Source organism: Phyllostomus discolor, chromosome 5 (assembly GCF_004126475.2).
Source record: "Phyllostomus discolor isolate MPI-MPIP mPhyDis1 chromosome 5, mPhyDis1.pri.v3, whole genome shotgun sequence".
In the NCBI taxonomy this organism is placed as follows: Eukaryota; Metazoa; Chordata; class Mammalia; order Chiroptera; family Phyllostomidae; genus Phyllostomus; species Phyllostomus discolor.
The window spans coordinates 64,655,835-64,785,657 of record NC_040907.2 but is presented as its reverse complement, the minus strand read 5'-3'; the positions used below and the strand labels follow the sequence as shown (position 1 = coordinate 64,785,657).

Below are 129,823 nucleotides of genomic sequence, written 5' to 3'. Positions count from 1 at the left end.
TAACATATCCTTGAGTGAGGATTAAAAAAAAATTTAGAGTTCTCCAGAGATACAGAACCAGTAACAGAGATAGAGATTTTTATAACAATATATATTTATATAGTATCAGTAATACATTTTATTGATATATTATGTGGATATTTATTGTGACAGATTGACTTCCATGGAAGTTGAGAAGTCCCATGACCTGCTCTCTGCAAGCTGGAGACCCAGGAAAGCTGGTGCTGTGATGGTGTTAAGTCCAAAGACCTGAGAACCAGGGGCGCCAGTGGTTTCAAACCCAGTCCAGGAGCCACAGGACATAAATTGTTCCAGTTCAAGCAAGTAGACAGAAAGCAAAAAGGGGCAATTTTTTTCTTGCTCTGCCTTTTGTTCTATTCAGACCCTCAATGGATTAAATAATGCCCACCACATGGGGGATAGCAGTTTAATAAGTTCACTGATTCAAATGTTAATATCATGCAGAAACATCCTCACAGCAACACCAAGAAATAATTTTTAATCTGAGCACCCTCTGTCAGTAAAAATTGACACATATAATTAACCATTGCAAGTACTGGTATGAAAAGAGACAAACAGATCAATGGAACAACATAGCCCAGAAATAAACCCCCACCTGTACAGACAAGTAATACATGACAAAGGAGGCAAGAATATAAAACAGGGTAAACAGTTTCTTCAAAAAACAGTCTAGGGGAAACTGGACAGATACATGCAAAAAATGAAGCTAGACCGCTTTCTTATACCATATACAAAAATAAACTAAAAATGGATTAAAGACTTAAATTAAGATCTGAAACCATAAAACTCCTAGAGGAAAATACAGGCAGTAAACTCTTTGACATTACTCTTAGTAATATATTTTTGGATATATCTTCTTAGGCAAGGGAAACAAGAAAAAAATAAATGGGACTACACCAAACTAAAAAGCTTTTGCATATCAAAGGAAACCATCAATAAAACGAAAAGATGACCTACAGAGTGCAAGAAGATATTCACCAATGATATATCTGAAAAAGAATTAACATTCAAAATTCATGAAGAACTCATATGATCCAACACCAAAAAAAATCCAATTTAAAAAATGTGCAGAGGCCCTGAATACACATTTCTCATACAAACAAGACATACAAATGGCCAATAGACATCAGAGTGATGCAAATTAAAACCATAATGAGATATCATCTAACATTGGTCAGAATGGCTATTATGAATAAATCAGCAAACAACAAGTGCTGGTGAGGATATGGAGAAAAGAGAAGCCATGTGCACTGTTGGTGGGAATGCAGACTGGTGCAGCCACTGTGGGAAACAGTATGGAGAGTCCTCAAAAATTAAAAATGTGCCTTATGACCCAGCAATTCCACTTCTGGGTATATATCTGAAGAAATTGAAAACACTAATTTGGAGAGATATGTGAATTTCTATGTTAATTACAGCATTATTTACAATAGCCAAGACATGAAAGGAAAGTGAGTGTCCATCAATAGACAAGTGAATAAAAACAAGGTGGTACATAGATACAGTGGACTATTACTTGGCATAAAAAACAATGAAATCTTACCACCTGCAACAACATAGGTGGACCTGGGGGGTATTATGCTAAGTGAAATAAGTCAGTCAGAAAAAAACAAATACCATGTAATTTCACTTAAGCATGGAGTCTAAACAAGTAAACAAACAGGGACAGACTAATAGATACAGAGAACAAGTTGATTTGCCAGATGGGAGGGGGTTTAGTGGGCTGATTGGAAAAAGGTGAAGGGATTAAGAAATACAAATTGGTAGTTACAAAATAGTCATGGGGATGTAATGTACAGCATTGGGAATATAGTTAACTATATCATAATAACTACACATAGTTCCAGGTGGGTACTAGACTTATTGGCAGGAATTACTTAGTAAATTACATAAATGTCTGACCACTATGCTGTACATTTGGAACTAATGTAATGTTCAATGCTAACTATAATTGAAAATCAAAAATTTAAGAATTAAACATTGCACTATCTCACTTGGTTGTTGAGTAGATTCAATAAATTAACATGGGAAAGTACTTAAAAACTGTGCTATGCACAGTTTTTACTGTGTAACCATTACTTTGTAACCATTAGCTACTGCTGTTGCCTTCATCATCAACATCACCACTTTCAACATCATTAATGAATTAATAGTTCCATGTTAGCTATCACAAAGGAGGTTGTTGTGAATTCCTTAATAAAATTATCTGTTTTAAGCCCATGCCATCTGCATAATTTGTTTTGTAAATATAGATTTTATATTTTATATATTAAATATAAATGCTTTTTAAAAGTAAGATGCAACTGTAACTGTATATAATTATTAAATGTGCCTTGCTTTTCTCCCACTTGTATATATTAATGTAGAAATTGCAAAATTCATTATAGGTAAATATAGCAAATCTTTCCTGTAGTACAAAACCATAGCAGAAGGAATATTGGACTTAGAGACAGAAAATTTGAATCCAGTTTTAGCCCTCCCACACATTGGTTGTTGGGTACTTGGCTAAGTCACTCATTCTTTGTTTCCTTAGCTCTACTGAGTAGCTAAGTATTTCTTTAATTTCTATCGAACTTACTGGGGAGACAAAAAGCTTTTGTCTGCTTGTTGCATCAGTTATACAAGACAGATGTGTTAAAATCTCCAGCCATGATTATGGTTATGCCTGTTTCTCCTTTTACCCCCCTCCTTTTTTCTCTTTGCTTTATACATGTAATTAGTTGCATTCAAATTTACAATTGTTATATCCAGTGATATGCTGGTAAATGTTTAACAACTAGCTCTCCAAGGAAAAAAAGAAAAACAATCCCTAATTTGTAGCATTTGCCAGCTTTCATAGTGTAAATACTCAGACCATGTCAATTTTAAGCTACCATTCTGATGTTACTGAACATGAAAATGGGCAGAGATGCACATATTGGTTCTTCCCAGCTTGCCCACACACTGGTTATATCATCCTATTAGACTGATTACTTTATCATTATGAAGTGTCCCTTTTATCTCTGACATTGTTTATTGCCTTAATATCCATTATGTCTACTAGTATAATTATACCAGCTTTCTTTTTGTTAGTTTCTACATGGTATATCTTTGTCGATCTTTTTATTTTTAACTTTATTGCATCCTTTTATTTAAGCAGATCTCTTGTAGTAAACATAGGTATTTTTATTTTTAGTTCACTTTGACAAATTTTATTTTTATTTATTTTTTTACAAACAATTATCCTTTATTTTTTCTGTTTACAAATTTTTTATTGTTGTTCAATTACAGTTGTCCCCATTTCCCCCCCATTACTCTGCCCCCTACCCACCCCCACCTCCACACTCAATCCTCCCCCTCCCTGTTGTTTTTGTCTGTGGGTCCTTTACACATGTTCCTCGACTTGACCCCTCCCCTTCTTTCTGCTGAAAAATTTTACTTTTAACTATTTAGTCTGTTTACAGTTAATGTAATTAATATTATATTTGCATTTAAACCTAATATTTTAGTATTCTTTTATATTTTTCTCACTCCAGATTGATTCCTTTTATTTTTCTTTTGCCCTTTTTGTTTGCATTGGTAAAATAATTTTTTATTATTTCATTTTCCTCTTAACTTGTTGGTTTATTTTTACTTTATTTTAGTGGCTACTCTAGAGACAATAATAAGCATCCTTAACTTTGTAGAGGCTACATAAGTTAGTACTTTTCCACTTTCCAGACAACTCAAGGATATTACAAAACTATACATCCACTTACCTCTCACTACAATTTTGGGTTCTTGTGATAGATATTAATTTTGCACATATTTAGAGGCCTACAGGATATTATTTGTAATATTTTAAGCTGACAATATTTATTTAATGTTTTTCCATTTATTTACACTTGCTTGTGCTTTTCTTTCCTTCATTATAATGCTTTCATATGGGATATTTTTCTTTTGCTGGAGAACTTCCTTAAGTATTTCTTTAACAAATTCTTCCAGTTTTTGTTTGTCAAAAACTCTTCATTTTTGTCTGTAGGGCATTTTTACTGGGTATAGAAATCCAGACTGTAATTTAATTACTTTTTAAATGTTTTCTATTTTCTTATACTCCCATCATTTTTGGTTTTGGCTTTGCTCGTTTGAAGAGATTTGGGGGTTTTTTTAAGATCTTAAAATTTTATTGCAATGCACATAAGGTAATTTTCTGTGTAATTATTTGCTTAAGATTTAAAGGACTTCTTTAATTTTTATTGAACTTACTGGGGTTACACTGATTACTAATGTTATATAGGTTTCAGGTGTTAAAGAGCCTCTTGAATCTGTTTAAAACACCTTTGGCCAGGGTCTCATCAAACATCACTACTGCCCATTCTACTGTTCTTGCCATTTGGGACTCCTGTTACACAACTTTACACATAGTTATTGTGTCACGTACGTCTCTTATGCTCTTTTCTGCATTTCTCTTCTTTTGGGGGCATCTGTTTCTATATTTTTTCATTGATTTATTGAGTAATTCACTAACCCCATTTTTGCTGTTAAACTTATCTTTGAGTTCTTAATTAGAAAGGGGGGGGGTGGGCTGGGATGGGAGTAAAAGGCAGAAAACTGTATTTGAACAACAATTAAAATTTTTAAAAATGTGTTTTTCAGTTCTAATTTGTTCACTCAATTTTTTACAGACTCCAGTTCCTTGGGGAAATTTTTGATCTTTTTATTTATTGCTTATTGAGCATGTTAATCATTGTTTACTTGAAGTCCACATCTGATTATTGCCATATCCTGAGCCACACTGATTAGGACTATGTCATCTACTTTTCCTTTTAGTTTCCAGTCATTTTGTCTTGTCTCCAGACTTATATAACATTTTCCACTCAAATGTCATACATTATATTAGAAAATTTTCAGAAGCTCTGAATAATAGTAGCTTATTATTGAGAATTTAATTTTCTTTTGGCAGGTGATTGGATCCAATGATTGAGATAGTTCAAGACCAGGCTGTGGGCCTTTGGAGAGCTGGCCTACTTCTAGTTTTTTATTACTCGTGGGGTAGCTCTTGAGGTGTCTCAAATGAAAACCTGTGGTGCAGGGACCCTATCCTGCTTTGTCAGTGCTGAACTCCAACTTTCATCTCGCTCTCCTCCCCTCTCTCCCATTCCATTAGTCTGGAAGGCTGCCAGTGCTCTGGGACACTGGTGTTCTGCTCAGTGATCTCCCCCAGGAGAAAAATACTGGAGAAGGTCCAGTTTACTTTTATTTATTTCCTTCTCCCTTACCTACCATCTAGTGTTGGTTGTTCTGGATGATCATTGATACTGTGAAACATCTATTCTTTATATCTATTTAGATTTTACAGTTGTTAGCCCTTTGTTTGACATGAGCAATTTCATCATAGCTAGATGCAGAAGATTCCTTATCTCTAAAAAGGGAGAAAAATGCCTGTCCTTTATTCTATTTTATTTTGGTAGTGGCTGTAGGGATTACAATATTAGGCTCTAATTTATCACAAATACTGAATTATTTAAAGTAAAATATGAGAACCCTGTGACAGTATACTTCCTCTTAATCCCCTCATTCTTCAAGATACTGTTGTCATATAATAGTACATTTATATGTTTTAGAAATCCAACCATATAAGATAATAACTTTTGCTTTAAACATTTGCATATTTTTGAATTATAAAAATAAAATTAAATATAGAAATACTTTTCTGTAGATTTAAGTTACCATCTGATGTCATTCCCCTGCATCTTAAAAATTCCCTTTCTTTTATGATGTAGGATGGCTGGTGATTGATTCTGGTGTTTGTGTGTGTATGTGTTTACTTCATCTTTATTTTTGAAAGATGTTTTCTGTAGATACAGATTCTTGGTTGCATTTTTCCCAGCAGTTTGGATATATCAATCTAATTTCTCTGGCTTCTGTTGTTTGTGATGAGAAACTAACCATCATTCATATTGTTGTTCCCTATATGTAATATGTCATCTTCCTCTTGCTTCTGTCACAATATTGCTTTATCTTTATTTGGCTTTCACCAACTTATATATAAATGCCTAGGTATTTACTTAATATGTACACTACTTGGGGTTTGACGTGTTCAAGTCTGAAAGGCTCTATATCATCACAGTGCAAGAATTTTCTCCTATGATTTCTTACGTTATGTAAATTCTCATTTGGTAACAGCATGAATATCCAAAATAAGACAAAAAAAATGTATGTACATAGAGACAGGTAACCATAAGTCAAAGAAGAATCTTTACATTCACAAATTGCACTGTAAAAACATTTTCCTAATGGTGAAATAATTTAGTTCATTACACTAAAGCCTAAACAGTACAGCAAATTAATATTCTACCAAGTTTACCTACAAAGTGCTTTCTGTAGAGGCAGAGTTACTGTGAGGCTAATAAAGTTAAGCCTTAGAGCCCTGTAATGAGCATTTATTTGTAGAGTTTGCAAAAGTACAATAATTTTTCATTCTTTTTCTTAAAGAAAATCCTAAATTGTATGAACCTTAGGTCTCACAAAACCTAGGTCTATCTCTGCTTTTTACCTGTAATAAAAAAATAACCATAGTTCTTTCTAGAAGAAGTAAAAGGATTTTTCCCCCCGCTTGTTTGATGACTTTGCAATAAACAGAGAGGGGATGGTGCTAGTGGCATAGATGTGGCCTGAGCAGCCAGAACATGGTGTTCGGCAGCACTTTGGCAGACCTCATTTTCTGACCCACACGTATGAGTTTGGTCCTTCCACACAAGACTAGCAGTTCTTTATAATTTCAAAAATAAGTGTAAGTTAAGCCTTCAATGTATAGTGCTCTGCTCTATTAAAGCACAACTTTCTCACCATGACCTGCATAGCAGTTGGCTATGATAGTGGTATGATGAAGTTGTCACCTCAGCCTGGGTACACAATTATGCAATCTGTGTACTTTGAATTCAGAGTACTGGTATAATCCAAAGCCAAATTAGAAAAATGGAACCTCTATAGAGTAAAGCAACTGATGGGAAATATGAGCAACCTCTTGGCTGTACCTAGCAGTGGAATTTTAAGACAGCACACGAGTACAAAAAGTGGTCTCAGTAACAATCCATTACACATACTAGATTTTACCAGGCAACTAGTGCAGGACAAATGTAGAGCTGAAATTCCAGAAAACTTCTCATTTTTTGAAGTAAACACTGGAAAACCAGTTTCATATAAAGGACATTCTTCATGAAGGGATAAAGATCTTCCTCAACTATTAGAAAATAAAAACATTATTTAAACATTGATATTACATCCAATTTTTCTCACTTCAACATTTGTAAATAAAGTTAAGCCATTTAACTACCAATACCAATGCCAAGATACTACATAAAACATTCACAGTTAAAATAATTTTTAATTGTTCCCAAATATTTCCTACACAACTCAGTATAACACAAAAATTTGCTATATATTTTTCTTCCAACTCTTTCTACAAAGACAAATTTGAAAGCTTTGTACAAAACTTAATTAGTAGACACCAGAAAGTTTTTGGTTTGATGGTTGGAAGTGGGAAATTAATATGATTAGAATTTATTTAGTTCGGTTCTATAACTAAGTCTTCCAGCTAGTAAAATTTGCTGGTTTCATTCATGGACAGGGACAACAGGGTGGTGGTTGCCGTGGGGAGGGGAAGAGAGGGAGGTGGAGCAGGGTACAGGGGCATAAATGGTGATGGGTGAAGACTTGACTTGGGGTGGTGAACACACAATACAGTGCACAGTTGGTGTGTTGTGGAGTCATGCACCTGAAAACTATACTTTTTGAAATTAATGTCACCCCAACAAAGTCAATAAAAAGGGAAAAAAATAAACTTGCTTGTTTCAAGTTTAATCTTACCTAATCTTATTTATTAAAAAGATAAATGTTTTCAGAATTTAAAAAAAATTTCTGAAGTCTTTTTAGAAATCTATTTCACGTACTTCTCTGCAACAAATAGTATGCCTTCTGTATCAGGTCTGTATTCCTCTGTTGGATCTTCTAAAGGCTCATCAATTATAATTAAACCTCCTAAATTATGATTTATTTGTTTGACTCAAATCATGCTCTGCCAATAATAAATCCAGTCAATTTTTTGGAAATGGTCACTTGTGTTGTAGTAATAGGTTCATCCAAATCACAGTATGCCGTGCTCCCCCACTAAAGAATAATCACACCCAGATCCAACCTGTGGTTTCTTCCCTGACCACTTATTTCTGTATCCCAACCTTGGGACCCAAGCTTGGGAAATAAATCTGGCTCCTGATCACTGATAGGAAGAAGGATGCAAGCTTATTTGGAAGGCTTACAAGGCCTTGGTGACCTGGCCTTGGAATACCTGTCAACCTTCTCTCCCTCCTTTCTTATCAGAGTCAATACACCCCAGCCATTCCTAATCAGTACATAATATCCACTCATCTGAATGTTCCCTGAATGTACTACACTTTTTCAACCCTCTATCTGGTGTTTTTCCTTGTCCTCCTGGCCAATTCCTACTCATTCTTTGAGTTAACTCCTTGGGAAAACTTTCCCAACTTTCTCCACAAAGGAGCACATGCTGGTTGCTCTTTAGGTCACATAACTGTTCTGCACTTTCTTCGATGTGTTGTTACAGCTCTTTATGTGTTTGTCTCCCTTCTCTAAACTGTGGCCTTTCTGAAGGCAGAGTGTAGATTCTAATGTTTATAATCACACAGAATATCACAGTGCATGATGCACATAGGTGTCCAAGTCCTTCATATCTTCATGTTTTATTGTATATTGTGAACCACACACTGCTCTGAGTTGAGAATTTAAGTTGAGATAAAAAGGCAAGGCCCCTGTGTTCAAAGAGCTTACTATCTAGGAGAGAAAAGGATGTTAATCAAATGATAATACTCATGAATATACAATTGCAACTAAAAATAGGTGCTCTGAAACACGCACACAAGCAGGAGCATGTGCCCCGCTGATCTGGGCTGGAGTACTGGGGAGGAAGAGTGGCTAAGGACTGCTTCCCTTAGGGAAGTAGTGCTTACCTGATATCTGAATGATGAATAATTAGAGATGAGACTGAAGAGAAGATATGGGCCAGAATAGGAGGTACCTTTGTAAAGCTGTAATAAGGACTTTGTTCTTTATTCTAAGAGCAATAAATTAGGCATTGAAGGGTTTTGAGAACTTGACTGACATTGTCAGACTTGTGATTTTCAAAGATGCTCAGACTGCAGTTTGGAGAATGAATTGAAGAGACAAATATTTATTGACTGAAATAACAAATTAACTGAACTACATACCTAGCTGATTTCTCAATTAAAGTATATTTGACATAAAATATTATATTACTTTCAGGCATACAAAATAGTGATTTTACATTTTTATATACCTTATAATGTGATCACCATGACAAGTCTAGTAACCATCCATCACCATACAAAATTATTATAATATTCTTGACTATACTCCCTGTGCTCTACGTTGCATCCCTCTGACTTATTTTATAACTGAAAGTTTGTACCTCTTGTTTTCCTCCACCTTTTTCACTTCTCCTTACCCTCCTCCCCTCTTGCAACTGTCAGTTTGCTTTCTGTACCTATAAGTGATTTTTTGTTTTGTTTTATTTGTTTTTGTTGTATTAGATTCCATATATGTTAAATTATATAGTATTTATCTTTAACTTATTTTACCTAGCATAATACCCTCTAGGTACATTTAAGTTGTCACACATTACATGATTTTATTTTTTATTGCTGAATAATATTCTATTGCATGTGTGTGTATCTTCTTTATCCATTCATTTATTCTTGGACACCTATGTTGTTTCTGATATTTTGGCTCTTTTAAATAATGCTGCAATGAACATGCAGGTGCATATATCTTTCTGAATTAGTGTATTTATTTGCTTTTGATAAATGACCAAAAATGAAATTGCTACATCATATAATAGTTATATTTTTAATTTTTTAAGGAATTTGCAACCTGTTCTCCACAGTGGCTGCACCAGTTTACACCACCACCAACAGTGAGTGAGGGTTCCCATTTCTCCACATCCTTGCGAATACGTTATGTGTTGACTTTTTGATAACAGGCTTTCTGATAGGTTTTAGGTGATATCTCAGTGTGGTTTTGATTTGCATTTTTCTGATGAATAGTGATACTGAGCATCTTTTCATATGTCTCTTGGCCATCTGTACATATTCTTTGGAAAGTCTATTCAGCATGTTTTTTATTTAATGTTGAGTTGGAGTTTTTATATATTTTGGATAATAACCCTTTTTGGACATGCCTTTTGCAAATATCTTCTCCCATTCAATATGTCCTCTTTTTATTTTGTTAATGGTTTCATTCACTATGAAACACCTCTTTAGCTTGATGTAGTCCTGTTTGTTTGTTTTTTTTCTTTTGTTGCCCTTGCCCAGGGAGACATACACAAAAAATTATTGCTGAGACCAATGTCAAAGAGTATACTTCCTATGTTTTCTTCCAGGAATTCAATGGTTTCAGGACTTACATTTAATTCTTTAATTCGAGTTGATTTTTGTATGAAGTGTAACAAACTGGTTCATTTTCACAATTTTGCATGTATCTGCCCACTTTTTCCAACACCATTTACTGAAGGGGCTATCATTACCCCACTGTATAGTCTTGTTTCCCTTGTCTTAAATTAACTGACCATATAGGTGTGGGTTTATTTCTGGGCTCAATTCTGTTCTATTAATCTATGTATCTGTTACTGTGCCAGTACAATGCCATTTTGATTACTATAGCTTTGTAATATAGTTTGAAATCAGAGCGCTAATTCTTGAGTTTTCACATTATGTTAACCCCATCTAATTGGAATTGAAATTTTAATAACATCTTCTAGTATAGCACTATCCAGTAGAAATATCTGAGCCAGATATATTACTTAAAAAGTACATAGAAACAGGTGAAATTAATTTTAAGAATGTATTACACATAACTTACTATGTCCAAAATACTATCATTTCAATATGTGATCAATATAAAAATGTTATTGATGAGAATTTTACATTTTTGTACTAAGTCTTTAAAATCCAGTGTGTATTTTGCATTTACAGCATATCTCAATTTAGATAACCACAATTCAGGTGCTCAATAGCCACTGTGGCTAGCTGCTATTGTATTGGACAGTGCGGCTGCAATACCATCACCCGGTGTTTCCCAAACCTGACTGTATATCAGAAGTACACACAGTGACAATTATTAAAATATTTCCCATCAGAAAAGCTGTATGGAGTTACCTCAGAAAATTAAAAATGGAATTGTGCTATGACCCAATGATTCCACTTCTGGGAATATAACTGAAGAAAACTGAAACACTAATTCAAAAGAATACATGAACCTCTATGTTCACTGCAGCATTAGCCAAGATTTGAAAGCAGCCCAAGTGCAAAACAGTTGATGAGTGCATACAAAAACTGTGGTACATTTATGCAATGGAATACTACTTGGCTGTAAAAAAAAGAAGTAACTCTTAACCTTTTGCAGCAGCATGGATGGACCTGGGTAGTAGTATGCTAAGTGAAATAAGCCAGTCAGAGAAAGATAAGTATCATGTGATTTCATTTATATGTGAAATCTAATGAACAAAATAAACTAACAAACAAAATAGAAACAGACTCATAGATACAGAAAACAGACTGAGAGCTGTCAGAGAGGAGAGGGGTTGGAAGGCTGGATGAAAAAGTGAAGGGATTAAGCAAAGGAAAAAGAATAAAAAATAAAAAGCAAATTAAAAATTTAGAAAAAATTTCCAGCAGCTCCCTCCATTTTGGTTAAATATCTCTAAGGGAAGCCTGCAAGTCTGTTTTTCATCAAGTACACAGGTGATGCTGATGTAACAGTCCAGGGACAAGCACACGGGAATTACCATGTTGACTCAAAACTGTGACTATAATGAAACCTCACATCCTGAGAATACATGAGCAATGTCATAGCAAGCACAGTAGGGAAGATATTGGACTCACCCTTTAAATAATTTCAAAAATTTATTACTATTTCTATTTTCTAAAAGCTCATTATGGAAAATCCCATTCCTGAAAAGACAGCAAACTAACAACACTATTGCCTTCTGGAGTCCCCAAGTCTTCTCCTGAAGCTCTTATGTAAGTGAGAAGGAGGTGATGGAGCTAGGAGTGTCCATCTAACTCTGATACTCTGAGAAACTCCTAGGGAATAAAGGAAGTTGGGACCCATTGTGGTGGAGAGAGAAAAGCCTGGAGTCATAGATGGACACTGTTGGGGGTAAGGGGTAGCATGGAGAGATAATATACATCTAATTGTGCCCTTTTTCTACCCATACTACCTTGGGTGGATGACAGCCCACCCCAACAGAAGGTGGGCATAGAAACAACAGAGCCAGCCCCACAGCTGCTCAGAAAGGAAGAGAAACATTAATAAAGCTCATAACTATAAATACAGGTTGGCTGAGAAGAGCACTTTTCTTCTCCTTCTTCCATCCTGGGGTCTAGGTGATAGCACAGAATACAGTAGCTCTTGGAAAAGGGATGGCAGATGGCAGGGGTAACCTGAGGGGCACATTCTCCCCATGGAAGGGCAGATTGGCTATGTGGAGCTCAGATTGTAACACCAAAAGCTTTCCACTATAAGGCTCCTCCACTCTCCTCCTTACCCACCTCACTCCTTAAAAAATCACTTAGGCTTTTGATGTTCCCTTTCCAAGTAAGAATTATAGCTGAAGCTGCTTACACTCCCACGGAAACATGAGATCACAACAGAAAATATGACAGCATCTGAGGAGTAGAATTCCATAAAAGAAAAATTTTTAGAACACTGTACAACTTGTACTAGAGAAGCAGAATTAATGGACAAAAAAGTGATAAATGTTAAATGAGTAAAAGAAATATCTCCAAAGAAATAGGGGAGAATACTATGAAGCAATAATAAGTTGAAGATACTGATTACAAAAAATATGTCAATTGAAATGAAGTTAGTGGATGGGTTGACTAACAGATCAGATATCATCAAATAACATATTAGTAAGGTAGAAATTAGTTAGAAATGGGAAAAATATGCATGCAGTAAATCCTTGTAACAAAACCTAACAACATTACAAGAAAAGAGAGCTATAGACAAATATCTTCATAAACATACATGGAAAGTCCTAAACAAAATATTAGCTAATTGAATCCAACTATATCATAAAATTAATATATTTAGTAAGGTCACGGGATACAAAAAATATATACAAATATCAATTGTGTTCCTATATGCTAGCAATGAAAACCCCCAAAATGAAAGCAAATAATTCCTTTCAAAATCACATCAACAAGAATAAAATACTTAGGTACACAGTTAGCAAAAGACATTCAAAAACTTGTATACAGAAAACTATGAAGCATTTTTAAGTTGTGCAGAAAACAATCTAACTAGATGAATGATATTGCACATTCGTGGGTTGTAGGACACTATTGTTAAGATGCCAATTCTCTCCCAATGAACCTATATGTTCCACACAATTCCTGTAAAAACCCAGCAAGCTGTTTTGTACAAATTGATAAATTGATCCTAAAATTTGCATGGATTAGTAAAATATCTAAAAGAGCCAACTCAATTTTGAAAAAGAGGAGCAAAGCAGGAAGACTTAGTTACCCAGTTTTAAAACTTACTATCAAGTCATGGTAATCGAGAGAGTGTGGTGTTGGTGCAAAGATAGGCATACAGATCGATGAAACAGAATAGAAAGTCCAGAAATAAGTCCTTATATTTGTGGATACTTGATTTTTTTATTAAGCATTCTTTCTATATCTCAGTGCTAAAAAATAACCTTGTTTGCTTTCTCTGAAGACTCCACATGGCTTCTTCCATGTTCTTTTGATTTACCATTAAGAAATTTCTTCTTTTTTATTTTAATTGTTGTTCAAGTACAGTTTTCTGCCTTTTACTCCCATCCCAGCCCACCCCCGCCACCTCTCCTCCTGTTTCCACCCCGCCCCTTGTTATTGTCCATGTGTCCTTTATACTTGTTCCTGCAAACCCCCTTCCCCGCTGAAATTCCCTCCCCTCTTCCCTCTGGTCACTGTCAGTCTGTTCTCAATTTCAGTGTCTTTGGTTATATTTTGCTTGTTTCTTTGTTTTGTTGTTTAGGTTCCTGTTAGAGGTGAGATCATATGGTATTTGTCTTTCACTGCCTGGCTTATTTCACTTAGCATAATGCTCTCCAGTTCCATCAAAGCTGTTGCAAAGGGTAGGAGCTCCTTCCTTCTTTCTGCTGCATAGAATTCCACTGTGTAAATGTATCATAGTTTTTTGATCCATTCATTTACTGATGGGCATCTAGGTTGCTTTCAACACTTGGCTATTGTAAATTGTGCTGCTATGAACATTGGGGTGCATAGGTTCTTTTGGTGTTTCAGGGTTCTTAGGATATAATCCTATCAGTGGAATTGCTGGGTCTAAAGGCAGTTCCATTTTTAGTTTTCTGAGAAAATTCCATACTGTTTTCCATAGTGGTTGTACCAGTCTGAAATCCTACCACAGTGCACTAGAGTTCCCTTTTCTCCACAACCTCTCCAGCACTTGTTTGTTGCTTTGTTCATGATGGCCATTCTGACTGGTGTAAAGTGGTATCTCCTTGTGGTTTCAATTTGCATCTCTTAGATAGCTAGTTATACTGAGCATCTTTTCATGTGTCTCTGGACCCTCTGTATGTCCTCCTTGGAGAAGTGTCTGTTCAAGTCCTTTGCCCATTTTTTACTTGGATTCCTTGTCTTCTTAGAGTGCAGTCGTGTAAGTTCTTTATATATTTGGGAGATTAAACCCTTGTCTGAGGTACCATTGGCAAATATGTTTTCCCATACAGTTGGTTCTCTTTTTATTTTAATACTGTCTTCTTTAGCTGTACAGAAGCTTTTTATTTTGATGAGGTCCCATTTGTTTATTCTATCCTTTATATCCCTTACTCTAGGGGACATATCAGTGAAAATATTGCTGCATGAAATATCTGAGATTTTCCTGCCTATGTTCTCCTCTAGGACTTTAATGATGTCATGACTTATATTTAAATCTTTCATCCACCTTGAATTTATTTTTGTGCATGGTGTAATTTGGTGCTCAAGTTCCTTTTTTTTTTTTTTTTTGCATGTAGCTGTCCAGCTCTCCCAACACCATTTGTTGAAGAGGCTATTTTTACTCCATTTTATGCCACCACCCCCTTTGTCAGATACTAATCGACTGTAGAGACTTGGGTTTATTTCTGAGCTCTCTGTCCTGTTCCATTGGTTTATCTGTCTGTTTTTATGCCAGTACCAGGCTGTGTTGATTACAGTGGCCTTGTAATACAGTTTGGTATCAGGTATTGTGATTCCTCCTACTTTGCTTTTCTTTCTCAAAATTTGCAGCAGCTATTCATGGTTGTTTATGGTTCTATATAAACTTTTAAAATATTTGTTTTATGTCTGTGAAATATGCCATTGTTACTTTAATAGGTATTGCATTGAATCTGTAAATTGCTTTGGGTAATATGGACATTTTGATAATGTTAATTCTTCTGATCTACGAACATGGCATATGTTTACATTTGTTTGTGTCTTCCTTGATTTCTTTCTTCAGTGTTGTATAGTTTTCTGAGTACAGGTCGTTTACCTCCTTGGTTAGGTTTATTCCTAGGTATTTTATTTTTCTTGTTGCTATATCAAATGGGATTTTTTTCTTGAGTTCCGGTTCTGATGTTTGGATACTTAATTTTTTACAAAATGTCAAGAGAATTCAAGGAGGAAGAATAGTCTTTACAACAAATGGCACTTGGACAATAAAATCTCCACAAAAAAGAAGTCAACCCATTAGTTTCCACTATATAAAAAAGTCAAATGGCCCTGGCTGGCATAGCTCAGTGGATTGAGCATGGGCTGTGAACCAAAGTGTCGCAGGTTCGATTCCCAGTCAGGGTACATGCCTGGGTTGCAGGCCATGACCCCCAGCAACCGCACATTGATGTTTCTCTCTCTCTCTCTCTCTCTCTCTCTCTCTCTCTCTCTCATCTCCCTCCCTTCCCTCTCTAAAAATAAATAAAATCTTTTAAAAAAAGTCAAGTGGATCACAGACTTAAATGTAAGAGCTAAAAGTATAAAACTTCTATAAAATATGAAAGAAAATCTTTTGGACCTCAGCCTAGGCAAAAATATACAAATAGCAAAGATATTAAAAGAGAGAGATTACGTATGATGAACAGGTGCCAAGAACTGGGAAACAAGATTATATCAACTTTGTCCTCTACAATCTGAGAGAGAAAACATTAAGTATTATCAGCAGGATTTTCAAAATTACTGATAGTATGAGAAAAATAATACATTTGTAGAATGCTTTATTTCCAAAGCTCTTTCACATACATTTTCTCATTTAATTCTCAAAATAGCCCTCTGAAATAGGTATAACTCTCTCTATTTTACAGATAACAGAAATTAATTGAGACTCAGTGTGGTCACATAGCTGGCAGCAATGGAGACTTAAACCCAGTGTTTCTTTTGTCATAAGAGAATACTGCCCAGCTCAAACTGCTCTTCTCCAACAACTCTACAACCACGTTTATACTAAGTGATCCTACCTCCCTCACTTTATCGATCCAATTAGATTCTTTCCCCCAGATATTTGGAATGAGATGACAGTGTGTCTCCATGACTATATGTACTGAGAATATATATACCTATGAGTTGTGGAGTGGCTGTTTTTTTTAACAAGGTAATGGGGAAGAGAAACAACTGGCCTTAAAGAATGAAGCTGATTCAGTGAGAGGAGGCCATATGGCTAGAGGCAAACACACATTCACACTGTGGTAGCCATGGAGATATGCCACATATCTCCATGCAGGTCCCAAAGAAGGACTTGCTCCCCAGCAGCACGGAGTGTATGTAGTCAGCAGCCTCCAGCTGTCTGTTCTAGCAGCAGAGAGGCCCTTTCCCAAGATCATGCCCTCTCTGGGGCAGCCTGGAGCAGTTGACTGAGTGAGGCCAGATATAAAGTAAGAGGCAGCTCTGCCTGGTGTGGGACACTCAAAAGGAAAATGCTTTCTCTGAAGCTAACTGTCAGGTGGCCAAGGTGTTGTCAGACCTGCATCACAATTTAAATTCTCTCTCTGGCCAGTCCTGCTTCCTCCTCCTTCCTTTCACAGGTATTGATCCCTAATGACTTCTATCAGCATCTGTTTCTGAACAATCCAACATGAACACATCACTATACATACCCATATAAAATAAAATTCAGACTTCCGTGCTTTCTGGCTTCTGATTCCTATTTCCTGCCTCTGGTGTGGACACAGCTGCCTTCTACTTCCTGACCCTTATTTTTAGCTGCCTCAAATACAAACAAGGGGCTCTGACCAGAACATTAATTTTCTGTTTCAGTACTGCCACTAACAGTCATGTAATATTGAGCTAGTCATTTTATTTCTGGTGGCCTTTTTTTTCTTGACTGTTCCTAGAGGGGTCAGGAAACGCTCTTCTAAACATCCCTGTATAGTCAACCAAACAGTTGATTATACACAGTGCCTGCTGATCCACCAAAATGGTTTTAAGCATCCCTAATATACACTTTCTCATGGTAGTAGTCTCGACTAAGATGCCTTCCTACAAAATGATCCTAGGCTTTTAGGTATTAAACTGAACTTTATTATTTTGGCAAAGGACCAGTTCCCAACGTGGTTAGGAGAGCTGCCCCATGATGCCCAATGCAGGGAGGAGAGACAGAGATGATAGAGTACAGCAGGAAGGTTCAATCCTACACCGAAGGAGATAAGCTTGTACCTGCACTCATTAAGGTGGAAAAGGGAGGGAAAATGTTTTGAGTAACTGGACTGGAATTCAATGACAGCCTTGTGGAACCTCTGTCTCCCTTTCTCTGTCTCTGCCCTGTCTCTGTTCTTGCAGGCGATACCCTGGCTCTAAATTCCAACAACCCAAAATTCCCTTCTCTGGACCACTCATGCATCATTTTTGCTTCAAAATTGCAATCAACTATGCCACCACACTCTCCAATATCTCCATTAAAACTACAGTCCCACAGTGTTAATTGTTCAACTTACATACGTTGTTAGCTATAATGCTATCAAGGATCCCTACTGGCTTGATGATTTTCCCTTCAGTTACTAGGGGAAAAAAATACACAGATCACAAATAGAACAAATGTGGGGAAATGACAAAAGTTCCAAAACCTTAGTCTTTATGCTTCTGGGTGTCTGATTTGTAGTTCCAAAACTTTCTCTGGAAGAGAAAATGGAAATGGAAATCCAGATGATTTTATTATCTTGAGGATCAACACTCCCTCTGATTGTTCCCATCTCCCAAATCTTGTCTTTATCAAGTCCAGATGGAGTCTTTCTGTCATTTAATCCCTTTTCCTAGTGTAGTCGTAAATGTGTAATCTAGCCTGAAAATCCAGTCAGGCTGTCTTTGACTCCCCCGACAGCTGGCATCTCTAAAAGAGACTGTCAATATGATTCCACTGGATGCTTTTTCCTCACAATCCATAAGAAGATTTTACTAAACTCTCCCAACTTATTTCAATGCTCCTTCCACCATTACTTAATCAGTGGTGCCCCAACTAACGTTTTAAAGTTACTTCTCTTAACTCTGCTCACCCATTCTAAGTTCCCATTCCCTGAGCAGTGGGTGACTGAATAAAAATAGCTAAATGCGCTGCAGACTATAACAGGATTTGAGGGAGGTAGCACCAAGTAGCCTAACAACTAAAAAGCCATTTCTTTGGAGTCTCCTTATGCAGCGAGAAAAATGTATCTCACAGCCATGACATGAAGATTAGGTGAAAGTGTCCAAAAGTCCGGTATGTTGTTTCGATCTTCTAGTCTTGAGGATTGAGCTTTCAGCCCAGTCTTTAAATACACATATATACGTATATATTCTCTTAGAATCCTTTAGAGGCTGAGAATAGGAAACTAAGGCGGGCTCTTACTGACAAAGAATTGAAAAAGTAAAAGTTAACGCCTTCTGTTCTACCTGAAACCTATCAGGATTCCCAGTAATAATAGCCACCACATATTGAGTTTGTTTCAGTCACCGCTAGCTTATTTCTATGCACGATTCCCTTTGATCTTCAAACACCAACAGGTTCGTAACACCGTAACACCGTCGTCTCTAGTGCATACACGAAGAAACTGAAGTTTGCAGAGGCGTAACTAGATATTTCTTCCGTTTTCATACAAGATTAGATTTAAGCTTAATATTAAGCTTAATTAAGATTAATACAGATCCGGGTGAGTCTTCCCAAGCCAAAACAGTAGTTTAGTTCTCTCTTGGCCCCGGAGTCACCAGTCGCATCACTTTCGTAGGGGGTGTCACGCGCAGGAGATGGGGCGGGACACAGCCTCCTAGCAAAGGTGTTTGGCAAAGCCCCGCCTCGAAGGCGGGACCAAGGTGGGCGTGGCCTCACGCCAACTCTCCCCGAGTCTCCTGGGCGGAGAGCTCTAGAGCCGTAAAGAACTCTAAGAGTCGTGAAGTAGCGAGGCGCGGAAGCGTTGCTTTACGACGATTTGGAGGAACACCACCCGGTTGGCGTTTACCGCTGGTGACTTTTCGCACGTGGGTTGCTGTCCGTCTTCTGCCTGTACTTCATATTTGTTGGCGTGAACCAGCCACACTGAAGGATAGAGTGGCAGCGGAGGCCAAGGGTCGTGAGCTGATGGATTTTGCTGCTAAAAACGAAGCGACGTCTGGAAGCGGTCTCCAGCGCGGAGCTGAGGGGGCGCGGCTGGGGTTCAAGTCCGGTAGGGAGGGTGTCAGGGATAAAGCAGAGACGGAGGAGGCCCGCGTTGTAGAGACGGGGAATGGACTGACAGGAGTGGGGAAAACGGGGGATAGAGAAGAAAGAAGTGGACAAAGAGCAGAGAAAATACAAGTAGATCTAACGGTTGTGAAGCATGAAGTTACGGACTGTTCAGAAATGGAAAATGGTATGCTGGATAGCCAGTGGATAAAGCAGGAGGTGAAGGATGAGCCTGAAGTGAAAGATGAGCCTGAGGTGAAGGAGGAGAAACCAGACACAGTGGAGGTGAAGCAGGAGGTGGTTAGTAGTTTCGTGGTAAAAGAAGAGAAGGTGGATGAAACAGAGGTAAAGGAAGAAAAAGTGAAGGTGAAGGAAGAAGTGATGGACTGGCTAGAAGTGAAGGAAGAGAGAAAAGATAACTTAGAGGTAAAACAGGAGGAGATGTTTTTTGGTCAGAACGTAAAAGAGGAAATGATGGATGAAATGTGTGTAAAAGAAGAAAAGTATTTCGCGAAGAAAGAGATGTTGGATGATACAGAGGTGAAAGAAGACCCTCAGATAAATTCCCCCATGGGCTCAAAGCGGAAACTGGCAATGTCAAGGTAAGGCAGGGAGAAATCTGTTGGGGGAATAAAGCTGTGGTGTCGTCTGTTCCATAGTTAGGAGGAAACAACACTACCAGCAAGATGTAGAAAATTAAGCACAAGTTTGGGTCCCTGGACTCGTGGGGAATTGGGAAGGGGGGGGGGGGGGTTGTCAGATAACAACAAATTCAGTGAAAATATGTTGGTAGTGTCCAATGGCAAGTCAGGAGATGAAAATTCTGGGGACTAGAAAACGGACCAGATTCTGGCTTGACTTACCCTCTTGACTCAGTCTTTGTGTGAGAGAAGATAGAATGAGGAAAAGTCTGATAAAATCAACAATAACAAAGTGGATAAGGTTAAAATTAGACCAAAATGCACTTGAACTCATCCAGTTGTTTAGTTTTCTTTGAGTACTATCAATATTAATTATTTTTATTTAATTTTTCAACAGTGTGTAGTCACGTGACAGCATTGGAAATAAGAGTGAGCAAATTCTTAGGACTTTTACTATCTAGAACACAATGGGCAGAATAGAAGTAGCTTTAGTTTGATTGTAGTATCCCAAGGTCCTAGAAGAGCAGTTGAAGGCTGAAGACAGATAGTGGATAATAGCATTACTAGATTACTCTGATGGCTATTCTAGGTTGGGTGTGTAGTTGAGGAAAAAAGATGCAACTGCTACCCTGTAAATTTGGGTCTTATACGTTGCTGGTGTGTATTGTGCCTGTAAGATATCAAAACATAGCTTATGGATGGCAGTTCTGGGTATATACACATACACAATTGCTAAGAGATTGCCAGGAATTACAACTTAAAATGGTTTATAATAATCTTATTCTCTGATTATAGTAGAAAAAGAAGTCAAAAATGGGAAGATTTTTTTTAAAAATCTAATACATGTTTTCTTGAATTACATATCACTAATAACATTGTAAATGTAGATGTGATTTGGAGACAGTTTCCTAGAGAAGGATATTCTAACAATATTTGACAGCTATCAAGTATTTTGTCAAAGATACATAATGTATACATTACTATAACTATGTAAATTGGTTGTGATGAGTAATTGACTCAGATTAAAATTTTATAAACAAATAAGTAGAATTAACAATTGATAATTTACTTAAGTTTCATGTGGGCTTTTGTAGGTGTGAAACTTGTGGGACAGAAGAAGCCAAGTACAGATGTCCACGTTGTATGCGCTATTCCTGCAGGTATTTATATTTATATAACTGTCTACCTTATTACCTCTATCTATACCATTGTTACCTCTAAGTATAAAAGTACCTCCTCTTTGTCTCTTCAGCTTGCCCTGTGTAAAGAAACACAAAATAGAGCTAACATGTAATGGAGTTCGAGATAAAACTGCATATGTTTCAATACAACAATTTACCGAGATGAATCTCCTAAGTGGTAAGCCATCTTATGCAGAGCAGATTGATGCTTCTTGGCCATCGGCATATGTCGTTTATGTTTCTGTTTTGAAATTTTTAGATTATCGATTTTTGGAAGATGTGGCAAGAACAGCAGACCATATTTCCAGAGATGTTTTATTGAAAAAACCATTAAGCAATAAACATGTATGTATTTCTTCTAATTCTTTCCAGTTAGAATTCCTTTATTAATTAGATTCATTTTTTCACTCAACAAATGTATTAGGTGACTACCAGGGTCTGAATCTATTACTAGGGATACTGCCTGACCAAAACAAAGTTCTTCCCCACATGGAGCTCTTGCTGGAGTGGGAAAGGCAGGAGTTGAGTAGAATAACAAATATAATTTCAGATAGAATTAAATGCATGTGGAAAATAAAGAAGGCAGAGGAGATTAAAGAAAATGAGAATGCTGTTTGTTGGGATAAGGTTGTGAGGGTACTATTTTTGGTACAGTGGTCAGGAGAAGCTTCTTTGAGAGATGACATTCAAGCAGCAATCTCAATGATGAGAAAGAGGCAGTTATATGAACATTTGGAAGAAAACTATACCAGGTAGAAACAAAAGCAAAAGTAACGACTGAGTCCGGAATGAGGTTGGTGTGTCTGAAGAATTAAAACAGAGCAAGGTGACTGAAGTGTAGTTGAGATGTTGAGCTGTGGATTTTACTTATTCTAAATGAAAGTAGAAGCCCCGGGAAGGTTTTAAGAGTGTTTGCTTTTTGAAAAATCAATCTTGTTGCTGTCTGGAAAATGGACTTTAGCTGGCAAGAGTAGAAGATGAGAAGAGGAAGACTAGTTAAAGGGCAGTTGCTATGGTTCAGATGACAGATGATGGTGGTTTAGAGAATGCTGTTAGAACTATTAGGAAATAATTCAATTCTGGTTTTAAAGGAAGAGCTAACAGGAGTTGCTGTTTCAATGCATCTAATTTTCATACTCTTTCATCCCTTTTTCATTCCTTGAGCACTGTTTAAAGTTAAAGGTTTCATATTTGAAGTGTTTTGCAACTGCTGTTGTTCCAGAAATTCTTTAATATTGTTATCGAATCATGTCATGGAATTATGTTCGTTTTTAGAGACTATGGTAATATTGAAGTTGCAGAATTGTAATGCCTTTTAAACACTTCCTTTTATTGGTGTTACTGGTACAGACATGACACTGCACATACCTGAAAGATTATCATGCATCAACTTTTTTCCTCGTTTAATTATGCATATTAAAGTTCTGCTTAAAAGATAAATTACTTTTTAATTTTTTTCTTTTTGTTGTGAAGTATGGCATTCATGTTAAAAAAGTTAACATCCATGTAACTATCATTCAGGCCTAAAATTAGAGCACTCCCCAGCCTCTCAGTAGTTTCCTGTCATCTTCTTGTACCCTCCTCTGATCCATTCTTATTCCTGAATAGTTTTGTAGTTTAGGACTGTACCACAATTTATCTGTTCTTGGTGGACTTGGGGTGTTCTGTAATAACAAAAATTTAGAAACAATGCTACCATGAACAGTTTGTTTATGAATCATTATTTGCGTGTGTGCATGTTTTTCTGGGGTTTGTACCTGGGAGTGGAATTGCCTTGTTGTGGGGTGTACATATCTTCAGTTTGATTAGGTGTTACCAAAAACATTTTCCAAAGTGGTTATACCAACTCCCAGTAGTGTGCAGGTGTACCTATTGTCACATCCTATCCGAAACTATTGGGTCAAAGCTTTACAATTTTGTCAGTTTGATGGCTGTGTAATCTTATTGTGGTTTTTAATTTGCACGTCTCTTGATTCCTAATGAAATTGAGCATCTTTCAAATATTTTATTGGCTATTGGATTTTCTTTTGTGGAATGCCTATTCAAGCCTTTTGCTCATCTTTTCATCGGTCAGCTTTCTTTTTCTTTCTGGTTTGTAGGAATTCTTTGTATTTCCTAGATGCTAGTTGATGGTTATATGTGTTATAAATATCTTCCTTTCTTTGGCTTTTTTTTTTCACTCTATAGTGTCTTTTGGTAACAGATGTTTCTAATTTTAATATAGTCAGATTTGTTATATGTCTCACTTATAGTTATTTTGTGTTTATGAAGAAATTCTTCCATACCTTGAAGTTATAAATTTATTTTCCCATAATTATTTTCTAAAAGTTTTAGTGTTGCATCTCACATTTATGTTTGTAAACTATCTGGAATTGATTTTTGCGTAGTATGTCAAGTGAAGTGGAGGTCCCATTTAATTTTCAGTATGGATATTCCACTTCCTAGCACCACTTATTGAAGAGTTCATCTTTTCACTGTTGCTCTGCAGGACCATCTTTGTCATACATCAAGTATCCATATATGTGTGGGTCAGTTTCTGGCCTGTCTATTCCACTTGTCTATCCACACCAATATATGCTCTTCCAATTATTGTAGGGTTGTTTTTTTCCTCCCTGAAACTTGCTATCTAATAGAGTAAGTTCTCCCACTTCATTCATTTTCTACAGCATAGCTATATTCTTCATAATTCTATACCAGTAGGAAGAATCAGTCTGTTGATTCTACAGTCTTCCCTCCCCTAACATGAGAATTTTCATTGGGGTTACATTTACTTTATAGAGTAACTTGGGTGATTAGATTTTATAGCATTGTATCTTTAAATCCTTTGTTGTGTTGTATCTCTGCACTTACTGGTGACTTCTTTAATATCTCTATAGTTTTCTCAGCAGATGTCTTGTACATTTTTAGTGAGCAGCCATATTAAAATCTATTGCAGTACCTTATCTATAGATTCTTTAGGTTTTCTCTATCAATAATTCATCACAATGTATTTCTATCCTTAATTTTTTAAGCTCGCAGTCTCTCTCTCTCTCCCTCTGCCCCTTATTGGAATAGCTAGGACCTCTAATTCAATGTCAAATACTAGCGATGATAGTAGATATTTATGTTGCAAATCTCAAGTCCACCTCTAGGTTTAATAGAAGGACTTTGCTAGAAGGATTCACAGGACTCAATGTACAGTTCTACTCATGGCTATAATTTATTTCATTGAAAGGGTACAGAGTAAAATTAGCAAAATGAAACAGCATTCAGGGTAAAGCCTGGAGGAGTTTAGCCACAAGCTTCCAAAGAGTTCTTTACCATTGCAGTCACACAGTAAACAGTTAATTCCTCTGGCAGCGAGTTGTGATAACACATGTGAAGTATCATCTACCAGGGAAACCCACTAGCAACTCACTGCCCAAGGTTTTTATTGGGTGCTGGTTGCAGAAGCACCCTCTGCCTAGCAGGTGCCAAATCCCACACTCCCAGGAGTAAAGCATATAAAACCACATTGTTTATACAAACAGTTTAAACATAGTGAACTTTCATCATTTGGTGGTATTCAATACCCCAGTGTAGGGAACCATTTATCAGTCAGTCAAATTCCCAGAAACCAGCCAAGGGTCCACCTTGTAGGCAGAATAACAGTCTCAGGCCCGCTGTGTTAACTCCTTTGTACATCTTTGTTTTGTAATTCCTGATCATTGTAAGGAAGTTCTGTTCCTACTTTGCTAACAGGTTTTATCATGAATGGTTGTTACGTTTTATCAAAGTGCTTTTTCTGTTTTTGATTATTTCTTTTTCTAATGTCTAATATTCTGATAGTAATATGGATAATATTTTCATTGATTTTCTATTTTAAGCTAAATTTACATGGTGTTTTTACTATCATAACAAAGCATGCTTTTTACACTTAGCAGAATTTAGTTGTCTTATGTGTGTGGTACGCATCCATTTGTTCATTTTGTATTTCTGTTCATGAGTGAGATTGAACTCCAGTTTTCCTTTGTGGTATCTTCATCGGTTTCTGTATCGGTATGATTCTAGTTTCATAAAATTGTTTGAGAATGTTTTTATTTTCTTCTTGGATGCATTGGATTATTGGAATTAATTACAGGAATTATTTCTTCCTCAGGAATTTGGTTAAATTTATTAATGAACCAATACAGGCTTAGAATTTGAGCCAGTAAGATATATTCTTTATTATTTGTGGGACTGGTCAGATTTTCTGTGCCTTCTTGAGTCATTGTTAATAAATTACATTTTCCTAAGAATTCATCCATTTGACCTAAATTTTCATATTTATTATGGCATAAAGTTCTTCATAATATTCTTCTTTATACATGACTATATGAATGATAGTTGTTTCCTTTGTGATATTGGTTACTTGTGTGTTCTATTTTTTCTTGGTCAGTTGCTATTATTATTTCTTTCCTATTTTGTTAATGTGACCTCTTAACTTTTATTAAATCCTTCTTTTTCATTTTTAGTTTAGTTGCATTGTGGTCAGGGAGTATATTCTTTATTCTGAATTCGTTCCTTTAAAATACATTAACTGTGTTTATGGCCCAGCATGTATATGGTCATGTTTCATAATGTTCTGTTTGCTTGAAAAATAAAAAGTATTTTGCAATTGCTGAATGTAGTGTTCTACATATTCCTTTTAGGTTAGGTTTATGAATTATGTTGTTCAAATTGTTTATAACTGTACTGATTTTTTTAGATCAGTTCCAGAGAGAGGTCAGTTAACATTTCCCTGTAGATACAATCAAAAGGATTTGTATTTCCTCTGATGATTCAGTTAGTTTTGCTTTATGTACTTTAAGGCTAAGTTATTAGATGCATACCTCAGGAAATACTATCCTTTGCTTGGTATTTGCATGGTGTATTTTTTTTTTCTTTTTCTGTGGGCCCTTTTATTTGCTTATGTTCTAGTTATGTCTTTTCTAAGTATCATGTAGTTGGGTTCTAGTCTTTCTGTAGTCTGATAACTGTTACTTTTAACTGCATCATTAAGTTCATTTACATTTTGATAAAATTACCTATATATTTGACCTTATTTTTAATTTATTTTTTAATTACAGGTGGTATTCAATATTATATTAGCTTCAGGTATACAGCATAGTGGTTAGATATTTATATAATGTGTATAATTTATGAAGTGATCCTTCTGGTAAGTCTAGTTCCCCCCCCCCCAACCCCCCAACACCATACATACTTATTATAGTATTTTTGACTATATATTCCCTGTGCTGTACTTTACCTTGCATGACTAACTAATTTGTAACTGCCAGTTTGTACTTTGTGGCAGGCTGCTCTGCATGGCATGGGCCTAGCTCCCACTCGGAGATGCACAGGACCCACACCCACGGATAGGTTCTCCTATGGGGAATCAGGCCTGCTATGTACCTAGGCTGCTATGTGTCTTGCTTTTTGCTAAAACTCCCTCACCCTGAATTGAGAACATTGACTGCAAAGCAACTTCCTAAAATCCATGCTAAACCTTCCAGGGATGAGTATAACCAGTTCAACTACTTTTGCCTTTTCATTTGCAAATATCCCTCTTCTGTGATGTGATTAGCAGCATTGGCTCCTTTGTTTTCTGTAAAAGGTAACCACCTAAAGTGAGCCTGTGCATAGTTAATAAGGACCTTCTTGTATTGTGCCCAGTAAGACAATAAAAGCTCATTGGAGCAAGGGCTGAGACTTCTGCTCCCCTTGAGAGAGAAACCGCTGGCCCTTTTCTTCCACAGGATTCAGTAGTTCCTGTGAATTTCTTTTGTTTCAGCTACAGTGCCTGGACCTCACTCCAGGGGGTCCACAACAGTACTTGATCCTTTTACCTTTTTTAAGCAGCTCCCCAGCGCCCCACCCCCACCCCAGTGTGTCAACCATCAGTTTGTTCTCTGGATCTATGAGTTTGTTTCTGTTTTGTTTATTTTGTTTTTCATATTCCACTCATAAGTGAAATCATATATTTGTCTTTCTCTGACTTAATTTCACTTAGCATAATATAGTACCCTCTGTGTCCATCCATGTTGTCACAAATGAATGGCAGGATTTCACCCTTTTTTTTTTTTAAAGATTTTATTTATTTATTTTTAGATAATGGAAGGGAGGGAGAAAGAGACAGAGAGAAACAGCAACATGTGGTTGCTTCTCCCATGCCCCCAAATGGGGGACCTGGCCTGCAACCCAGGCATGTGCCCTGACCGGGAATCAAACCAGTGACTTTTTGGTTCACAGGCCAGCACTCAGTCCCCTGAGCCACACCAACCAGAGCGGATTTCACCCTTTTTGTATTCCATTGTTTATATGTACCATAACTTCTTTATTAGTTTCTACTGATGGACACTTAGGTTGCTTCCATACCTTGGCTATTGTAAATAATGCTGCAATGACATAGGGATGTATTTGTCTTTTCAAATTAGTAGTTTGGGTTTCTTTAGATAAATACCCAGAAGTGAAATTGCTGGGTCCTTTTTGTCTTTTGTTATAGTTTTTGTTTTAAAGTCTGTTTTGTCTGATATAACTATTGCTACCCCAGCTTATTTTTCCTTTCCATTTACATGAAATATTTTTTCCATTCCTTTACTTTCAGTCCATGTGTATCTTTTGATCTGAAATGGGTCTCTTGTAGACAGCATATGTTAGGTGTAGCATCCAGCAAACGCAAGAACAAATATCGGAGACTTTCAGGGTATCAAAGATGTTACTTTATTGGCCAAGTTTAACCTGCGCAGGGGCGAACTCTCAAAGTGTCCAGTGACACAGTGCCCACAAGGAGCTGCAAACGAGAGCCGCCCCAAGCGCTTACAACTTCGTCCTTATATAGGGGCGGGCAAGCAAGCGTTATACAGAAGCAGACATGGCAGTTAGCAATTCGCTTACAAAGACTGCGAGCGGGAGTTTCAAACCAAGCGTTTGTGCGTAAGGCGGGAAGGCAGGATGTTTGTTCATTAACCTAGTAATCTCCTGGCTCTAGCTAGCTAGCTTCTTATTTTCTCATTAAAACTACAAAGCATTGCTTATCTAGCCTACCCCAGGGAGAGCATCTGCTCGACACAGCATGTTTGCTTAACTGCACTTTGTCTCTTTTATCATTTCTTTTTAGCTACAATGTGGTTCTTGTTTACTAAGGTTAAATTTAGTTCTTAATTTCCTTATTCCCAACATTAGGGTCTTGTTTTTTTAATCTATTCAACCATTCTATGTTTTTTTATTGGAGCACATAACCATTAATTATTGCTAGATATATAGTTATCACCATTTTATTATTCATATTTTTTATCTTTTTCTTCTTAAAGAAGTTTTTTTCACATTTGTTAGAATACTGATTTCGTGGTGATGAACTTAGCTTTTTCTTACCTGGGATGATCTTTATCTCTTCTTTGATTCTAACTATTTGCCTTACTGGGTAGAGTAATCTTGGTTGTAGGTTCTTGCTTTTCATCACTTTGAATATTTTATGCCAATCCCTTTTGGCTTGCAAAGTTTCTGGTCAGAAATGAGTTGACAGTCTTATGGGAGCTCCCTTGTATGATTCTCTCTGTCTTTAGCCTTTGACATTTTAATTATGACATGTGTTTTATAGGTCTGTTTGGATTTGTCTTGTTTGGAACTCTTCCTGGACTTCTCTATTTCCTTTGCTTAGGGTAGGGAAGTTTTCAGTCATTATTTCTTCAAATAGGTTTTCAATCCCTTGTGCTTTCCCTTCTCCTGGTACCTCTGTGATGCGAATGTGGTTACACTCCATGTTGTCCCACAACATCCTCATTAACTGTCCACATTTTTTAAAGAATTGTTTTTAGGTGTTCCAATTGAGTGTTTTTCACTACCTTGTTTTCCAGATCACTGATTTGATCCTCTCCTTTATGTAATCTGCCGTTGATTTCATCTAATGTATTCTTCATACCAGTTGTTGTCTTCATTTCTGACAGGTTCTTTTTTTTTTTTTTATGGTTTCTATGTCTTGTTTTATCTTTGCTATCTTTTGTTGAAATTTTTTCAGTGAGTGCATCTATACTTTCTATAAGTTCACTGAGTATCTTTGTAACCAATGTTTTTGAGCTCTTTGGTAGATGGCTTGCCTTCATTTTGTTTAGTTCTTTTCCTAGAATTTTGCTCTTTGTTTCATTTGGGACAGTCTTCTTTGTCTCCTCATTTTGGTTTCCTTCCTGTGTAGATACACATGGTAGGTAGATCTCCTACATCTCCTAGTCTTGCCTAGGTGGTCCTACCTATGTGTATCTTAATGTCTTACCTAGTACGAATCCAGGAGATATCCCTCATGATTCTTAACTGCTAAGGCTGGGTATGGGGCAGACAAGCTCACTTCTCATCTCCACCCTCCCTACCATTCTCTGCATGGCTTCTTTTTTATATCCTTGGTTATAAGAGTTCTGTACGGCTAGTCTTCAGGTGGTTCTGAAGACTGGTTCTATACTTTAGTTGTGATTTTGATGTGGTCGTGGGAGGAGGAAAGCACAGCATTTGCCAACTCTGCCATTTTGATGGGAAAGTCCCATGTGTATTTGACTTTAAATGTATCACCTTATTGTGCTATTTGCTCCATTTGATTATTTTTCCCCCCTTGTCTTTTGGACTGATTGAGGTGTTTTGTTTTCTTTCTTTTTTAATCACTTGAATTTTTCTCTTCATTGGTTTAGAAGTTATACACCCTTTTTCTCTCCTTTCCTTTGTCAAGCTGCACATATAACATGCTTAATTTACCTTACCAGTATTTAAAGTTAACCAATATCTTAACTCTGTAACTAGACAATGCTGGAATCTTAGAATAGGAATTGGCAAACATTTTCTATAAAGGATCAGGTGGCAGATACTTTTTCCATGCCATATGGTCTCTGTCACAACTACTCTTCTCCACTATTGTAGCAGGAAAGCAGCCATAAACAGGTTGGGGGGGGGGCAGCTGTATGCCAAAAAAATTGGTTATAAAAATAGGCAATAAGCAGGATTTGGCCCTAGTTTATTAGCAGTTACTTTAGAACTCTTAAATTTCTTTTTTTTTTCTTTTTTAAATTAATTTTTATTTATTTACGTATGTTTATTATTTTATGTTAGTTTCAGGTATACAGCATAGTGGTTAGACAGTCATATCCTTTACAGAGTATTGCCCCCAATATTTCCTGTGCCTACCTAGCATCACATACAGTTGTTAGAATATTATTGACAACATTCCCTATGCAGTACTTCACATCCTCATGACTGCTTTGTAACTACCTATCTGTACTTCTCAATCTCTTAATCTTTTCCTCCCATTCCCCAGGCCCCCTACCCTCTGGCAACCCTCAGTCTGTTCTGTGTCTATGAATCTGGCTCTTCAAATGGAGACCTGTCCTCATTAGAAGGAGTCATGGTTTTACTCCAAGTCCTAGAGGCATCCACACTGTGAGAACTCTTAAATTTCATTTAACTGTGTACTGACTTTTCTTATTGTTTTTAGATATTTAAAATGTTTTTTTAAAATCTTCCTATAGTAATTACTGTTTTACCCAATAAGTGTTTATTTTGGTGTATCTTCAGTATTTCCAACTTTCTTTTCCCTTTATATATACATTCATCATCTTAATCCTACCATCTGAAAGATCACTTTCTGCCTCAAGTACATCCTTTAGACTGTCCTTTAGAGAGGGTTTGCTGATTACCAACTCTTAGTCTTTAGGTTGTTTGAATTTTTTTATTTCATCTTCACTCTTAAGTGATTTTTCTTTGTAGAGTTCTGAGTTCAGATTTGTTTTTCCAATGTCTCTGGTTTCCGTTGTTGTTGTAAAGTCATCTGTCATTTTTAACTGCCTTTAAAGTCTTTCTTCTTTGGCTGCATTATTTTTGTGTTCTTCATTTTTTAACTGTATTTTATTGATTATGCTATTACAGTTGTCCCATTTATTTTTTCCCATTTATCCCCTTCTGCCCTGTATTCCTCTTCCCTCCAGCATTTCCCCCTCTTAGTTCATGTCCATGAGTCATACATATAAGTTCTTTGTCTTCTACATTTCTTATACTATCCTTAACCTCCCTCTATCTTGTACCTACCAATTAAGTTTCTTATTCCTTATAACTTTTTCCCCATTCTTCCCTCCCCCTCCCTTTCCCAGCTGATATAGCTCCATGTGATCTTCACTTCTGTGATTCTGTTCCTATTCTAATTGTTTGCTTAGTTTGTTTTGCTTTTTTGTTTGTTTGTTTGTTTTTAGGTTCAATTGTTGATAGTTGTGAGTTTGTTGCCATTTTACTGTTCATAGTTTTGATCTTCTTCTTTTTCTTAGAGAAGTCCCTTAAACATTTCATATAATAAGGACTTGATGATGATGAACTCCTTTAACTTTGCCTTATCTGAGAAGCACTTTATCTGCCCTTCCATTCTAAATGAAAGCTTTGCTGGATAGAGTAATCTTGGATGTAGGTCCTTGCCTTTCATAACTTCAAATATTCTTTCCAGTCCCTTCTTGCCTGCAAGGCTTCTTTTGAGAAATCAGCTGGTAGTCTTATGGGAACTCCTTTGTAGGTAACTGTCTCCTTTTCTCTTGCTGCTTTTAAGATTCTCTCCTTATCTTTAATCTTGGGTAGTTTAACTATGACGTGTCTTGGTGTGTTCTTCTTTGGGTCCAACTTCTTCGGACCCTGAATTTCCTCGACTTGTATGTCTATTTCCTTCCCTAGATTGGGGAATTATTTTTTCAAATAAGTTTTCAGTTTCTTGTTCTTCCTCTTCTGATACCCTTGTGATTTGGATGTGGGAATGTTTAAAGTTGTCCCAGAGGTTACTAGCCTCTCCTCATTTTTTTTTTTATTGTTGTTCACGTATAGTTGTCTGCATTTTCCCCCACCACCTGCCAACCCCAGCCATCTCCACCTCCCTCCCCAGATTCCACTGCTCCCCTGGTTTTGTCCATGTATCCTTTGTAGTTGTTCGTGAAATCCCTTGCCCCCTTTGAATTCTTGTTTCTTAATTCTCTTCTGGTTGAATGTTTATTTCTTCCTTTTGTTCTAAATCAATTGATTTGAGTCCCAGTTTCCTTCCTTTCACTGTCGGTTCCTTGTATATTTTTATTTCACTTTGTATGGCCTTCACTTCTTTTATTTTGCAGCTGTGTAGAGTCATTTCTGTGAGCATCCTGATTGCCAGGGTTTTGAACTCTGCATCTGATAGGTGGTCTGTCTCTTCGTTGCTTAGTTCTTTTTGGGGGGCTTTGATCAGTTCTTTCATCTGGACCATATTTCTTTGATTTGGTACAGCTGTTACGCTGGAAGTGGCAGAGCCTTAGGTATTCACCAGAGTGGGGCAACTCCCTTTGGCACGTTTTGGCACTGTATGTGGGGGAGGGGTTAGAGAGGGAACGATGCCATTTGTTTGGCTCTCAGCCAGGTTTCAGTCACTTCCCCAACTACCCACAAGTGAATTGTGCCCTTCTGATGCTGGTTCCCATGTAGATTGGCTTGTGCATGTTCTAGGGCCCCATAGGCCCCACCAATGGACTCTACTGTGAGACTGGCAGTGTCTACCACCGCTGCTACCACCACAGGTTTTTACAGCCAGAGGTTTTGAAGCTTTCTTTTCCTGTACTGGAATCCTGGGTTGTGCAGTCTGTCTTACTCTCGAGTTGTTCCTCCTGGTTTATCCATGTGCAAATGGGAGAGTGCCTGGTCTGTGAGCCGCTATTTTGCCATGTATTCCCTCCAGCCTGGCTGCCTGTCTCCCTCCTGCAGGTCTGGATGAATGTTTCTCCCTTAACTCATTGGTTGTCGGACTTCCATACAATTTACTTTTCTGGCAGTTCTGGTTCATTTTAAATTGGCAGCTGTCCTTCATTTGGCTGTGCAAGGGAGCAGAGCATATCTACCTACACCTCCATTTTGTCCAGAAGCCCTACATTTTTACTATAATGTGAAAATGCAGGTTTATTTTTATTTACCTTATTTGGAAAATGTTAGGGTTCTTGAAACTGTAGAGCGTCTTTCTTCAGTTCTGTAAAAGTATCAGCTCATTTCTATTAAAATATTACATCTGCCTTATTCTTTCTCTCTTCTCCTTCTAAAACTACCATTAAATATAGTTTAGGTCTTCTCCCTACATCTTACCTATCCTTTAATCTGTCTGATTTTTTTTTCATCTTTTTTATCTCTGTATTGCATTCTAGAACATTTCTAGTCTTCTTTAGTTCTTTTAAAAGTCTTCTGAGTCACTTTTTATAGTTTCACTGTAGATATTTGCAGGCTTTATTTTATTCCTTTAAATTTTGCAGAGCTATCCTATAATTTGCGTATGATTCTTTTAAGTTTCTTGATATATGTGGAACACTCTTGGCTGCCTCTTTTTGTCTCCTTTGGCTCCTGCTTACTAAGCCTTTTTTCTTTATTTAAGCTTGTTTATTTTTTATTGAGTACTGCTTCTTCCCTAAAAAAATTATTTGTGAGAATTTTTTGAAAATGGAACACACAGGCCTTTTTTTTTTCTACTAGGTACCTGGGAACATTGTGAATCTGGGTCTATCTGAAACCAAGTTTAAGTTTTAAGATTCTCTTGGCCACACAAGCAAGGCACATTTTCATTTCAACTGTGCAAGGGCTAGCCCATGACCACAACTTGTAATGGATTTTTTCTCCTCCTGTTCCAGGTAGACCAGTACATATTTCCTAGCACACTCTGGAGTTAGAGTTTATATCTGGTTCACCCTTTTCCTGTGACTCAGCTGCATTTAAGGAGAGCTTCCTAGAAGTTTACAAGGTTTTGACTCTGACCTTGATGCTGAGGAGGCTGTTGAAAGGGGAAGCCTGTATTTGCTAGAATTTGCAAAAGTGGCTTCATAACTTTGCTTACCTGAATTCTCACTGTTTATTAAAATTGACCTGTGTTTTCCTATTTCTGTCAGTTCTTCACTGCTTTTGGAGGTATTAAAATAGATTTGAGTGTGTGTGTGTGTGTTTTCCCCATTATCTAGCATTCTTAGATGTTTTCTTCAGGAGAGTTGGTCGTTATAACCACAGCCACAGTTGAAACCAAGGTTCTGTAGTTATAAAATTATATATAATTTCTTAAATCATTTTTATGCTTAGCCAGTGATTGCTGGCCCTTTTCCCTTGGCTTGTGTCTTAGTTGTCTTAACTCTCTGCATTGCAAACTCTAGACCCCCATTTATTTAATCAAGAAACTTGTATTTAGACTTGACCATTTCTTTGTGTAATATTGTTCGTTAGGCCTGTTCTAGGCAGTGCTATGATTCCTCCCCTTGAGTGAAGTACCTCTCTAGTAATAAAAGCAGATATATATTATAAAACCATCAGCCAAAGAGAAAGAACTGAATAGGTAGCCCCTATGCTGAAATAACTGAATCATTTCGCACTATGATTGCCAAATGACCTGTATTCTTTTTGAAATCCCTTCTCTTGGCTTGTAGAGCATATAGGTACAAGCACTGGCTCTGGAATTACACAGACCTGGATTTGAATATGGGCTCTGCCTGTCAGAAATAGTTGTATAGTGTTGGGCATTCAGTAATTCTCACTGCCAAAATGAAGGTAATGAAGTAGTACCTGTCTCATAGTATTGTGAGGATTAAATGGCATTGCTTCTTGGCACAGTTTATGAAACATAAGTACTCAATAAATCTTAACTATTATATTTTGAAAGTTATTTTATTCACTTTTGAAACTTAAGGTATTTTAAGTTTAATTTGTCTAACTTTTTTTGGTTATTAGATGTGCTTTATGAAAAATCGTGCTCGAAGGCAAGGTATTAACTTAAAACTTCTACCCAATGGATTCACCAAGAGGAAAGAAAATTCAACATTTTTTGATAAGAAGTAAGTTTCTAACTTCTTCCTTAGTATATCAGGTGTTCTGATTTTATCAGGAACATCTTTTTTTTAAAATTGCTGTTCTGTTACAGTTGTCCCACCTTTCCCCCATTGCTCTGTCCTGTCCCACTCCCTACTCCCAAAGTCAGGAACGTCTTTTAAGCTTTAGTTTGTTATGATATAGTGCTACCAAAAGTGTGGTCTGTGAGCTGTTTGTTATTGGTCCATGAAAAGATAACTATACAATTTGAAAATAAGCATTTAGAAACTTAAGCTGATTTTATATAGTGAGACTCTAATAAAAATTTCGTTTTGTAGTGTGTGTGTGTGTGTGTGTGTGTGTGTATCCATCCCTGAGACCCAAGATACCATGGAAGTGTTTCAGAGGCTTCAGGAACAAAGAAGTGAGTCATAGTAGGACTCATGCTCAGTTTTGCTTAGAGCAGCTCAGCTTTTTATAATCCTTTTTACCTTGGGGTTCCACTAAGATTTTATTTGAAAGCCAGTGACGTAAAAGAAAGGGACTTGGGAAACTTTTACTTTGTAGTGAGTGTGAGTACAGGTAAAATAACAGAGATTAGTTTGCTGCTTTCTGAAAGAGCTAGATCAAAAAGGCCCCATTAGTACAGAGTACTATCAGGGTTCCAAGTCCTGTAAGTAGCCAGTAAATGATTAGATAATGTCTTTCACAAGTCTACATTCTGGATTTAGAGTTAAAAAAAGAAACTGAGTGAGTTCCTTCCTCTTCAGTCTCTTAGTATGTGTGAAAACTTGTGCAAATTACTTCCTTTCTCTGGGCTTCATCTGTGTGATCTGTGTGATGTGGGGGTTGTACTAGGTAAACTCAGGTTCTCTTCCAGTTTTGCTCTTCATAAATTAAAAAGACAGCATCAGAATTATTAGCATTCTAATAAACCTGTCTTTTCGAAACATGTTATATTATTAGATGATGTTATCCATTTATTTTTTTTATATGTTTCAAGACATAAATATTTGTAAAGATGGTTTTCCTTTTTCCTGGTTGGCTTCCAGAAGTAAAGTAATGCCTTCCATGTATCAAATGTGAGATGATTCCTTTGCATGTTTTGAAACTAGTATATTTGGAAACTGACATACTTTCTTTGAAATGTAAAATAACTGCTCTATGCCTTCTCAGATATAAAACCACACACGTTTTTCTGCATCTAGCTCTTTTCCCTTGAACAATATAGTATGGATCTCCATTCTTGTTAATGCAAATCTGCCTCATTGTAAGTTGTCTGTTCCAACTGTGACTACTCTATAGTAATTTATTTAATTATCCCCACATTCATGAACATTTAGCTTATTTCTAGTTTTTGTTACAAATAATGCTGTAATAAATATTGTTCAACTGATTGTTTTATGTGCTTATGTGAAATTTCTGTAGGATTAATTCCTAGAAAGCAGAATTACAGGGTCACAGACTACATTCATTTAAACTTTTTAGAGAAACTCCAAGTTGTTTTTCCCCCAAAGTACTACTTTGCACCTTCATCAAAAAAGGTATCAGAGTACCTATTTTAGTTATACCTGCCCTTTAATTGAATTTTATTCAACTTTTTTGACTATGTAATCATTAGAGAGGCTGGTCTCTCACATTCTTTATTTCTTTTAAGATGTTCCTGTTTATATCTCATCTCAGTCTGTTATATTCATTTGAATATATTCATCAGTCTGTTTATCCCTTAATTTTGTCTCCCATTTTTTATGCATTTTAAGTAGTTGTGAAAATTCTATAAAACATAGAAATAGTAAAATAGAGTGGTCAGGAGCACAAACTAGAGCCAGGCTGCCTGATGTCAGATTTCTGTGATCAGCGTCTTCCTAGCTGTGTGACCTTCAGGTAATGCGCATAACTACTTTGTGCCTCAGTTTCCTCACTTATAAGGTGGGACTAGTAATAAATTAGGGTTAAGCCAGTTTTCATTTCCATTTGTAGTACTATATGAGAATACCTGTTTAAATATCTCACTAGTACTGAGTTGACTCTTTTTCTAGAAAAAACTTACCAATTTTGGCCCTGGTCGGGTGGCTCATTTGGGTGGAATGTCATCCCATGCACCAAAAGGTTGTGGGCTCAATCCTGGCCAGGCCACATGGTATGTGTCTAGGTTGCAGGTTTCATCCCTGGTCAGGGCCTGTATGGAAGGCAGCCAATCAATGTTTCTCACATTGATATTGTCTGCAACCCTGCCCCCACCCCTGAAATTAATAAAAATAACCTCAGGTGAGGATTGAAAAAAAATTACCAATTTTAAAGTTCCAAATAATATTTTGTTTTAATTTCACTTCATTGCACTAGGATATGGAATATTTGTCTACACGTTTAACATTTGACTTTAATTCAATCTGCTAGTTAAGATGAGCTGTCATTCATCTTGGGAGTCAGTTCAGTGGGGAAAAAAAGTTTAATCTGTGTAACTGAGTTTTTCAATTTCTTCGTCATTAAATGGCCCAGCATATTTTTAAAGGAAAAATGGTTTTACTACTAACTGAATTTGAAATGTCTGTCTTCAGATGTTGGATGAATAGTAAAGCATTAACATGACTTCCCAGTTAGTCGAAGGACATCCTTAAAAAATATTACTGCTTCGCTTGGAAATCTCTTTAATCCTGATGTTTTGTTTATTCTTTTTTATAAGATTTTATTTATTTACTTTTAGAGAGAAGGGAAGAAAGGGAAAAAGGGAAAGAAACATTGATATGTGAGAGATACATATATTGTTGCCTCTCACATGCCCCCAGCTGGGTACCTGGCCTGCAATGCAGGCACGTGCCCTGACTGGGAATCGAACCAGCAACCTTTTGGTTCATAGGCCAATACTCAACCCACTGAGCCACACCAGCCAGGGCTATCTTGTTGATTCTTATTTAGCATTTTCATCAATGATTTAAATCTTGATTTAAATCTTGGCACTATTGACATTTTGAGCCAGCAAATCCTTTGTTGTAGAAGTCTGGCTTGTGCCTTTTAGTGTGTTGAGCAGTATCCTCCAGATGTTGGTAACACGCACACACACACACCCCCTATAGATGTTGGTAACACACATACACCCTCTATTGTGACAACAAAAATGTCTTGCCAGATGTCCCCTGAGGTAAGACAGAGGGGAGAGGCAAAATCACCCTTATTTGAGAAACACTGATTTAGATGAAAACAGGAGGCGTGCTTACTGAACTTAATGCATTGCAAAGTCAGGACTACAGAAAATTTTGATTGGTAAAAGGTGGAATAAGATAAATAAGGCCCTGTACTGTAGGGGTAGACTATGGGATCAAAACAAAAACACACTTAGAAGTACCTTCTTTGAGATGCCATGAAAATGGCCAAGATTTTAGGTAATGGTAGTGTTATTTGTTAGGAGTGAAGAAGTAAATACTAATTATGTAAAAGAATTGTTTTCACCTCTGTTCTCTCTGGTGTTTCCAAGAGACTCGTTTTCAGTGCTTTTCTCATCTTTCAAAAATGGTTAAGGCTTTGACTTAAATAAATCTATATTTCAGTATTGCCTGTACCATTTGGTACACATTTGGTGGTCTTGGGCAAGATCGAACTTACTGGGTTGTTAAGAGGATTGAATGAAGTAATACTGTAGTACCTGGCACTCAGTAAATAATATACAGTGACTTTTTTATCTGAAATTCTGAGGTATAGTACATTTACTATATTACATTCACCCCCATTAGGTCCAGGGCAGCATTATGTAATCAATCCATACTCTTTCTGCAGTGAAACCTAGAACTGTTTACAGTATATAGCGTTACCTTGGTGTATTCCTCATTAATGCATTCCAGAACTCGAAACAAGTGCCGCAACCAACAAGTACTAAACCATGAAGCATTTTCTCTTGGGGGAGAAGGGGAGTGTGGCATCATGACTCACACAAGCCCTAGCAAGTACAAAGAGTTTCTAAGAAGCACTGAGTGCTGAAACACTTTTTTCTCCTCAAAATGCAACAAGTATGGGATTTGGCGAGTTCTGAAGCTGATGAGTACCGAGGTATGACTAAATGGGCTCAGTCAGGTTTTGCTGCACAAGGAGTTAGGAAAAAACTTATATTTTGGGGATTTGGGAATTTGGGATTGTGGTCCTACACCAAGATTGTTGTTACTACTCCCTGGGTATTACATGAGTCCTTTATTTCAGTAGCTTGAATGCTGTAATATAGTCAAGAACTCAAACTAACTTTTTAAAATCAAATGTTTAAGTGGTAACTTGAGCATCTGATTAGAGAATTCTTTAGGTATTTTTGTAACTTTTCTGTAAAGTCTGACATTATTTCAAAATAAAAAAGTTTTTTAAAAATTTCAATACCAGCCCTGGCTGGCATAGCTCAGTGGATTGAGCGCGGGCTGTGAACCAAAGTGTCGTAGGTTCGATTCCCAGTTAGGCCACATACCTGGGTTGCAGGCCACAGCCCCCAGCAACCGCACATTGATGTTTCTCTCTCTCTTTCTCCCTCCCTTCCCTCTCTAAAAATAAATAAATAAAATCTTAAAAAAAATTTTCAATACCCTCATATGAAGTGTGACTAATACACCAGTGAGCTTGAATTGCCTCTGTAGAACTATCAGCAGGTTAGGTGGCACAGACTCTATAGGACACACTGATTCATTCAAACCCAGGCATCCTTCATAGCAGGAGTCTTGACAAGTATCTGAATCTCCTAGAGTCGCTTAAAAAATTATGTGATATGTGAATATTTTTAAGGTTAAGAACTGTGATTTTCATTTTATAGTCAAAGTGGGATGTAACACTAATCTGTCTGTGAGGTCAAAAATGTAGTGTTTAATAGCAATTAATTTCAAAGGACTGATGAATTTGCAGTAACATCATAATAGGAAGCTTTAATAAACAAAAAAAAGCTAAGGGATACTTATATTAAAAATAATTGAGCCAAAGCAAGGCTGACATTCTCTATTAAAAAGAGGAGCTTGATACAAAATATGTCCAATAGGAGGCTCCCCTACTTATTTTGAAGCAGATCCCAAACAACTGCTGTAAAATAATGACTCAGAGGTATCTTCTTATCCTCATCTGTCTGTGGGGCATGTAGCTTTATGTTCACTTTCACTCAATGCTAATCAAAACCTGGTGAAAGAAAGATGAAGAATCTATACAAAGAAAACAAAGTCTACTAAATGGCCTAAAAGATTTGAACAAATGGAGAAAAGTACCTTGTTTTGGGGAGATTCAATATTTTAGAAATAACATTTATTTCTTAAACGAATGACCTTTAAATCTGATGTGTTCCTAATCAAAATACTAATGAGATTTTTGTTATTATTAATCTGGGTGGGGTTTTTTCTCATTTTTGTTTTTTGTTTGTTTGTTTGTTTGTTTTTGAGAAGGAAAGGATTCATGATAAAATGACTGAAGTGCATTTTGAAGAATAAATAGGGGAGAAGACCAGAACGAACCTGAGAAAGAGTAATGGGGCTGCACTCAAAGTTTATGAAATTCTAATAAAGTTTTATGGTGTTGACATAGAAATTTATAGGTATCTTAGATTGTAGAAAATAAACCCAGATATTTGGTACTCTGTTACATGATCAAGATAGCATTTTAAATTAATACAGATATTTACTTATTCCATAAATGAGGTTGATACGGTTAACTTGCCACTTGGTGGGGAAAAGCTGGATCTTTTACTAAAACTTCCTGTTGGGTTTTCAAACATAAAATGAAATAAAATATAATAGAATATTTTCCTAATCTTGAAGAAAGGAAACATCCCATTCAAAGCCATAAAGGGGAAAACAAAACTAAATTTACATAAAATGTTAAAAAATTATATGGCTATAAAAGACCATAATGAAGTCTAAAGACTAACTGGACAAAAGAAAAGTCTTTAACATATATGATAATGAATGTTTATGCATTAGTAAGGAAAAAGACTAGCAACTTAAGGAAAAGGGACAAATGATAAGAATAGATGTTCATAGAAAGCTGTATATATATACACATAGTATATGGCTGTAAGCATATATTAATAATATCTAATATAAAGAAGGTATGGGTGCCCTGATTGGTGTGGCTTAGTGAATTGAGCACTGGCCTGTGAACCAAAGGGTCGCTGGTTCAATTCCCAGTCAGGGCACATGCCTGGGTTGCAGGCCAGGTCCCCAGTAGGGGGCACTCCAGGAGCAACCACATATTGACGTTTCTCTCCCTCTCTTTGTCCCTTCCCTCTCTAAAAAAATAAATAAGTAAAATCTTTAGAAAAGCAAAAAAGAAGAAGGTATGGGTTAGCCAGGCCATTTTCCTCTTCTGCTGTTCTTGAGAAAATAAATTAATAGTTATTTAGAAGGCAATTTGGTAATATTTTTCAAAATGTTATTATACTCACTCAAGGAATTTAGCCCACAATTGTATTAGTGTAGTTCACAGAGATATATGTACACATATATCTGTCACAGCATTGTTTTTAATGGTGTAAAGACTAAAAAACCTCAAGAACTTATCAGTATGGGACTGAGTTAATAGTGGTACTTTCATGCAGTGGTATTCTATGTAGTTATTAAATTAAAAGTTGGATGTAAGAGTACTGTCACGGAATGGCATCCATGATTATTCAGTGCAAAAAATATGCTGTAGTTTAAACAATTATCTGAAAGATAGGAAGCTCACTTTTTCTATTGACGTAAAATTTACATGCAATGAAATACACAAATCGTAAGTGTACATTTGTTGGGTTTTTGACAAATGCATATACCTATAGAACCTACTCCCTATGAGTGCATAGAACGTTACTGTCACCCCAGAAAGGTTTTCCCTGATTAGCTCCTCTCCTCCCCAAAGACAATATCTGTTCTAATGTTTTTTCCTAAATATGTTGCCTGTTTTAAAATTTGATATGTGTGGAATCATTATAGCTTATCCTTACTTTTGCATGATAGTTTAGCTGAATGTGAACTATCTTAAGTTGACACTTATTTTAGTACTTCATTTATTACATTTCTTACTTTTGCCACTGTTGAGAATACTGTTGTTTTATATAGTCTGTTGTTGTTGTTGTTGTTGTTGTTGCTTTTAAGATCTTTAGTTTATCTTTGGAGTTCTGCAGTTTCACTATGTGGGTGTTTTCTTTTTTATTTATCTTCCTCGAGATTTGTTGTCTTCCTGTATATGACAGTTCTGGAAAATTCTAATGAATTATCTTTCTTATTTCTTTGTCTTTACTACATTCTGGGTAATTTGCTCAGCTATATTACCCAAGTCATTGTATCTCCTCAGCTGTGTCTAATTAATCTGGTCTTTAGACCATTTTGTTTTGTTTGCTTCAGTTATGTTTTTTATTTTTAGAAGTTCTGTTTCTTTCCCAAATCTGTCTGATCTTTAAGATAGAATTGTATTCCTTTTTCATGTTTTAAGCTCCCCTTTGTTTACTAATTTAGGATATTTATTATATGTGTAATTCCAATATATGAAAGGCTTGAAAATCTGTTACTACTGCTTGCTGTTTCTATTGACTCTTGATTATGGTGGCTTGTTTTTTTTTTTTTTTTTCTAAAATGTAATTGTGAATTCAAGGAGGTAGTACACATTTGCATTTGCCAGATATCCTGTGGCACCAATCCAGGAGGACCCTCTTTAATTTCTTAGTCTGAAGTTGCTCGGACTAACTATACTAGTAGCAATAATCTGAACTTCAAATGTGTTGGAGGAAGCTGCAGTTAGGCATTCTCAATTGAAACCTTCTTCCCCATCCCATTTGCCTTATTCTGTCCCTAAAAACCGAAGTTGAGGTCTATAAGCTTCCTTGTTGTCTCCTTTTGCGAATGGGCAGCATTTTTCTGATTCACCCGTTCACTGGTTTTATGCATTGATCTCAGTTTGAGGTCTCCAGTTTAGGTGTGCCCAGGTTCTTGCCTCATGTCACCCAGTAACTGTTGAAACATGAGCCTCTTGGTTATCAAGATTGGCAGATGTCTCCAGAGTATGTGTATCTCCAGCATTCCACTGTGGTTTTCAGTTCCTGCTTCCTTTTGGCCTAAGATTTTTCCTACTTTGTGATGAGCGCAGTATGTTTGTTCTGTTTCTCTCCAGGTTTTCTTACTGTATGCTCTTGGGAGGGTTTTCAGATGATCATCTTTACCATTTTGCCTTAATTGTTTAAAATAAGCACTGGCCCCAGTACAAAGGTAAGGTCATTAGTGGGAAAGAGGTAGATCCAGAAGGCATGATAATTACTGTTCATCCTACAATGCTTGGAATTTCTCTGCTAGATATAACCATATATATGGAAAATGAAATATGTACAAAGATAGTACAACATTATTTTAATAGCAAAATGTAGTATGAATTTGAATATTCATTAATAGTGGACTGCCTGAATTACAGTATACCTTTACAATGGAAAAAGAATGAAACGGCTTTTTTAGTTGTGTTTTAGTATTTTGCTGCAGGAAGCTGTAGATATCACACCTGGAGATTGTGTGGCTCTGCTTGGATAGCATGTCTCATTTGGTTCCATAAATTCCTCCTTTTATTTTCTGGCTCTTTGGGTCTGAGGATTCAGCAGTGAGGTGGGGAATGTACTTTGACTTGTCAATTGGAAAAAAAAAGAACTATACAGAGACATTTCCCAGTAATGTCTTTAGCTTAACTTTAGGCTTGGACTCTTACATATGGGCTCACCACCCATTTCCCAGAAATGGGCCCAACTTTTGATCTTCTCTCCACATTTTGTTTCCACCTGACCTCAACCCTCAGTTCTAAGCAAACCAGTCCTCGTTAGCATTCCTTTACCGCTGTAAGCTTAGAACTGCATTGCTAACTTCCTTTTGGCCCAGGGCTCTTTAGCTCTCCATGGGTCTCTCTTAGACTTACTTATTAAGATAGTAGGTATATGCCCATTATTAGACAAAAGTGTGAATTAATATTTGAACTACAGGCTGTTTTAGAAGGTAGCCACTAGATGTCTCCCTTGTAAAGAAATAACCTATTACGTATTCAAAAATTACTTTTTGTTCTTTTGATAAAATTACAACATTCTAGTTATATTGCAATGATATACCCATCCACCTCTGCATTAGGCAGTTGCACTTTTTTCCCAAAAGTTATGTTTTTTGCATGATGCTTTGTAAGTTACAGACATTTGTACGTTTCTGCAAACTGACTCTAGAAAAGAGAGAGCAAGGGAAAATGAAATGACGGGTTTGGCAGTTATGGTCATGCGTGGGGGACAAGTAGATTTTGCACTGATCTTTGGGTGATTACATAACAAATACTTGGAACAAACTTGTTAACTGATTGAAAATGTTTAGCTCTTTAGTTTCTCTGCCATAAAAGCAACAATGGGGACTTAGAAAATCAATGTGAAAGAGTAGAAATCTAATGATTTCCCCAATCAAGTATTTCCTTCCTGGGGCCATGTAGACTTAGGAAGCTCCTGTGACGCGGTTTCACAGAGGGTGTTCCTTCCCACAGCAGCAGTTAGGCAGCATTCACGGACATGGAAAACCAAACTCTGGATCGTCTTGGGGTCCCTAAACTGGTTCACTTATGGAATCCTTCCCTAGCCAGCCAAGTCTGCTCCATCATGATGTGCCTCTAGAAGGTGTCCTTTTCCTTTCATTTCCTCCACTGCAGCATTTATCAGCTATATTCTCCCAGGCAAGCCCCTCTTGCCTCACCCTGGACTACTGGGGAATTCCAAGTGTGCTCACTACCTCCAGTGTCTCTTCACCTCAGTCACTCTTATGCACTGCTACCAGGTACATCCTTCTAAAACATGTTTTTGTGATGATGGTCACCTACTCAGAATCCTTTATTGCATCTGTGCCCACAGGAGTCATTAGCACATAGCATTGGCCTTGGGCTGTCTGAAGCTCTCAGGTATTGTACCCCATTCCATAGCCTAAAATTAACTACCTTTTCTTATCCCCCACCCCCATCTGAAATTGCCACCTTTCAGGAGGTTGGAAGTACAATATTTCAAATGTTTGTCATTAAGCAAAATAACTTGTCATCCTCAGTGTATTTGCTTTTTGAAAGAGGAATGATATAGTTAATAATTCTTGAATGTTTATTTTGTACTAAACATGACAAAATTTAATCTGTATGTGCAAGGGGGGTTTCTTGGCAAGCTACTCACTTCTCTTTACCTGTCTCCTTATTTGTACGATGGGGACAATAATAGTGCTATTTTTGTGCGTAGTACATGGTTTTCAACCTAGAGTGCCTGTCAGAATTGAATAGACGATTTCAAAATGTACATCCTTGGGCTGACCAACAGAATTGCTAATTCACTGGGTTTAGGGTGGAGCTCAGGCATCCTTGTTTTTAAAAGCGCTAGATGAGGATATGCAGATGTGGGGGCAACGGATGTATGGGAAGTCTCTGTACTCTCCTCTTGATTTTGCTGTGAGCCTAAAAGGGCTCTAAGAAACTGCCTTTAATTTAAAAAAAAAAAAGCACCACATTATTTTGCTGTTTACTTCTAGCACTGAAAACCAGTGACCTATGTGCCAGTAAGTCACTGTCTTTTTTCTCAAGTAGTTCAGTCAGTGGGAAGACAAGTCAAGTCAGCAAACACGTCGTGCAGTTACTGCCCTGACAGAGAACTGCCCTGACGGAGACCGCGTCCAGTGCTGCGGGAGTGTGAAGGAGGGCTCACTGCTCCAGCCGGTGAGCAGTATTACTCACTGTGAGCTGGGGACTGGAAAGACCTCCCAGTGAAGACAGAATTCAAGCAGATTTTTAGAGAATATTCCTATTCCTCTGAGGGATTCATACCAAATGTGGATCTTCATATTCAGTCCCTGCCTGATTTCCTAATGTATTTAACTAAATGTGCCCAGGATGATCACTATTCTTAATCCTAGAATGTCTTCCCCTTGCATATTTCCTGGGCATCTGTGAAAGTGCATAGAGTAGCTCGTCTTCTCCTTATTTGTCCTTTGCCAGAATTCCTATAGTACATATTTTCTCCACAGTTAATAGAAAACAGATGCTGACATTTAGTGCTGGTACTCAGTTTTGGGTATGCATAGATCTGCTCTCCTTTCTGCATTCTAGTGTTTCTTAGTAAGGGCTCTATTGGCATTTTCAACAGGACAATTTTTCTGTTGTGTGGGACTTCACATGCACTACAGGAAAGTTAGCATTTCTGGTTCCTGCCCACTAAATGCCTGAAAGTACCTCCCCAGTCTTGGAACCATCAGAACTACCCAGCCATTTCCAAATGTTCCCAGCCCCCAGGTTGGTACCACTTCTAGTTAAGAACTGCTTTGCTTTAAGTGTTTTGATAAATACTTTATCAAGCATTAATTATTTGAAGCAAAGTGTACTTTTTCATTTTGATCTTCCCCTACTACATCCATTTTCTTAATATATTATCTACTGAAGCCAATACCACATACTTAACCTGTTTCCTATTATTATTATAGTGGTGAAACTAATTTTTAAAAAAGCAAAATATAATATATAACTGGAACTTTTGAAAGTATTTTCATAATGATGTGAGACATAAAATTTTGGTTTTCACTCTCCTCAATTCCAGTAATTTTAATCCATGCTATAAGTAACTACACAGACCTTTTGTATTCACTCTTTCAAAAATACTTACTATGGTACCAGCCCTAATAAAATAGTTGAATTACTTTTATGAGGCATAGTTTCTTTTATTTTTGAAACATTAAATTTTGATCTTTTAATACATTTTAAAAGATAAAAATGCCTGTGAGTTAGGGATTACATAATTCAGGGGCGTCCAACCTGTGACCCAGGATGGCAATGAATGTGGCCCAATGTAAAATCGTAAATTTACTTAAAACATTGCTTAGTTTTATTACATAGATATGTGCATTTCCTATATGAATGATCACAAACTTAAAAGATTATCCAAAGGGCTGCTGCATAATTATGGTTATTATATGAGGACTTTTTTGCTTATCTGTGGTGGCAGACTTCATGAAAATTATGCATGGGCTTTTATGGCTCATCAGTTTGCTCGCCAGTGTTTGTGTGTTTAGTGTGCTGCCCAGGACACTCTTCTCCTCCCAGCGTGGCCCCGACACGCCGGAAGGTTGGACACCCCTGACACAGATTAGTTTGTACACTTGTTTTTTCCTTTAAGGATTTCAAAATTTGGTACTCTTTCTGCTTTAAATTAAAATAGATTGTACAACCAATAGTGGAACAAAACACTTTTTTTCCTGAAATCTGTTCCATTATAATTTGCTGCTTCCAAATTTTACAACATTTGACAGTTTATAGATTATCTTCCTTTTCTGTTGCTTAGAAGTGAAAGATGAAATCTAGAAAGAGGATATTTTAATGCCTTGTATTAGTTAGAATGCTTTCTGTTGCATGAAATAAAAATACCCAATTCAGATTGGTTTGAGCTATGAAAAGGAGGGTGTATTACTGGCTCTTAGAGTTGAATGTCCAGAGGTAGGATGGACCTGAAGGTTAATAGATACTATGACTCTAATATATATCATCGGAAACACAGTTTATTGCTGATTCCCCTTTGTATCCTCTATGGAATTAGTTGAATCCTCATGGTTATAGGATGCTCGTGGTAGTTTGGGTTACAGTAAATATACAGGAGCGCCTGTCCCAGCATTACTGAACAAGAAACCTAAAATTTATTATGATTGGACCACCTCAGCCACCTGCCCAGTCCTGAGCCATGGAAATACGGTGATGGATTAGGAAGGAGGATGGTGGTACAGGATGGCCAAGTAGACAGTCAAAATATCCACTGTAACTTTTTTAAAGATTTTTAAAAAATGGAGCAAATATCTAATAAAATATGAATGAGATGATTTTGAATTAGCAGTACAGAAATAGACATGGTTTGTTACTGAATTTTCAGTTCTGGAAAGTTGGTAATAGTATATACTAGATTATACTGCCACCTTTCAGCTGAATAATGGTCTTGGAGGAGTGAATTTCTTCTTAGTGTTCCCTTATTGTTTCACCTTAGTGTTCTCATCTGTAAAATGAGAAGATGGCATTTGTCCCTTAGAGTTACAAGGATTAAATGAATTCATAAATATATTTAGAATAATGTCTGACATATAAAAAGCACTTAATAAACTATTATTACTGTTGCTGCTTGCCAGTGTTTTTTAGTAAAAAGATCTGTTGTTTTTTTAACTACAGTAACTTTTAAAATTCAATTATGGCATAGTATTCTGGAGATCACACATTTGGAATGTCTAGTAGCTTCAGCTTGTTTACCTCATGGAGTCTCCAGTATTTAAAAATCAAAAGTAATGCCCTGGCTGGCATAGCTCAGTGGATTGAGCGCGGGCTGTGAACCAAAGTGTTGCAGGTTCAATTCCCAGTCAGGGCACATGCCTGGGTTGCAGGCTATGGCCCCCAGCAACCGCACATTGATGTTTCTCTCTCTCTCTCTCTCTCTTTCCCTTCCCTCTCTAAAAACAAATAAATAAAATCTTAAAAAAAAATCAGAAGTAGAAATTTCAGGTATGTTTGAACTGAACTGATATATTATGTCAATGTGCTTTCTCAAAAGTTGGTGAAAAATACTTCCCTTAATAACTACAAGCAATGGCTGAAAAGTTAAGGTCCTGAATATACTATGGAAACACTTATTAGGAGAGTTAAGTAGCAAGACAATGGGTCTCCCTTTAAGCCCTTATTTCATTCTTCTTTAAAAACTTTGTTGTTGGTGTATTGACCACAGAATAAAATCCATACTGTTTAGCAGAACATTCAGGACCCTTTACATTCTGGTATTAATCCACATACCCAGTTTCATCTTCAGCCTCTAAACACTAACTTCAGTGTAAGTAGAGTTTGGTTATAAACTCATGATGGAATATTCTCAGTTAAAGGTGCTATGGTATTCCTCTTCTAAGCTTCATTAATTCAAGACAGTGAAGTTAATGTCAAATTTTAATAATGCTAATAATATCAGTAACATTTTTGATTGCTCTTTCTGAGCTCCTGACAGATATTTACACATTTAATTTTATAATATAAATACTGTTGTTATCCCCATTTTACTGTGAGAAACCTGAGACACAGAGGAAGTGTGTCTCTTGCTCAAGATCATATCAGATAATAAATTGTTATGAAGAATAGGACTCAAACAAAGAGTCCACTTAACTCTGCCCTGTCCTTTCTCTCTGGGCATTCGAGTATATTGAGTGTTTGTCCTGTGTACAGTATCAATAAGGAACAGGGCATGTTCATGTGACAGCTGTGTGCCCCTCTCACAGTGATAAGGAAGGAGAAATGCAGCGCTCAGGGCTGGTGGTTCACTCACTACCCTAAGCAGAAATCTGTGTGGGCTCATCCCCTCAGTCTCCCATGCCTAGTGAGCGCCCACAAGTTTTGAGTAAATGTTGCTTAGTCAGTGGAGGAACATAATGAGAATTGCTTGTTGTTGTTTTTTTTTAAGAATGAAAATGTTTAAACTCATTTAAACTTTGTATTAGAAATATTACTTAGAATTTGGCCTCAATATGTTATTCTTAGTTGTAGCTTTTTTGAGCTGTTAGAATGACTAGATAAGTAAGTAACACAGTTCTGTGGGTCTCAGGTGAAAAAAGAAACATCGTAAAACTTTAAATAATGAAATATTTTTAAGTTTAAAAAGACTGTTAAAATTATTCTGGTCCTTTCCGTGACTATATTCTGTACTTCCACATGAAAACATCTTTGACTTTGATGATTATTAAAAATTAGCAAATCATTATGTCAAAGATTTACTTAACATAGACATAAAAAGTAAGAATTAACTCCCTTTATTAAGTCCCATAGTTAAAAGTTTGGGGCATACCTTTATACTTGTAAATACACATATGAGTATATATTTTTAATATAAATACCATCATTGAAAATGCATTTTTTTCTGAGTGCATATAGTTTTACCTCATCATTATGTAAATCTACCATGATTTATTAAATCAGTTTTATGATGATATACATTTAGAATATTTCTAATTTTTTTCTGTTATAAGAAGTAGTACAGTGGACATGTATGTATGTACGTCATTATTTCTCCAATTATTTGGGGGAATAAATTCCTGGGAATAAAATTGTTAAGGCAAAAAAATTTTTTTCATTATGTGTGTGTTTATAGTTTTTATAACATTGAACCACCAGAAACTTGCACTAGTTTATACTCCTGTCAATAATGAAGGGTATCCATTTTATTGCACTTCCCTAACTGTTCTAATTTTAACATCTTTGTAAATCTGGTAGCTGAAACTGTTTCATTTCTATTTGCATTACTTTGGTTATTAGTGAGCTTGAACATCTTATTGTATCAAGTGCCATTTAAAAGAATATGATGACTTTTAATTTGCATCTTCTTCCTTGGAATGATGGCAGCACTCCAGAGGAAAATTAGTAATTTTAAGTCAGAAGAAAAATGGAGTATATGGATATAGAACTTTCCCCCAAACTTGTGTCTTCATCCACGTATCACTGTCTTGAAACTATGGCATAGAATGATCCTTAGCAGTTTCTAGTAAGCAGGAGTTAGTTGTTAAATGAGTGTCCTGTATTAACTCACTAAAACCAAATACATAAAATAATATCTATTTTCCTTATTTAATACATGTATCATCTTAGTATTTCCCAACCTTTTTTCATTATTGCCTCCCAAAGGGTCTTTTTAGACATTTACCCTCTATTTGACCTTCATGATATTTTGTTACCACAGATATACTGTGTATATCTGTTTGTGTACAGTGGCCTTTTGGAGAATCACAAACCATAATATCCGAGATTATTTTTACCCTCCCAAGAACCAGTTTTCACCCCCTTTGGGGTGATGCTACCCCCATTGAGAATGCATTGGGGGGGGTGTTGATATTGGAGGAGGAGGAGGAAAGCTTTGTTATGCATGACTAGTTCGTTCAGTTTCTTGGGAGTCAGGGAAGAGGTCAGTGTTTGCGTTTCTTTTGTCAGATTGCCCAGAAGGGAACATTACCTTCAATAATTGTCACCTTACTTCACTAGTCTGTTATCAAACTCTAAATATAGAGCCTTGGGGTGGGTGCCTAAGTTACCTAGAATATTCTGGATACAATATTTTATTCTTGAGAATGTTGATAAATATAGCAAGGACCCAATGACACTTTCTTAGTGGTAGACATTTTGCTGAATTTAGGAAAGAATGATCCTAACGCATTAGGAGTAATAGTAAATGTTTAAACTTCTGTCTCGGTGGTTCTCAAACAGTGATGATATTGCCTCCCAGAGGACACTTGCATGGGAGCATTTTTATTTGTCACAACTGGGGGTGTGGATATTGACAGTGGCATCTCACGCATAGAGAGGCCTGGGGTGCTGCTAAACATCTTGCAATGCACAGGACAGTGTGCCCTGCCCACCTCTATATAAAGAATTGTCTGGTCCAAAATGTCAGCACTGTGAGGTTGTCAAACCCTGCTCTAACCCAATGATTCTACCTTGTGGAATCTACCTTTAGAAAACAACCCAAAATACAGAGGCAATTTTACATATGCATAAAGGTATGCATTAAAGCATTAACTTCAATTTGTTTTTTCTTTTACAAAGTTCTTTTAAAAGACATAAAAATAAGCAAAATATATAATTACAGATCCCTTCACAAGTAATGTTTTGGGGATTTTGGTATGTATTTTTTAAGTGGGACATGTATCACATATAGTATGTAGTTATGAAATGTGGGAAATAAACTTAATTCTTTTAGACTTAGTAAGAGATTTGATTGGTCTTCTCAGGACTGCATCAGTTTCAGAAACACCCGAAAAAAAAAAAGGAAACTAGGTTAGAGATAATTAACTCATTCATTTTAGGAATATTTTATACAACCAGCGCTCTTTAACTACCTCTTTACTTAAATCTTTTACTCTGAATACTGCCCCACCCCCCACTGGGTTCTGAATTACTATTCTTAAATGCCTCTTATGCTACTATAGACTAAAAAAATACAGGCAGTTTTTCCATGAAGTCGACTTCTAGTTCTGTGTACCAGTAGAGGTAAATGATAGCCCCATCACTTGGGGATGTGCTTTTATTTTTTTCTTAACTATGATTTAATATGTAAGAACAAATGGTAAAAAATTGGAAGCATTCATAATGTCTAGAGATTTGACATTCTTCATGTAATGGAATACTTGTACAACAGTAAACAGAGCATAATGTAAATGAAAACAAGGCATAGAATATTTAGAGTAAAACATTGAAATAAATGTTAGTATCATACATAATACTATACTGTTTATAGATAGATACAGATATATACATAATATGTAACCATGGGGGTATAGCAAGAATACACACCCAACCTCAAGATAGTAGTTGCCTCTGATGATGGGAAGGGAATTGGATCAAAGAACAATACAAAGGATCATTAACCTGTCAATAAATAGCCTTTTATTTCTTAGGAAAAAAAAATCTCAAACAAATATGGCAGTATGCAAATTGGTTCAATTTGACTATGAATACATTGAATATTTTTTATATTATCCCTTTTTTCTTTGTGTTTGAAATATTACAAAATTATATGTTTTAAAAGTAAATGTACTTTTCAAATTTGTTCATGTTTGAACTAAGGCCAAATAGAGAAAGATTTTTATAATAGTCGTAATTTAGCTGTGTATGTATAATAAAATAGTAACAAATGACTTCCTTATAACCACAAGTAGTTAACTACAGCAAATAAAATGACTTCCAAGGGCTTTTCTCTCTTGTTTTTGGAATGTCAAGTACTTTCTGAAGGTATTTAGGGTCTACTGAATGTTAAGAAAGGTGAATGGTTCTTAAAATGACTCAGGCAATGATTGGGGTGACTGAGTATGACATACAATTCTATAAGATGACAAGTTAGTAATTTTCTCCCTGTAACTTAACAAAGAAAGGCAAATATATTTAGATAGCAATTGTTGTGCATAAAGATTAAAAAACCAGTTTATTTCTTACAAAGAGAGAAGTGATATCTTTCAGCCTCTTGATGGTGATACTGTACTATGCCAGTTTGACAGATAACATCATGAGCTATTTTCTTTTGGAAGAAATATTTATTTGAAACCAGTAACTGTTGTGTTTTGCATTCAGAATTTTGTATAAAGGTTTTTGCCTCTGAGATTTTAGACTTCTGACCTTTAAATTAGTAAAGGTGCTATACAACTTTGTCCTGTCAAAATAATATTTAATGTGCTTGTGTCTTGTATGACACGTGGCACTACTGACATATGCATAATCGAGCATATTCTTCTCTCACTAGTGCCAAAATCTGTCTCATTATTAAAGAAAACTTTCCATAAGCAGATCTGTGATAACTCACCCTAATAGAAGGATTTTCACTTGATTTTATGGTCATTGTCTTCTAACAAAAGTTTGACTAAATCTTATAAATGTTTGGTGGGAGATACTTTACCAGATTGTATTAAATGAAAATTAGATTTGGGGCTCATGTTGCTAAGGCACAGATTTGTAGGAGATGCTGATCATTGCTTGGACACGCTACCAGCCATTAACTTGCAAGTGTATTGTTAGAAATTTCTAAGGAAAAAATATGTAAGCCCATCATGTAGTGAAGATATTTAAATTTCTGTGATGGACTCAAATGTTTGAACGTTAAGTATTTTTTAAGAAACAATGATGTCTAGTGTCACCAAATTTAGATATGTTAAATAGAACATATGGTTCTTTTTCTAAAATTAGACATTTAGTAAATTACGACTGTGGATCTTGTATGTATCAAAGTTTAGACTTGAAAGCAAAGGGACTGTAGCTTGGAGTGCATTCTGCTTAGCAACCAAGTTGTTGTCTACTGTTTTGCCACCGAATGCACGTACTCATGGCTCATAAGTGTATCTGCAGCCAGCTGGCCTAAACCGGACAATACTTCATTCACCTAATTTCCAGACTAGTCAAGCAAAGACATCAGCTCATTTTTTTTTTAGTCATGAGGAAATGTATTTGTAAACTTCAAGTAGTAGCACACTGATCTCAAATGCCCCTGAACTATGAGAAATTGCCTTCTAATTCAGGAATGTCAAGTCCTTGGAATTCAGAACTGCTTCATTAATTTTTTTTTCTCTTTAAAAATTCATGCAAGTACATTGTTTGAAAAACATGGCCTCTGAAATCCTAGAAAGGAGATTATAGCTCCAAGTAGATAATACACATTAAAATCTAAGAATTCTTTTAGAATTTGTATATGAAAACAAAAATTTAGGTTGTGTTCAGACTTTATTTCCTCATGATTATTTTCTCTCTTAGAAAGCAGCAGTTTTGCTGGCATGTGAAGCTTCAGTTTCCTCAGAGTAAAGCGGTATACATAGAAAAAAGGTATAGTATTGCCACTGTCTGTTAAGAACTTGTTTTTATTATGTCTCTGTATTTAAAATAAGTCACTAACTTAAATGTGATGTCAATAACTATATATTGGAAGTAGAAGGGATAACTGAGTTGTGTTGTAGTGATACAGTGAAATGCTAAGCACCACTGAAAATGAATAACATACAACTACCATATCAATATGGATGAAGCTTAGAAATAATGTCGAGGGAGAAGAGCATGTTAAAGAAGAATGCATATAGTATAGCTCTCTGTAATAAGAAAAACAAATGTGGCTTTAGGGAATACCCAGAGAGGTGGTAGAACTTTAGGGCAAATGATGTTTACTTCGGCACAGGGAGCACACAGTAAGGAGAGAGATGCAGGGAGAATGAAGAAAGCTGAAAACTGTCTTTCTTAAGCTGAGTGTGTATATAGGAAGTGGAAAATGACCCGCAATGCTACTATGCAAAGAGGTTACTACTATTAGTAATGTGTGTTCCACAGAAAATACATTATTTTGCATATGTACATATGTGTACTCATAATTGGAATTAATTTGTATCAAGTTTTTTATGCTTTTTCCATTATTATGAATATTTCCAGGTATCATTTAAAAGTTTTAATGGTTGTATACTATTTGATTCATTGGATTATAAAAATTTTGAAAATACTTTTTAAGTAATATACTTAACATATATCCATCCACATGACGCATAAATCCTCTCTTTATCATTGTCACATAGATTTGAGTGGAATACTTTCTTATTTAAAGGTGCACACCAGACTAGGGATGGGGAAAGGACTTAAATTTTACAGATAGGGCTCTATAGCACATTAGTACATATGAAAATGCATAAACATTTGGGGAAAGTTACTGATTCAAAACAGTGTCTTAATAGTATTTCTACAGCTTTATAGTTTAAAGCAATGTGCACACATATAGGAAAGTTGGGAAACCTAAAATACTTTGTTTCCAGGGAAAGCAGTATCAAGTTTTTAACCTGGCCTTAAAATTTAGAATGAATAAACTTGCACATGCACTGAAATCAGTATCATCTAAAACCTTTTTTCAGATTTTTTATTTTTGTTTCTTTCAAATGTATTTCATCCTGGCTTCTTTCTTTTCATCTTTGAGCACAGGTGTGTGTTAAAAGAGGCTTCATATTTTCATAATTAATTTATAGGGAGTCTCAAAATAATATTTTTTAAGACTTTGTTAAGTGGGTCCAAGAGTCTTTTTGAGCTATTTTTCTAAGTAATTTTTGCTTAACAAGCCATTATATTTTGCCAAGATTAAAATAAAAGGTCTGTGTTCAGTCACTTAAACAAAAAACCACAAGATTTAGTGATTCTAAGTTAATACCTTCAGTAGAAAATTATAATGAATTTTGTTTTTGTTTTTTTCTTTGTCGGGAAGAGTACCAGATGATAAAACTATTAATGAAATTTTAAGACCATACATTGACCCAGAAAAGTCTGATCCTGTAATTCGTCAAAGGTATGTTTTTAAAATCTTGTCACTTTCTGAAATTATTTAAAATATGGAGGTATTTGTTATGTGCATATTTATTATGGAAAGTTATGACTATTAGAATGTGATGTGTCAATGCCATTTTCTTTCTGTCCCATTTCCTTGGTTTTTACTCAAGGCTTTGTCAGTTAGAGATAATGTATTTGGATAGTAATTAATAGTAGTTCGTACTTAGTCTACTGTGTCCCAGATACTCTTTGAAGCAGATAATAATAAATGTATTAATTCATTTAATCCTCACATTAGCCCATTCAAGTTGATTGCTGGTATTACACCCAGTTCACAGAAGGGGATACCGAGCCATAAAGAGGTTAAGTGACTTCATGTAGCTAATAGGCAGGAAAGCTAGGAAGCAAACCCCAGCAGTCTGCAGTCAGCGTCTACACTCTTAACCCTGAAACTAAAATGCCTTTCAAGTCGAACCAAAAACTGAAAATTAGGAGTTTCCAAGTAACTGTTACAGACAGGAAATCCTGTTTCAGCCAAGTCTTCATAAAATTAAGAAAGATATACTCTGTCTCCTGTCCAGAAACACAGTATGGACAAAAATAATTAACATAGCCCAGTGGAAAGAGTCAGTAACTAATGTCTAGGTTAGAATAGCTAGCTCTTTTCCTTAAGAGCTATGTGATCAGGAGCAAGTTACTTAACTTCTGGGCCTTAGTTTTTTCCATTAGTAAAATGAGATAGATAATAATCTACTAGATATGATTGTTAGGAAGCTTAAAAAATAGCATATGTAAAGTTCCTAGTACAGGGCCTAGCACACAGTAGGCAGTGCTTTAAAAAGGAACTGTTATTAGAATATAAATCATTAGTGTTCCTGGGCAGGAACCCAGTTGACTTTTCTTCTTACCACACGGTACCTGCTCAGGATATGAATGCTTGGTTTGGTTCCAGAGTAACCTGTTGTTTAAAATTTATACTGTGTGGGTTCTAAAATGTCTGATTTAGTTTAAGTTAAGTCTTATCATCTACTTTTGGTAAAAGGTAGTGTCCAGACTGAATGAGATCCATGTCATAGATCAAACAGTGTCTCGGGATGGATATAATAATTGAGTTTCATTCCGATTACTGATAATCCTGTTTTACCATTGGTCATATATTTGGCAATAAAACAAAATACCTGCCACTAAGTAGAATACATTTTAAAATAAATGAAATAGCAAGATTAATTTACTGAAATAATTATTTTTTTAATTCAAGTTACTTAATTGTACAGAGAGAAGAGAGGTAATTTTTTTAAATTCAGATCCTTGGTTAGAATATATCTTAAACCTAACTCTGTGCTTGTATAGATAAATTTTTACTCATAAACTTTTACTCATAAATGATCTTCCATGGACACTGTTTTGACATATATTAAAAATCAATTTTGCTTTTTCAATGTGACATTTTTATTTCAGGTTGAAGGCCTACATTCACTCTCAGACTGGGGTCCAAATTTTAATGAAGGTCGAAAATATGCAACAAAATTTAGTAAGGTAAAATTGCTCCCACCCTATTTCTTTAAATATTTTATAATTCTGAAATATAATTAAGTAACTCAGTTAGCTTAAGTAGCTAGTTATACAAATTATCTAGCTATAAATAAAGCCTAGGTTTTAAAAAATGACTTTCAAATTAAAATTTTAAAATAATCACCATTATAAGATGAATTCAATTGAAAAATCACCCTGGTTGGAATATTTTAAAATAACATCATGTGCAACTGAAAGATTTCTAAGTTGCATTTTAACTTATTTCAATAAATACTCTCTGAAACAGAGTTCCACTTTTTCCAGAGTTCCAGTGTTCAAACTGTTTCTGGAAATACAAAAATTCTTGTGACCAACTGATCATTGCATATGTTACAGTGGAAAGAACACTGCATACAAACCGGAGGATTTGATCAAGTCCTCAGCATCACTGGGCTCTGTTCCTTCTTATATGGTATGAAGTAGACTACACTGAATGATCGATCTCTGGGAGTCCCTGCAGAGTCTGCTGAAGTGCCAGTATGTGCCAGCATACTGAGTTGCAAAATACTGATCTTTTAAGGCTCCTAATGCTTTTCTCTTTCCTATTGTTTAATTAACGAAACTAATATATCCAGTTCAAACTAGATCTGGTTGGCCTTGCCTACAATTCAGTCTGCTGGGATGGCTTAGAAGTTTGAGAGTCCAAAGTGTGAAAGCAGAGTTGCATTTGAACCCCAGCTCTGCCTGCTACCAGTTGTTAAGTAAATTATATAACTTCACTTGCCTTAGTTTTCTCATGCCTAACATGGGGGTGATAATATTGTCATGAGAGATTAAGTTAACTCATTTTGCACATAGTAAGTGCATGCTTTTATAACTACTGCTACTAGAGATAGATTACTACAAAAGGTCTACACATAGGATTGTAAGATTTTATAACTAAGAATGGATCTAAACATAAAATCTTGACCACTTCTCTTACCAACATACCTCAAATACTCATAGCTTTATATCATTGTTCATGGTTCATTGATGAAAAATTCAAGTTTTCTATCATGTAGTCCTTTCCTTAGACTCATTAGTTTAATATATTTACTTGCAGTTCATTGCTTATCTTCACTTCTTCCCCTAAAAGATTGTGGATCCCAAATAAAAGAATAGAAAATTCTGTGGTTTCTGTAAAGATAGTTATCCAGAGTTGCATCCATGTTAACCAAAATCAATTATTTCTGAAATTGGTAATCACTTATGTTTAACAAAATCCTAAAGTGAATTCCATATAACTCATGTTTAAACAAAATAATTTGCATTGCTCCCTTAGAATTTACCTTTGGCCAATCATTAATGTTTTTCTTCTTTTATTATCTGTTTCCTCTTCCTGATTTAGTTCCTTTCTTTGCACCATATTTTATCTAGTTAGTTCATGTAAACATTACTCATTTTTCACACCATGGTGCATAATTGATGGGTATATTATGGCTTCAGTCTCATAGCCTGCTAAAAGAACATTGTTGGAAGGTTTTTATGAAAAGTGAAATTGCTTTTGGATAGTTGTCTCATCTCCACTTCCGTGGGCCACGGAGCTAACATGTTTTCCCAGTCTTCTCCTGACAACCTGGCAACACTTCCAACCATTCTAGCACTTCAGCACCATTCTGTGCATTTACCAGCTCCTTGTCAGAGGCTGCTGGTATGGGGACAATATACAAATGGCTCCAGAAGGAATGGAAAGGACACAGTATAAGTGCTATCCATCTCAGTTCAGGAAGTTCTTATTCTTAAATGCAGTAGGAGAGTAAAACTGATTACCTCATCGTTTCCTTTGTGTGTGCTTGTCTGACCCTGAAGAATTACAGATAATACCCACAGGCTACTGTTTTAATGGCTCTATGAGTGGGATTATTTATTTTATTTTTTTTAATTAATTCATATGTATTTGAAACACCAGATTGCTTTTATAGAATTAAATACAAATATCTATTTTTGACATCAACTTGATCACATTCACCTTATTTACCTCTAATCAGCCTGATAATTAAACTTCTTTTTTTTATTTTATTTTAATCATTGTTCAAGTACAGTTTTCTCCCATTTACTCCCATTCCGGCCCACCCACCTAACCCTCCCCACTTCCCTCCCATTACCACCCTCCCCCTAGCTTTTGTCCATGTGTCCTTTAAATTTGTTCCTGTAAACCCTTGCCATTCTCCCCTGAAATTCCCTCTTCTCTCCCCTCTGGTCACTGTCAGTCTGTCCCCTATGTCTTTGGTTATATTTTGCTTGTTTCTTTGTTTTGTTGTTTAGGTTCCTGTTAAAGGTGGTATGGTATTTGTCTTTCACTGCCTGGCTTGTTTTGCTTAGCATAATGCTTTCCAGCTCCATTCATGCTGTTGCAAAGGGTAGGAGCTCCTTCTTTCTTTCTGCTGCATAGAATTCCATTGTGTAAATGTACCATAGTTTTTTTGATCCATTCATTTACTGATGGGCATCTAGGTTGCTTCCAGCATCTAGCTATTGTAAATTGTGCTGCTATGAACATCGGGGTGCAAAGGTTCTTTTTTATTGGTGTTTTAATGTTCTTAGGATATAATCCCAGCAGTGGAATTGCAGGGTCAAAAGGCAGATCTATTTTTAGTTTTCTGAGGAAGTTCCATACTGCTTTCCATAGTGGTTGTACCAGTCTGCAGTCCCACCAACAGTGCACTAGGGTCCCCTTTTCTCCACAACCTCTCCAACACTTGTTGTTTGTTGCCTTGTTTTTGATGGCCATTCTGACTGGTGTGAAGTGGTATCTGATTGTGGTTTTGATTTGCATCTCTCTTATAGCTAGCGATATTGAACATTGTTTCATGTGTCTTTGGATCTTCTGTATGTCCTCCTTGGAGAAGTGTCTGTTCAAGCCCTTTGCCCACTTTTTAATTGGATTCCTTGTCTTCTTACAGTGGAGTCGTGTAAGTTCTTTATATATTTTGGAGATTAAACCCTTGTCTGAGGTATCATTGGCAAATATGTTTTCCCATACAGTTGGTTCTCTTTTTATAAACTTCTTTACCAAAGTTAAGGAAAGTAACCTATATCATTTTGGTACAATTGCTAAGAACAAAAGGTTTTTTGGGGTTTTTGTTTGTTTTTATTTGCTGTAGTTTTGTTTATTTCTATTTTTATTTCCTTTATTAACTTGAAAGGGACGGTTTGATATACTTCCAGAGTAAATCAAGGGAAATTGGACTGTGGCCAGTGAAGAAATGTGTCAGCTTACTAACCCAGTTAAACTTGAATCTTTGGCAAAATGTTCTTTTCTCCCAAAATCCAAGGAAACCAAAATTGTATGTGATAAAGGGTAAATGTAGGATACTGGGTATTTTAAAGTTTATACTATAGGACAAACTGCTTGAGCCCAGATAGCATCCATTTATTTTATTTATATTTAGAGAGAGGGAAAAGGAAGGAGAAAGAGGAGAGAAATATTGATGTGCAACAGCTACAGTGATCAGTTGCCTCTTACTTGGGCCTGGTCCACAACCCAGGCTTATGCCCTGACTGGGAATCGAACCTGTGACCTTTGGGTTTGCAAGCCAGCACTCAGTCTACTGAGCTACACAATCCAGGGAAATAACATTCATTTTTAACCTGGAAATACATATAATAAATTCATGAAGAGACAAAAGGGATAGAGATCTCAATTTGTCCTAGCAGACCAGGGTTTTCTAGGAGTGTGGCAGACATGTATGACATGACCCAGGTATAGTGGTTGGGAAAACCATTTCTTGTAGTTGCACAAGAAGAAGTCAGGCTACATGGAGGCCAGAACACAGGAAGGTGCCAATAGATCATATGGTTTATTTTAACAGAGTCAAAGAGGGTAAACCTGAACCAAGAAAAAGGCCAAAGAAATGCACTGCAAGGTCAGATGATTCAACTTCAGGCTTCATTTTCCTTATGTCCTTTACCTTCTCTTATTTTACAGCCTTCCTTCTTTAGGAACCCAGCAAGGACCAAAGTTGGGCCTTGGGTTTATCTTTATCTCCAAAGAGGAGGAAATGATGGGTTAATAAAGTAAAAGATGAATGTGTTAACTTTAAGGAATACCTACAGTAGTCTGTGTTGATAGTAAACCTGAACCAGACTGAAGAGCATGAGAAGTACTTTGACTTTACCTTATCTGTGTAGAAACCTTTCCTTCAGATTTCCCTATTTGAGATGTTTACATGAACTCAATATAACATATGCAAATACTACCAAAGAAGAGGAAGCAAATGGTTACAACCTAGGTCCAGGAATTTTTGACATAAAAATTACCACGTTATTTAATTTTGAGTAGTGATGGCATCACTTTAAGGCAACAATAGTGTCAGAAACTCTTATTGCGGTAGCTTTTATCCTGAGGTAGACCTGTGCTGGGGCAAGTTAGATCCTTACATTTCTGGATGAATCAGCCTCAAGATACAGTTATCTTAATTTTTACAAAACTTCCCTGTATTATATTTTCTAATCATGAATAATAAAAGTAGATGTTATAAAGATACATTTAGAAATAGATTTTTATTTTATATTTTAAGTAAATATTTTAAAACCATAATGTTCTCCAAATAATACATTCATAGGTAGGCTAGGATGAGCATTTATATTTGATTGTGTTCTTAATTACAGTTATACATAAAGGAAAGTACATTCAAAGAACATCTAAGTAAGACTATTATAGGTTATAAAATATGAGGTTTCTAACTTAAGATAAGCATGTAAACAGGAAGATTTTATTATTTCCTGAAAAGTGCTTGGAAGGCAAAAACAAGTAGTTTCCTTGTGGTTGTTTGATTTTAAACGAACAATTTAGAGTGTTCTAGTAATTTCAAAGTGAATCTTTTTACCAAATACTTGATGTTTCCAATTTCACTGGTTGTTTTTTCCATTTTTTGAGGGTTTATAACAATTGCTCATGATATACCTGATCAGCTAGAGCAATCTTAAATGTTTCCCAAGATTTAACTTTTCCATGCACAACTTTTATTGGTAGATTTAGGCGATCATGAACACATGTCTAACCCTAAGAAATTTGCTGTTGATCTATTTGGAAGTTTTCTTTCCAGAATACACAAGGTTTGAATTTGCATCTTCTCATAAAAGCTAATATGGCTTCTTAAGTAAAATGTATTCATTCAGCAAACACTTAGTGAGTATCCACTGTGATGCAGGTATTGTTCTAAACATTAGAACATTAGGGTAGTATCAGTCAGTAAGGAAAACCATTCTTGCTTCTGTGGCACTTAATTCCCAGTGGAGGAGAATTCATATAAGGTGCTTGCTTGTGTTAGCCAGGCCACACTTGCCCTCTTGTTTTCTGTTAAATGAGGAACCTCTTGTCAGAGTGTAAATGAATGGTTTTGAATCAGAAAAGTTTGTATTGGTAATGCCAGGCCTGCACTGCTGTTCACTAAGTTATTACTGACCCATGTGTTCAGAATACTCCCAGGTTTGCTACTGTCCGTGCAATTGCAATTTATCAAATCTATTAAAATTTAGGTCTCGGTTATATTTTGACTTATTAATGGAATCGTTTATTTCCATAAAGAAGTTCAGATACATTTCCTACTCTTTGTTTACTTTCCTGCTTTGATATTTATATAAAACCCTGGTTTTGATAAGGATGTGGTTTAAACTTTTGTGGGATGATTTTTTTTTTTGCGAATTTAACTCAGAAACCATTAATTAAGCACATTTAATTTTCCATGTATATAAATAAAAATTGGAGTTTATACAAGAATGAATAGGCTACAGTTCTGCTGCAGGAAAAACAGACATGAAGCCAAGGTGACTGAAGTTTCTGGCATGGACCTGCTTTCTGACAGATGGACCTGTTTTCTGGACAGGTTTAGGGCATGTTAAGTTTCAAGGAGAAGTGGCATCATTTTCAGAAACATTTTCCCAAAAAATGGTCTTTTCATACTAATACTTTATTATTAGGATTTCCTCAGAGTGAAATGATATCATTCCAGTAAGAAATAGTAGTATAATTTTTTCAGAATATATAATCTATGGAGAAGTGGGTCTTATTTTTTAAAATTCCAGAATAGACTTGGTAGACCCCAAAAGTTTCACCATGACAAGCACTAAATTTAATAAATCACTGCTTCTCTAACTCAAATTATGCAATGTTCAAAATAACTTTCTTGCTTTTATTCAAAAACCTACATTAAAGTAGATTCTCTGTAAAGTATAGATGATTCTCTAAATTTAATACAGACCTTGGAAAGTTACTAAGCCTCTCTTTTCCCATCTGACAGTGGGGATCAAGAGAGAAATGCTGTCTCATTGTTGTGAAGATAACTTTGAGATAATGCCCGTCAGCTACTTAGCACAGTACTTGGCACGTAACAAATCACTCTCAGTACATAGTATTACTTGTGTGTTATGAAGTGCAACATTCAAGTCAACATCTTGGTGAATTGACTCTGAATATAAGAGTTTTTATTGTTATTTTAATCTTAGAGATTACTTCCTAAGTAAAAGGAGGAAATGTTTAAAACAAAAAGTTCCCTATGGCTGGCAGTTGACTATTTTATGTATTTTTTTAAAAAATAACTTCTTTCAGCCAAGTAATTTCTTACATTTTTGGGACATACTCAAGTTCAATATTTGCTACACAGTACTTCAAACAGACCACTCACCACTAACCACAAGGGAACAGGTACCCAATCATGTTAGTTTTACATTTATTTTGACATAAATAGGATATTAGAAAAATATGAAGTTTCAGGAGCTTATTTTTTAATGATATTGTCAACTGTCATTTCTGTACAAATGACTTGCTAAATCTCGATATACATATTTTCAACCTTTCTCCCAAGCCCCAAATCCTGATTTGCAGCTATCTTCATGTGCATATCTCATTAAACCTTAAGCTCCATATGTCTAAATCTCATCATACCACATTCATTTCTGCATGTGTGTGTGTGTGTGTTTTGTTTCCTTTTAAGTGAAGATTAAATGGGCTGGTTGTGTTCCTGGCATCTAGTAAACAGTCAGCAAATGTTGATTCTCATTCCTTGTCATTGGCACCATCATTCTTCTAGTAAGTGAAAGATGACTTTACAGTCATCATTCACTTTTCACTTACCTTGTCTTCATGGTTCCATGCCGCCCCCACTCTACCCCCTACCCCCCCCCCACCCCGCCCTCCAGCAATTAGCTTTCTGTATGTCCTTTCCTCTTCATTCTTCTGAGCAGTCTGTTGTTGGTCCATGTCTGTAGTGGAGCCTTCCCTTTTCTCCCGCTGGGTGTAATTTTTTATCCTTCCAGCATCAAAAAATGTTTTGTACTACAATCTTATATTTTATCCAAATAAAATCTGTTCTATATGATGATACACTTCCTTTTGAAGACAGTGACTGCCTTAGGTATCTTCATCTTTTTATAATATTTCCTGCAGTGCTATCTTAGAGACTTCCCCATAGTAGGAATTCAGGTAGTACTCTGTTCACTTAAATAAAGTGTGCCTGCTATGTGCTAGGTGTTGATACCACTTGAATATTCTGAAGCATGGTTTGGACAACTTTTTCTGTAAATGGGCAGAGTAATTAGTTTTGGCTTTGTGGGTCATACGGTCCCAATTATCAACTCTGCCATTGTATAATGGCACATCAACAGCTATAGACAATCATAGATGAATGGGTATGACTGTGTTCCAGTAAGACTTGATTTATGAAAACAGTGACTATATCATTTAACCAGTTGGGGGCTTTGGCTCTCACTATGTAAAAACAGAAAAAGAGAGAAATATTATAATAGCTGCCCAGTATACTTTCAAGTTCCTTCAGAAAAAAAGTAGTATCTGCTTAGAGGACAAGCTCTTTGATATATAAACTTGACCTAAAGTATCAGGAAGTTAAGACTAATCAAGTCTCTATTTTTTTCTTTAGTCTGTTAATATTTATTGCGCCCCTCCTTTCCATGGGCCAGCACAGTGCTAAGCCCTAAAAGATGAGCCCTCAAGCTCACAGTCTAGGAGAGGAGGTTGATGTGTGGTAAATGCTACAACAGACATGACCTTAACATACACGGTATAACAGGTACCCATCATGAACACTCCAGATGTGTTTTTGACAGAAGCATACACCAGTTGCCTTCACTCTACTGCCAGAAATTGACATGTAAAGCCAAGAGTTCAGAGTTTAAGCCCACGCCAAATTAAAGCATTCTCTTGGCTTCGATTTCATGAGCATCACAGAAGATTATTACTCAAGTATACTACCCTGTCATACTCACACAGATTGTGCCAGTTGTTTCTCACTGTGCTGGTTATAGTTAATAATTTTGGAACACTTCCTTTTTAAAAAACCAACCAGCAAAGGTATGAGCTATTTCTCTTGGAAGATTTTATTTCCGTGCAGAGAGGATTTTATTTTTTAAATTGCTTTACTTTCCTTGGATTTGTAACATGAAATATTTAAAAATAACTTACAGTGAGGGTAAGAGGAAAGATAATTTTTCCTCTCCCTTTTCAGAGAAATTAATTTTGCTCATGTACAAGTCTCAAGTGACATGTATCTGGTCTCTTTTTAGCTTTTACTATACCCACCCACCAGCAAAGACCTTCGTCTACCTTAGAGCAGAGCTGACCTCCCAGTTCATGCTTCCTCATTAGATTTGGCTTCCTAGACTCAAGACACTGCCTCTCAGTCCAGTAAATTCTAAGAGCCTAGTCTCTTGCCTGCCTCTCCTCATAGTCCTGCCAGATCTTTGCTTTTCACCCAGCCCCTGTGCCTACTGGCCACTTGTTCTGACAGTAAGCCTCTCCCCAGCTGATCATTTAACCTGTATTTCTTCTTCCCTAGAACTAGAAAACCTGTATTTCCTCTTTCCTAGAGTCTGCTTAGCAGATTTCAGTGCCCACCAACAGTTGTTGAAACTGTAGCTTTCCGTCCAGCTCACCTTCGGAGGGTCTGCTTTAGTCATTCTCACACAGGACCTGGAAGACTGCTATTTTCACAGTTGTGCCTCCTAGGGAACCCTGATAGAAGTTATCCCCGGGACCACACTTTGAGAAACAATGGCTAGAATGATAAACTCCTCGAAGACATTGTTGGATCCCATTCAGTGTCTAACATGTTTTTTATGTAGTATTTTGTAGATGTTTGTTCAGTAGAATTGTTGAAGTTGTATAAAGAAACATTTTTTTTGATATTAGGATAGATTTTTAAAAATCAGATTTATACATTCTAAAAAAGATAATAGTCTGTACCCTTTGCCTAATTGAACCAAAAATGGAAAATTAAATCATATCATTTAAGGCCTATAGAGAATGATTGAAGAATGTACTTTGAAAGTATTCTAAATAGGAAAGTTATAATATGTAATATTAAATGTCCTGATATTAGAAAACTGAAGGACTTGAAAATTAAGGTAATTTTGATACTAATGGTACAAAATTAAATATATATCAGAGAACATTAAAGGAATATGAGATTTTTTAGTATTAGCTACTCTCAAATGCCCTTCCTTATATAAATAGCCAAGATCATTTTTGCCTTTTAGTTAGATCCCTTGAAAGCAACAGATGAAGGAAAGGTTAGTGAGTAACAGCAGTGTGTTCTCTCGGTGGGATTACTTAAACTTCTCTTGTTTCCTTCTTGGAATTTGAGCCTATTAATAAAGAGTGCAGACACAAGTGCAGGAAATCTAAAAATCAGTAGTGAACACGCTTGCATCTAGTAAAAGATGTCATCAGGGCTTACTCATTACATTAAAAGATACATTTCCAATAAAATTTTACTTGAGGAAAACTGTATGGGTATTTCTCAAGAAAATTTACTATACAATCCTGCAATTCCACTTCTGTGTATTTTTCTGAAGAAAACAAAAACACTAATTCAAAAAGATATGTGCACCCATATAGGTATTGCAGCATTATTTACCATATAGGCAAAATATGGAAGCAATTCATTTATCCATTGAAGCAGATGTGGTACATGTATGAAGGAGTATTACTCAGTCATAAAAAAGAATGAAATCACCCCAGTTTGTGTGACTCAGTGGATTGAGTACCGGCCTACAAACCAAAGAGTTGCTGGTTCAATTCACAGTTAGGGCACATGCCTGGGTTGTGGGCCAGGTCCCCAGTAGGGGGCACGTGAGAGACAACCACATATTGATGTTTCTCTCCCCCTCCTTCTCCCTTCCTTCCACTTTCTTTAAAAATAAGTAAATAAAATATTTTTAAAAAAAGAATAAAATCTTGACATTTATGACAACAGGGTGGACCTAGAGGATATTAATGAAATAAGCTGGACAGTTAAAGGTAAATACTGTGTGATTTCACTGATATGTAGAATCTAAAAAACAATTGACAAAACAAAACAGAAATATTGGTAGATACAGAAAACAAACTGATGGTATATATTTAAAATGAGGGCATCATATGTAAACTGTAACTTATAGTCCACTAAGAAATTTGACTATCACATCCCTTTGGATCTGTTCTTCAGTAAGTTTATCCACTCTGTTACATAATAATTTGTCACCAACTATATATATTTTCCAGATGGCATCATGACATGATTACTTGAAATTTTTAGATAATTCAGATATTTCATTTTTGCCAAAGAGCATCAACCTTGTCTCCAACAAGACTTCTCACTATAATTTATTATAGCTACCAAAACTGAATCCTGTGTGTATTCCTATATCCACTCTGTACTCAGTTTTGCTGACACCTAGCTTATTCCTGACTGTACCTTGTATACAGGATGGGGCAACAGTAGGTTTACAATTGCTTATATGGAAAATAATACAATAATTAATAATAATAATAATAATAATAATAATACAACAATAAACTGTTTCACATACTCACAACTGTAAACCTACTTTTGCCCCACTCCATATATACTCCCTAGAAAGCCTCTATCTTTTTACCTCTGGGAATACTTCACCATTGTATTCCCAGTGCTTAGAACAGTGTTTGATACATGGTAGATCGCAGTAAATATGTGTTGATTGGGGAGTCAGCAGACAAATAGTTGGGTAAAGGAACTCAGATCTGCTTTATAGTCCCAACTCTGCATCTCCTTCAGTGACTCTGAGTAAGATACATCTCAACTTGAATGGCCTCACCTGGAAGACAAAAAAAGTCTAGAGTAGTTCTTGCTAACTCTAAAGTAATATAATTCTACGATGTAGTTAACTCATGAACTGTGTGACTAACTCTTTAAGCAAAAGCTTCTCTCAGGGACATAATCATATTTTGAAAGTGACACTTCCTAATAAAACTTGAGGATATAAGAATCTGTACCGATCAGAGGTTTGCATTCATTTTAACACCGGAGAAGACATGTTTTGTTAACAAGCGTAAGGCTAATTAAAATTCCATATGTTAGTTAATTAGGAGAAAATCTATGGAGAAAGAGGAATTTTAAGAACCAATTAAGTGAGGGGGAGCTAGGGTTAGTAAGTGCAGTACATAGATTGAGGGCACTGTGCAGCCTCAAAGAACATTTGGAGGTAGACAAGGAAAAAGCGAGAGTGCTTACTGAGTAGATCAACTTAGCTTTAGATTTCAGTTGTGAAACTTGTCCCAATGAAAATGTGGTAGTTATGTATTTGACTGGCACCCCCAGTAAACTGGGATTTATTTCTATGTACTGCCATTACCTAGCAGACTACCTGTGCATGCTAGCCCCAAATAAATATTTGAGGAATTAAATGATGAATAAATGCCAGACTTTGTGTTACAGCATTTTCACATACATTAATTCTAAAGAAGAATGTACTGTATCTGTACAAGATGGGAATCTTCAGCTCTAAGAAATTAGCATACCCAAAGATCTGCTTTATAGTCCCAAGATACAGTTGCAAAGCTAGGATTTGTGCTCAGGTCTGTTTGTCTACAAAGTTTATACTTTTTCTAAGCTAGTTTCATCATAAATCATGAACCTAATTCCTGATAAGTATGTCATTTCCCTACTAGAGGTAATAAATTATCTTCAGGGTACAAAGTCTTATTACTGATACTAGTTTGGCAAGTTACTCTTCAGAAACATTTTCACCTATTACGTTTAATGTTTACAGGCTAGCTGATGAGTAGTTATTCTTTTCGTCATTATATTGATGAGGAAAACTGAGTACCCTTGGGAGTCACAACTCATAAGGACCAGTGATAGGACTGGAACCCAGGCCTTCTGGATTTAGAAGTAATTGAGCTTACAGTGAGGATAAGAAAAGACTGAACAGGTAGCATATAGAACAAGGAAGAGCCCTATAAGGCCCTTTTTAAGGCATGTTTTAAAATGTATAGCTGGTCATTATTTTACCACATCCTAAAATTTTCATGCAATATTATGGATAGACCAGGATCCTTTATCAGTGCAGTTCTAAACTGTGTGCTTTCTGAATGGAGGCACATGTCTGCCCTGACCAGCTGATGAATGGCACGCCGTGTCAAGTGTGTATAGCATTTGTCTGCATGGATGCATTGAACTCCCAAAACAAAGTGCAGAAAACAGTTAGTTTAATTCCTGTATTCTTTAAATATGAAAACTACAAGGTAAGAAAAACTTTATTTTGACAAGATCTGTTTCTAATGTGACTTGGGCAGTATGAGTTACAGAAATTGTCACACAGTATTATTTGGAGAAATTTTAAATAACACCTTTGTTTTCTGAACAGAAGAGTTAAAATTGTCTATTCCTGGACTTAGTTTGGTTTTATATATTTTAGTTTGAAGTTATGTATCTTTTTTCTCCTCTTCTGGGTCTTCATTAACAATGTGGTTTCTTAGTTTTTGTTTGGGTTTTGAAAACCATTTTGTTTGCTTAATCTGTTCTTTCTACTTTTAAAATTAGTTTAGTGCTTTCTCTTTATTTAGATTTTATTTGTTTATTTTTAGAAAGAAGGAAAGGGAGGGAGAAGAGAGAGAAACATCAATGTGTGTGAGATATACATCGATCATTTGCCTCTCAAGTGCCCCCAGCTGGGGACCTGGCCCGCAACCCAGGCCTGTGCCCTGACTGGGAATCACAGTGGCAGCCTTTTAGTTCACAGGCTGGCACTCAGTCCACTGAGCCACGCCAACCAAGGCTTAAAATAAATTTAGTACTTTTAAGTTTGTGTTATTTTAAAGGCATTTGATAAGTATGAATCTAAAACACTTAGTGTATAACTAATTCAGGAATCTTACTGAATTTAATTTATATGAGGATGAACCATACTTCAAAAACCTTTAGTTACTGGATAACAATAAACTGATGTATATTAGGGTTAATTTTTTTAAAACAGCCAAAGGTTCAACTTTGTACATTTGGAATCAGTTAGTTGTACTTTTAACACAGAAACTTAGAATGAAAAATAAATATGACTATTAAGAATGTAGGTTTTAGGCCCTGGCTGGCGTAGCTCAGTGGATTGAGCGTGGGCTGGGAACCAAAGTGTCCCAGGTTCGATCCCCAGCCAGGGTACATTCCTGGGTTGCAGGCCATAACCCCCAGCAACCGCACATTGATGCATTGATGTTTCTCTCTCTCTCTCTCTCTCTCTCTCTCTCTCTCCCTCTCTCTCCCTCCCTCCCTTCCTCCCTCCCTTCCCTCTCTAAAAATAAATAAATAAAATCTTTAAAAAAAAAAAGTCCCTATTAAAAAAAAAAAGAATATAGGTTTTGTGGCACTTCCGGCCAAGATGGAGGCATAGGTAGACACTGTGCCTCCTCACAAAACCGAAATAAGGTCAGCAACAATTTAGAAACAAGATAACAACCAGATCTGACAGAAAATTGAACTGTATGGAATTCAGACAACCAAGGAGTTAAAATGTACACATTCATCCAGACTGGTAGGAGGGGCAGAGTCGGGCAGCTAAGCAGAAAGGGTTGCAGCACAAAAAGCAGTTGCAAAGGGCACATAAGACATCCCAGGCGCAAGACCGCAGAGGGCAGACCCTAGGCACACAGGTGGCTGGCAGACCCAATGAGGCGGAGACTGTGAAGTGAGGCACTGTGTGCCGCACAACCCAGGATTCCAGCACTGGAAAATAGAACCTCGGGACACTGATTGAAAACACCTGTGGGGGTTGAGATGCAGGGATAGTGTGTTGGAGAGACCCACGGGGTCCTAGAATGTGCACAAGCCCACCCACATGGGAATCAGCACTAGAAAGGCCCAGTTAGCTTGGGGGAAGCAGTGGAAGGGACTGAAATCCGACAGAGAGAGGAGCAAGCACCAGTGTCCCCTCTCGGACCCTGCCCCCACATACAGCACCACAACCCAGAGAGGTGGGTTGCCCCACCCTGGTGAACACCTAAAGCTCCGTCCCTCATACGTAATAGGCACGACCAGACCAAAAAAAAAAAAGGCCTGAATGGAAGAACAGATCAAAGCTCAACAGCAAATACAACTAAGCAACCAAGAGATAGCCACCTATCAGATGCACAGTTCAAAGCACTGGTGATCAGGATGCTCACAGAATTGGTTGATATTGGTCACAAATTAGATGAAAAAATGAAGGCTGATAAGTGAAATGAAGGAAAATGCACAGGGAACCAATAGTGATGGGAAGGAAACAGGGACTCAAATCAATGGAGTGGACCAGAAGGAAGAAAGAAAGAATCAAACAGAAAAGAATAAAGAAATAAGAATTCAAAAAAATGAGGAGAGGCTTAGGAACCTCCAGGAGATCTTTAAACGTTCCAACATCTGAATTATAGGGGTATCAGAAGGAGAAGAGGAAGAAAAACAAGTGGAAAACGTATCTGAACAAGTAATAAAGGAGAACTTCCCCATTCTGGCAAAGGAAATAGACTTCCAGGAAGTCCAGGAAGCTCAGAGAGTCCCAAAGAAGTTGGACCCAAGAAGGAACACACCAAGGCACATCATAATTACATTAGCCAAGGTAAAGATGAAGGAGAGAATCCTAGAAGCAGCAAGAGATAAGGAGACAGTAACCTACAAGAGAGTTCCCGTCAGATTGTCAGCTGATTTCTCAAAAGAGACCTTACAGGCAAGAAGGGGCTGGAAAGAAGTATTCCAAGTCATGAAAGGCAATGACCTACGTCCAAGATTGCTGTATCCAGCAAAGCTCTCATTTAGAATGGAAAGGCAGATAAAGTGCTGCTCAGATAAGGTCAAGTGAAAGGAGTTCATCATCACCAAGCCCTTATTTTACAAAATGTTAAAGGGACTTATCTAAGAAAAAGAAGGTAAAAAACATGTACAGTAAAATGACAGCAAACTCACAATTATTAACAATCACACCTAAAACAAAAAAACAAATTAAGCAATCAGCTAGAACAGGAACAGAACCACAGAAATGGAGATCACATGGAGAGTTAGCAACAGGGGAGTGGGAGGAGGAGAGAGGAGGAAAAGGTACAGAGAATAAGTAGCATAGAGGGTAGGCAGAAAATAGACAGGGGGAGGGCAAGAATGGTATGGGAAATGTAGAAGCTATAGAACTTATGACACATGGACATGAACTAAAGGGGGGAAATGTGAGTGGGAGAGGGTATCCAGGGTGGAGGGGAGTGAAGAGGGGAATGGGACAACTGTAATAGCATAATCAGTAAAGTATATTAAAAAAGAATATAGGGTTTGTGCTACCTTTGGCAGATACATATATCAGAACTCATAGAATTTTAGAGCTGGATGATCTTGGTATTCACCTCATCCAGTCACCTTATTTTATAGTGGAAAAAAATCTATAACCTGCGGGCTGCTATTATAATGTTAAAGTAGGAGAATATTCCAATTTAGTTTCAGTATTTTTAGGGGACTAAAGGGGAAATGATCTCTAAGGGGTGTCAGTGATCAGATGGCAAATAAAGTGGCCTGTGACATTTTTTTCTCCTAATTTTCTGTCTCCTTTTAAAAAAAATCCTAATTTGCTAATAAAGTGCAGAGAAAGAAGTTTAGGAACATAGCCAGTTTCTTTGAAAGTTAGTAACAGAGCCAAGATTAAAAGCATATCCTTGAGTATCAGGACACCTTTTATTTATGTAATGTCAATCACTGCAGCACCTGTTTAGCCTCCTGAGACATGCTGACCTGCTCATGCCCCTGTGGAGCTGCCTGGAGCAGGCTCAGCCAGCAAGCCTATAAGGGACAGAGAGCAAGTGCAATAACGAGAGGAAATGTCCGAGATGATCCCTAAGGGTCAGAGAAAAGACAAATGTTGCTATCTTAATTCTTCCAAACCTAAGTAATTTGTCTTAGGGTAGCAGGGCCATTCTACTAATGGGAACAGCATAGTTTTTGAAAATTTCAAAGATACAGCTGTCTCTTAGGGTTCAGTGACTTAGGGTTCAGTGGCTTGCCAAGGAGCTGAGGCCTAAATATTTTGGGCAGTGCCAAGCTGGACTGTGCAGTTTCCCTCAAGATAATAGAAGCTTTGATGTAAATATGATATAAAATAATGGTTTGAAGGTGGTACTTAAAGTTGCAAGGCAACATTTAAAATACAAAATGCATAAAATGACAATTATGTATTTCAGTACTTATATACAAAGTACCATTCTTTGTTACTGAAGAAGTTCAATAACTTTGTCCTAAGCTAAAGTTTCTATAAGAATGTGTTGTTACTATAGTTAAAGACAAATTTAAAACAGCGTTCAGGGCTTAAGTTGGTGATTTTTCAACCTGTTCATCTCATGGCACACATAAACTACTTACTAAAATTCTGTGGTACACCAAAAAATATATTGCCAATATGACCCAAAAATGGGTGTAATTTTAATTTTAATTCATTCACACTGGATGACTGTTGTGTTGGCTGTTGTCATTTTTTTTATTTGACAGCCTAAAGGAAAAAGAGGTCTGTGGCCCTGACTAAATACTCAGGTACTGCTTGTTTTAAAAATTCTCATGGCACACCAGTTGAAAATTATTGTAGTAGACTAAGAGTAACCATTAGTAGTAGTAGAAAAATCAAAGAAATTCCCAATTTCTGCTGAAAGATTATCTAGTGAAGTCTGACTTCTTTAATGAACAGACCGGAAAGCTGAGGCCTGGAAGCTTACTGACACAATAGCAATATTGCTGTGATTAGCAGTTTGCAACATTTTAGAGTAAACTCTAATGTTCATTAGTTCTAATCAAAACCACACAACATACCAGATTTCATTTTCATTTGAATAAAATATTTTTTAAATTATTACAAATTTTGATAAATATTTGCATTCTAAGTACTTTGTGCAGTGCCTGGTTGGCACATATATAACTTATTACCTGGTAATTTTTAAGTATCTCTAAATGTTCCTGTGCTGGGAACCTATAAAATTTGGCTCTGGTTACCATGTGGCTTTTGAAGAAGCCTTTTTTTTCCCTCTTCCAATTGCTCCAGCTTTGGAAATCTACAGAAACCTAACAAATATTAAATACTATAAGAAGAAATAAAATGCCAAAAGCATTAAGTAAACACGGAAAATTGTTTACCAAAAATTGAAATAAGTAGAAAACACTCCCTTATTTGGGAAATTTCTCCTAATAAAAGCTTGATGATTCAGTTAAAATGCACAGAAGATAAGTTACTGCAAGGGTTTATAGGATACCACTGGAAAAATTTCTGTTTGAGAATTCAAGCCTTGTTTCCTCCTAAGAAAAATTTAGTTATATCCATTTTATATTTTATTTTGTAAGTTAATGTCATACTTTGATTCTAATCCAATCTCATTTTTCCTTTGGTATATTTACTGTTAACTTTTTTAATGATGCTTATTTCAAAGGGAAATAATGTTTAAAAGATGTTAAACATTTAATCCTTGGATGCTGGAACCACTTTTAAAATATTGTAAGCACATCTGCATTATATTACACAGGGAAAAGAATGTATGCGTTCTGTGGCCTATGGGCACAAGGGTGGCTGGTTTAGGAAAACTGAGTATTTTGCATTTCAAGTTTCCTTCAACACAAAAAAGTATTCTGTGATTCTGAAATGAAGAATTTAATTCCAGGGGTGGGGTGCACAGTCAGGCAAATATAAGGAAAGTTTTGGCTTTACATTTGCTCTCTCACTTGTCACCTGCTTCTTAGAAAGAAGTTAGTTCTTTATAGTGGGCTTGACTTTGCATTTTAAGTACTTCTGTTTTCCCTTACATGGGACAAACTTAGAACACAAAGAAATCACTATACCAGTTCTTAGAAAGTGTGCAACTGCTGAGTTATGGAGTAAATAATTTGTTACTAATCAAGAAATACCCAAGTTTGTGAGGGATGTACTATTAAGACAAAATTACAGCAGACTCGGGCGTATCCCAGCAATAACCTCACTCTTGATCACTTGTGTTCCACTGTGCTTTTTTGAGCAGGAGGGAAAAGTGTAGAGTTACAGCTCTCAGGCTGGGTGTCCCTTGGGATTTGTGTTGTACATGTGAATATCATCTCTCATTGGTGGAGATAGTGAAGAAAAGTTAGAGAACATCTGCACTACGGTGGTAGACATGTTCTCCTCTTCCTCTTTGACATGACATGATACCAACATGCTAACACATTCCCATATGCAACTCCCAGTAAGCTAGCTGAAATTCCCCCCCTTTTACTCCTAGTCCAGAAGCAGGCAAGGGAGAATGTTAGGGGAATGCATCTTTAATCAACTCAATTTTTTTTTAAGTAATGACACAAGAATTTCATACCTTAAGGAATACAAGTACCTAACTACGTATGACACATTGAACAGCTATGTCAGGATACCATGACTGATAAACTCCATACTTCTTAAAATTGGTGTTTTCTGACTCATTCAGGAACCCAGATCTGGAGTTTTTTTTTAATTTTTAAATAAAGTAAGGCCATATTTAATTAGAATGAACTTTTTACAGAAGTATTTTGTAGCCAGTTATTTTATTGACATAATACTAGAAATTATTTATCATGGGATAGTGTTTGTTTTTTTAATTTTTAGGTATTGTTTTATTTATTCAAGAAAATTTTATGGTACATTAGAAATAGATATGTAAAAGTTAGGCTTTATTCCTTTGTATGAAAATGAATGACTTATTTTAGAGTTTTACTAATGTCAGTTTATTTGATACGCTTTTTTTATTTTGTTACTGTTTTGTTCATCTACACTTAGTAGATAGACACTTAGTTTGCTTCTTTTTAATTTAAATTATATTTTATTGTTTATGATATTATAATTGTCCCAGTTTTCCCCTTTTGGTCCCCCTTCACCCAGCCCCTTCTCCTACTACCTCATGCAGGCTCCACACCATTGCCCATGTCCATGGGCCATGCACATATATTCTTTGGCTACCGTATTCCCTATGCTGTACTTTACATCCCCATGACTATTCTGTAAAAGCCATTTCATACTTCTTAATCTCTACACCTTTTCCATCCATCTGCCTGAACCCATTCCCATCTGGCAACCATCAAAACATTCTCTGTATCCGTCATTCTGTTTCTGTTCTGCTTGTTTTTTAGATTCAATTATTGATATATATGTATTTATTGCCATTTTATTGTTCATATTTTTTATCTTCTTGTTAAAGAAGACCCTTTAACATTTCATAAAATACTGATTCAGTGGTGATAATTTATTTAGCTTTTTCTTGTCTGGGAAGTTCTTTATCTGTCCTCTCATTCCAAGTGATAGCTTTGCTGGGTAGAGTAATCTTGGTTGTAGGTCCATGCTTTTATCACTTTGAATATTTCTTGCCAATCTTTTCTAAATCAGCTGACATTCTTATAGGATCTCCTCATGGGTAACTAACTACTCTCCTCTTGCTGCTTATAACATTCTTTGTCTTTAACTTTTGGCATTTTAGTTAGATGTGTCTGGGTAGGGCCTCTTTGGGTTCATCTTGTTTGGGACTCTGCACTTTGTGGACTTGTATGTCTGTTTCCTTCACCAAGTTAGAGAAGCTTTCTGTCATTATTTCCTCAAATAAGTTTTCTTTTTCTTTTTTCTTTTTTTTAAGATTTTATTATTTATTTTTAGAGAGGGAAGGGAGGGAGACAGAGAGAGAGAGAGAGGGAAACATCAATGTGCGGTTGCTGGGGGTTATGGCCTGCAACCCAGGAATGTACCCTGGCTGGGAATCTGAGCTACGCCAGCCAGGGCTTCAAATAAGTTTTCAATGTCTTGCTCTCTCTTTTCTTCTGGCACCCCTATGATGTGAATGTTGGTACACTTGAAGTTGTCTTAGAGGCCCCTTACACTATCCTCATTTTGGGGGGATTCTTTTCTTTTTGCTATTCTAATTGGATGTTTTTTGCCTTCTTATATTTCAAATCACTAATATGATTTTTGGTTTCATCCACTCTACTGTTGATTCCCTGTAAATCCTTCATTTCTTTCATTTCTAACTGGTTCTTTTTTATGATTTCCATGTCCTTTATTTATTTTTATTTTTAATATTTGCTTTGCTTCATAACATTTCTTTTTAAGATTATTTCTAGATAGAGGGGAAGGGAAGGAGAAAGGGAGAAAGAGAGGGAGAGAAACATTGATGTGTGAGATGTACATAGATCACTTGCCTCTCACACGCCCCCAACTGGGGACCTGGCCTGCAGCCCAGGCATGTGCCCTGACTGGGAATCAAACTGGCAACTTTTCAGCTTACAGGCCAGCACCCAATCCACTGAACCACACCAGGCAGGGTTCCACGTCCTTTCTTGTTCTTTTGAAGTTCTCTTTGAGTTCATCTACTGTTCCCCTAAGTTCATTGAGCATCCTTATAACCAGTATTTTGAACTCTGCATCGAGTAGATTGTCTCCATTTTGTTTAGTTCTTTGTCTGAAATGTTGTTTGGCTGTTTCATTTGGACCAAGTTTCTTTGTCTCCTCATTTTGGCAGCCTCCCTGTGTTTGTTTCTATGTATTAGGTAAAGCTGCTATAACTCCCTGGCTTGGAAGAGTGGCCTAGTGTAGTAGGTGCCCTGTAGGGTCCAGTGGCACAGCCTCCCCTATTACCCAACCAGGGTACTCAAGGTTCACCTACTATGTGGGTGATGTATGACCTCCTGTTGTAGTTGAGCCCTGATTGCTGTTGGCAGGTCAGTTTGAGGAATTTATCCAGGCTGATCAGCTGCAAGGACTGGCTATAACCACTGACCGCCAACCTTGGCCACCATGGATGATCAGCTGCTGTGCAGGAGCTCATTTCTCAAAGCAAGACTGACTTTAGCAGAGCTGTTACCCACTGAGTCCCTACCTCTGAGTGTGTCACTTGTCAAGGGAGTTGGGTGGTGGTGCTCCAATGTGGTCTGTAAGCTGACCAGAATGCATAGGCTCTGGGGCATCCTTAGGAGGTGCAGGCCAAAGTCAGCCACCACTGGTGTTCTGTCTTGGGCTTCTCAGCATAAGCTACAAGTGATCTGCAGATGGCTGCTTCTTGTGCTGGTCTTGGAGGTGTCTAGGAGAGACCAAGTTGTGAACCAAGGCCAGGTGCTGCTTGTTTACAAGAATTTAGGAAAATCAGAAACATGAGCCAAGACAAACCATTTGTATGGAAAAGCCACTGGAAACAGCTTGGGTGGGCCCAAAATTTGGATGGGATCAAGGAATCCCCAGGGTGGGGCAGACACTGTGAGCCAGGTTGATGGAGTCTCAAATGTGATGACCATCTGCCTGCTCTGTGAAGGGAAGGCCAGCACTTCTGTCAGAGGGAAAGCTGCCCCTCAGCTCTCACCCTAATGCCAGACACTTCATTTCCTCCCTAGCACTAGAGCTCAGAGGGAGTGAATCCAAGTAAATCCATACACAGGCCCTTTAAGAGGAAGTGCCTGGGACTCTAGAAGTTTCCATCTATCACAGCCTCAATCCCCACTGGTTTTTACAGCCAGAAGTTATGGCAACTTCTCTTCCTGGCACTGGAACCCTGGGCTGGGAGGTATGGGGCCAGGACCCCTCCCTCCCAGAGATACCACTTCTGATTTTTATCTGCCACATGTGCATATGGGACTGGCTCAATCCATGTCTCTGCCCTCCCTACCAGTCTCGATGTCATTTGTGCTTTAATTGCATAGTTGTAGGACTTCCATTCAGCTCAATTTCTGGCAGTTCTGAATAATGGTCGTTGTGTAGTTTAGTTGTAATTTTGATATGGTTGTGTGAGGAGATGAGCTATGTTTTCCTGCACAGCCATCTTGAACGGAAGTCAAAAGCCAGAAGTTTCTTGATACATTTTTTTCTGTAGTTATAGAACCTCCATAAAAACAACTTGTACCTGTTTTTTAGAAGTATGAAACTTGCTATGTTATAAGAAAATAACTACTGAAAGTGTTATCACCATTTAAAAAATTTTTTATGTATGAGACTGATACATTTAATTAATGAGTAATTTTTAACACTAAGACCATTTTCTTGTTTTGCTTTTATATTGTAAGGTATTATGAACTGGATCCTCACAAAAGTCTCCTTGACAATTTGAGGAACAAAGTGATCATTGAGTACCCAACATTACATGTGGTGTTAAAGGAATCCAGTAATGACATGCAGGTTCTTCACCAGGGTAAGTATAAATTTGTTCCTGCAATGCTCAGAATAACTGTAGTGAAACTGAAGCAATTAGAGCTGTCTGTACTTCTTTATGTATGTATTTTCTCACTACATTGACACACTTAACTGAATTTACTCTGTAGCTTTAATACCATAAACAACCAAATGAATGAGCTGCTGCCTCTGACTTGTTTGAGTACATGTGAGCTTACGTTATCGTTTTGAAATGACTAAGTCAGTTTAAGTAAATGTCTGGCTATGAAAGGATACTCTCTGCTCTATTGGAGTTCTCTGTGTTTTTGTCTTCTTTTAAGCCAATAGTCTTTAAGCATCAGTCTGTCATGATCAGATAAATTTACTCCTGAGTTAAAAACCCTTTTTTTTAAGAGATTCCTAAAGTGAGGGACTGCAAAAACATGTTTAGTATCCTGCCATATAAAAAGAGAAATGTTACCAGGAACAGCATGTTGAAAGTAGGGCTGCCATTTAGAACAATGTGCCGTGGGGTCGAGTGCCATTGCCGTGACCCTTTATGTCCATTTATTTTCAAACCCATTGTTTTTATTTTCTTGATTTTTTTGTTTCCTCGGCCGTATGCCTTGGCATTTTTGTGAATCTTTAAAAGTAGATATGTTTTCCTCTTTGGTGAGTAGTGTGTCTAGGAGGAAGTATTAGAACTGGAAGTGGCATATGTAAAAGTTCAGTGTATAAAATGACTTATCCTTATTTGCAAATACTTACTGAAGTAAGCTAATTGTGTTTCTGGATGCAGATTCTAGGGGATGAATAAAATCCAGAAGTTACTTTTAAAAAGGTAGAAAGGTTGCTTACCTTAACTCAAGACCATTAGATACCACTTTCACTAAGAGTTATTAGGTGCAGGAAGGTTTCATTGTAACAAGCTCCAGAGGACCATAAGATCCTTAGATTGGATTCATCTCTATTTTTTAAGATAATACTACTTGAAATATGTGGTTTGGGTTTTATTATTATACAGCATTATAGACTATAACAGGCAGTAACCTTTATTGTAAGATGTTCTCTGTATATGTATATAATAGCATTTTTTTTTCTTCACAAAAGTTAATAGGAGAAAAATGTTTTCCCAAGTGGCCAAAATTTTTGTCAGTGCCACAATTTGAAAATAGGTTTTTAATTAACAAATGTGAAGTTCCTTATAATCAATTATGGATTTCTAAATCTTGAAGTTAATTCTTGGCTTTATATTTTTCACACTTTGATCAAGAATATTCTGTTTTCTCAAATTAAATTAGAAATTTTAGTTTTAAATGACCAGTTTCACTTTTTTCAAGCTGCATAAAAACCTTACTTTTCCCTTAATATAATTCACATAGCCCTCGCTCTAAATGTTGGTTTCAGGGAGAGTTGTTGAGTAACATGGGTTACAAGCCAGGGCAAACACTGTCTGTGTAAATAAACACAGCACACACAGCTCCTCTTTCACCTTGTTTAGGAATGCACATTGAAGTAAGGCTTCCTGTAATGAAGCAAAAAGAAAAGGCTGCTTTTGTAGTACACTTGGAAACTTCTTAAGTAAAATTTGCTAATTTGGGGTAGGTATATGATGTTCGACTTATTTACAGGAAGCACAAGTGACTCGTGCTCTCAGCACAGAGGATCGTTTAGGGCTTCTGGAGCAGAGAACTGAAGGGGACCTGACAGGATTTGAAGGGCCATACCAGTATTGTCACGTCATCAATACATGAACCTTAAAAAATAATCCCAGGTCTTCCTGTACATGCATTTCTTTGTGTAAGCACTTCAAGGTGTCTTTTTTTCTTTTTTTGGTACCTTCTCACAGCCATTGGATATTCTGCAGGGTGGTCCCTTAATGCAGAAGGAGGTTATATAAGAACAGGACATTTTCTTTGGAAAGCCTTGAAATTCTTTCTCTCTCCAGAGCCAAAATGTTGGATTTTAATCTTGAGTTCATAGTACAAGGTGTCTCTCTCCTAGTTTTGGAAAAATGTGTGTCTGGGCTTGGATTCAGTAGTTTGCACAGTTAATGGTTGTTATAATGTTTGTTAGGATTATAGATTGCCATAATTTACTTTTTCCAAAGTCTGCCTATATTGATGGGCAATAGATATGTTTGCTTTTTAAGGAATGAAAAAAGTTGACTATAAAAGGTTAAGCAGTTACGGTAGCCCACTAGATTGGAAATGTAGAATGGTGACCCCCCATCTTGTATCGGTCCTGTGCAAAGTGATCAGAACAGTATTACTTGCTTCATGGGTTCTTATTTGCCAAAATTAATTAGTAGCTCAAATGTCTCAAAAGCATGCTGCATTTCAGTCTGAGAGGAAAGAATGGAGCTCTATGAAAAGATGAAAACTGGGCAACTTTAGTGAGCAAAGAAAGGGAAAAGTCTTCTGCAAACTGCAATGCCAAATAATACAAATCCCCACTAATTTAAAAATAACAGCAGAATAATATTTCTCTTGTTGTTCTAAGATAACTCAAAATTAGAAAATGCCTCTGCCTTTGAAAAGGAATCCTACCCAAAATTGATTACTTGAATTGGTAAAAAATACTATGGCATAACAACTACTCACATGTCGGTCTCATTGGACCAAGAACCTTTGGACCAAGGTCTCTGTTGGACCAAGAACCTTTCATCTATTCTGCCTCCCTCTCTCCTCCCTTATTTCTCCCCTCATTTTCTTCCTCTCTCTTTCAGTGTTTGCGTGAGGTGATGGGGTGGGGGGATGGGGATGGACCTCAGGCACAGGAACGCACACATGCAGTAGGTGCTATTACACAGGGTTTGCATTGAGTGCTGAGGAAGTCAGAAAACAACTAACTTGTAATATCATAAAGACACTTGAAGGACTCTGCTAGAGTTTATAAAATTCCACAAGGATTGGCAGCTATTTCAAGGCCTTTCTCATAAAAAGAACTCAGTAAACACCATTTTGGTTGCTGGTACAATCTTAAATCTAGGTACTATCAGCAAACCCCAGAGAACTTGGCAATTGGAAAATGACACAAGATCCAGGTTTATGATTCCAGCACCAACTCACATTAGCTTTGGGCTGCTGAGCATTCACTCTACTATTTTGAGCTTTATTTTTCTTATGTACACAGTGGATATGAATGGCTATCAGTGTCAAGCAAAATAATCTGTATTTTAACCTTAATTTTCATAGTGTTTTTGTATATTATTTCCTCTTAGCTTCACTATACAATGAAATAAATAGAGCACTCACTCCGGTTCCCATTTTACAGATTAAAAAACAACAACTAAAAGATAGAGTGACTTGCATTTATATTGATTCAGCAAACATGCTACACTAGGGGGATGTTCTAGGGAGGAAAGGTCCAGTCTATTCACGGGGAAGTCTCAGTTTAGTGAGTAATCATAGATTTGCTTGCTCTAGGCAAGGCGGTTCCCTTAGAGGAAATGCATTTCTGCTCTAAGTCTTCTTTCCTGTAAAAAGAGGTGACAGCTAGTCTTCTGTTAGCCCACATTCACTGAATGTATATGGACTCTTAATTTTAAGTTTAAAAAAAAACACATGGAAAAATTTATTCCAACCACACTTGGCTAGTCTATATGATAACAGCGATCTATTCAGTAGTGCAAGTATGGGATCATAACCACACTGAAGCGACCATTCCGAAGTCTTCCACGGAGTCAGGAAGGATGTTACCTCACAAAATATAATTGCCACTTTCAGACATCATTTCTCTATTTATTATGGCCAGAACCGTATATCCTGGCTGCCTGGGACATGACAGTTTGTCTGTGCTTGTGAGCAGTGCTGTAGGTAGGAGAGAAGAGGAAAAAACAGAACAGGCTAAACAAAAACAGTATAAACACTTGACTGTATGTTTTGTTTTGTTTTTTCAGTGAAAAGTGAATCTACCAAGAACACTGGCAGTGAAAATTGAGCGCTTCTGGGGGAAGAAAATGCCCAGCCTGCAGAGGACTCTGCATTAACCAGCTATTGGGTGATTGTTAGTGGGTGGGTACAGTTTTTTGTTTTTCTGAAAAGTAATTAAACAATCTAAAAAAATTTTTTGAATATGTATTTTCTAACCTCTTGAGTTGACTTACAAGGTCTTTATTCCTAATAACAACCCCTCTTTTGCACCTGATTGGTATAGTGCTTATTTTAATTAGACCCTGGCTTTTAGTATACTGAATTGTATAGTATGAAAACTTTTCTCTTTTGATGCAAGACCAAACCCAAGGATCACCTGTGTCAGTCACAAAGATGTCAGAAGGCTGTGTGACACATCACCTCGCCCTCAGTTGCCCATTCTTGCCTTTGGAACTTACGTGCAACTTACCCTCTTGAAATGACTGAATGGGTCCTTTATACAGGGGTAGCACCCGGTAACGATGTCCCATGTAAAGGCTGAATAAGTGCAGTTAGCTACTATTTCTTATATTCGGTTCAGAAAATCAGCAGCTCCAAACTGTTGTTTGAATCATCCGTGCTCACAAAGTTGGCCGCACTTGTCACATAATGAGCTGTGTTTTACTATAAATTCTGTACCTTTTATCCCATTTCCACCCACTCTTGTCACTGCCCCACAGGGGTGTTGTGGTGACCAGTTTCATGCTGTACTTTGAAACATCTACCAATAACTAAAAGAAACACTTGGACTCTTTAGGGTTGTTGGAATGTATATGTGTATTTATGATATACCTGGCTTAATTTATACCTTATGGCAGCTCTGTATACATTATGATCTCACATATTAAAATTAAATGTCCCTGGTTTTATTGGAATTTATACAGTTATGAAATTGCAACATGACTATAAAAAGAATTACTACATCTGTGTTGCATCTGTGTACTTAATGGTTAAGAAAACAAAGATAAAATTGGACATTAGTGAGATTCATTTTTAGTGTATAATTGGAATAAGTTTAGACCAAAAGAAAGCCAGAGACTTTAATTAAAGAGACTTAGAAAGATTAGAAATATGAAAACATAATGAGAAGATGAGTCTAGGAGAAACTTGTAGAACACAAATACATATAACTTGAGGTAGAAATTGGAAAAGAGAAGCTAAAGAAAGTAATGCCACAAAGACCCTTGTATAAAAGTAATAGTGGAAACAGGATTCATAGGGAATAAGGCCTTGCCATTTGAAATATATGTACACCCTAAAGCAACCTCAGGAGTCTTCTCCCTCATACAGTAAAAGATTTGTGTAGAATTGTGTCATCTGCAATATTACTGGAGAGACAAGTAAATGGTATTTCAGGGGATTCATATGTAATCTAAAAGGGAAATTTGTCTTTTTGAAATAGACAAGAAAGGATGAACTGAATTGAAAGCGTCAATAAATAAATAGAATTGTTATTGGGAAAAGTGGGGTAAAGTACACAAGTGAACATGTGATCTGAATATCAGGGTGGAAAGGAATTTCCTGACAATGAAATCTGTTATGATGTAGTCTCATTTCCAAGAAAAGTGTTGAGTTCCATCCCTTCTAGAATTTAAATTGAGAACTGGACAAAAACCAAAGAACTTATCCTGTGCTTTTCCCCTGCCGAGAAGGAAAAAGAAAGGGGAAAAAAACATCTAAATGATCTAATAATGCATCTTTGCCATCTCTGTTGTCTAGAATTCTATTAGACTTTTCCATTAGAGACTGTTCCTTAGGAAAGAATTTAACTAGCATGGTTCCCTTAAACGTAACTATCAGCTCATTTGAGTAATACGCATGTTTATTCCCTCAGGATTTACAATAAACATGTGTTTCAGTGAATAACCATGTCAACTGCTTGGAGGGGATAAAATTGGAGTAATTTACTGAGAGTCCTAGATGTCTGTGGTATTAAGACCCAATTCCTTTTTTTTTTTTTTTTTTTTTTCCCCAGAGACCTTCTCCATTTTGGATTCTTGACAAATTCCAATGCATAAATTCCCTGACCAATGTTAAGTGCAGCGCTTGAATTTTGTTCATGACTCACATTTTAAAAGGAGAAAAGCTCCACCTGGCCTTCTTTATTTTTTAAACAATGATTTCAAAGACAAGGTGGTCCTTTCAGAATTGCTGATTATTACATAGAGGATTAATAGCCATAAATTACAGTAAACAAAGCTTGCACCTGTTCGTATTATAAACATAAATTAAAGAGAATTACTATCATTTAACTCTGTAATTTAAATATAACTTAGATATAATTTAAATTTAACTATATAATTTAAATATAAAGCTACTTAAGAATCCAAAGCATAGCTGAGCCGATTTGTTTCCCTGAAGCAAGTAGTGGATTCAGGTTTCACAGTGCAGAGTAAAACGGTAAACATGTGACTGTAATGCCGAAAAGGTCCTTTGTACATTTTGTGTGATTTGATTGACGTATACAAGTGTGTTGTACCTGATTTCATGTTAGTCGTTAAATTTTTAAATAATTTTATTGTATTTTTTCCCATTACTGTTTATCACCCTTATACCTTCTTTCACCTCCACCCCCACTCCTCCCCCCTGCAAACTCCACACTGTTGTCCGTGTCTGTGGGTTCTTTTTCTTTTTTTTTTGCTCAATCCCTCCAGTCCTCGTCTCTCCCTGGCCAGAGCTGTCATCCTGCTCTCTATCTATGAGTCTATTTGCTTGTTAGTTCAGTTTGTTCATTAGATTCCACATATGAGTGAAATCATATGGTATTTGTCTTCCTGTGACTGGCTTATTTCACTTAGCATAGTCTTTTCCAAGTCCATCCATATTGTTGCAAAAGGTAAAATTTTCTCCTTTGTTATGGCTGAGCAGTATTCCGTTGTGTAAATGTCCCACAGTTGTTTTATCCACTCATCTAACTGATGGACACTTGGACTGCTTAAACACAGATACCAGTTTACTTTTATTTAATCATACACTACTGCATTAAAATGTGTTTATTTTCAGGTAGATTCTGTGCACTTTTGATTATTAGCCAATTGTCCCTCCATTTGCAATAACAAACTCAAGTCAAACTAGTGTCGGCCTGAGGGCAATTCATTGATTCATATACAGGGAAATCCAGGCGTGACTGGGTCCAAACACCCACGAAACCAATCCTTCCATCTCTTACACTTGCCTCTGATTTTTTCTTCCTGGATTGGTTTTCTCATCTAAGCACACTTTCTTTGGGGATGCTCCTTTTGAGGGTGAGAGACAATGAGGATGGTAGATGACATCATCATAACCAAAGTGTGACAGCAAGTTATGCAAAATTTGGGTAAATTTACAAGTTATGTAAAGAACTTTGATTTTGCTTAGATTGGATCATATTTCATCCCTGAGCTGATCAGGAGAGGAGTTTGCCCCCAGGAAAGGGAATTATCAGGAAAAGGAATCGTACAGGGAGCAAGGGAGGAAAGGTGGTCCCTGAGAACCCAAAAGTAACGGATGTCCACGGCACACTGTTTGAATTTGAGTAGCAAGGTTTCTGATTTGAAGTCATGTAAAGAGTGAATTTCAAAATTAACCTACACACCCTCATTGGCTTTTAATGGAGATTTTAATTCCTACTTGATGCCATTACTGCTTTGAGTTGCCACTGTGGGCTTTTAAAAAATACTTCCCATTAGTGTTTGGCAGTATGTTGCTCCTGGTTTGATCAGATGCAAGTAGCACCCGTCCATTACCATCACAGATTTGGAAACTTCCAGTTTCACCAACATTAGAGAAATACTGATTTTGAAATCAGGATTGTACTAGAGGAAAATGCTTCAAAAAATAAAGACAACTTAAGTGAAAATCTGCCTTTTAATAAACCTTTGGGAATCTGCACATCATTATAAGGTATTTTAGCCTTGGTCCGTGGAAGCTATTTAAAGTGTGTGTGCCCATGTTCTTTAGAGTGAACTGTAGTGTAAACATTTTCCATATTCCAGTGTGGTGGACAGCACTCATTTTGAACCTTGTGACCAAACGCATCCTTTAGCCTTTGATGAGCTACTACACAACTCAACTATTACATTTTATTGTCTTGCCAAATAAAGTTATCAAAACCCTTTCCCTCTGTGACTTGTCCCTAATCTAACTTGACAGTATTCTTTCTTTTTTTTCTTTTATCTTCACCCTTTGCTGCAGTCACAAAAGAGCATGAAGGTTACCATGTATGTATCAGGCTCCCCCCCTCCCCCCGCAACGTGCCTCTCTTTATTATGCCCACGTGTGCGGGGGAGATCCCTACCTGCCCTTTAAGGGGCAGCTTGAGCAGTAACTGCAGTTACTGATCCTCCCACGCGGAAGTCATAGTTATGTTCGTGCTGTGTGTCTCCTGATTGGCTGATGCTAATGCCATTCTGATTGTTGAATGTTTTTAATATCACACTGATAATAAGAGTAGTAACTAATATATATTAATAATTTACTAAATATAGCCCTGACTGGTTTGGGTAGTAGATTGAGTGCCAGCCTGAAAACCAAAAGGTCATCGGTTCAATTCCCAGTCAGGGCACATACCTGGGTTGCGGGCCAGATCCCTGGTTGGAGGCATGTGAGAGGCAACCGATTAATGTAACTCTCACACATCAATGTTTCTCTCTCTTTTTCTCTCCCTTCCCCTCTCTCTAAAAATAAATAAATAAAATCTTTAAAAATATATTTATTTTTTAAAATAGTTTACTAAATACCAACCACTATTCTGAGCACTTTAAATACATCAACTCATTTAAGATTTTTCACAGCAATCTTGAGAAATAGATGCAACAATGTAGTCCTACAGTAAATACAAAAAATTCAGTAACATGAAATGGGTCCAGGGTGAGCCTGCACAACTAGCTATCCAGGAATTCCTAGCATCTAAACAATATAAGTCCCAAATCCATTCTGTAGATTGGCACGACCTGGTAGCAGATGTCCATTCCAGTTAAAATATCAGTGGGGACAACTCTGAGTTAATCCTATGTCTGACTTATATTTCTAAGATAACAGAGCAAGCACAGGAGTCTCCCAGGTTGTTGATGCCCATTTCATCAATCTGATTTGAGATATACCCACCCTGTGCCTCCCCATTTCCTGAGACAGCCTACCTACCATTTCTTCACCTGGCTTCCTCTTTGCTTTCCTATTCCTCTCCTTCACCAAGAGTTAAGAATTTGAGCCCACTTGCATTTGTCAACAGGGGCTAGGTGAAGAATGGAGCTGGTTCGTGTTATTTCGGGCAGCATTATTGAGGGTTACTATAAGTCATTTTACAGATGAGAAAACTAAGGCACATGAAGGTAAATCTTATTCTTAGGTCAAACTGTTAAATGATAAGTAATGGAGCTTATATATTTTTCTCCTCTTAATTCCTCTCGGCACCTGGCATTATCTTTCTTCCTGTCTATATAATTAGTATAAAACTCTGTATTTAATTGGTCTTGAAAGCCAAATCTGTGATTGATATTTGCATCGTCACAGCATTAAGCACAGTTTCTGCCATTAAGTAAGCCTGGGTATCGAGATGAGGTGGGAGGAGTAGGGAAGTTCTCTAAGTTGAAAACAAAAGCAAACAAAAAAAATTTAGTCTCTCAGTCTAAAGCCCCTAAGATCATAACATTGACAGCCAAAAACGTAGGACTGAGCGTAAGCTAGGCACCATTCTAAGCACGACACAGCTGTTTATCATTGAATCTTCATAGTCCTGTGAGGTAGGTGCTGCAGTATTTCATGAAGTCTAAAATGTCATTAATTAGAAAATGAGCCTTTTATATAACAAAGAAAACAATGCTACCAATTAAATTACTAGAATACTTTTTAATTGGATAGATTTATTGATATTTACCAGTCATTTATCTCAGTCATTTCTCCCCATCTTGACCACATTAATATTTCATTTGAGGCAAGAAAACAAAATGCAGGAGAGGGGTGTTAACATAAAGAGTAAAATGGACAAAAATTAAAAGTTTGCCTACATTAAAGCAAGTTAAATTTGTCTATCTTGATATAATTAATCATGTAAGTAAGAACTAATAGTTCTATATAGATTTCCATTGTTTTACTTGGGGCTTACTGTAAACTTACATGCAAGTGAGCAAAGTGGCAGTACTGCTTCCCTGGTGTTATGACATAATGCTTTTTAACAATTCAATTTAGAATGTGTGTGTGTGTGTGTGTGTGTGTGTGTGTGTATTTCAACAGTCTAAAACTCCCTCAATTGTAAGACACAGCATTTTGTATACCACTAAGAACACAGCTTAATTGCGTAATACACCCTTATCCTGAGATGTTAAAATATGAAAAAGAACAGAGTGTAGAACTGATGTGGGCTGCAAACCAAAGTGTCGCAGGTTCGATTCCCAGTCAGGGTACATTCCTGGGTTGCAGGCCATGACCCCCAGCAACCGCACATTGATGTTCCTCTCTCTCTGTCTCTGTCTTCCTCCCTTCCCTCTCTAAAAGTAAATAAATAAAATCTTTTTTTAAAAAAAGAACTGATGTAATACACTATTGAGACAAATTTTTGTATGCTGTGCCTATATAAAGAGAAAAACATAAGTGAAATTAACTAGTTAAGGTATTCCTGAAACTTCCCACTCGACCCGATGTCTGTAAGGGAGACTTTGCGATGCAGCCATTCCTAGTGAAGTGCTCCACCACTGCTTCTGTGAATTTTGCCAAAGTTCTACAAGTTCTGATGCTGGTTTTCTTGATCAGAAGCTATTAACAAAAGGGTTTGTGTCCCCATCAGGACAATGATTTGTGAAGTAAAATCTTGAAGGGTTGCAGTTGTCCATTCAGAAAGAACCACCAGGTCTCTGTATGCACAAGCGATGACAACTGCATCGGGACTGTGGCCCAGCCTAAGGCTGTTGGAGACCGGAGGTTTCAGAGCTGTTACAGTGTGAACATTAGAGCCGATTAGTTAAGTACAGTACTGTCACCCCCATTCATATGGGCGAGGAAGCTGAGTTCCAAACAGATGGGTCACATGGAAAGGAAACAGGTGAGCCAGGATTCAAACCAAGGCAAGTTGGGCTTCAGAGGTCACCCCCTGAGTGGCCTCGGCCTTCCTGAAGTCACACTACATTTCATGATGATTTGGAGTGAATACCATAGTGTACTGCTACTTAAAAATAGAAATAATTATTTTCATAAGCTACTTTATCAACTCATTTTTTGAAAAGGTAGGACAGTCTCATAATTTGTGAAACTGCTTTTCTTGGAGGCTTTTCAGTGTTGGGCTGCAGACTATGTTTCTCTTATCATGTTCAGTTTCTATCTTTTATTTGTGTTACATATTTTGCTGCTTTGGGCATAAAAACTTTAATCACTTCTGTTAGTTTAAAAGCAACTATTAATGCTAATGCAATTTTCTGTCAGTGGATTCAGGTCTGTTTCGATGTCGATTGTGAATTGTGCACCACCAAACTGAGCATGGCCCAAAGCGGTTGCCACAGACCCAGGGAGTGTAGCTATCCAAGACTATACATTGGTGAAGGCATCCATGTGAAGAGGACATGAGGGTGCAAAAACAACTGTTAATGATTGTCGTGTCAACTTCGTGTTGAGCTGCAGGAGCAACATGTGCTTGGCATGCTGGTGACTCTGTATGAAAGCTGTTGGGCTTCGCCTCTGGACAGCACAGGCCTGGGGGCGACAGGACAACCAAATGAGAAGTACAATTTCGGGACCCTTTAGAGTTCTGCAGAACGGTTTCAGAGGTGAAGATGGGACGGTGGGAGAAAATGCATGAAAAGGCCAGAGCATAGAAATAAATGAAAGGCCTTGTAAACACTGAAATGTGAGTCTTAATTCTTAATTTCATCAAATTAAAGCAAGTCCTCATGCTTTGAACTATATAACCAAGGAGAAATAAACTAAGCCACATGATTTGTAAAAGGGAAATTTCCTATCTCAGGTAGGTAATGCAGGGGTTTTCAAATAGCTATTTTGTTTCTGTATTTCAGAAAAATGTCCTTTCTCCCAGGTTTCTTTCTGCTAAGCACTTGAAATTATTTTTACTGTGAGACGAGATTGTCACACACCACCTCTCGGTATCATGATTTCTTTTGGCTCCTTGAACAGTGGATACTAGTTTTAGTCCATATGGTATGAATCTGTGGTACAAAGACAGTCCCTAAAGCCCAATAACTTCTTATTTTTCCTAGAGCCTTGTGGTCCTACTCTTCTTGACTGCGCTCTGTGTTCCTGAAGAAAAACAGTAGAGTCTGATCTCTGTTTTGAAGTTCCAGTGGTTGGTTAACCAGATGCTATGATGCTGTGCTTTAGGGCCTCTGCCAGCGTAGAAGAGACAGCAACTTTTTCCATGTTCTTGACAGATTGGAAGGTGTTTTTTCAAAGTCTCTGCTTCAGATCTCTCCCTGGAAAGGTCTGTCAGTTGTTCAGCCAAATTCTTGGCCTCTGCCGCTGGTGCAACCGAGAAACCTGTAAATAGTTCCTGCCACATTTGGACCCTCACAAACAAAACTTCTAAGTGTTGGAAATGGAAAGCTCGAGGTGGCCAGGAAAGCCAAGTGAGAGCAGGCAGCTGGTCCTCCAGGTAGAGAATTAATGGGGACTGTGGAAGAAGGAAGCTACTGTTCGTGGCTGACTGTGTGTGGACGGTCAAAGGGAGAGCGCGATCCAGATGTTCCTTCCTCGCTTCCTGACATGGCCAGGAGAGCAGTTGCGAGGTTCGATTTGGTTTTCTTCTCTAAGCAACCACATTCTTGTTTCCCCTACCAAACCCGTGTGCCCCTTAGGAGTGAGAGGGAAAGCAAGTTAGTTCTCAGTGCTTTTAGCCCATCAAAAGTACCTTATTTAAAATTCTGTAACTTAGTTCACCCAGAAGTACTTTATAATCCATAAATACTCTATAATCTCCTACAGCCCCTATTTAGTATTTCTCCAAAGAGTAGTCATGAGTCTGTAAAGCCCAGGCCAGGGGATGGCACAAGTATAAATTATATTAAAGGGTATAGTGAAAATCTGTTGTTTGCTACCCAGCATGCATCCGCCTGCTTTTTGGTAACCATACCTTGAGTCCTTCTGGGAAACTACCAGCTCCCCTCTGTTCTCAGCTTTCTGGTCTGGATGGGATTAAGCCCAACCCCGGTTTCTGAGTGGGATTTCATCAATCTGAACAGATCAGTGTGTCCCACACCTGTGACTGATGACATGCCTGCTTCAAACTATGCGGTGACCTCAGCAGGTGCCATCTGAGGAAACTACAGGACAGGCAGGGCACAGACTCTCCTCTGCTGTAAAGAGGCAAGGCTCGAAGCAGGTTGGCCTGTTTCACTGCCCTAAGGACAGCCACCCTGAGACCGGGGACAACTCAGAGAAGCTGATTAGGGCCAGATTAAGCCAAGCCATCTATCCTTGTGGAATGTTCAGCTGCATTAGCGAATACACTCTTCTGTTTTTTTTCTTATTTGAGTTTCTTTAAGTTGGATTTTCTGTCAATTATGTCAGAATTTAATACCAGGAAACGAAGTTTGGCAAGTTATAAGCCCTGGATCTAGAATTGGCTGAATCAAGATGGTAGGGAGAACCTCTGAATCCTAGGCTGGAAGGTTAGCAAAGGTTGCATTGGTCTGTAAAAGGAAAAACAGTCTTCATTGTCCCTTTAAGGGCATTTTATGGAAGTGGCACACGGCACTTCTGTTGACCTATTTGCAGAGAACTTGGCCATGTGGCCACACCTACTTGTACAGAAATGGAAGAAAGTCTGTATTCAGGGTGGCAAGGTGACTAATAAAAAAGTGACGGATCTTACTAAGCAGGAGGATTAAATGAGCATTGGGGGACAAGTCACCATCTTTGCCACAGTTGGCCAGTGGCACTCTTGCTTTGTGGCACTGCAATAATTGGTTACTACACTGTCAAATGTATATTGGCACCATCAGACCATACACCTCCCTGGGCTGCCACATTAAGGGACTTAAAAAAAGAGTTCAAGCTATATGATGTATTGGTTGAAGGCCTTGTAAATCTTCCAAAGAAGAGTTGTTCTGAAATTAATGCTTCTAAAAACCAAGAAGGAATGAAATAGGGCCTTGCTGCAAGCATCACTTTCTGCTTGTGATCTGCAGTCTAAGGTGATGAGTGTACTAGTCAGATCCTTGACCGAATGGAAAAGCGAAATTCCTTCCTAAATTTGTTTGAAGAACAGAAGGGAGAAGGGGAAAATATAATAAAGATTAAGACCTGGAACAAGTGTCATTTTCCAGGCCTATTTTAGAATCCTCCTGTTACACCCTTCAACCTGTCGAAAGGGCCTCCACATCCCTGAAAAGATACAGCCGGTGTGCAGCCTCCCAGGAAAGGAACAGTGGCTGACCCTTCCCGTCCTGCTCATTGCTCTGTGTTGTCCCACACGGAGGCTGATATGGAATCAGAAGCCGTAAGTTTAGAGCGATCCCAGACCTGAGTTCTAAACAAAACAATCAACGAGGTCTCTAGTTACTAACCCATGGAATTGACTGGCACATTAATCTTGGTTCTCCAGAGAAACAAACAATAGGATGTGTGTATATAAAGAGAGAAATAGATTTATCGTAGGAATTGGCAAGTCCCAAGATCTACAGGGTAAGAGGGCAAGCTAGAGACCCAAGAGAGCTGGTGTTTCATTTCAAGCCTGAAGGAATATCCCAGTGCAAAGTCAACCTTTCTGTTATGTCCAGGCTTTCATCTGGTTGGCTGAGGCCACTGGCATTAGGAAAGGCTATCTGCTTTACTCAGTCTTCGGATTTAAATAGTCTCATCCAAAGTCACCCTTACAGAAACATGTAGAATAATGATTGACTAAATATCTGGGTATCTTGTGGCCCAGTCAAGTTGATAAATGAAATTAACCATCACAACCAGAAACACATAGATGGGAGTCAACTGTAGTCATGAGAGATTTACATCCCAGACAGGCCCCCCAACTCTGACAAAAGTGATTGCCCAACGCCTCAATCAGTCCTCCAGGCCCGACAAGCAGTGGCTGCGAAAGCTCTTTGGTCTTCTGAAGAGGCTCTCACAGAAATCGTGGACAAGGGACATCCTCTCGGAGGGTGAAACCGAGGCACCCCCAGACCTTCCCTTCCCTGCAAAGTAGGGAGTCTGTCGTTTCTGCCCCAAAAGATCATACTATGTGGGAGGACTGATGGTCCCAGATGTTTTACATTCGCCCCTCAACAACTGGAATTTTTATTGCAGTTCTATTTTGTCTCCCCTATGAGATGTAGGATATGGTTCAACTTATGTACCCACAGATCACTGAACCATGAAGAGTCACGACATGATTTGCACATTGACATGAAATATGGGACTTGAATCTAGCTTTAGTAACTAGAGGAGTTTTCATATTATCCCCCCGTTTTGGGGTGGTGGCGGGACCGGGGAACGTAACCTGTATGTGTGGAACCTGCGGGTTGTCAGACAGTCAAGGGCTGGATGCCTAACATTGCTTCATCCTTCTATCTGGTTCTCCACACGTCCTTTGAGAGCCACTTCCCTCATTCTCAGCCATATGGTTTGTTTGGGATCGATGTCCCCTCCCCATCCTGCCCTCTCCGCCACAGTAACTGGGTCAGGGATGGCCATGTAAATCCATACCAGAGCGAGACCCCAGATTCTTCCTGGGAATGCCAGAGCTCCATCTCTGTGCCTCGCTGGGCTGACAGGTGGGGATGTGAGCTTCAGACCTGCTGTGACCACTTTGGGTGCCGCAAGGGGAGCCAGACAGAATCAACCTGGAAGCAGAGCTGAGGCATGAACCCTAGTAACATTTTGCTTTCATTTTCCAGTCATTCTGGAGTGCTTCCCCCTCATTTGCCAAAACAACAGTAACAAAGTTGCCCAAGTGACATAGAGAGAGTGGAGAAATTTAAACAAGCACCTCTTTTTAGTGGCCTGTCATCTTTTGCAAACAGCTCTCCCTTGTGATCACCTCCAAGACGTATGATGGCAACCTGCAGAACCACAGGATCTTAGGATCTTAGAACCAAAGAGAACGGAGACCAATAGCCGGGGCCTCCCAGGGCGCCTCAGAGGGGAAGCAAGGTGATTTTTAGGTGACTCATGAATATTTTTAAATTTTAATAAATACAATTATCATAATGAATTCTAGTAAAGTACAACTAGGGTTTTCACATCAAACTTATGATTTCACAGGTTTTATGTAATGCTTTTACTTAAAGGGAAATTGAAGGTTTGAGAGATTAATAACTTTGGGGAGATTTCTCAGATGATAAGTAAAGGTTGAGAGATAATAAATGTGAAATCTTATAACTGAAAGAGATCCTAGAGATCATGGCCACCTCCAATGTCAGAATCCCCCCCAAAACATCTCTCACAAGTGATCATTCAGTCTCTGTTCTAACACCAACAAGGAAGGGAAGCTTATCACCATTGGAGGTAGCACATTGCATTTTGACATTTCTGATCATTAGCAAATTCTCCCTTACACAAAATAACTAGAAAAGAGGAAAATAAAAATTAGCCTTTGAAGACTGGAGCTGTGGCCTTGTAAACTTTGGTTTAGGCAGTAAACTTGCGGAAGGAAATCCCTAACCCTCCTAGGGCTTTCCCTTGGGAGGAGCAACGCTATGAGAGGTCCAGAGGGCGACTGATGAAGGAGCCGTCAGAAACCAGCAGGTGACATTTCCTTCACCAATAGGCTCAGCCACGTCTTCTGGAAGGCACTGCCTCCATTAGGAGGCCCACTCAGTCTGAGTGTCACCTCCAAAGGCACCAACATCCTTCTAGACTTTGCATCCAAAGGGGTTTTGAGAGACCAAAGGACTCTGAAGTGAAAAGACAGAAAAGGAGCAGCAGATGGGTTATTTCTCTCACATTTTTTTTAACCCTGTGATTTGCCATCCCACCCGACAGGGTTTTGAATGGAAAGACATCACTGCTGCATGTGTCTGGGCAGGCACGAGCTTCCGAGGGCTGTGCTTTCAAACACGGAGTGGGCTTGCCAGCGCTGGGCGAGGGGGCCTCCTCTGATCTAAGGATTACTGTCAGGCAGGAGGGCTTTTAAAATTTAAATTCCAGTTTTTTAACATGCAGCAAAACACCTGGCTTCCTAACTCTATGAAATAGATGGCTTCAGTTGGCTTCCCTTTTTTGGAAGAGTTTTAGATCTAGTGCTTTCCACCCCCCCATCAACAAAAGGGCAATCAATTCATATATATGTCCATCCATGGGCCCCACTGGTAGGACTCACAGAGGCTGCTAGGCTAATACCTTCTGATGACCCCACCCATGATTCACACCAACGCCCCCGCTCCCTGCCATTCCTACAGCATTCCGCGCTGCCTTACTGAGACAGGAGCACTAACAGACTTTTTTGTACTTGGAGGGCTTGGGAGGTACTTAATTAGTCATTCATCTCTAGATATTCAAAGGATGTGTGTGTGTGTGTGTTGTCCTTGGCCACATTGGTTGTTGAGGTTTTTCTTTTTATTTCCATTTGTACAAGGTCACATTCAGAGCTCTTCCTCCCTGAGGGGAGGTTGCACATTCGTCAGTCACTTAATCTGCCTCCCATTTCCTTCATTTGGGATCACACAGCCCTTCCTGAGGTATTACCATTTTTCCATTTCTTCTTTGCTCCCTCCTTTCTTTTAATAACTCTGGGAGACAGGGAGGCACCTTGTAAAGTTAATTTCCTCCGAAGCTTTCAAAGCAAAGGCATCTCTCAGCCCAGACACCACCACCCCTCTCCACCCCTCAGCGACGACTCACGCCCCTCCGCGAAGCCTTAGTCACCCTGGGCTGTGCCCGCCGCCCAGGGCTCTCCGTGCCCAGCTTGTCTCAGGGGCACAGTGACTTGCTCTGTCTCCTGGTTCTTCGGTTTGGGCGCGGTGACCCTATTTAAGAAGAATCTCTCCACCTACTTGTCTTGCACCTTCCTCCCCTTTTTTGCTTCCTAACTGTGCTCCCTCTTCCCTGCCGCTGCTTTCTGCTTCTCTCTGGTACTTTCAGGACTCAGGAGCTGGCTGCCTGCCTGTCCCAGGGATGGCATTTCCTCTTCAAAGGCCTGTGGCCGCAGCCACCCAGGTCTACTGAGCACACATGCCTTTGGAATTGCTGCGGCTTTGCTGCCTGCCGGCTTGGAAGGCAAGGGCAGTTTTTAAACACCCCTTTGGTTTCATGGGGTGAAGCTTTTCTCAATCTTACTTTATTTATTTGAATGTGATTTGTGGCTTTTGAATGTTTGTGTTTGAATGTTTGTGTTAATGGACTAAGCTGAAGGCAGTGCCTCTTACCCAGAGGGCCCGGCACAGCTGGGCACCAGGCTGCTGGGCTCAGGCAAAAGCTGTCCCAAGAGGAACATGTCTCCAGCCAAGGGAGTCTGGAGGCTTCGAGAGGAATTCATTGAGGCCTTCATGGGCAGTGGCGGTCAGAGCTGGGATCACAGACTGGGCCACGAAGCTTAAGCAATTTCTTTGATTAATAGGGAGGGCTGAACCGGAGACACCTAGATTTTTGCAAATACATTTTTGAAATTGTGCATATATTTACAAAAAACTCTGTGTGATTTTCAACAGCTTGGGTATTTGATCTTTGTGCCCGCATTTCCAGCCTTCTGAAACGCTCCTGGCTTGGCTGGACCCTGAATCATTTGTCTGTAGGTAACCTGTCATGTGAAAGCATGGCAGAGGGCTAGCTCAGCCTCCTAATGTGCTTCTTGTATAAGCACATTTCCTTTCTCTTCTTTTCTCTTCCTGGTACCTAAGGGCACTTCAGATGGAAACAGATACAAAGACCCAAAGGATTCACTCCGTGCAGTCTTTCCATAGCCAATGACTGGATAGCCCAGCCCTAGAGTGAGGAAGGGAGGCAGATGAGGTGCAAGTGAGACCAGAGCGGACTACGTGGCGGGGCTGGGATCCTCAAATCTGCTGCGAGGACCAGGGAACAGAGTTGAAAGGACTGTCAGTCAGGCTGGCGTATCTTTAAGGACAGACATCAGCATCTCACCACCATCAACCATATATCCTGTGTAGCTCTGGGTCCAGTGGCCCTGGAAATCTATAAGCCCTTGAACCAAAGCTGAGGGACTCAGCTGGACAGTTTGTGTGAGGATGTGGGCATGATGAGGAATACCTGTGCCTCCAAACTCGACGGACCTGAACAGAGCTAGTTGGGAATCTTTCTACAAACTGGTCCAGAGGGTGGATCCACCAGGAACGTTGCCTATGTTACTAACCTTCTTGATGAAAGGACTGGATAGTGTTGAAGGCTACAGAAAACCACAGCAGAGGAGAATTATGTGGGGCTCCACAGAAGACAGAAGTTACAGTTCTTGAGGCCAGATGTTCCAGGGTTTCCTCATTTAAAATGTTATCTCAGTATCGGTGACCCTCTCTGTTCAATATCTTCTCCTCATGGATTGTCTTCTAAATCCTTAACTTAGAGACCACCGATAACTTTACATTCTGAATCTCTCTCCTGAACTTCTGACCTGACACCTAACGGCTTGATGCCACCCACAGCCAATTCGTCCTCTCCACCTGCTCCTAGGCATCTCCCCTAGGCTACCCATTGTCGTCACCATTCATCTAGTCGCTCGGATCAGAAGGGCCAGAGTTATCATCGTTTCTTTCCTTTCCTGTAACTCTCTTACCACTTGATGGTGTTTATTCTACCACCTAAATCTCTCTTTATTCTGTTCAAACCTCTTTATTTCTTTGGCTACCAAACTAGTCCAGGCTACCATCTTTCTTCATCTAGCTACTTCACTGGTCCTCTGACTGGTAGCTTGGCCTCTGTTCTTATCCCCTTGCAGTCCATACCCTACACACCAGTTAGAATGGTGTATCAGAAATATGATATGGTTATGTTTCTTGCCTGCCCACAACTTTTGAGTAGCTTAATCTGCTTTTCAGATACAGCTCAAAGTCCAAATTCCAACCCTGTCTACTCCCTCCAGCCTTGTCTGTCACCAGGACAAAGACCCTGTCTTTCCATGTCACTGCTGTTCCCTCAGCACCTAAGACAATGTCTAGCCCAAGTTCACTCTCTATAAACAATGGCAGCATGGATGAATGAATGAATGAATGAATAAGTAAATACACAGAATTTCTATGCCTTTGAGAATAATCAAGGAGAAAGGAGAATGAGTGAAGGTCAATATGAAAACCTCTCAGGGTGATTGTTCTTGTTCTAAGGCTTAAATATCTTGGTCTCAAGGCTGGAATAGTGAAAAGTACTTAATCAAGCATTGCACAAAATGCATGGAATGTGTCAGTCTCCATTTCTCTTCCCTGTGGGCTCCTGTTCTGGACGTGAGCAGCATGCCATCCGTCAGGTTGTGTGTGGCGACTGTGGGAACTGGACAGGTTTACAAGGTGGAGGAGAGAAGAAATGGCAATTGGAAAGTTTAGTGTAGAGGAGAGTTTTGTTTGTTTTGTTTTGTTTTGTTTTGTTTTATCTTGTTTTTTACTGACTAGCATACATTTTACTTGCTAACAATGCCCTAATTGCCTTCTGAAGGATCTCTTTCCTATGAGATTCAGTCTGTTGGGACTATAAGTAAGAGCCTGCCTTCCCTTGAGGCCCAAGTTAAGCCAATAAGAATCTTTCTCCCTAGAATTAGATTCTTGAGCACAGAGATCAAGAAACATAAAACATTTGCTGTGCGGAGGTGACGCCTAGCCATACTACACCTGCTATGAAATCAGTTATGACTGATTCTCCTAACATGGAAACATGTAACATTCAGATGCTAATCTTCTTAGGGATCAGTAGCTCAAAATATCACTGTTTTCATCAGTCAGCTGAATCTAAAAGAAATAAACCAAAACCACACCTGCAGCTTTGTCTTTCATCACAGCCATAGTAAACAGGAAGACTAAACATGGTGATCAGTCTACTACTGATCAGGTAAAGACAAATTAAAATAGTACTTGTTCTTGCCAATCAGTTCTGCCAACATTTAAAAACTGGCAGTGTCCGCTGTTGATAAAAATGTGAACAGAGGGCACCCTTCATTACTGATAGACGTGCAAATTGGTCAGTCTTTCTGGAAGGCAGTTTGGTGGTGCTTATCAAAATTCGGCACATGTATGCAGTGTGACCCAGCAGTTCCACCCTTAGAAATAAAAGTAAAAGGATTAGAGGTATAGGAATGTTCAATGTAACATGAACTTGTACTTCTGACATATTAGAAACAACCTAAATGCTCCTTAATAGGCTGAATACCTCATGGTGTATTTTTACAATGAGCTCATGATTCATTCAGGAGCCAGTATAAAAACGTGGTCAAACCTGTGTCTCTCTGGTCAACTAACATTCGACAAAGGAGGCATGAGCACAAAATGGAGTAAAAATAGCCTCTTCAACAAATGGTGTTGGGAGATCTAGACAGCTACACACAAACAAATGAAACTAGACCACCAACTTACACCATAGACAAAAATAAACTCAACTTGGATAAAAGAGTTAAATATAAGTCATGACACCATAAATGCCCTAGAGGAAAACATAGGCAGGAAATTTTCAAATATCCCACACAGTAATATTTTCACTGATATGTCCCCTAGAGCAAGAGACATAAAGGAAAGAATAAACACATGGGACTACATCATATTAAAAAGCTTCTGCACAGCTAAAGAAAACAGCAGCAAAATGGAAATGGAACCAATTGTATGGGAAAATGCATTTGTCAATGATACCTCGGACAAGGGTTTGATGGGCCAAATATATAAAGAGCTCACACGTCTCCATGCCTGGAAGACAAACAATCCAATTAAAAAATGGGCAAAGGACCTGAACAGACACTTCTCCAAGGAGGACACAGAGGGCCCAGAGACATATGAAAGGGTGCTCAGTATCACTAGCCATCAGAGAGATGCAAATTAAAAACATAAAGACACCACTTCATACTGGTCAGAATGGCCATCATAACCAAATCAACAAACAGCAAGAACTGAAGAGGTTGTGGAGAAAAGGGAACCCTAATGCACTGTTGGTGGGAATGCAGACTGGTGCAGCCACTGTGGGAAACAGTATGGAATTTCCTCAGAAAACTAAAAATGGAACTGCCTTTTGACTGGCAACTCCACTGCTGGGATTACACCCTAAGAATCCTGAAACACCAACTCGAAAGAACCTATGCACCCCATGTTCATAGCAGCACAATTACAATAGCCAAGTACTGGAAGCAACCCAAGTGCCCATCAGTAAATGAGTGGATCAAAATTCTGTGGTACATTTACACAATGGAATACTATGCAGCAGAAAGAAAGAAGGAGCTCCTACCTTTTGTGACATCATGGATGGAACTGGAGAACATTATGCTAAGTGAAATAAGCCATTTGGTAAAAGAAATACCATATTGTCTCACCTGTAAGAGGAACGTAATTGACAAAAACAAACAAACAAACAACAAAATAGAACTAGAGACTTGGAAATAAAGAACAAACTGATGGGGATGAGAGGGGAAGGGAAAGGGGGATAATAAAGGAAGAGAAAGGGTCAAGTCAAGAAACATGTATAAAGGACCTATGAACAGAGACAATAGGGTGGATGATTGGATGGGGGAGGTTGGGGGTGGGTAGGGCAGGGGAGAGTAGCAGGGGGAAAATGGGGACAACTGTAATTGAATAATGATTTTTTAAAAAATGTAGTTGATATGTGTGCAATAGAGGTAGAATTTATAATATTTTAATGAAACTAGACCACCAACTTACACCATAGACAAAAATAAGTGAGTGCAAAAAGCAAGTTATAAAATAGTGTGAATAAAAAATTTCTTTTGAAAAAATAAAGCTATACACATACTTTTAAGTGTAGGGTGTGTGTGTGTATTATGTGTGTGTGTGTGTGTGTGTCTGAATGTGCACAGAAAAGATCCAGAAGTATTCATACTGAACTATTATTGGTGATTACTCTTGATGAGTGGGGAGAAGCAATAGAAGGGGAGAGTAGTGGAAAAGGGGAAGTTTGATTTTATACTTTATGTATTGGGTATTACTTGAATTTTTATTGCCTTTGTATTAGTTTTGTAATTTAGAAAAATGACTTAGTTTTGTAATTTATATTAAAAAACAGAAAACAGGAATAAAACCTACTAAAATAAGTGAAATAAGCCAGTCAAAGAAAGACAAACACCATCTGATTTCACTCATATGTGGAATCTAATGAACAAACTGAGCTAACACAGAAAATGGGGACAGACTCATAGATGGAGAGCAGGATGACAGCTAGTGGCGGGAGGTGAGGGAGTGGAGGGATTGAGCAAAAGGAAAAAGGACTCATGGACATGGTCGACGGTGTGGTGATTGTTAGGGGGAGGTGGGTATGAGGGGACTAAATAGTAATGGAAAAATACAATAAAGATTAAATAAAAATGAATAAAACAAATGTATAAAAATAATCAAATAATCAGAAAGCAGTCAAAGTAACCCTTCCAGAGGTCATTGATGGGTTTTGGCCACTTGTCTGGAAAAGAGCCTGGTGGATCTGAAGATGGGATCTGAGATACCAACCATGCCCAGGACAGAGCCGAGCTTGCATAAGAGATCCACCCTCACAGGCCAAAGGAGCTTCTCCTAGAAGCCTTTCCCAGCCAGGAGACAATCGACAGTTACAGGATTTGTAGTTGTGCATTTGACTGTTTTTATTGGCTCTTCCCTTCTTATCCTAATACCTCTTCTTTTTGTCCATGAACCTTCAGTTTGGCATCCTGTTATGGCTGAAGCAAGACTCCCATCTCTCTAATGAACTTAATGATTCTGCGTGAGTGTCTAATGGACAGTAATTAGAAGCTCCTTGGTTCATTGAGATGTCATACCACAACCAGGTGCCTGCTTTTCATGCTGCTTTGTTTGGGCAGACAGTTTATTTATTTGTTTGTTTTCTACAACATTCTAAAACACATTGTTTGTCAAATACAGAGTTTTTTTTTAATCAGTACATGGGGACAAAAGAAAAAGAAAGGTCTCATAACAGTGAGGTTGTCACACAAGCTACATGCTACTAACACACATATGTGCATGTGTGCAAGTATGGAGGTGAGAAGAAATATCCTCCTCTAGTCTTATGGACGTGAGAGCTGAATCTGGACTAATGTCAGTCAATTTATGGTCCTTTTTCTAGGCAGCAGTAGTTTCTTTCTTTTATATGAGCTACATTGGGTCACTTGGTCCCCTTGTATTATTGTCCCTCCTTTCCAGAGGGAGGCTTGTCCCTGCTGTCCAGGCCACAAGGCTGGGGAAGAGCCCTACTTTGTTCAAGTTATCCTTGATTATTTTGAAACTTCCTAAATCTCCTGTCATCTGGTTCCAAGTTTAACCAGAGCCACTTTGGACATGGTTTTGTTTCCACAGTGATGTATGTCAGCAACCACAGAGCGAGCTGCTTGTATTTTTATATCAATATGATACCCTTTGTTTATTTGTTCCTTAGAGGTTTCACTTTTGCTTATGTAATAGGCTTTGGCATTTTTCAGTCATTACCTCATGCTGGGATCTCCTTTTTCTTTGTACCTCCTGGTGCGTCATATTCTTGCCTCTGCTCTCTTGGACTTTTTGGATGCACTGCTCTGGGCTGGTGGGAGGAGTGGTGGGAGCCAGATTGTACGCCTCCTGTCCACCCCATTGCTCAGTCCAAAAACTCAGAAATCACGCTCGATCCCTCCTGCCCTGTCCTTCATCTTTTACACCTACTTCAAATACCCTGTTTCTACTTCCAGAATGTATCTAAATCCATCCATTTTCTCCATATCGATGGCCATCATCCTAGTCCGAGCTGAAAGCTGCTGGCATCTTTTGCATGGATGACTGATTTCCCTAGCTGAGCTTCCTGCTTCCATTCATGCCCCCCACTGCAGGCCGTTACCATACAGTAGCCAGGTGACAGCGCACTGCTCCTGTGCTAAGAACCCTGTGTTGACTTCCTGCTGCTCTCAGAAAAAAATCCCATTGGTCCTGCCTACCTCTCAGATCACATTTCATACCGCTCACCATGTCACTCTCTGAGATCTAGACACCCTGGCTTCTTTCTCTTCCCCAAGAATGCCAAGTTATTTCTCACAGGGGGCCTTTTTACTTGCTCTATCCTCTGCTTGGAATGTTTTCACTTGACATCTGGTCACTGAGGGCTCCCTGCTTCAGTGAAATCCTATTCCCAATATATCTATTAAATAACCCTTTTATGTCCTTCATTGCACTTCTCACAATCCAGAAGTATCTTGAGTATTCATTTGTTTACTTGTTTATTATTTGTCTTCTTCGTCCAGAATAACAGCTCGATGAAGACAAAGATTTTCTTCTGTTTACAATTCTACCTCTGGTGAATATTTCTTTTAATAAATAGGGGACAAGCAAATGCTACAGCACACAAATCAATTCTACTCAAAACATTTATTGGGTGTGCTCTCCCTCCCAGGAGCACACTGATGTCTTTTCCTTCCTCTGTTCCTTTCCCCGCAGGCACACATCTCCTAAACTCTAAGGGACCCCACAACATTTGCAACCAGGGGAGCAATGGGCAATGGCAGCTAGCCCCCTGAATCTGTCTCCAAGGCCCCCTTTCCTCTGACTTCCCAGCAAGCTGACAGCAGCCCCGCCTCGGCGTCTTTCTTTCACTGTGACTTCTGCTTCTCAGTGAGGCAGCGCAGCCCCACCTGGCCACTCTCCTGTTGCTGCTTCTGTCCCAGGCCCTTCCTTGCTCCACTGTCCCCAGCTTTAATAGTGTAGCCTCAAAATAATAAAAAGAAAAAAATTATTGGGCATCTACTATGTACCAGGCACTCACGGGTGCTTTAGCTTCAAAGATTAAACAAGTCCTACCCTTTGCCCTTAATTCTGGAAACATTTTTACAATTTTCTCTAAAAGTTGCCTTTTTCACCTTCTATTTTTTTTCTTGCTAACCCCTTTAACATCTCATGTTTCTCATTTTTTTCTGTATCCTGAGTAATTTAGTCAGATTTATCTTCCGGTGTCCTAGTTCTCTCTTTATCTGTATCTACTCTCCTTTTACTCATTCACTGTATTTCTAATTTTAATAGTCATATATTGTTTTATTTCCATACATAGTATCTGGTTCTTTCTCAAGTCTGCCTGATTTTGGGGGGTTTATTTATTTGTTTTTCATGTTTTTATTTTCCCTTTTTATTCTTTTAAACATTTAAACAATTTATATTCAGTATGTGATAACTGTTATATTATGTCTAACTGTGATCTTGCTGACTTTCACTCGTGGTAGCTTGTTTCCTAGTGTGGCCTGTCATTCCAGGTTGTGGTCCCATGTTTGGTGAGACCTCATCTGTTAGACTCCAGTGAGGCCTGCGTGACTGTCCCCCTGGAGAAGAGCTGCTTCTGCCAGGTGTTCTGGGGGGCTACCAGCCTGGGACCAATCTAAACTAATTTTTCAGCTAAAGTTCCCAAAACCATAGACAATATAAATTCAAATCCTGGACCTGTGTGAGGGGAAGTCTGTGATTTTAACGTCTTAAGAACCAAAGACAAGATAGACAAGTTTTCTCATATTTCTTTATTACAGAGAGGCAGGTATTTCTCTAGTGTATCTTTTCCCTTAGCATGTATCCCTTTGTGAGTTTCACTTTAATGCAAAATTCTCAGTTCCAACTTCCCGTATTTTGAGGACACTAATACTTGTCTCTTGTCCTCCCCAAAATAAGCCTCAAAGTCCCTGAGAGACAGACTCCCCAAAGCAGCGGAGCCTCAGTGGCAGTTCACCTCTTTGACTGCCAGTCTGTGTGTGTGTGTGTGTGTGTGTGTGTGTGTGTGTGTCCCAAGCATCTCCCTAATTTACATGAGACTCTGACTACATTCAAAAGCATATTTGTTATAGTTTATCTAGAATATCCAGTTCTGCCTGCCTTAGAGCTAGAAACACATTACTCCTTCCTTTTATGAGCATGTGATGTAGTTTTGGGAGACAGAAACATCCATTCATCCAACCAACCATCAACATTTACTGGTTTTTCTGCGTCAGATGCTAATGACCAAGGACACATAGAAATGTATTGAGAGGCATGCCCAAAGTGACGCGAGGATACAGGGGTAAAAGAAACCAATTCTGCTGGTGAGGTCTACGAAGGCTATGTAGATAAAAAGATGTTGGAACTGGATAACAATAATAACATGAACTTGTATCTCATGCTTACTCTGGGCCAGGCATTATGGCAAGCACGTCACATGTATGGTTACTTCATCCTTACAACGTGTAATATTGGTACTGTTATGCAGCATCTCAATTTTACTACTGAGGCACAGAGAATGTGAGTGATTTTGCCAGTCACATAGGTGTAATTGGCAGTACCTAGATACAGATTCAAGCGGTCTGAGTCTTGATCTAAAGCTTTTAGCTATTATGCTATATTGTGCTTGGATTCCATGAGGTCACTCCATCCATACACTGAATAAAATAATGCCTACTTCCTAGACTAGTTTGAGGAGTATTTGAGATGTGATAAGGGTCCGCAGATAGAATAATGCACATAACACTCCATAAATGCCTACTTTCTTCCTCCTTTAACCTTGTGCCATCAATTTGTCCACAAATTCCTTTAGGGATGGGGTCATACTGTACATGAAGACATCCTCACCCCCATGGAAACTAGTGTTGATTAGTGATCAATCCCTTGACTGATTCCTTGATTAGATTAATATGTTTCTCAGCAGCTTAGGTTCATATTGCATTTTAGCTCTCAAACACGTTTACATCTATTAGGTCAATTTATCAGCACATCAGTTCTTAGAGAGAAATATGATATCTCTTAGAGGGCTGACATATGGCTTTAGTGAATGGCTAACATGTGAATCTGAGGTGGGAATAACTTAGCCTTAGAGAAGGGTGAGTTTGAACTATGTGCAACTGGATGAGAAACAACCAGAGAAGATTGCATCCCACTGTGGGGCTCTGGGCAGCCTCAAGAAGGATGTGGTGGCAGCAGGCCAGGCTTCTATTCCTGGATGATCTCTATAGTTCCAACTCTGTCGTCAGCCATCTGTGAGAGCGTGGATAAGGTTAACCCATCTCGATGGGTCTTAGCTGCCTCATCAGCCAGCCATTGCTCAACGCTGGGACCTGGGCTTCCCTTCCCACCTTGTCTATCACACTCTATCGTCAGTGCTCCTCATCAGGCTGTGGGCCCCGTGAGAGCAGAGATTCCTTACTCACTCGTTGTAACTCCAGCATCTGGCACATGTCTGACATAAAGAAGTTGATCAAATATTTGTGATAAAATATCTAATGATTTACATAACAAGAGGAAAGAAGAGAGAAGACACAAGGCCAATGTCATAGATTCAGATCTAAAGTACCGAGAGAGGAAGCACACAAGAAACCATGAGAAGGCGGAACCAGAGAGATGGGCCTTCGGAGGGGCGTTCAGTGAGCTGGGGCAGTCAGTCTGATTAGGAAGCAGTCACCTCTGATCAGGGGGCTTCCATGCAGAACTTTAATCATAGCTTGTACTCTCCATTCGTTTAACCCAAGCTTATTTCAGAGGCAGCACAAACATAAACTTTAGCCTCAGCCTTGCCCAAAGGTCTACAATCTCCAGAGAAAGCTGGATTGACAGAGTGTCAGTGAGAGTTTACACGGTGAAGTATAAAGCACTTTGGGAACAGGGCCCTAATCAGCTTTCATGTGCAAAGTAGGGCTCCATTCTTTTGGGATCCCCTTTCTTTCTTCAAAAGTCCTAGGTCAACATCCAGCCTCTGTACTAGCCGAACACCTGCATGCATCTCTGGGGCAGTCTGCCCTTCCTCTTTACCCTTTTACTTCCCTTTCCTTCTTCCTCGCCCAGGTCTATTTCATCAGACCTTCCACTGATCAAGAAGCTGCAGGCTGCCAGGAAACAGTCCCTTCTTTTGTCTGGATCATAACAATACAGGGTTAGATTCGGCCCAAGGGACAGCGTGATTAGATCAGCAAATCAACCAGAAATTTATAGAAACAAGATGTACTCACCCACCATTATAAAAGGATGTCCTGGTTCTTTCCACTTGGTTGGAGGACATGTATTAAAACTTTCATTTCCTGGGTGTATGTAGGGTCTTTGGAACCAACAACATGAGAATCCAAATACACATCCCAGGAGGGAGCCTGCTACCACCTGTAGCTCATCTCACATCTGAACCATCTCCTCACCCAACTCTGAAAATGACCTAATTGTGTACAGACAGCAGCAATTGTACAGGGAAATTAATACAGTAATGCAAATAGTCCAACCAAATTGGAAAAGCAAAGCAAGAAGGAGCCAGAAAACATTAGATCATTCAAGTTGCAACCTGGCCAAGACAGCATCTGGGCGCGCATCCCCTGTCCAGCTTTTTTGTTCACATACCATCCCTTAGGCTCCTTTGCATTTACAGAATGATGGCTCGGTATTTGCACAAACCCCTTTGTGTAGCTGCATTCTAAGAAACAAGGTTTCTCACAGCACCCCTTCAGAAGGGGCAGAAAATCCCCCAGTGGAACTCTTTAATTGGCTTCCAGGTCAGAAAAAGACTCTGGAGGGGCTGGGGAGAGGTGTGATGTATCTTTGGCCAGAGTATATTTTTTAATTGTGTGATCAGGGCAAGCTGTGCTCATTTTCCTTCCTCACTGGGTCATTTCCACTTTAGTTCTGAAAATAAAAAACAATTGTTTTTTTTGAAGAGTCTTCCTGATTGAACCTTGGATCCCCTTCGAACCTGGACAAGAAACGTGGGGTGTTCCCAACTCCTCTTCCCCCTTCACATCCTAAAGCTGGTTCATGTTTGCCTGAGAGTCTGAGGAATAAGTCTCTCCTGGCACAATATTAGTGTGTCTCCCTTGAGTGGCCCCTACCCCGTCTATGGGGAAATCAGCCCTGAGCAGGGGCGGGAGTCCAAAGCCCTGGGCAGACACCAGCCCTGCCAATGCAGAATCTTGGACAGGACAGACTACCTCTTAAACCTCTGGATCTCTCAGGTGTTAAACAAGAATAATAATGTTATCTACCTCCTCAGTTTGTGAGGATGAAATGTTATAAAGAGCTTCTCAGAGCACCTGGCACTTAGTAAGTATACAGAAATAGCAGGTGTTCTCATGACCAGTTGGGGGTCCCTCAGCCTCTACCCCTCACCTCAGCACAGGTCCAGCCAGAGAACCTTTCTTCCAGTTCTACCACCTGGTCCTAGCAAGTTTCTCTGGTTCGTGAGTGTGAAACACGGAGAAGCATTTATCACGTGAAACTCCTCCCCTCTTCATCTAGTGAATGCTGGGCCTTCCACTACAGGAACGGGAACAAGTCACTGCTCAGCCCCATTGTCTACCTTCTTGAGAAACAGCTTCATTTCTCCATTTGTAGGATGTAGAAAGCCTTAAAAAGCTTTTCTCCACAGGGAGAAAGGAGAATAGGAGGGAAGAAGCAAGCACTGCAGACAACCCCACCTTTACCTGCATCACTTCGCACAATCGGTCCCCTGGAGGTCCCCGATCCCGGGCTGCTGCTGGAGAGAGATATATAGCAAAGTTCGGCCATGGCCCAATAACTCACCAAGGTCACCTGGCCAGTAAGTGGCAGACTGGTGAAGTCCAATAGGAGCGCAGACAGGTCCCCAAATGCTAGGAGTCAGGAACCAAAGAAGTAGAGTAAGATTAAAAAAGGGGGGAGCTGGTTTCAAATCCCCCCACTCTTCCTCCACAGCATGTCGGCTTGGGCATGAGGCTGTCATTTGTGAAATGTGGCTATTAACAATACCGCCTGCAAGGAGGGTCTCGGGGAAGGTAAAATGGGATGTGTTGCCCTCCGCGCCATCGTGCTGAGAGAGCGCGGGTGGTGATGGCGGGGATGGGACATCGCAGCCTTGTGGAGTTGGGGCCCACTGCCACCCAAGCCACACGTGGCCGCATCGCACCCAGCCTCCCGCAGAGACATCCTTGGCTTCCTGGCTGAACTGCTTTCTGGTTCCACAGCCCCAGGGCAGGGCCCCGGGGTCTCTGCGTGCATACAATCCAGCGGCGGCGAGAGCTCCGGGGCCAGGACAGGCACGAATCCCGCAGTGGCCATTGTCTGGCAGAAGGCCCATGCCCGGCCAGCGGCTCATCCATCACTGAATTGGGGCCGGCTTAGTCATGTGTTGCAAACCAGTTTCTGTTCTAAAAACTATTACCCTGCAAAGAAAAAAGAACAAAAGAAGGGAATAAATGAAAAGATTTAAAGAACACAACCCAAGTTTATATTTGTGTTTGTTGCCATGGGACTAGGTTCAACTGTATACAGATGTAGTTTGTTGTTTTTTTTTAATTAGAAAAAACATCTTTCGAGCTGTGTACTGCAATGGACAACGATTACACCATGTTTGTGTTGCAATGTTGCTATGGAAGTGCATATGGTTTTATTTGGTGGAAATTTGCAGAGAAATCGGGGGAAGTCATATGTATGAATGACAAACAAACATGAAGTTTCAGAAAACAGGCCTCCAAACAAATATTAGAGTGAAGAAGGATCTTGCCAGTACCTTAGAATCTGGAACACGTGTGCATGGGTGTTGTTGCTTCGCCTGCCTGGGCCCCAACCCACAAGGCAGGGGAATGGAGTGAGACGGCCAAAGATTTCTCCCATCTGCCACTTACTGGCCGGGTGACCTTGGTGAGTTATTGGGCTGTGGCTGAACTTTGATATGTATCTCTGGAACAGGGAGCTGTTACTCCCTCCTTCTGTGCATCGCTATTGTTGAGAGGAAACAAGGTAACAGGTCTTGAGCCCTGTTCCTAGTAAGTGTTCAGTAAATGGCAACCGTCCCAGTGGAGCAGTGACAGCAGTCCCACGTAAGCTCCAGGCCCACTGAGTCTCATTCTCCAATCTATCTTTGGGGCCTTAAGCCCCAGGCACCCTGGGGAAGCCAAGGTTGTTCGGGTCTGGCCAGACTTGGTTTTATGGGTGGTTGTCATCAGACTGGTTGATCACTGGAAACTGTAGACTTCCACTGTCAAAGGAACCCAAGGTGCCAGTGGCAGCACGTTGGCGACGCTTGCCAAGTGGAGCACTGCGGCCTCTCAGCATCTGGCTCCGATCCCCCCACTCCATGTTCTCAGTGATGATCCAGCCCCTCAAAGCTCTGGCACCTCTGAGAAGACAGAAGACCCATTTCCAAAGTCTTCACACTTACTACCCACTCTGAATGAACACTTCTGGAGGGCTGGATAATTGTTCTAATTGTAACATTTTAAAGTCTTCATTTACAAGTCAATTCCTGTAAATTGAAACCTGCCAAGGAAGCAATACTCCACATACACGTTTTGTATGGCTTGCACTTACAAAGATTCACAGACTGATTGGAATGCCATCTGCCCTCCCGTCACCCCGCCCCCTTCTCTGAGATACACAGTAGAGGTTGGCAAACTACCCTTGGAACTCGTGCTAACTTTCATCAAGTTACTGGATGATTCTGGTCCTCGGTTTTCTGATCTGGAAAATGAAGATGCTGGATTAGGTGATTTCTGAGGTCCTCCTAGACCTAAGTGGCTTTGCATGTCATTTGTCTATCTTGAATAGAATATAAGAGATCTCTTTCAGTACTGTAGACCAGAGGCCCCCAACCTTTTTGGCCCCAGGGACCGGTTTTGAGGAAGACATTTTTCCACAGACCGTGGCAGGTGGGGGCAGGTGGGTTGGGGGGATGGAGATGTTTTTAGGATGATTCAAGCACATTACATTGAAGCTTGCCTCCTGCTGTGTGGCTGGATTCCTAGCAGGGACAGAAGGCACTGGCCTGTGGCTGGGGGGTTGAGGACCTCTGCTCTAAACTGTTGACATTCTAAGATCGCTGAAAACATGGAGTCGGGGGGATTGGATTCTAACCTACATTAGGAAACAATGGGAAAAGAAGTCAGTGTTCTCTCTGACACTGGCAACTAGTTTCTCTTAGCCCCTTAAAGGGCCCTCAGCAATAAGCATCTGTAAGATACTGGCTCACTTATGCTTTTCAGGGGTGTGCCCTTCTCCCTTGTCCCAGCCCAAGGACTCCACAATTGGACCAATGGCTCCTCACCCTGCCGGGGTGAGTGTGGGACTGACTGAACAGACTTTTGTGTTGGCGTCTGCTTGTCCAACACCTTCATTATGACCCAAGTCACTTTTTAAAAACTAATCAACTGTGAAAAAGTGAGGGACTGACCAATTTTGTTTTTAAACTTCAAGCCATATAACTTTGTCATCATTCTGTGTATAATTCAATTGAAGTTTGCTTTATCTGGCAAAATTAAGGACAAATGTTCATTCACTCATTCAACCTATATAACAGAATGGCCAAGGCATGCGTTTAGACAGGCTACGTGTTGTGTACATCTCTTTCTATACGTGTATCTTTTCTGGGACCCTAAACTTGAAAAAAATGTCTGCCACAAATGGCTGATGGTACCAGTCACCTCATTATCATAATAGATATTGCCTCTCGCATTAATGGCAATAGCATGTTTAGCTGGCTAATGATGTTAACTGTGTGTCTAATGATAGGGCTGCTAATGACTTTCAAAGTCCATAGCTTTTCTGTTTCTTCCTGACCACCCCCCATAACTATTTTGACCTTGGGTTACCCAGAGACTGAGGCATGGGAATGAAAGTCAGCTCACCTCAGCTCTGTTCCAGCTGTGTCATGAACCAGCTATGTGACATTGGACAATTATTTTACCTTTCCTGGACTTAGGTTTCATCTGGAAAGTGAAGGACTTGGCCTTGGGCCATCTCTAAGATACCTTCTGACTAATAGTCAAGGAACCTGCCATCCTCAAGCCTGGAGAAGTTTTGCACTATCAGAGCTACTGTTGACCTCTGGAACTTTTCTTCACATGAGGCCAATTCTCAGACACTACCAGCTCTGAAATTGCTTGACCCTTGCACTCTCTACTCTTCTCCCAGGAATCAAGACTGAAGCTTTTGCTCAGACTTGGGTTAAGATACCCCGGACTCAGTAAGCACCTCCTCCCATCTCAAGACTAATTCAAGAGTGAGAGCCCTTGCTAGGGTACGAGGTCATATTTCCTGTGTGTTTGCTCCATCACCCGACATCTGCTTATCTCCTGTTCAATCATGGAGGATTAACGTTCCACTTTTTTTTTTTTTTTGGCCCTCTTCAGATTCCAGCCAGTTAAGCTTGCAGGCCCCTTTGAAAATCTTCCATATGCCATTTCTCACCTTCATTCTTTTCTCCATAAATAGAGAAGAGGACTTTTGGGGTCCATGCAATAAAACCTTCCAGGAGAAGTCTTATGTGGGGAGAGGGAATGCAATGGGCCAAAGCAAGATGTGCAGTATTGTTCTGGCAACACAGTCCGTCATAGGGTGCATCCTTCGCCTCCCCTGCTTCTGCTGGATGCAGTGCAGGCAGCATGTGGTGCTTGGGAAAGGCCCTTTTGAACTGGTGAACCACAAGAATGCGGTCCTGCGTGTTGCCTCCCGAACCAGTCTGGGCAGTGATGATTGGTTCCACACGAATGTGTGGATGGGTTCTGCTGCATAACAGCTCATATCTGGAGACAGATACTACTGTCATTGCCAGACCAGGGGTGGCAGTGAGGTTGGGGTCTGGTTCAACAGTTTGGGATTTCAGATTCATAAGTGGGAAACACAGGTTGGTCAGTGTGTCCATCTTTGCCCTGTTTGTACCTTGTTCCTGCCCTGTGTGGTGTGATTCCTTTCCCAAACTGGTATTTTGTTCTGAGTTTCAGGGCATAGGACAGCAAACAGATGGGATCCATTAGCTGCATCTTTTTTCTTAGGCCCTTTGCTGATATTAGTTAAAGCTGCTTTGCTCTTTACTTGGAAGTAGTTTTGACTCCACTTTAAAAGGGAATGCAAACCAGTGCTTTGTCATGATTCCTTGTGTGTAGGGACTTTGAGAGTTGAGTTCTTGGCTGAGTGAGCGAGGCCTCAGGAAGCGTGTCATATTGAGCTGTGACTGCAAAGACACTGACCAGAAAGGAAGGCTGCTGCCCCTCCCTTCCGTCTCCTCACTGCAGTAGAACTTTTTACACAAACCTCCACAAAGGTTTCTCATCAGATACATCTGCAAGTGGAGTTTGGATATCTGTAGACTCTTTAAGGCATTTGCAAAGCCACGTAAAGAAGTGCAAAGGCGTGAGCATGAGATTGAGAGAATGTGTGTGTGACATGCAAAAATCCCAAGCCAGGAGGGATGGTATCATGGGCGGCAGCAATGGACTTGACTTATGCGTATTCATTCAAAGGTATTAAGTGTCAGCTGAGATTCAGTGACGTGGATGAATCTCACCAGCATAATGGTGAATGCAATAAGCCAGATATAAAAGTATGTACTGTACTTTTTATAAAACTATGTAAACGGGTCAAGCTAATCTAGCCTGTTAAGAAGTCAGGAGAGGGGTTACCTTTGGTGAGGGGACAGGTGGTGTCTGGAAAGGAACATGAGAGTGACTTTTAGGGAAATGGAAACATAGTTTCTTGATCAGAGTGCTGGTTGTACAAGTGTGTTCAGTTTGTGAAAATTCACCCAGCTGTACACTTATAGTATGTGTAGTTTTCTTTCTGTATATTATATTTCCATAAAAACTAATTTACTAAGAGGCAGTTTTATGTACAATTACCCAAGGTATATACAGTAGTTAAATGGGAAATGCAGAAACAAAACAACACATAGGATATGTTATTATCTGTGCAAAAAGAAATATAGGCATATAAATGTATATGCAGGGAACAGCTCTGGAAGAATACCAGGAAGACCATTTACCCCCAGGATGCCTGGAGGCAAAGCAAGGCAAGAGAACTTGCTTTTTACTCTATGTCTTTTTGTGCCTTTTAAATTTTGTATCATGTGCTTGAATATTTTATTCAATAAAATTATTCATTAAAATATCAATTAAAGAAGACATTATGCTAAGTGAAATAAGCCAGCAAAGGACACAAAAGGACAAATACTGTATGATTGCACTTACACAGAGTACCTAGAGTAGTCAAATGCATAGAGACAGGAAATAGCATGGTGGCTGCCAGCAGCTCCGAGGAGGAGGCTGGGGAGTTTTTGTTTAATGGATGCAGAGCCTCCGTTTGGGAAGATGAAAATGTTCTGGAGATGGACGGTGGTGGTGGCTGCATGACAATGTGATATACTTAATGCCACTAAGCTATATATTTAAAACGGGTAAAATGGTAAATTTTATAAATATTATATTATGTATATTTTGCAACAAACAATAAATATACAGGGGTCTGGCACAAATAATGCCCCTTTTATTACATAAAAATCTTTTATTACAAAATCATAAGCATGTAATTCTGTAGCATGAGAATAGCACACTCAAACATACCATATGACATTTTAAGTGAAATATTCAAATTGCTGTCCATCTCCTGCAAGACATTCAAGTACTCTGCCAACCACACTCAACGGTGTTACTTCTGCCAGATCCTGTATTAATTAAGGCTAAACAGTCATTTTAAGATTAAGGTAAATTTATACGTGCTGGCTCTTTTATTTGCAAACTGTATGGCTTTAGGTACAATAATTACTTAACCTCCCTGTGTCTTCTCTTCTTGGTTTCTTTGTCTGTAAAGTGGGGTGATATGATAATACCTATCACATGGGGTTGTTGTACGAATTAAAGAATTCACATAAAAAGCTTAGAAGAGTGCCGGAAACATAAGTACTTAAGAAATGTTAATTATTTTCACTTTATGCATTGTTATTTAAAACAGCAAATTGTATAATTCTATGTGTAATATCATCCCATGTATAGTTTGTGAGAAGAATCTATGTGTGTGTTACACATCTGAGGCACTCACCCTGCATCCACCATGCATTTATCGAATCCCTTCGGGGCACCAGACATTGGGCTAAGGGTGGGTAGACAGTGTGAGCATGGGGTGTGGGGGTAGAGAATGGTGGTAGTGATGTGATTCCTGTTCAAATAGAGAGGTCACAGAACAGGTGACAATTCTGAGCAGACAGTAGCAGAATGCTGAAGGAGCCAGCCTTACAAAGTCGAAAAGAGCCTTTCTGACAAAGGAGGTAGAATACTGTGAGAGCCCAAGTTTAAAGGCCTCTTGTGGATGCGTAAGGAGGAGAGGAGTGTGAGAGGAGGTTGCAATGTACACAGAAAATTCTAGAAAGATGGGGGAGAAACTGTTAAGAGTAGTTTCTGCTGGGGAGGGGGACTCAGAGTGGTGTGGAGAAGAGGCTATGGAGTGGAGAAAAGGAATTTTACTTTCCATCTTATTCCCTTCTACACAGTTTGAATTATTTGCCATAAGTATGCATTGTGTTATTAGGGAAAAAAAACGCTGGTTAATAAAAAATTGAGGAATTTTAATGATTAATAGCAAGGAATCTAATAACCTTTCCTTCTTTCAAGCATCACCTTGTCTCAACTCTCCAGTTACTTCTCATGAAGCAGGAGAGTCGTGTCATTTGTCTCCGCTCATCAGGCTGAAGACAGGGCGGACGTCGCCGTCTGCTCCTATCGAGCCAATCATCTTCTTCTTTGAGCCAGCAATACTTCCTTTCAATTCCCTTCAATGAAACCCTGAAATCATCTCCTCCACTAGGACTATGTTTACTTTTCTTACAGGCCTTTCAAATTCATGTGGGGCTCTTACTTTGTGGTCACTGTAATGACAGATGCACCTAGTGGCAGGTGCTGAGCCTTCCAATTACAGTAGGGAGGAGAGAAAGCAGGAGGACAGGGGGCTGAGGGAAAAGGAAGATATAAAGCAATTTGCTGGTGAATGAATTCCAGAGGCTCCCCAGGGCTGTGTGCTTCCCCTCCTCTGTGTCTGCACTAGGGTGCCGAGTGCCGTGTGTGTATGTGTGTGTGTGTGTGTGTGTGTGTGTGTGTCTAGGTCAGGCAGCTGTGAGAGTTCCCCTGTAGAGTGTTCTGAAAGGCAGAGAGAGGTCTGCCTTTGTTCACATAAAATCTCAGCTGTGGCGAGACCACTGAGACTCAAACTTGGCGTCCAGACAGCAGATGATGTGCTCTAGGCAGACCTGAAAGTCAGCTCCAAGGCAGTGCAGATGGGGCCCGGAAGGAAGAAACAGAGCCTCTGATCTGTTCACTTCATTGCTCACATGGCAGCCAGAACCATAAGGTGACTGACACCAATTTGGAACCTTGCAGTGGGCCATTTGTGTGCCCAGACCATGCTTCAAATATCTCTTATGTGTCCCCTGGGTTTATGCCCTGGCTATTTTGATACTTTTCTCCAACCTGGAAGAACTACTTTAGTGGCAACTTTATCTTTGGCATCTGGCCCTAAGACACTTGGGTGTCTTCTCTTCCACGGCTTGGCACTGCCCTGTGCACAGTGTCTATGTCACGTCCAAAGTCCTCCTGTCCAGCCACTCCATACACCACAGGGGACGTTTTCCTCTCAGGTTTAACCCACACAGTGCTCTTTCCAGAAGACTTCCTCTCTCCCCCATCACTTGTTGTTTAGAAAACAACCATGAGGTATAATCTCAATAATAAGCTAATATTTATTGGGTGTTTATTATGTGTCAGGCAATAGTCTATGCACTTTGCATGGATTAACTCCCTTAATCCTTATCTCGACTGTCTGAAGTAGGTGTGGTTATTGTCGCTGTTTATAGACGAGAAAACCGAGGCAAAGAGAGGATGACTTCCGTAGTTTTCCTTTCTGCCAGGGGTCTCTGCTCTCTGAACAAGCCAGCCATTCTCTGTGCGTTTGGACCGCCCCTGCCAGAGGGGCCCCGCAGTTGGCGAATAATCTCTCCTTGTTCCCCTTAACTCCTCATCTACTTTCACATCTCGAGCAAAAAAATGTGTCCCCGGATTCCTCCTGCTAGCTCCATCTGTGAAGCATGTGGGCTGATGTTTGAATAAGAATGACTAAAGAGGAAAGCGGTTTTATGAACTTCAGACTGTGAACTCAAGCAAGAGAGTGAGTCAGGCCTCCACATTCCTGAAATACTTTCAGGAGGCTCGGTGACCTCAGACAATAAGAACCTGAGACAGAGCTCTCTGGCATTCTTGGGGGCCCCCCACAAGGAGGAAAGTAAAGGCCGGTGCTCTGTACCCAGCTCCTGTGTGTGCTATGTGGGCTTCAAGGAGATCACCAGTCAGTATGGCCCACGGCTGCTGAAGGTGCCTCCTTGCTTTGGCTCAGGTTGTTCCTTTTGCTTGGAATGCCTTTCCCTAAACCTTGGTCAGCTTGTCCTCCAAGGCTCAGCTGACACACGGCGTCCTCCTCCAGCTGCTCTGGACAGAAGCAGAGGCTCTGTGGGCTGGCCCCATGGGGCTCTGTGCACCTTCTCTTACTCCCAAACTCCTGGTTCCTAGAGAAAAGCGCTTGACATGGTCTGCTCAGTACACCACTAGTTACACCTTCTGAGGCTGGCAGCAGCTCCAAGGTTGAAGAAGAAGTCCTGTCCTGGGAGATGCAGGTTCTCGTCCCATCTCTGGCCTTGATCATGTCACATAACCTCCCACACCATTCCGTGTGCATTAAAATGATTTGTTTTTATCACCCTCTCCCACAGATGGTGACCTTGGAAGTACAGGACTTCCAGCCCTGGACACTGTTCTCAGAGAGATTAATTAACATGTCTATTAAATAAGTTTAAAGAGTCACAGGCAAATCTTTCTTCCTGGCTTGTGCCTCTATCCATCCCTTTGATCACAAACTTTAACCCCATAGTTGGGATGGCATGCAACCTCTCACAAAGGGAAAGTACCATCCACTAAGTTTAAAAGAAAAAAAAAGATGCTTTCTTGTGGGTGCAGTGCAGGGACACAGAAACCAGAGGCTGCATGGGGCCAAACTCTGGCACCACACAGGTGAATCATGGAGAACGACTTACTCAAGATGAACCTCGGGTTAAGTCAGCAATCCTTCCCAGACTCTTGCACGGGGAATAAGTGAGGTTGTACTTGGGCCCATTGTGTGGATGGAAAAGCTGAGAGCAGATTCTCTAATAGCTGTACCACTTTCTAAAAGGAACAATAAGGGAAGGTTGGAATGAGGACATGGGACTAACTAAGCTGTTAGTTACTGGTCTAAAGGCCAAGATTTAGCTACTACAGTCCCCTGGCTTCTTCGGAAAAGTGCTTCAACTATCTGCCCGAGACACTCATTGCAGCTATTGAGACTGGCGACAGCACCAATGCTGAGAAAAGCCCCACCCTGCATTTGGGAGGTGTGTGTTCTAGTCCCATCTCTGGCAGCAATGAAGTCAGTGTCCTTGTCCATGACAAGTAACCTCCCATGTCACCTCATCTGTGACACAAAGAAATAGAACTGGTGAAGAGGTTTGGTAAGGTTCCATAGTCCCGCCCACTTCTCCTGTTACCCCATGTCACCTACACAAATGTTTCTCCAGTGACAAATCTGGCCCCAGCCCGAGCCTCTACTTTCACATGTAACAGGGCTGTCACCCTATAGCCCCACCCGCACAAGGGAAAAGAGGGAGTATGGGAACCTATGGCACACATTGAATCAGGCAAATATCAGCAAAGGAAATTTTTATTACCCAATGAATTGAAAACCTCTTAGCAGGTTAGACAGGAGAGGCCATCTTCGCCATCTCAACCTTGCCTTCATCCTTGCACACTGGCCCTGTCCCCACCCACCCTACCCCCCGTCATGGCCTCTCCCGCATTCTGGCCAACAGGCTCAGCCATCCTAACTGGAGCTGCCCTGGTTCACCTTGCTGCACCTGCCAGATGCTTTCTGCAGCCTCCCAGGTAGTTAATGATCTCCCCCTAGGCAGAAGAGCCCTTTAATGATTTACCAGAGTAGATAAAGAAAAAAGCATAGTTCTCTACTTGGAGGCCAATTAGGTTGGCAATTCAGACAGTATGGATGGAGTTAAGATTGATTTCAAGTTCAAACCAAGCTTTTTTGTATAGGAACCCTGCCTTATAACTATGTATATAAAGCCATTCAGATATTTAAACATCCCAGCCCTACTGTATGACCAGCACTTTAGGGCTCCTTCACTACTCAGGGGGATTAACTGTATAAAACAAAAGAAACCAAAACACCCTTGGGAAAAATGTGATTTAAACGGTTAAGAAACTCAAATAAAAAAGAAAAGTTATTTTGCTTTATCTGACTCCTTGGGTTTCTTATTAGAATCTGAAAAAAAGATTTCTATTGCAGGAAATTGCATTTCTCTGAGTCAAAACTTATGACTTTGAGAGATAGTGTGATGCAGTGATTTCAAAAAAGGCTTTGGAATTAGTGGCCTGGGTTGAAATCTTGCCCTCAACTAATTGTGAAACTTCAAGGAACTTACAGGTTTCCCAAACCTCAATTTTCTTACCTCTAAAATGGGAGCAACAGCTCTGTCCTCGGGACTTTTTATGGTTATAAATATGTAAAGAACAACCTGGCACACTATAGACAATAAATGAGGCCTCTTCTTCATCATTATTTTCATCATCACCAGGCTTGCTCATATCCAGAAAAATTTGGATTTTGTAAAGACATGAGAAAAAGTACTTCCTCTCAAAAGAATGATAATGAAATTTAATAAGGATAAACATGGTAGATGTAACATTGGTGGTCCCCAGTGAATCACACCTCCTGGCATCCACCTCTTTGCACAGTTCCCTCCCTCCCACACTGACGCTGGGTTTGACCATACTGTGAAGCACTCAGAGACTTGATAGGCACGTGCACATTGGGGGTTGTCCTCTTGGAACACTCTCTCTTAAATACCAACTCATTGACTATAAAAAAGCTCAAGCCAGACCAGTGACTGATGAGAAGCCACAAGAAGAGATCCCCTGGAGGATGAGATGCCACCTTGGACATTCTAGCCCCGGCCAAGCTTCTGGCTGCGTGAGTAGCTGCATGGGTAACTACCCAGCTGAACCTAGTACACCAACAAAATTATGACAAGTAATAAATCATTGTTGTTTTGAGCCACCGTATTTTGGAAAAGTGTGTTTATGGCACAAATGTCAAGTCCTAAATTTACATCAAGGAAAGAAAACAGTACAAGAAGAAATGGCAGATTATCCTCATAGAAGTTCATATGAAATAGACCATCATATTTCAGTTAACTTTAAGTATTGACATAATGCTAAGAAACTGAATGCCAACTTAGTCTGCCTTTATTAAACAAATGAATTTGTTGGTTGACCATGTAGTTATTAGTTGCCTGCAAGTTATAGGGTTTGTGCTGGGGCCTGGGAATACCAAGAAAGTTAAGACCCAATTCTCTTGTACCATGTTGCCTTTTAGATTATGAAATGTAAATCTTGTGCTTGTGTTGAGCTCTGGAACCACTAGGGGGTAAGTGTACAGTTCAGGAGGGGAGGTAGGTCGGTAAGTGTAAGAACACTTAGTTCCTTAAGGGAGCTGACAGGCCTGCTGGGTTTGACACTTAGGGAGGATCTAGAGGACTCCGTGAACCACTGACATCCCATTTGCTGAGTGACTTTGACAAACTGAATTGTATCTGGAAGCAACCAACTAGGGAAATGAAGGCTTGAAGGCTAGATTGAGTGAGGAACAATTGTACCCACCGTACATGTATATCTTAGCGGGGGAAACGAGGAAACGAAGGAAGGGCTAGAGGTGCAGGTGGGGAAGGAGCCCAGAAATTTGAGGACTTGACTATGGGAGGATTAAATTCATATGGAAGAGTGTCACAAGGAGAACCATTAAGTTACTAAAAGTTGTAGCAAGCTGGATTTCATGTTAATAGTCACAGGAATGGCTGACACTTCCAGAGCAGGAACTGCAGAGGCAGAGTGGACAGCGTGGCTGTCAGTGAGAAAGGCCTAGACTGTTCCTTACCTAGGAGATGGTGAAGGAGTCCTGGCAGTAGGTGGAGCCAGGAACCCCAAAGCTTCTCCCAAGTATAAGGTCCCACACTTCATCACTGGAGTTCTGTCATCCTTATCATGCCTGGATAGTATTAAGAAGTAAAACAGAGGTCACCCGCCTGCCAATAGTGAGTGAGGGAACTGATGACAGGAGACTGAGCCCAGAGATTAGGGATACGAGGAGTCAAGCCTCAGAGACCAGTCAGTAGCTGCCGCCTCAGACACCTCTCACTGCTTTGCAGGGGTCATGAGAACTTGCGTTTTCCGGGGATTAGGTAGCACACACTGGGAGCAGACTCAGAAGAGCAATATGAGCCTGCAGATTTCACAGGCATGTGACAATTCAGGAAGGATGAGGGAAGGGGACAAATCAAGGATAAGGAAATCACCTGGCGTTTCTGATTGGGTATCACAGCCCTACTCCAGAACCGTCATCAAGGGACCTAACTGGCTCTCCCCTGCCTCTTTTCCCCTCTAGCTTGCAAAACTGTAGGGGAAAAAGTCTTTTCAGGGATGTGGGTCCCATTTTTTGTCATAGGCACTGCAGCACCAATAGCACTAAGACTAGAGAGAGGCCCCTAGGCTCATAGGTCTATAGGAAACAGGAGATCTGGGGGGCCAAGTTTAGGGTTCCCTGGAGACAGTGCAATTGTGAGCCCAGTGAGAGGATGTCTCTCACCTTTCTGTTATGGCTGTAGATGAGAATAAAGGGAAGGGCTGCAGAGTGTCCTCTGATCCACAATTCCCCGGGCTCCTACACTTTTGCGCACCTGTGTCTTTGAATACACTGTTCTTACTACCAGAGTAGCCCTTTCTCCGTCGCCTTTGCCACCAAGATCCAACACCCAGGTTCTAACCCATATAAAACATTTCCCAGCTCTCTTGGGCTGAGGCAGCCTCAGACCTGCATTGCATCATCCGGCGCAGCTTACTGTGACGAGACTGACTGTGAGGCCAGAGGCTGAGTCTTGCTTATCCCTCTGTTCCCCCAAAGAGGTGGCACAGAACCCGGAATGTCTCCTGTGCTGAGCGCACATGGGTCAAGCGTATGAAGTGCCCTCCCTCTCCCTCCACAGGCTTGTCATGCTCGCATGTGCTCTGCCTTGAGCAGGGCACATACCTGCAGTATCTCTGTGGCCCATCGTTCTAACTGTAATTCAGTCCTTGTCAGAAATAACTCCATTCTAAAGTAAATGAAACAAAGGAAATTGTAGTTTCCATTTGCTCCTTCTATGACAGGGAAACCCTGGCACCTGGGGGGTGGGGGTTAGTCTAACTGGGGCCTGAGCGGACCAGAAACCCTCAAGGGAGAGAGGCCAGTCATGGCACAAACCCTCAAGCTACTGCCCAGCACAATGACTCTACTGTGGGGAAACTCGATAGAAGGGTGTGCCTTGCTCCACGGGAACGCGATACACAGAAAATCCAAAGTCATAAAATAGATAAATCTGGGGTGGTTATTGACTTTACAAGACAACTCACCAGCAGGTAACTCTAAATAGCCAGCTCCCACAGGCCACTTAAACCATGATTTTATTTTCAGGAGTTTGATATTACACACCGGTTTTCAGGAGAAACATAAATAGGTCCCTAGGGAGCCTGGCGTCGCAATGTGTCTGGCCCTCAGCTTATTGACCAGACCTTAAGGTGAACGGGCCTCCAGCGGCGGTGCCAGAGGAGCTGAGGTTTGGGAGTGCTGTTCATGTCTACTCATTGAACCTGGCTTATTCCAGTGTCAGGTGGGAGAGGAAGACTCCAGCCCCATCTGGACCTTCCTACCTCTACTTGAGTGGGTTATTGACTTCTCAGCCCACATTCCTGTACAGCAACATGAGATCTGTATCAGCAACTCATGCATGCATTCACTCACCAAGAGTGCTCACTCAGTACTTTCTGCAGGTATGACACTGCAGTAAGCACAGCAAATTACACAAGACTGTAAGGTGCCTTCCTGTCCTCTAGGCACACACAGTCTAGTTAGAGAGACAAGCCCCTAGTGTCACTTATTCTAGACAGTACATTTTTTACCATTTAACATCTCTGAAATCAGAATGCATCTTACTGCAGATGGTATAACATAGTTTCATTGGCTGGGTTTTTCTTAGTGGTAAGTAAAATGATGGTGTATCTTGTAAGCGGCAGTGTCTTAGATGAAGCAGTGTGTATCAGGTGCTAAGGAACAGGTTAATGCTGCAGAACTCTAGGTGGGATGTGGTTATTGAAGAATAAAATTGGGCCCCTGTATAAATACATCTTATGGGGTTCACTTTACAGAGAAAGTGGATGATAACTTTGAAATAATATCCCTTTTCCACAGTTCTCCAAGGATGAGGATGCTGGGCGGGAAACCTCATCCTTCCTCCATGCTGAAGGTGGGAAATGGTAGTGGCCAAGCCCTGATTTCCGTCCATGCAAGTCCTGAGAAAACCAGAAGAGCAGCATAGCAAAAACAGGTCTGGGTAGCAGCCCTTCAGGAATGAGGACATTGGTGTGGATTCACACTGCTAGATGGCAAAGCCTTGGTCATCTGTCCCATCCAGGAGCCAATACCATGTCTGGCATGAAGCAAGCAGGAATATAAACATCTCAGAGTATGTGTGTGTGTGTGTGTGTGTGTGTGTGTGTGTGTAGATAGCAGATAGGCATAAATATATGTGTAGATATACGTCAAATGAATGGATTTCTGCTTTTGAGGCCAAAATTTTATTGCAAGAAAAGTTCAATGTGACTGCTAATCTTGACTTACTGGCCAAAGTTCAGAAGACTTTCTTACAATCTGTCCAATGTTATAAGGGTTTTCTTTCCTTTCCATTCCTCACCCAGAGAAGCAGTGGTTCCTGTGGCTGATGCTGAGCTCTTGCCACGTTCCATTTATTCAAATGACTGTGTTCCCACCTCACGCCAAGAAACCTGGCCTGACTCTTGAGAGCATAATGAGAATGTACAGCTTCTAGGCAGATGACCGTGAGAGTGACCATGAGGGTTAAATAAATTCTTAGGAACACCTATGGATACCTGGAATGGTTTAGAACAAATGCATTCACATAATAACATAATCCATATCCTCTAATGCAGTTACTTATTGATGTAGCTCATAAAGATTGAATTCCTTTATCTTTATAGTTTTGTCCACACAGAATCTAAAGACACTTGGCTGTTTAGTTGGGCCTTTTCTTGACATTCACTTTGATTGTGAGTGCTAATTTGATAGTTCTTTTGTGTTTGGAAGAATAGATGAGGTTTAAGGCACCAGCAAGGAGCTGCCCCTGTGGCCTTTTGTTCACTTGTCACATTACTGCAGGCTTTAAAATCCGGGACAAGAGAGCTGTGTGCAGCTAATGGTGAACATGAGCTTTACTCTGGAAGGAACCGGAAACCACTGAGGGGCTGGCCTCCTTGGAGAATCTGACTTATGGCACAAACACAAGAGTGTCAGGTGGCCGTAACCAGGTCACCCAGGCTACTTCTCTCTGTTTTTGTTTTTGTTTTTGTTTTGTTTTGTTTTGTTTTGTTTTGCCTTTGCTGCTGAGTCCAAGTAGTTATTGGGGCTATCTCAGGTGACCCCCAGTGAATCAGGCCCAGGCTGGGTCCTGTCGGCCTATGGTCAACCTGTCGTATTGAGGCCATCACGTGGGAGAAGCAGATGCCTTGTCTCCTGGTGGCATGGTGCAGTGGCTGTACTCCACCGCCTCCAGCTCACATCTGCTGGTGCCCATGCCGATTCACAGCTCTTGCTACTGTCCAGATGGGGGTCTCTGATGATAAGTGCCATGGAAGGAACTGGCCTGCCCCCCCCGATCAGGGCATGTCTCTGACAGTCCCTGCTCCAGGCCACTTTTCCTGTTACAACTATAAAAACCAAGATTCAAAAAGACTGCTGTTACTCAGGTCTTGTCTGAGTCTATGAGTGTGCTGACTTTGATAGTATTCCTAGGCTTCAGGTACTTCAGTGTTTTTCAATTTTGGAGGTAATTCCATCTAGCAAACTCCTATTCATCCTTCAAGACCCAATTCAGCTGTTTTGTCTTCTGTGAAGCTTTCTCTGAATACCCTCTATGTTCTTGTATTGCTTGGTTCTCTGGCAGCATTGCTGGTATATATTATTCTTTCTGCTACATGTGATATTCTTGAGGCCAAGAATCAAGTCTCATTATTTCCTTGTCGGTCACCGACGTCTGCCTGGCCAGGGGCCCGACAAGCACTATGTACTCATTGAGTGTAAGGCAAATAAATAAAGGGTTATATTCCTGCCAAATATATGTTTGTTGGTTTGTTCATTCACATTTAAATGTACTGTCTTCTCCTTTGGAAGTGGTCATCATGATGTTATTTATAAAGACCACAGGCCTCCAAAAGGGCCAAGTGCAAAATCATCAGTTAGGATGATTTTAGCCGTTAGTAACAGCTGACTTAACAAAAATAGTTTAAACACCAGGAGGTTTATTTTCACAGCAAACAAGGTCTGGATGTCAGCTAGGGTTGGGTGATCCAGCCGCTCAGTGACCCCTTCAGGGACCCCAGGCCCTCCTGCTCACTGCTTGGCCGGCCTCCATGCGTCAGCTCCTGGGCTCAGGAGGGGTGACATCCTGCACAGAAGAAAGGCATTTCCTTTCCGAGCCTCTCATGTATTGTCGAGGAAGCTCCCCTTCCCCCCAGAATATTTCTCCTTCAGTGTCTTTGGTCAGAATTAAGGGACAACCCTAATCCTGAGGAGGAGAAGAGCCAGGCCATCCTGCTGGTCGGGCGGCGCTGGGGCCCTCCTGGGAGTTGAGGCGGAGACAGCGATTCCCTCTCCTGCACACCCAGCAGGGAGAACACCTGAACAAAGTTGGGGTGTTGCTAGCAAGGGGTCAAGGAAGTGGGGCGATGGCTCTTGAGTGGGCATCCAATAGTGTCTTCCACACCAAGTATTTAAACACATTATGGCGCATCAATGGCAGAATTAAATTCTATAAAACCACTGCAGTGACTGAGGGAGAGCTACATGTATCAAGATTTATTGACTTTTAAGGTAAATTTTTGAGTAAATGTAAATTCTATGTGTAGTCTAACCCTTTTTTGTTCATAATAATAATATTAGTAAATGCCAGGGTAGGCACACCTCAAACCCTATAAGAATAGTGTGCACTATGCACTTAGGAGTGGATGTGTGTGCCTGTGCTCACGTGCATGTGAAGAGGGTTTACGAAGGACCTTCATTTTTGACATTCTGTATTTCTTGTACTATTGATTTTATATAGGCATGCCTTCCTTCTGTGAAGACGAAAACAAACACGGAAGGGAACACTTTAAATGGCCCAGTATCGTTTTAAATGCAAGAAGTCAGATAAAAGTATGGGCCCCTTTCTAAGAACAAACTAGTTTGGAACGTAGGCAGGACCTCCCTGGAAGTTTTGCTCATCAGCCCAGAATTTAAACTCCCTCCATGTATGGCTAACATTTTTTAGTAAGTTTCCTTAAAAGAACATCCTGATTTTGACCATGCTGGACCACTGTTTGTTTGCTGGAGGAAGGTGTCATCCTTGCTATGGGATGCTGATGATGCTGACTCACCTGTAGGAAATCCAGGCCGGAAATCTTCCCAGGAGCCATGTTGACACCAAGAACCAGCCAAATCGCCCTGAAACTCAAGAGGCATTTCCTTTCCAAATGCCTCTGTCAGGGATAAGCTCAGAGAACAAATCCCCTGAGGTCTACCTTCCACTGTGCCACTGGCTAATTATAAGTACATATGCAAGTCTTCAATCTCTCCAGAGTTCATTGAACACCTCTGAAAAATGAATATTATTTGTGATAGCACTTGAAGGAAGGACTTTGAGTCATTAAAAAAAATTCTAGAGCAAACCCCCTGGCTATCTGCAGCAGTTCCTCTGGAAAGGTTCTTGGGTTACTATAAAAATAGATGGTTAAATTCAGCGGGGGGTCAGGATGCAGTATATATCTCTGATCAACTTGTCCAGGGTGTGTTGGAAAATGTGACATGGTATATTATAATTGGAGTAAGTACGCTCCACCAAAATGCACAGGCTAAACACGTAGAAGGAAGCCAGGAAGTGTGGGCATGCTCCCAGCTCCATGACAGTTGGAAACTAGTGGTCTCTATTCTTTCCTGGGTTTCTAACATGGTGTTTTCATGCTTAAAATTATTTTTCCCAGCACTGTTGTAGTAAAAGCAGTGCTCTATGCTGTGCCTTTTTAAAAAAGAACCTGGATTTTTTAAGATCTTCGCTTCCTCCCTTTCCACTCTGCCAGCAACACATGTGTCTCCCCTCCACTGATCTACACTGGTGAGTGACAGAGGACCCCCTCTCTCGAAGCTGCAACTCAGCCCCCACCAGGGAGAAACTGCCACGTAGAAACCATGTTCCACTGCTACCAGATTGAGGAATTCTTCAAAAGAATCCAGAAACGTGGACTTTTAAAAAATCTTTCAGTTTTCAAATACTGGCAGCAAGTTTCAGTTTTATAAGCCCTGTGCAGGCTGAACAAAACATGTCTGTGTCTTGGCCTGAGGTCCCCTGAGTGACCAGCTTGCAACTTTTGCCCTGGGACAGTGTAGAGCAAACTTGCTTTCTCCTCTTCGTGAAGATCTGAAGATGGTGGAAGAGAGCTGTCAAACTCTTTTCAATCTTGTCTTAGCTGGTACTCATTCATTGACAAGACTCTTCAAGGAGCTTAAAATCTGGTGCAAACAGTTAACCAGCCAGTCATAGTGTGGTGGTATCATTGCTACAATGAGGATTTGCATGAAGGACCAGAGGAAAGGGCACTATTTGCCTGCTTAGGGTGTGTGCAAGCAGTAACCGTGCCTGGCTGCATCCTTGCACATTTGGAAAAGGCCTTTCTCTAGAGCTTTCATAAAGGTCTCCCACCACTATCCAGCCCTGCAGCCATCCCTACTGAGGTGGTTCCCCTGGTTTCGTATGGAGCTTGGGACCAGTGTTCAGGAGCCTTCTTGAGATGCCCCATGAATCTGGTCAATGCAAAATCAATCCTAAAGCCCTCCCCCACACATATACAAGCCCGGTAATAGATCTAGGGGAATTGTAGGCTTAACAAGCAAAGCTTTTGCTCTTTTCTGACTCTGCTTAAATTCATTCCATTTTAGAGGGTAGATGTAAG

General features: G+C 39.1%; 1 protein-coding gene across 1 annotated transcript; it reads left to right on the top strand.

The window, feature by feature from the left end:
- Positions 1-19,466: 19,466 nt before the first annotated feature.
- On the top strand, positions 19,467-84,087 carry ZNHIT6 (zinc finger HIT-type containing 6). The gene is made up of 10 exons (XM_028514088.2): positions 19,467-20,321; positions 21,455-21,520; positions 21,613-21,719; positions 21,801-21,886; positions 35,243-35,346; positions 54,566-54,634; positions 56,043-56,123; positions 57,563-57,640; positions 79,921-80,045; positions 83,907-84,087. The coding sequence occupies exons 1-10, from the start codon at positions 19,636-19,638 to the stop codon at positions 83,945-83,947; spliced, it is 1,443 nt and encodes a 480-aa protein (XP_028369889.1). The 5' UTR covers positions 19,467-19,635; the 3' UTR covers positions 83,948-84,087.
- Positions 84,088-129,823: the final 45,736 nt, after the last annotated feature.

Coding starts and splice junctions, on each gene's coding strand:
- ZNHIT6 (XM_028514088.2), top strand. CDS start 19,636: ATGGATTTTGCTGCTAAAAACGAAGCGACGTCTGGAAGCGGTCTCCAG. Junction 20,322..21,454: donor CGGAAACTGGCAATGTCAAG/GTAAGGCAGGGA, acceptor GGGCTTTTGTAG/GTGTGAAACTTGTGGGACAG. Junction 56,124..57,562: donor GATCCTGTAATTCGTCAAAG/GTATGTTTTTAA, acceptor TTTTTATTTCAG/GTTGAAGGCCTACATTCACT.